Consider the following 144,179-nt stretch of genomic DNA (forward strand, 5'->3'; position numbering starts at 1 on the left):
GGTTCAAAGTATTCCTTGGACCTTCACAATGACGATGAAACACAGAATTCGCATCGGAATTAAATACTGAAGGCATAATGCCGCCTTCAGGACAAGAATAGAGACTCTTCTTACAGTCGGTGCTTTGAGTATTTCCTGTGAGACCAGTATTAGTTTCCGATACACCACTGCAGGTTCAATGTATTGCTTGGACATACACATTGACGATGAAACACAGAAATCGCATCGGAATTAAATACAAAAGGCACAATGCCGCCTTTCGTACAAGAATAGAGACTCATCTTACAGTCGGTGCTTTTAGCATTCCCTGTCAGACCAGTATTAGTTTCCGATACACCACACCAGGTTCAATGTATTCCTTGGACATACTCATTGACGATGGAACACTGAAATTACATCGGAATTATATACAAAAAAACAATGCCGCCTTAACGGCAAGATGAGTGAGACTTCTTAGAGTCTGTGCTTTGATCCTTTCCTGTGAGATTATTATTAGTTTCCGATACACCACTGCAGGTTCAATGTATTCCTTGGACCTTCGCATTGACGATGAAACACAGAGATCGAATCGGAACTAAATACAAAAGGCACAATGCCGCTATAAGTACAAGAATAGAGACTCTTCTTACAGTCGGTGCTTCGAGCAATCCCTGTGAGACCAGTATTAGATTCCGATACACCACTGCAGGTTCAATGTATTCCTTAGACATACACATTGACGATGGAACACTGAAATTACATCGGAATTAAATACAAATGGCACAATGCCGCCATAAGTGCAAGAATAGAGACTCCTCTTACAGTTGGTGGTTTGAGCATTCCCTGTGCGACCAGTATTAGTTTCCGATACACCACTGCTGGTAAAATGTATTCCTTGTACCTTCACATTGACGATGAAACACAGAAATCGCATCGCAATTAAATACAAAAGGCACAATGCCGCCCTAAGTACAAGAATAGAGACTCTTCTTACAGTCGGTGCTCTGAGCATTCCCTGCGAGACCAGTATTAGTTTCCGATACACCACTGCAGTATCAAAGTATTCCTTAGACATACACATTGACGATGAAACACAGAAATCGCATCGGAATTAAATACAAAAGGCACAATGCCGCCTTAAGTACAAGAATAGAGACTCCTCTTACAGTCGGTGCTTTGAGCACTCCCTGTGAGACCAGTATTAGTTTCCGATATACCACTGCAGGTTCAATGTATTCCTTGGACATACGCATTGACGATGAAACACAGAAATCGTATCGGAATTAAATACAAAAGGCACAATGCCGCCTTACGTACAAAAATAGAGACTCTTCTTACAGTCGGTGCTTTGAGCATTCCCTGTGAGACCAGTATTAGTTTCCGGTACACCACTGCAGGTTCAATGTATTCCATAGACATACACATTGATGATGAAACACTGAAATTACATCGGAATTAAATACAAAAGGCACAATGCCGCCATACGTGCATGAATCGAGACTCTTCTTACAGTCGGTGCTTTGAGCATTCCCTGTGAGGCCAGTATTAGCTTCCGATACACCACTGCAGGTACAATGTATTCCTTGGTCCTTCAAATTGACGAGGAAACACAAAAATCGCATCGGAATTAAACACAAAATGCACAATGCCGCCTTAAGTACAAGAATAGAGACTCTTCTTACAGTCGGTGCTTTGAGCATTCCTTGTGAGACCAGTATTAGTTTCCGATACACCACTGCAGGTTCTATGTATTCTTTAGACATACACATTGACGATGAAACACTGAAATTACATCGGAATTAAATACAAAAGGAACAATGCCGCCATTAGTGCAATAATAGAGACTCCTCTTACAGTCGGTGCTTTGAGCATTCCCTGTGAGACCAGTATTAGTTTCCGATACACCAATCCAAGTTCAATGTATTCCTTGGACATACTCATTAACGATGAAACACTGAAATTACATCGGAATTAAATACAAAAGGAACAATGCCGCCTTAACTGCAAGATGAGTGAGACTTCTTAGAGTCTGTGCTTTGATCCTTTCCTGTGAGACCAGTATTAGTTTCCGATACACCACTGCAGGTTCAATGTATTCCTTGGACCTTCACATTGACGATGAAACACAGAAATCGCATCGGAATTAAATACAAAAGGCACAATGCCGCCTTAAGTACAAGAATAGTGACTCTTCTTACAGTCGGTGCTTTGAGCATTCCCTGTGAGACCAGTATTAGTTTCCGATATACCACTGCAGGTTTAATGTATTTCTTGGACATACGCTTTGACGATGAAACACAGAAATCGCATCGGAATTAAATACAAAAGACACAATGCCGCCTTAAGTACAAGAATAGAGACTCTTCTTACAGACGGTGCTTTGAGCATTCCGTGTGAGACCAGTATTAGTTCTGATACACCACTGCAGGATCAATGTATTCCTTAGACATACACACTGACGAAGAAACACTGAAATTACATTGGAATTAAATACAAAAGGCACAATGCCACCATAAGTGCAAGAATAGAGACTCCTCTTACAGTCGGTGTTTTGAGCATTCCCTGTGAGACCAGTATTAGTTTCCGATACACCACTGCAGGTACAATGTATTCCTTGTACCTTCACATTGACGATGAAACACAGAAATCGCATCGGAATTAAATGCAAAAGGCACAATGCCGCCTTAAGTACCAGAATAGAGACTCTTCTTACAGTAGGTGCTTTGAGCATTGCCTAAGAGACCAGTATTAGTTTCCGATACACCACTGCAGGTTCAGTGTATTCCTTGGACATACATATTGACGATGAAACACAGAAATCGCATCGGAATGAAATACCAAATGCACAATGCCGCCTTACGTACAAGAATAGAGACTTTTCTTACAGTCGGTGCTTTGAGCATTCCCTGTGAGACCAGTATTAGTTTCTGATGCACCACTGCAGGTTCAATGTATTCCTTAGACATACACATTGACGATGAAACACTGAAATTACATCGGAATTTAATACAAAAGGAACAATGCCGCCTTAAGTGCAAGAAGAATGAGACTTCTTAGAGTCTGTGCTTTGATCCTTTCCTGTGAGACCAGTATTAGTTTCCGATACACCACAGCAGGTTCAATGTATTCCTTGGACCTTCGCATTGACGGTGAAACACAGAAATCGCATCGGAATTAAATACAAAAGGCACAATGCCGCTTTAAGTACAAGAATAGAGACTCGTCTTACAGTCGGTGCTTTGAGCATTCTCTTTGAGACCAGTATTGGTTTCCGATACACCACTGCAGGTTCAATGTATTCCTTGGAACATCACATTGACGATGAAACACAGAAATCGCATCGGAATTAAATACAAAAGGCACAATGCCGCCTTAAGTACAAGATTTGAGACTCTTCCTACAGTCGATGCTTTGAGCATTCCCTGTGAGACCAGTATTAGCTTCCGATACACCACTGCAGGTTCAATGGATTCCGTGGACATACGCATTGACGATGAGACACAGAAATCGCCTCAGAATTAATACAAAAGGGACAATGCCGCCTTACGTACAAAAATAAAGACTCTCCTTACAGACGGTGCTTTGAGCATTCCCTGTGAGACCAGTATTAGTTTCCGATACACCACTGCAGGATCAATGTATTCCTTATACATACACATTGACGAAGAAACACTGAAATTACATTGGAATGAAATACAAAAGGCACAATGCCACCATAAGTGCAAGAATAGAGACTCCTCTTACTGTCGGTGCTTTGAGCATTCCCTGTGAGAGCAGTATTAGTTTCTGATACACCACTGCTGGTACAATGTATTCCTTGTACCTTCACATTGACGAAGAAACACAGAAATCGCATCGGAATTAAATGCAAAATGCACAATGCCGCCTTACGTACAAGAATAGAGACTTTTCTTACAGTCGGTGCTTTGAGCATTCCCTGTGAGACCAGTATTAGTTTCTGAAGCACCACTGCAGGTTCAATGTATTCCTTAGACATACACATTGAAAATGAAACACTGAAATTACATCGGAATTAAATACAAAAGTCACAATGCCGCCATAAGTGCAAGAACATAGACTCTTCTTACAGTCGGTGCTTTGAGCATTCCCTGCGAGACCAGTACTAGTTTCCGATACACCACTGCAGGTACAATGTATTCCTTGGACCTTCACATTGACGATGGAACACAAAAATGGCATCGGGATTATACAAATGGCACAATGCCGCCTTAAGTACAAGAATAGAGACTCTTCTTAGAGTCGGTGCTTTGAGCATTCCCTGTGAAACCAGTATTAGCTTCCGATACACCACTGCAGATTCCATGTATTCCTAGGACATACACATTGACGATGAAACACTGAAATTACATCGGAATTTAATACAAAAGGAACAATGCCGCCGTAAGTGCAAGAAGAATGAGACTTCTTAGAGTCTGTGCTTTGATCATTTCCTGTGAGACCAGTATTAGTTTCCGATACACCACTGCAGGTGCAATGTATTCCTTGGACCTTCACATTGATGATGAAACACAGATATCGCATTGGAATTAAATACAAAAGGCATAATGCCGCCTTAAGTACAAGAATAGTAACTCTTCTTACAGTCGGTGTTTTGAGCTTTCCCTGTGAGACCAGTACTAGTTTCCGACACACCACTGCAGGTTCAATGTATTCCTTACACATACACATTGACGATGAATCACTGAAATTACATCGGAATTAAATACAAAAGGCACAATGCCGCCATACGTGCATGAATAGAGACTCTTCTTACAGCCGGTGCTTTGAGCATTCCCTGTGAGACCAGTATTAGTTTCCGATACACCACTCCAGGTTCAATGTATTCCTTGGACATACTCATTGACGATGATACACTGAAATTACATCGGAATTAAATACAAAAGGAACAATGCCGCCTTAACTGCAAGATGAGAGAGACTTCTTAGAGTCTGTGCTTTGATCCTTTCCTGTGAGCCCAGTATTAGTTTCCGATACACCACTGCAGGTTCAATGTATTCCTTAGACATACACATTGACAACGAAACACAGAAATCGAATCGGAATTAAACTCAAAAGGCACAATGCCGCCATAAGTGCCAGAATAGTGACCCTTCTTACAGTCGGTGCTTTGAGCATTCCCTGTGAGACCAGTATTAGTTTCCGATACACCTCAGCAGGTACAATGTATTCCTTGGAACTTCACATTGTCGATGAAACACAGAAATCGCATCGGAATTAAATACAAAAGGCACAATGCCGCCTTAAGTACAAGAATTGAGACTCTTCCTACAGTCGATGCTTTGAGCATTCCCTGTGAGACCAGTATTAGTTTCCGATACACCACTGCAGGTTCAATGGATTCCTTGGACATACGCATTGACGATGAACCACAGAAATCGCCTCGGAATTAATACAAAAGGCACAATGCCGCAATAAGCACAAGAATAGAGACTCTTCTTACAGTCGGTGCTTTGAGCATTTCCTGTGAGACCAGTATTAGTTTCCGATACACCACTGCAGGTTCAATGTATTCCTTAGACATACACATTGACGATGAAATACTGAAATTACATTGGAATTAAATACAAAAGGCACAATGCCACCATAAGTGCAAGTATTGAGACTCCTCTTACAATCGGTGCTTTGAGCATTCCCTGTGAGATCAGTATTAGGTTCCGATACACCACTGCAGGTACAATGTATTCCTTGTACCTTCACATTGACGATGAAACACAGAAATCGCATCGGAATCAAATACAAAAGGCACAATGCCGCCTTAAGTACAAGAATAGAGACTCTTCTCACAGTCGGATCTTTGAGCTTTCCCTGTGAGACCAGTATTAGTTTCCGATACACCACTGCTGGTTCAATGTATTCCTTGGACCTTCACATTGACGATGAAACACAGAATTCGCATCGGAATTAAATACTAAAGGCCTAATGCCGCCTTACGTACAAGAATAGAGACTCATCTTACAGTCGGTGCTTTGAGGATTCCCTGTGAGACCAGTATTAGTTTCCGATACACCACACCAGGTTCAATGTATTCCTTGGACATACTCATTGACGATGGAACACTGAAATTACATCGGAATTAAATTCAAAAGGAACAATGCCGCCTTAACGGCAAGATAAGTGAGGCTTCTTAGAGACTGTGCTTTGATCCTTTCCTGTGAGACCAGTATTAGTTTCCGATACACCATTGAAGGTTCAATGTATTCCTTGGACCATCGCATTGACGATGAAACACAGAGATCGAATCGGAACTAAATACAAAAGGCACAATGCCGCCTTAAGTACAAGATTAGAGACTCTTCTTACAGTCGGTGCTTTGAGCATTGCCTGTGAGACCAGTAATAGTATCCGATACACCACTGCAGGTTCAATGTATTCCTTGGACCTTCACATTGACGATGAAACACAGAAATCGCATCGGAATCAAATACAAAAGGCACAATGCCGCCTTAAGTACAAGAATAGAGACTCTTCTTACAGTCGATTCTTTGAGCTTTCCCTGTGAGACCAGTATTAGTTTCCGATACACCACTGCAGGATCAATGTATTCCTTGGACCTTCACATTGACGATGAAACACAGAATTCGCATCGGAATTAAATACTAAAGGCATAATGCCGCCTTCAGTACAAGAATAGAGACTCTTCTTACAGTCGGTGCTTTGAGCATTCCCTGTGAGATCAGTATTAGTTTCCGATACTTCACTGCAGGTTCAATGTATAGCTTGGACATACTCATTGACGATGAAACACTGAAATTACATCGGAATTAAATACAAAAGGAACAATGCCGCCTTAACTGCAAGACGAGTGAGACTTCTTAGAGTCTGTGCTTTGATCCTTTCCTGTTGGACCAGTATTAGTTTCCGATACACCACTCCAGGTTCAATGTATTCCTTGGACATACTCATTGACGATGAAACACTGAAATTACATCGGAATTAAATACAAAAGGAACATTTCCGCCTTAACGGCAAGATGAGTAAGACTTCTTTAGGTCTGTGCTTTGATCGTTTCCTGTGAGACCAGTATTAGTTTCCGATACACCACTGCAGGTTCAATGTATTCCTTGGACCTTCGCATTGACAACGAAACACAGAAATCGAATCGGAACTAAATACAAAAGGCACAATGCCGCAATAAGTACAAGAATAGAGACTCTTCTTACAGTCGGTGCTTTGAGCATTCCCTGCGAGACCAGTATTAGATTCCGATACACCTCAGCAGGTACAATGTATTCCTTGTAACTTCACATTGACGATGAAACACAGAAATCGCCTCAAAATTAATACAAAAGGCACAATGCCGCAATAAGCACAAGAATAGAGACTCTTCTTACAGTCGGTGCTTTGAGCATTTCCTGTGAGAACAGTATTACTTTCCGATACACCACTCCAGGTTCAATGTATTCCTTAGACACACACATTGACGATGAAACACTGAAATTACATTGGAATTAAATACAAAAGGCACAATGCCACCATAAGTGCAAGTATAGAGACTCCTCTTACAGCCGGTGCTTTGAGCATTCCCTGTGAGATCAGTATTAGTTTGCGATACACCACTGCAGGTTCAATGTATTCCTTGGACCTTCACATTGACGATGAAACACAGAAATCGCATCGGAATCAAATACAAAAGGCACAATGCCACCTTAAGTACAAGAATAGAGACTCTTCTTACAGTCCGTTCTTTGAGCTTTCCCTGTGAGACCAGTATTAGTTTCCGATACACCACTGCAGGATCAATGTATTCCTTGGACCTTAACATTGACGATGAAACATAGAATTCGCATCGGAATTAAATACTAAAGGCATAATGCCGCCTTCAGTACAAGAATAGAGTCTCTTCTTACAGTTGGTGCTTTGAGCATTTCCTGTGAGACCAGTATTAGTTTCCGATAAACCACTGCAAGTTCAATGTATTGCTTGGACATACACACTGACGATGAAACATAGAAATCGCATCGGAATTAAATACAAAAGGCACAATGCCGCCTTACGTACAAGAATAGAGACTCATCTTACAGTCGGTGCTTTGAGCATTCCCTGTGAGACCAGTATTAGTTTAAGATACACCACACCAGGTTCAATGTATTCCTTGGACATACTCATTGACGATGGAACACTGAAATTACATCGGAATTAAATTCTAAAGGAACAATGCTGCCTTAACGGCAAGATAAGTGAGGCTTCTTAGAGTCTGTGCTTTGATCCTTTCCTGTGAGACCAGTATTAGTTTCCGATACACCATTGCAGGTTCAATGTATTCCTTGGACCATCGCATTGACGATGAATCACAGAGATCGAATCGGAACTAAATACAAAAGGCACAATGCCGCAGTAAGTACAAGAATAGAGACTCTTCTTACAGTCGGTGCTTTGAGCATTCCCTGTGAGACCAGTATTAGTTTCTGATACACCACTGCAGGTTCAATGTATTCCTTAGATATACACATTGACGATGAAACACTGATATTACATCGGAATTAAATACAAATGGCACAATGCCGCCATAAGTGCAAGAATAGAGACTCCTCTTACAGTCGGTGTTTTGAGCATTCCATGTGAGACCAATATTAGTTTCCGATACACCACTGCAGGTACAATATATTCCTTGTACCTTCACATTGAGGATGAAACACAGAATTTGCATCGGAATTAAATACTAAAGGCATAATGCCGCCTTCAGTACAAGATTAGAGTCTCTTCTTACAGTTGGTGCTTTGAGCATACCCTGTGAGACCAGTATTAGTTTCCGATACAGCACTGCAGGTTCAATGTATTCCTTGGACATACTCATTGACGATGAAACACTGAAATTACATCGGAATTAAATACAAAAGGAACAATGCCGCCTTAACGGCAAGATGAGTAAGACTTCTTAAGGTCTGTGCTTTGATCCTTTCCTGTGAGACCAGTATTAGTTTCCGATACACCACTGCAGGTTCAATGTATTCCTTGGAACTTCGCATTGACAATGAAACACAGAAATCGAAACGGAACTAAATACAAAAGGCACAATGCCGCAATAAGTACAAGAATAGAGACTCTTCTTACAGTCGGTGCTTTGAGCATTCCCTGTGAGACCAGTATTAGATTCCGATACACCTCAGCAGGTACAATGTATCCCTTGGAACTTCACATTGACGATGAAACACAGAAATCGCATCGGAATTAAATACAAAAGGCACAATGCCGCCTTAAGTACAAGAATTGAGACTCTTCCTACAGTCGATGCTTTGAGCATTCCCTGTGAGACCAGTATTAGCTTCCGATACACAACTGCAGGTTCAATGGATTCCTTGGACATACGCATTGACGATGAAACACAGAAATCGCCTCGGAATTAATACAAAAGGGTCAATGCCGCCTTACGTACAAGAATAAAGACTCTTCTTACAGACGGTGCTTTGAGCATTCCCTGTGAGACCAGTATTAGTTTCCGATACACCACTGCAGGATCAATGTATTCCTTATACATACACATTGACGAAGAAACACTGAAATTACATTGGAATTAAATAAAAAAGGCACAATGCCACCATAAGTGCAAGAATAGAGACTCCTCTGACAGTCGGTGCTTTGAGCATTCCCTGTGAGACCAGTATTAGTTTCCGATACACCACTGCTGGTACAATGCATTCCTTGTACCTTCACATTGACGATGAAAGACAGAAATCGCATCGGAATTAAATGCAAAAGGCACAATGCCGCCTTAAGTACAAGAATAGAGATTCTTCTTACAGTCGGTGCTTTGAGCATTGCCTAAGAGACCAGTATTAGTTTCCGATACACCACTGCAGGTTCAGTGTATTCCTTGGACATAAACATTGACGATGAAACACAGAAATCGCATCGGAATGAAATACAAAATGCACAATGCCGCCTTATGTACAAGAATAGAGACTTTTCTTACAGTCGGTGCTTTGAGCATTCCCTGTGAGACCAGTATTAGTTTCTGATGCACCACTGCAGGTACAATGTAATCCTTGGACCTTCACATTGACGATGGAACACAGAAATGGCATCCGAATTAGATACAAATGGCACAATGCCGCCTTAAGTACAAGAATAGAGACTCTTCTTACAGTCGGTGCTTTGAGCATTCCCTGTGAAACCAGTATTAGCTTCCGATACACCACTGCAGATTCCATGTATTCCTAGGACATACACATTGACGATGAAACACTGAAATTACATCGGAATTTAATACAAAAGGAACAATGCCGCCGTAAGTGCAAGAAGAATGAGACTTCTTAGAGTCTGTGCTTTGATCCTTTCCTGTGAGACCAGTATTAGCTTCCGATACACCACTGCAGGTGCAATGTATTCCTTGGACCTTCACATTGATGATGAAACACAGAAATCACATTGGAATTAAATACAAAAGGCATAATGCCGCCTTAAGCACAAGAATAGTGACTCTTCTTACAGTCGGTGTTTTGAGCTTTCCCTGTGAGACCAGTACTAGTTTCCGACACACCACTGCAGGTTCAATGTATTCCTTAGACATACACATTGACGATGAATCACTGAAATTACATCGGAATTAAATACAAAAGGCACAATGCCACCATACGTGCATGAATAGAGACTCTTCTTACAGCCGGTGTTTTGAGCTTTCCCTGTGAGACCAGTATTAGTTTCCGATACACCACTCCAGGTTCAATGTATTCCTTGGACATACTCATTGACGATGAAACACTGAAATTACATCGGAATTAAATACAAAAGGAACAATGCCGCCTTAACTGCAAGATGAGTGAGACATCTTAGAGTCTGTGCTTTGATCCTTTCCTGTGAGACCAGTATTAGTTTCCGATACACCACTGCAGGTTCAATGTATTCCTTGGACCTTCGCATTGACGGTGAAACACAGAAATCGCATCGGAATTAAATACAAAAGGCACAATGCCGGATTAAGTACAGGAATAGAGACTCTTCTTACTTTCGGTGCTTTGAGCATTCCCTGTGAGACCAGTATTAGTTTCCGATATACCACTGCAGGTTCGATGTATTCCTTGGAACTTCACATTGACGATGAAACACAGAAATCGCATCGGAATTAAATACAAAAGGCACAATGCCGCTTTAAGTACAAGAATAGAGACTCTTCTTACAGTCGGTGCTTTGAGCAATCCCTGTGAGACCGGTATTAGTTTCCGATACACCACTCCAGGTGCAACGTATTCCTTAGACATACACATTGACAATGAAACACAGAAATCCAATCGGAATTAAACACAAAAGGCACAATGCCGCCATAAGTGCCAGAATAGAGACCCTTCTTACAGTCGGTGCTTTGAGCATTCCCTGTGAGACCAGTATTAGATTCCGATACACCTCAGCAGGTACAATGTATTCCTTGGAACTTCACATTGACGATGAAGCACAGAAATCGCATCGGAAGTAAATACAAAAGGCACAATGCCGCCTTTCGTACAAGAATAGAGACTATTCTTACAGTCGGTGCTTTGAGCATTCCCTGTGAGACCAGTATTAGTTTCCAATACACCACTCCAGGTTCAATGTATTCCTTGGACATACTCATTGACGATGAAACACTGAAATTACATCGGAATTAAATACAAAAGGAACAATGCCGCCTTAACTGCAAGATGAGTGAGACTTCTTAGAGTCTGTGCTTTGATCCTTTCCTGTAAGCCCAGTATTAGTTTCCGATACACCACTGCAGGTTCAATGTATTCCTTGGACCCTCGCAGTGACGATGAAACACAGAAATCGCATCGGAATTAAATACAAAAGGCACAATGCCGCCTTAAGGACAGGAATAGAGACTCTTCTTACAGTCGGTGCTTTGAGCATTCCCTGTGAGACCAGTATTAGTCTCCGATATACCACTGCAGGATCAATGTATTCCGTGGACATACGCATTGACGATGAAACACAGAAATCGCATCGGAATTAAATACAAAAGGCACAATGCCGCCCTACGTACAAGAATAGAGACTCTTCTTACATTCGGTGCTTTGAGCATTCCCTGTGAGACCGGTATTAGTTTCCGATACACCACTGCAGGTTCAATATATTCCTTAGACATACACATTGACAATGAAACACAGAAATCGCATCGGAATTAAATACAAAAGGCACAATGCCGCCTTTCGTACAAGAATAGAGACTCATCTTACAGTCGGTGCTTTTAGCATTCCCTGTCAGACCAGTATTAGTTTCCGATACACCACACCAGGTTCAATGTATTCCTTGGACATACGCATTGACGATGGAACACTGAAATTACATCGGAATTATATACAAAAAAACAATGCCGCCTTAACGGCAAGATGAGTGAGACTTCTTAGAGTCTGTGCTTTGATCCTTTCCTGTGAGATTATTATTAGTTTCCGATACACCACTGCAGGTTCAATGTATTCCTTGGACCTTCGCATTGACGATGAAACACAGAGATCGAATCGGAACTAAATACAAAAGGCACAATGCCGCTATAAGTACAAGAATAGGGACTCTTCTTACAGTCGGTGCTTCGAGCAATCCCTGTGCGACCAGTATTAGATTCCGATACACCACTGCAGGTTCAATGTATTCCTTAGACATACACATTGACGATGGAACACTGAAATTACATCGGAATTAAATACAAATGGCACAATGCCGCCATAAGTGCAAGAATAGAGACTCCTCTTACAGTTGGTGGTTTGAGCATTCCCTGTGCGACCAGTATTAGTTTCCGATACACCACTGCTGGTAAAATGTATTCCTTGTACCTTCACATTGACGATGAAACACAGAAATCGCATCGCAATTAAATACAAAAGGCACAATGCCGCCCTAAGTACAAGAATAGAGATTCTTCTTACAGTCGGTGCTTTGAGCATTCCCTGCGAGACCAGTATTAGTTTCCGATACACCACTGCAGTATCAAAGTATTCCTTAGACATACACATTGACGATGAAACACAGAAATCGCATCGGAATTAAATACAAAAGGCACAATGCCGCCTTAAGTACAAGAATGGAGACTCCTCTTACAGTCGGTGCTTTGAGCACTCCCTGTGAGACCAGTATTAGTTTCCGATATACCACTGCAGGTTCAATGTATTCCTTGGACATACGCATTGACGATGAAACACAGAAATCGTATCGGAATTAAATACAAAAGGCACAATGCCGCCTTACGTACAAAAATAGAGACTCTTCTTACAGTCGGTGCTTTGAGCATTCCCTGTGAGACCAGTATTAGTTTCCGGTACACCACTGCAGGTTCAATGTATTCCATAGACATACACATTGATGATGAAACACTGAAATTACATCGGAATTAAATACAAAAGGCACAATGCCGCCATACGTGCATGAATCGAGACTCTTCTTACAGTCGGTGCTTTGAGCATTCCCTGTGAGGCCAGTATTAGCTTCCGATACACCACTGCAGGTACAATGTATTCCTTGGTCCTTCAAATTGACGAGGAAACACAAAAATGGCATCGGAATTAAACACAAAATGCACAATGCCGCCTTAAGTACAAGAATAGAGACTCTTCTTACAGTCGGTGCTTTGAGCATTCCTTGTGAGACCAGTATTAGTTTCCGATACACCACTGCAGGTTCTATGTATTCTTTAGACATACACATTGACGATGAAACACTGAAATTACATCGGAATTAAATACAAAAGGAACAATGCCGCCATTAGTGCAATAATAGAGACTCCTCTTACAGTCGGTGCTTTGAGCATTCCCTGTGAGACCAGTATTAGTTTCCGATACAGCACTGCAGGTACAATGTATTCCTTGTACCTTCACATTGACGATGAAACACAGAAATCGCATCGGAATTAAATGCAAAAGGCACAATGCCGCCTTAAGTACCAGAATAGAGACTCTTCTTACAGTAGGTTCTTTGAGCATTGCCTAAGAGACCAGTATTAGTTTCCGATACACCACTGCAGGTTCAGTGTATTCCTTGGACATACATATTGACGATGAAACACAGAAATCGCATCGGAATGAAATACCAAATGCACAATGCCGCCTTACGTACAAGAATAGAGACTTTTCTTACAGTCGGTGCTTTGAGCATTCCCTGTGAGACCAGTATTAGTTTCTGATGCACCACTGCAGGTTCAATGTATTCGTTAGACATACTCATTGACGATGAAACACTGAAATTACATCGGAATTTAATACAAAAGGAACAATGCCGCCTTAAGTGCAAGAAGAATGAGACTTCTTAGAGTCTGTGCTTTGATCCTTTCCTGTGAGACCAGTATTAGTTTCCGATACACCACAGCAGGTTCAATGTATTCCTTGGACCTTCGCATTGACGGTAAAACACAGAAATCGCATCGGAATTAAATACAAAAGGCACAATGCCGCTTTAAGTACAAGAATAGAGACTCTTCTTACAGTCGGTGCTTTGAGCATTCTCTTTGAGACCAATATTGGTTTCCGATACACCACTGCAGGTTCAATGTATTCCTTGGAACATCACATTGACGATGAAACACAGAAATCGCATCGGAATTAAATACAAAAGGCACAATGCCGCCTTAAGTACAAGAATTGAGACTCTTCCTACAGTCGATGCTTTGAGCATTCCCTGTGAGACCAGTATTAGCTTCCGATACACCACTGCAGGTTCAATGGATTCCGTGGACATACGCATTGACGATGAGACACAGAAATCGCCTCAGAATTAATACAAAAGGGACAATGCCGCCTTACGTACAAAAATAAAGACTCTCCTTACAGACGGTGCTTTGAGCATTCCCTGTGAGACCAGTATTAGTTTCCGATACACCACTGCAGGATCAATGTATTCCTTATACATACACATTGACGAAGAAACACTGAAATTACATTGGAATGAAATACAAAAGGCACAATGCCACCATAAGTGCAAGAATAGAGACTCCTCTTACTGTCGGTGCTTTGAGCATTCCCTGTGAGACCAGTATTAGTTTCCGATACACCACTGCTGGTACAATGTATTCCTTGTACCTTCACATTGACGAAGAAACACAGAAATCGCATCGGAATTAAATGCAAAAGGCATAATGCCGCCTTAAGTACAAGAATAGAGACTCTTCTTACAGTCGGTGCTTTGAGTATTGCCTAAGAGACCAGTATTAGTTTCCGATACACCACTGCAGGTTCAGTGTATTCCTTGGACATACACATTGACGATGAAACACAGAAATCGCATCGGAATGAAATACAAAATGCACAATGCCGCCTTACGTACAAGAATAGAGACTTTTCTTACAGTCGGTGCTTTGAGCATTCCCTGTGAGACCAGTATTAGTTTCTGAAGCACCACTGCAGGTTCAATGTATTCCTTAGACATACACATTGAAAATGAAACACTGAAATTACATCGGAATTAAATACAAAAGTCACAATGCCGCCATAAGTGCAAGAACATAGACTCTTCTTACAGTCGGTGCTTTGAGCATTCCCTGCGAGACCAGTACTAGTTTCCGATACACCACTGCAGGTACAATGTATTCCGTGGACCTTCACATTGACGATGGAACACAAAAATGGCATCGGGATTATACAAATGGCACAATGCCGCCTTAAGTACAAGAATAGAGACTCTTCTTACAGTCGGTGCTTTGAGCATTCCCTGTGAAACCAGTATTAGCTTCCGATACACCACTGCAGATTCCATGTATTCCTAGGACATACACATTGCCGATGAAACACTGAAATTACATCGGAATTTAATACAAAAGGAACAATGCCGCCGTAAGTGCAAGAAGAATGAGACTTCTTAGAGTCTGTGCTTTGATCATTTCCTGTGAGACCAGTATTAGTTTCCGATACACCACTGCAGGTGCAATGTATTCCTTGGACCTTCACATTGATGATGAAACACAGATATCGCATTGGAATTAAATACAAAAGGCATAATGCCGCCTTAAGTACAAGAATAGTGACTCTTCTTACAGTCGGTGTTTTGAGCTTTCCCTGTGAGACCAGTACTAGTTTCCGACACACCACTGCAGGTTCAATGTATTCCTTACACATACACATTGACGATGAATCACTGAAATTACATCGGAATTAAATACAAAAGGCACAATGCCGCCATACGTGCATGAATAGAGACTCTTCTTACAGCCGGTGCTTTGAGCTTTCCCTGTGAGACCAGTATTAGTTTCCGATACACCAGTCCAGGTTCAATGTATTCCTTGGACATACTCATTGACGATGAAACACTGAAATTACATCGGAATTAAATACAAAAGGAACAATGCCGCCTTAACTGCAAGATGAGTGAGACATCTTAGAGTCAGTGATTTGATCCTTTCCTGTGAGACCAGTATTAGTTTCCGATACACCACTGCAGGTTCAATGTATTCCTTGGACCTTCGCATTGACGGTGAAACACAGAAATCGCATCGGAATTAAATACAAAAGGCACAATGCCGCCTTAAGTACAGGAATTGAGACTCTTCTTACAGTCGGTGCTTTGAGCATTCTCTGTGAGACCAGTATTAGTTTCCGATATACCACTGCAGGTTCGATGTATTCCTTGGAACTTCACATTGACGATGAAACACAGAAATCGCATCGGAATTAAATACAAAAGGCACAATGCCGCTTTAAGTACAAGAATAGAGACTCTTCTTACAGTCGGTGCTTTGAGCAATCCCTGTGAGACCGGTATTAGTTTCCGATACACCACTGCAGGTGCAATGTATTCCTTAGACATACACAATGACAATGAAACACAGAAATCGCATCGGAATTAAACACAAAAGGCACAATGCCGCCATAAGTGCCAGAATAGAGACCCTTCTTACAGTCGGTGCTTTGAGCATTCCCTGTGAGACCAGTATTAGATTCCGATACACCTCAGCAATAACAATGTATTCCTTGGAACTTCACATTGACGATGAAACACAGAAATCGCATCGGAATTAAATACAAAAGGCACAATGCCGCCTTTCGTACAAGAATAGAGACTCTTCTTACAGTCGGTGCTTTGAGCATTCCCTGTGAGACCAGTATTAGTTTCCGATACACCACTCCAGGTTCAATGTATTCCTTGGACATACTCATTGACGATGAAACACTGAAATTACATCGGAATTAAATACAAAAGGAACAATGCCGCCTTAACTGCAAGATGAGAGAGACTTCTTAGAGTCTGTGCTTTGATCCTTTTCTGTGAGCCCAGTATTAGTTTCCGATACACCACTGCAGGTTCAATGTATTCCTTAGACATACACATTGACAACGAAACACAGAAATCGAATCGGAATTAAACTCAAAAGGCACAATGCCGCCATAAGTGCCAGAATAGTGACCCTTCTTACAGTCGGTGCTTTGAGCATTCCCTGTGAGACCAGTATTAGTTTCCGATACACCTCAGCAGGTACAATGTATTCCTTGGAACTTCACATTGACGATGAAACACAGAAATCGCATCGGAATTAAATACAAAAGGCACAATGCCGCCTTAAGTACAAGAATTGAGACTCTTCCTACAATCGATGCTTTGAGCATTCCCTGTGAGACCAGTATTAGTTTCCGATACACCACTGCAGGTTCAATGGATTCCTTGGACCTACGCATTGACGATGAACCACAGAAATCGCCTCGGAATTAATACAAAAGGCACAATGCCGCAATAAGCACAAGAATAGAGACTCTTCTTACAGTCGGTGCTTTGAGCATTTCCTGTGAGACCAGTATTAGTTTCCGATACACCACTGCAGGTTCAATGGATTCCTTGGACATACGCATTGACGATGAAACACAGAAATCGCCTCGGAATTAATACAAAAGGCACTATGCCGCAATAATCACAAGAATAGAGACTCTTCTTACAGTCGGTGCTTTGAGCATTTCCTGTGAGACCAGTATTAGTTTCCGATACACCACTGCAGGTTCAATGAATTCCTTAGACATACACATTGACGATGAAACACTGAAATTACATTGGAATTAAATACAAAAGGCACAATGCCACCATAAGTGCAAGTATAGAGACTCCTCTTACAGTCGGTGCTTTGAGCATACCCTGTGAGATCAGTATTAGTTTCCGATACACCACTGCAGGTACAATGTATTCCTTGTACCTTCACATTGTCGATGAAACACAGAAATCGCATCGGAATTAAATGCAAAAGGCACAATGCCGCCTTAAGTACAAGATCAGAGACTCTTCTTACAGTCGGTGCTTTGAGCATTGCCTGTGAGACCAGTAATAGTATCCGATACACCACTGCAGGTTCAATGTATTCCTTGGACCTTCACATTGACGATGAAACACAGAAATCGCATCGGAATCAAATACAAAAGGCACAATGCCGCCTTAAGTACAGGAATAGAGACTCTTCTTACAGTCGATTCTTTGAGCTTTCCCTGTGAGACCAGTATTAGTTTCCGATACACCACTGCAGGATCAATGTATTCCTTGGACCTTCACATTGACGATGAAACACAGAATTCGCATCGGAACTAAATACTAAAGGCATAATGCCGCCTTCAGTACAAGAATAGAGTCTCTTCTTACAGTCGGTGCTTTGAGCATTCCCTGTGAGACCAGTATTAGTTTCCGATACACCACTGCAGGTTCAATGTATAGCTTGGACATACTCATTGACGATGAAACACTGAAATTACATCGGAATTAAATACAAAAGGAACAATGCCGCCTTAACTGCAAGACGAGTGAGACTTCTTAGAGTCTGTGCTTTGATCCTTTCCTGTGGGACCAGTATTAGTTTCCGATACACCACTCCAGGTTCAATGTATTCCTTGGACATACTCATTGACGATGAAACACTGAAATTACATCGGAATGAAATACAAAAGGAACAATTCCGCCTTAACGGCAAGATGAGTAAGACTTCTTTAGGTCTGTGCTTTGATCCTTTCCTGTGAGACCAGTATTAGTTTCCGATACACCACTGCAGGTTCACTGTATTCCTTGGACCTTCGCATTGACAATGAAACACAGAAATCGAATCGGAACTAAATACAAAAGGCACAATGCCGCAATAAGTACAAGAATAGAGACTCTTCTTACAGTCGGTGCTTTGAGCATTCCCTGTGAGACCAGTATTAGATTCCGATACACCTCAGCAGGTACAATGTATTCCTTGTAACTTCACATTGACGATGAAACACAGAAATCGCCTCGGAATTAATACAAAAGGCACAATGCCGCAATAAGCACAAGAATAGAGACTCTTCTTACAGTCGGTGCTTTGAGCATTTCCTGTGAGACCAGTATTAGTTTCCGATACACCACTGCAGGTTCAATGTATTCCTTAGACATACACATTGACGATGAAACACTGAAATTACATTGGAATTAAATACAAAAGGCACAATGCCACCATAAGTGCAAGTATAGAGACTCCTCTTACAGTCGGTGCTTTGAGCATTCCCTGTGAGACCAGTATTAGTAGCCGATACACCATTGCAGGTTCAATGTATTCCTTGGACCATCGCATTGACGATGAAACACAGAGATCGAATCGGAACTAAATACAAAAGGCACAATGCCGCAATAAGTACAAGAATAGAGACTCTTCTTACAGCCGGTGCTTTGAGCATTCCCGGTGAGACCAGTATTAGTTTCCGATACACCACTGCAGGTTCAATGTATTCCTTAGACATACACATTGGCGATGAAACATTGAAATTACATCGGAATTAAATACAAATGGCACAATGCCGCCATAAGTGCAAGAATAGAGACTCCTCTTACAGTCGGTGCTTTGAGCATTCCCTGTGAGACCAGTATTAGTTTCCGATACACCACTGCAGGTACAATGTATTCCTTGTACCTTCACATTCACGATGAAACACAGAAATCGCATCGGAATTAAATACAAAAGGCACAATGCCGCCTTTCGTACAAGAATAGAGACCCTTCTTACAGTCGGTGCTTTGAGCATTCCCTGTAAGACCAGTATTAGTTTCCGATACACCCCAGCAGGTACAATGTATTCCTTGGAACTTCACATTGACGATGAAACACAGAAATCGCATCGGAATTAAATACAAAAGGCACAATGCCGCCTTAAGTACAAGAATTGAGACTCTTCCTACAGTCGATGCTTTGAGCATTCCCTGTGAGACCAGTATTAGTTTCCGATACATCACTGCAGGTTCAATGGATTCCTTGGACTTACGCATTGACGATGAAACACAGAAATCGCCTCGGAATTAATACAAAAGGCACTATGCCGCAATAATCACAAGAATAGAGACTCTTCTTACAGTCGGTGCTTTGAGCTTTTCCGGTGAGACCAGTATTAGTTTCCGATACACCACTGCAGGTTCAATGTATTCCTTAGACATACACATTGACGATGAAACAATGAAATTACATTGGAATTAAATACAAAAGGCACAATGCCACCATAAGTGCAAGTATAGAGACTCCTCTTACTGTCGGTGCTTTGAGCATTCCCTGTGAGATCGGTATTAGTTTCCGATACACCTCTGCAGGTACAATGTATTCCTTGTACCTTCACATTGACGATGAAACACAGAAATCGCATCGGAATTAAATGCAAAAGGCACAATGCCGCCTTAAGTACAAGATTAGAGACTCTTCTTACAGTCGGTGCTTTGAGCATTGCCTGTGAGACCAGTAATAGTATCCGATACACCACTGCAGGTTCAATGTATTCCTTGGACCTTCACATTGACGATGAAACACAGAAATCGCATCGGAATCAAATACAAAAGGCACAATGCCGCCTTAAGTACAAGAATAGAGACTCTTCTTACAGTCGATTCTTTGAGCTTTCCCTGTGAGACCAGTATTAGTTTCCGATACACCACTGCAGGATCAATGTATTCCTTGGACCTTCACATTGACGATGAAACACAGAATTCGCATCGGAATTAAATACTAAAGGCATAATGCCGCCTTCAGTACAAGAATAGAGTCTCTTCTTACAGTCGGTGCTTTGAGCATTTCCTGTGAGACCAGTATTAGTTTCCGATACACCACTGCAGGTTCAATGTATTGCTTGGACATACTCACTGACGATGAAACATAGAAATCGCATCGGAATTAAATACAAAAGGCACAATGCCGCCTTACGTACAAGAATAGAGACTCATCTTACAGTCGGTGCTTTGAGCATTCCCTGTGATACCAGTATTAGTTTCCGATACTTCACTGCAGGTTCAATGTATAGCTTGGACATACTCATTGACGATGAAACACTGAAATTACATCGGAATTAAATACAAAAGGAACAATGCCGCCTTAACTGCAAGACGAGTGAGACTTCTTAGAGTCTGTGCTTTGATCCTTTCCTGTTGGACCAGTATTAGTTTCCGATACACCACTCCAGGTTCAATGTATTCCTTGGACATACTCATTGACGATGAAACACTGAAATTACATCGGAATTAAATACAAAAGGAACAATTCCGCCTTAACGGCAAGATGAGTAAGACTTCTTTAGGTCTGTGCTTTGATCGTTTCCTGTGAGACCAGTATTAGTTTCCGATACACCACTGCAGGTTCAATGTATTCCTTGGACCTTCGCATTGACAACGAAACACAGAAATCGAATCGGAACTAAATACAAAAGGCACAATGCCGCAATAAGTACAAGAATAGAGACTCTTCTTACAGTCGGTGCTTTGAGCATTCCCTGCGAGACCAGTATTAGATTCCGATACACCTCAGCAGGTACAATGTATTCCTTGTAACTTCACATTGACGATGAAACACAGAAATCGCCTCGGAATTAATACAAAAGGCACAACGCCGCAATAAGCACAAGAATAGAGATTCTTCTTACAGTCGGTGCTTTGAGCATTTCCTGTGAGACCAGTATTAGTTTCCGATACACCACTCCAGGTTCAATGTATTCCTTAGACACACACATTGACGATGAAACACTGAAATTACATTGGAATTAAATACAAAAGGCACAATGCCACCATAAGTGCAAGTATAGAGACTCCTCTTACAGCCGGTGCTTTGAGCATTCCCTGTGAGATCAGTATTAGTTTGCGATACACCACTGCAGGTTCAATGTATTCCTTGGACCATCACATTGACGATGAAACACAGAAATCGCATCGGAATCAAATACAAAAGGCACAATGCCACCTTAAGTACAAGAATAGAGACTCTTCTTACAGTCCGTTCTTTGAGCTTTCCCTGTGAGACCAGTATTAGTTTCCGATACACCACTGCAGGATCAATGTATTCCTTGGACCTTCACATTGACGATGAAACATAGAATTCGCATCGGAATTAAATACTAAAGGCATAATGCCGCCTTCAGTACAAGAATAGAGTCTCTTCTTACAGTTGGTGCTTTGAGCATTTCCTGTGAGACCAGTATTAGTTTCCGATAAACCACTGCAAGTTCAATGTATTGCTTGGACATACACACTGACGATGAAACATAGAAATCGCATCGGAATTAAATACAAAAGGCACAATGCCGCCTTACGTACAAGAATAGAGACTCATCTTACAGTCGGTGCTTTGAGCATTCCCTGTGAGACCAGTATTAGTTTAAGATACACCACACCAGGTTCAATGTATTCCTTGGACCTACTCATTGACGATGGAACACTGAAATTACATCGGAATTAAATTCTAAAGGAACAATGCCGCCTTAACGGCAAGATAAGTGAGGCTTCTTAGAGTCTGTGCTTTGATCCTTTCCTGTGAGACCAGTATTAGTTTCCGATACACCATTGCAGGTTCAATGTATTCCTTGGACCATCGCATTGACGATGAATCACAGAGATCGAATCGGAACTAAATACAAAAGGCACAATGCCGCAGTAAGTACAAGAATAGAGACTCTTCTTACAGTCGGTGCTTTGAGCATTCCCTGTGATACCAGTATTAGTTTCTGATACACCACTGCAGGTTCAATGTATTCCTTAGATATACACATTGACGATGAAACACTGATATTACATCGGAATTAAATACAAATGGCACAATGCCGCCATAAGTGCAAGAATAGAGACTCCTCTTACAGTCGGTGTTTTGAGCATTCCATGTGAGACCAATATTAGTTTCCGATACACCACTGCAGGTACAATATATTCCTTGTACCTTCACATTGAGGATGAAACACAGAATTTGCATCGGAATTAAATACTAAAGGCATAATGCCGCCTTCAGTACAAGATTAGAGTCTCTTCTTACAGTTGGTGCTTTGAGCATACCCTGTGAGACCAGTATTAGTTTCCGATACAGCACTGCAGGTTCAATGTATTCCTTGGACATACTCATTGACGATGAAACACTGAAATTACATCGGAATTTTATACAAAAGGAACAATGCCGCCTTAACGGCAAGATGAGTAAGACTTCTTAAGGTCTGTGCTTTGATCCTTTCCTGTGAGACCAGTATTAGTTTCCGATACACCACTGCAGGTTCAATGTATTCCTTGGAACTTCGCATTGACAATGAAACACAGAAATCGAAACGGAACTAAATACAAAAGGCACAATGCCGCAATAAGTACAAGAATAGAGACTCTTCTTACAGTCGGTGCTTTGAGCATTCCCTGTGAGACCAGTATTAGATTCCGATACACCTCAGCAGGTACAATGTATCCCTTGGAACTTCACATTGACGATGAAACACAGAAATCGCATCGGAATTAAATACAAAAGGCACAATGCCGCCTTAAGTACAAGAATTGAGACTCTTCCTACAGTCGATGCTTTGAGCATTCCCTGTGAGACCAGTATTAGCTTCCGATACACAACTGCAGGTTCAATGGATTCCTTGGACATACGCATTGACGATGAAACACAGAAATCGCCTCGGAATTAATACAAAAGGGACAATGCCGCCTTACGTACAAGAATAAAGACTCTTCTTACAGACGGTGCTTTGAGCATTCCCTGTGAGACCAGTATTAGTTTCCGATACACCACTGCAGGATCAATGTATTCCTTATACATACACATTGACGAAGAAACACTGAAATTACATTGGAATTAAATAAAAAAGGCACAATGCCACCATAAGTGCAAGAATAGAGACTCCTCTGACAGTCGGTGCTTTGAGCATTCCCTGTGAGACCAGTATTAGTTTCCGATACACCACTGCTGGTACAATGCATTCCTTGTACCTTCACATTGACGATGAAAGACAGAAATCGCATCGGAATTAAATGCAAAAGGCACAATGCCGCCTTAAGTACAAGAATAGAGATTCTTCTTACAGTCGGTGCTTTGAGCATTGCCTAAGAGACCAGTATTAGTTTCCGATACACCACTGCAGGTTCAGTGTATTCCTTGGACATAAACATTGACGATGAAACACAGAAATCGCATCGGAATGAAATACAAAATGCACAATGCCGCCTTACGTACAAGAATAGAGACTTTTCTTACAGTCGGTGCTTTGAGCATTCCCTGTGAGACCAGTATTAGTTTCTGATGCACCACTGCAGGTACAATGTATTCCTTGGACCTTCACATTGACGATGGAACACAGAAATGGCATCCGAATTAGATACAAATGGCACAATGCCGCCTTAAGTACAAGAATAGAGACTCTTCTTACAGTCGGTGCTTTGAGCATTCCCTGTGAAACCAGTATTAGCTTCCGATACACCACTGCAGATTCCATGTATTCCTAGGACATACACATTGACGATGAAACACTGAAATTACATCGGAATTTAATACAAAAGGAACAATGCCGCCGTAAGTGCAAGAAGAATGAGACTTCTTAGAGTCTGTGCTTTGATCCTTTCCTGTGAGACCAGTATTAGTTTCCGATACACCACTGCAGGTGCAATGTATTCCTTGGACCTTCACATTGATGATGAAACACAGAAATCACATTGGAATTAAATACAAAAGGCATAATGCCGCCTTAAGCACAAGAATAGTGACTCTTCTTACAGTCGGTGTTTTGAGCTTTCCCTGTGAGACCAGTACTAGTTTCCGACACACCACTGCAGGTTCAATGTATTCCTTAGACATACACATTGACGATGAATCACTGAAATTACATCGGAATTAAATACAAAAGGCACAATGCCACCATACGTGCATGAATAGAGACTCTTCTTACAGCCGGTGTTTTGAGCTTTCCCTGTGAGACCAGTATTAGTTTCCGATACACCACTCCAGGTTCAATGTATTCCTTGGACATACTCATTGACGATGAAACACTGAAATTACATCGGAATTAAATACAAAAGGAACAATGCCGCCTTAACTGCAAGATGAGTGAGACATCTTAGAGTCTGTGCTTTGATCCTTTCCTGTGAGACCAGTATTAGTTTCCGATACACCACTGCAGGTTCAATGTATTCCTTGGACCTTCGCATTGACGGTGAAACACAGAAATCGCATCGGAATTAAATACAAAAGGCACAATGCCGGATTAAGTACAGGAATAGAGACTCTTCTTACTTTCGGTGCTTTTAGCATTCCCTGTGAGACCAGTATTAGTTTCCGATATACCACTGCAGGTTCGATGTATTCCTTGGAACTTCACATTGACGATGAAACACAGAAATCGCATCGGAATTAAATACAAAAGGCACAATGCCGCTTTAAGTACAAGAATAGAGACTCTTCTTACAGTCGGTGCTTTGAGCAATCCCTGTGAGACCGGTATTAGTTTCCGATACACCACTCCAGGTGCAATGTATTCCTTAGACATACACATTGACAATGAAACACAGAAATCGCATCGGAATTAAACACAAAAGGCACAATGCCGCCATAAGTGCCAGAATAGAGACCCTTCTTACAGTCGGTGCTTTGAGCATTCCCTGTGAGACCAGTATTAGATTCCGATACACCTCAGCAGGTACAATGTATTCCTTGGAACTTCACATTGACGATGAAGCACAGAAATCGCATCGGAAGTAAATACAAAAGGCACAATGCCGCCTTTCGTACAAGAATAGAGACTATTCTTACAGTCGGTGCTTTGAGCATTCCCTGTGAGACCAGTATTAGTTTCCAATACACCACTCCAGGTTCAATGTATTCCTTGGACATACTCATTGACGATGAAACACTGAAATTACATCGGAATTAAATACAAAAGGAACAATGCCGCCTTAACTGCAAGATGAGTGAGACTTCTTAGAGTCTGTGCTTTGATCCTTTCCTGTAAGCCCAGTATTAGTTTCCGATACACCACTGCAGGTTCAATGTATTCCTTGGACCTTCGCAGTGACGATGAAACACAGAAATCGCATCGGAATTAAATACAAAAGGCACAATGCCGCCTTAAGGACAGGAATAGAGACTCTTCTTACAGTCGGTGCTTTGAGCATTCCCTGTGAGACCAGTATTAGTCTCCGATATACCACTGCAGGATCAATGTATTCCTTGGACATACGCATTGACGATGAAACACAGAAATCGCATCGGAATTAAATACAAAAGGCACAATGCCGCCCTACGTACAAGAATAGAGACTCTTCTTACATTCGGTGCTTTGAGCATTCCCTGTGAGACCGGTATTAGTTTCCGATACACCACTGCAGGTTCAATATATTCCTTAGACATACACATTGACAATGAAACACAGAAATCGAATCGGAATTAAACTCAAAAGCCACAATGCCGCCATAACTTCCAGAATAGTGACCCTTCTTACAGTCGGTGCTTTGAGCATTCCCTGTGAGACCAGTATTAGTTTCCGATACACCTCAGCAGGTACAATGTATTCCTTGGAACTTCACATTGATGATGAAACACAGAAATCGCATCGGAATTAAATACAAAAGGCACAATGCCACCTTAAGTACAAGAATTGAGACTCTTCCTACAGTCGATGCTTTGAGCATTCCCTGTGAGACCAGTATTAGTTTCCGATACACCACTGCAGGTTCAATGGATTCCTTGGACATACGCATTGTCGATGAAACACAGAAATCGCCTCGGAGTTAATACAAAAGGCACAATGCCGCAATAAGCACAAGAATAGAGACTCTTCTTACAGTCGGTGCTTTGAGCATTTCCTGTGAGACCAGTATTAGTTTCCGAGACACCACTGCAGGTTCAATGTATTCCTTAGACATACACATTGACGATGAAACACTGAAATTACAATGGAATTAAATACAAAAGGCACAATGCCACCATGAGTGCAAGTATTGAGACTCCTCTTACAGTCGGTGCTTCGAGCATTCCTTGTGAGATCAGTATTAGTTTCGGATACACCACTGCAGGTACAATGTATTCCTTGTACGTTCACATTGACGATGAAACGCAGAAATCGCATCGGAATTAAATGCAAAAGGCACAATGCCGCCTTAAGTACAAGAATAGAGACTCTTCTTACAGTCGGTGCTTTGAGCATTGCCTGTGAGACCAGTAATAGGATCCGATACACCACTGCAGGTTCAATGTATTCCTTGGACCTTCACATTGACGATGAAACACAGAAATCGCATCGGAATCAAATACAAAAGGCACAATGCCGCCTTAAGTACAAGAATAGAGACTCTTCTTACAGTCGGTTCTTTGAGCTTTCCCTGTGAGACCAGTATTAGTTTCCGATACACCACTGCTTGTTCAATGTATTCCTTGGACCTTCACATTGACGATGAAACACAGAATTCGCATCGGAATTAAATACTAAAGGCCTAATGCCGCCTTCAGTACAAGAATAGAGACTCTTCTTACAGTCGGTGCTTTGAGCATTTCCTGTGAGACCAGTATTAGTTTCCGATACACCACTGCAGGTTCAATGTATTGCTTGGACATACACACTGACGATAAAACATAGAAATCGCATCGGAATTAAATACAAAAGGCACAATGCCGCCTTACGTACAAGAATAGAGACTCATCTTACAGTCGGTGCTTTGAGCATTCCCTGTGAGACCAGTATTAGTTTCCGATACACCACACCAGGTTCAATGTATTCCTTGGACATACTCATTGACGATGGAACACTGAAATTACATCGGAATTAAATTCAAAAGGAACAATGCCGCCTTAACGGCAAGATAAGTGAGGCTTCTTAGAGACTGTGCCTTGATCCTTTCCTGTGAGACCAGTATTAGTTTCCGATACACCATTGCAGGTTCAATGTATTCCTTGGACCATCGCATTGACGATGAAACACAGAGATCGAATCGGAACTAAATACAAAAGGCACAATGCCGCAATAAGTACAAGAATAGAGACTCTTCTTACAGTCGGTGCTTTGAGCATTCCCTGTGAGACCAGTATTAGTTTCCGATACACCACTCAAGGTTCAATGTATTCCTTAGACATACACATTGACGATGAAACACTGATATTACATCGGAATTAAATACAAATGGCACAATGCCGCCATAAGTGCAAGAACAGAGACTCCTCTTACAGTCGGTGCTTTGAGCATTCCCTGTGAGACCAGTATTAGTTTCCGATACACCACACCAGGTTCAATGTATTCCTTGGACATACTCATTGACGATGAAACACTGAAATAACATCGGAATTAAATACAAAAGGAACAATGCCGCCTTAACTGCAAGATGAGTGAGACTTCTTAGAGTCTGTGCTTTGATCCTTCCCTGTGAGACTAGTATTAGTTTCCGATACACCACTGCAGGTTCAATGTATTCCTTGGACCTTCGCATTGACGATGAAACACAGAAACTGCATCGGAATGAAATACAAAAGGCACAATGCCGCCTTAAGTACAGGAATAGAGACTCTTCTTACAGTCGGTGCTTTGAGCATTCCCTGTGAGACCAGTATTAGTTTCCGATATACCACTGCAGGTTCAATGTATTCCTTGGACATACGCATTGACGATGAAACACAGGAATCGCATCGGAATTAAATACAAAAGGCACAATGCCGCCCTACGTACAAGAATAGAGACTCTTCTTACATTCGGTGCTTTGAGCATTCCCTGTGAGACCGGTATTAGTTTCCGATACACCACTGCAGGTTCAATGTATTCCTTAGACATACACATTGACAATGAAACACAGAAATCGCATCGGAATTAAACACAAAAGGCACAATGCCGCCATAAGTGCCAGAATAGAGACCCTTCTTACAGGCCTTGGTTTGAGCATTCCCTGTGAGACCAGTATTAGTTTCCGATACACCTCAGCAGGTACAATGTATTCCTTGGAACTTCACATTGACGATGAAACACAGAAATCGCATCGGAATGAAATACAAAAGGCACAATGCCGCCTTAAGTAGAAGAATTGAGACTCTTCCTACAGTCGATGCTTTGAGCATTCCCTGTGAGACCAGTATTACTTTCCGATACACCACTGCAGGTTCAATGGATTCCTTGGACATACGCATTGACGATAAAACACAGAAATCGCCTCGGAATTAATACAAAAGGGACAATGCCGCAATAAGCACAAGAATAGAGACTCTTCTTACAGTCGGTGCTTTGAGCATTTCCTGTGAGACTAGTATTAGTTTCCGATACACCACTGCAGGTTCAATGTATTCCTTAGACATACACATTGACGATGAAACACTGAAATTACATTGGAATTAAATACAAAAGGCACAATGCCACCATAAGTGCAAGTATAGAGACTCCTCTTACAGTCGGTGCTTTGAGCATTCCCTGTGAGATCAGTATTAGTTTCCGATACACCACTGCAGGTACAAAGTATTCCTTGTACCTTCACATTGACGATGAAACACAGAAATCACATCGGAATTAAATGCAAAAGGCACAATGCCGCCTTAAATACAAGAATAGAGACTCTTCTTACAGTCGGTGCTTTGAGCATTGCCTGTGAGACCAGTAATAGTATCCGATACACCACTGCAGGTTCAATGTATTCCTTGGACCTTCACATTGACGATGAAACACAGAAATCGCATCGGAATCAAATACAAAATTCACAATGCCTCCTTAAGTACAAGAATAGAGACTCTTCTTACAGTCGGTTCTTTGAGCTTTCCCTGTGAGACCAGTATTAGTTTCCGATACACCACTGCAGAATCAGTGTATTCCTTATACCTTCACATTGACGATGAAACACAGAATTCGCATCGGAATTAAATACTAAAGGCATAATGCCGCCTTCAGTACAAGAATAGAGTCTCTTCTTACAGTCGGTGCTTTGAGCATTTCCTGTGAGACCAGTATTAGTTTCCGATACACCACTGGAGGGTCAATGTATTGCTTGGACATACACACTGACGATGAAACATAGAAATCGCATCGGAATTAAATACAAATGGCACAATGCCGCCTTACGTACAAGAATAGGGACTCATCTTACAGTCGGTGCTTTGAGCATTCCCTGTGAGACAAGTATTAGTTTCCGATACACCACACCAGGTTCAATGTATTCCTTGGACATACTCATTGACGATGAAACACTGAAATTTCATCGGAATTAAATACAAAAGGAACAATGCCGCCTTAACTGCAAGATGAGTGAGACTTCTTAGAGTCTGGGCTTTGATCCTTTCCTGTGGGACCAGTATTAGTTTCCGATACACCACTCCAGGTTCAATGTATTCCTTGGACATACTCATTGACGATGAAACACTGAAATTAAGTCGGAATTCAATACAAAAGGGACAATGCCTCCTTAACGGCAAGATGAGTAAGACTTCTTAAGGTCTGTGCTTTGATCCTTTCCTGTGAGACCAGTATTAGTTTCCGATACACCACTGCAGGTTCAAGTTATTCCTTGGACCTTCGTATTGACAATGAAACACAGAAATCGAATCGGAACTAAATACAAAAGGCATAATGCCGTAATAAGTACAAGAATAGAGTCTCTTCTTACAGTCGGTGCTTTGAGCATTCCCTGTGAGACCAGTATTAGATTCCGATACACCTCAGCAGGTACAATGTATTCCTTGGAACTTCACATTGACGATGAAACACAGAAATCGCCTCGGAATTAATACAAAAGGCACAATGCCGCAATAAGCACAAGAATAGAGACTCTTCTTACAGTCGGTGCTTTGAGCATTTCCTGTGAGCCCAGTATTAGTTTCCGATACACCACTGCAGGTTCAATGTATTCCTTAGACATACACATTGACGATGAAACACTGAAATTACATTGGAATTAAATAAAAAAGGCACAATGCCACCATAAGTGCAAGTATAGAGACTCCTCTTACAGTCGGTGCTTTGAGCATTCCCTGTGAGATCAGTATTAGTTTCCGATACACCACTGCAGGTACAATGTATTCCTTGTACCTTCACATTGACGATGAAACACAGAAATCGCATCGGAATTAAATGCAAAAGGCACAATGCCGCCTTAAGTACAAGAATAGAGACTCTTCTTACAGTCGGTGCTTTGAGCATTGCCTGTGAGACCAGTAATAGTATCCGATTCACCACTGCAGGTTCTATGTATTCCTTGGACCTACACATTGACGATGAAACACAGAAATCGCATCGGAATCAAATACAAAAGGCACAATGCCGCCTTAAGTACAAGAATAGAGACTCTTCTTACAGTCGGTTTTTTGAGCTTTCCCTGTGAGACCAGTATTAGTTTCCGATACACCACTGCAGGATCAATGTATTCCTTGGACCTTCACATTGACGATGAAACACAGAATTCGCATCGGAATTAAATACTAAAGGCATAATGCCGCCTTCAGTACAAGAATAGAGTCTCTTCTTACAGTTGGTGCTTTAAGCATTTCCTGTGAGACCAGTATTAGTTTCCGATACACCACTGCAGGTTCAATGTATTGCTTGGACATACACACTGACGATGAAACATAGAAATCGCGTCGGAATTAAATACAAAAGGCACAATGCCGCCTTACGTACAAGAATAGAGACTCATCTTGCAGTCGGTGCTTTGAGCATTCCCTGTGATACCAGTATTAGTTTCCGATACACCACTGCAGGTTCAATGTATTGCTTGGACATACTCATTGACGATGAAACACTGAAATTACATCGGAATTAAATACAAAAGGAACAATGCCGCCTTAACTGCAAGATGAGTGAGACTTCTTAGAGTCTGTGCTTTGATCCTTTCCTGTGGGACCAGTATTACTTTCCGATACACAACTCCAGGTTCAATGTATTCCTTGGACATACTCATTGACGTTGAAACACTGAACTTACATCGGAATTAAATACAAAAGGAACAATGCCGCCTTAACGGCAAGATGAGTAAGACTTCTTAAGGTCTGTGCTTTGATCCTTTCCTGTGAGACCAGTATTAGTTTCCGATACACCACTGCAGGTTCAATGTATTCCTTGGACCTTCGCATTGACAATGAAACACAGAAATCGAATCGGAACTAAATACAAAAGCCACAATCCCGCAATAAGTACAAGAATAGAGACTCGTCTTACAGTCGGTGCTTTGAGCATTCCCTGTGAGACCAGTATTAGATTCCGATACACCTCAGCAGGTACAATGTATTCCTTGGAACTTCACATTGACGATGAAACACAGAAATCGCCTCGGAATTAATACAAAAGGCACAATGCCGCAATAAGCACAAGAATAGGGACTCTTCTTACAGTCGGTGCTTTGAGCATTTCCTGTGAGACCAGTATTAGTTTCCGATACACCACTGCAGGTTCAATGTATTCCTTAGACATACACATTGACGATGAAACACTGAAATTACATTGGAATTAAATACAAAAGGCACAATGCCACCATAAGTGCAAGTATAGAGACTACTCTTACAGTCGGTGCTTTGAGCATTCCCTGTGAGATCAGTATTAGTTTCCGATACACCACTGCAGGTACAATGTATTCCTTGTACCTTCACATTGACGATGAAACACAGAAATCGCATCGGAATTAAATGCAAAAGGCACAATGCCGCCTTAAGTACAAGAATAGAGACTCTTCTTACAGTCGGTGTTTGAGCATTGCCTGTGAGACCAGTAATAGTATCCGATACACCACTGCAGGTTCAATGTATTCCTTGGACCTACACATTGACGATGAAACACAGAAATCGCATCGGAATCAAATACAAAAGGCACAATGCCGCCTTAAGTACAAGAATAGAGACTCTTCTTACAGTCGGTTCTTTGAGCTTTCCCTGTGAGACCAGTATTAGTTTCCGATACACCACTGCAGGATCAATGTATTGCTTGGACATTCTCATTGACGATGAAACACTGAAATTACATCGGAATTAAATACAAAAGGAACAATGCCGCCTTAACTGCAAGATGAGTGAGACTTCTTAGAGTCTGTGCTTTGATCCTTTCCTGTGGGACCAGTATTAGTTTCCGATACACCACTCCAGGTTCAATGTATTCATTGGACATACTCATTGACGATGAAACACTGAAATTACATCGGAATTAAATACAAAATGAAAAATGCCGCCTTAACGGCAAGATAAGACTTCTTAAGGTCTGTGCTTTGATCCTTTCCTGTGAGACCAGTATTAGTTTCCGATACACCACTGGAGGTTCAATGTATTCCTTGGACCTTCGCATTGACAATGAAACACAGAAATCGGATCGGAACTAAATACAAAAGGCACAATGCCGCAATAAGTACAAGAATAGAGACTCTTCTTACAGTCGGTGCTTTGAGCATTCCCTGTGAGGCCAGTATTAGATTCCGATACACCTCAGCAGGTACAATGTATTCCTTGGAACTTCACATTGACGATGAAACACAGAAATCGCCTCGGAATCAATACAAAAGGCACAATGCCGCAATAAGCACAAGAATAGAGACTCTTCTTACTGTCGGTGCTTTGAGGATTTCCTGTGAGACCAGTATTAGTTTCCGATACACCACTGCAGGTTCAATGTATTCCTTAGACATACACATTGACGATGAAACACTGAAATTACATTGGAATTATATACAAAAGGCACAATGCCACCATAAGTGCAAGTATAGAAACTCCTCTTACAGTCGGTGCTTTGAGCATTCCCTGTGAGATCAGTATTAGTTTCCGATACACCACTGCAGGTACAATGTATTCCTTGTACCTTCACATTGACGATGAAACACAGAAATCGCATCGGAATTAAATGCAAAAGGCACAATGCCGCCTTAAGTACAAGAATAGTGACTCTTCTTACAGTCGGTGCTTTCAGCATTGCCTGTGAGACCAGTAATAGTATCCGATACACCACTGCAGGTTCAATGTATTCCTAGGACCTTCACATTGACGATGAAACACAGAAATCGCATCGGAATCAAATACAAAAGGCACAATGCCGCCTTAAGTCCAAGAATAGAGACTCTTCTTACAGTCGGTTCTTTGAGCTTTCCCTGTGAGACCAGTATTAGTTTCCGATACACCACTGCAGGATCAATGTATTCCTTGGACCTTCACATTGACGATGAAAACAGATTTCGCATCGGACTTAAATACTAAAGGCATAATGCCGCCTTCAGTACAAGATTAGAGTCTCTTCTCACAGTAGGTGCTTTGAGCATTTCCTGTGAGACCAGTATTAGTTTCCAAAACACCACTGCAGGATCAATGTATTGCTTGGACATACTCACTGACGATGAAACATAGAAATCGCATCGGAATTAAATACAAAAGGCACAATGCCGCCTTAACGGCAAAATAAGTGAGGCTTCTTTGAGTCTGTGCTTTGATCCTTTCCTGTGAGACCAGTATTAGTTTCCGATACACCATTGCAGGTTCAATGTATTCCTTGGACCATCGCATTGACGATGAAACACAGAGATCGAATCGGAACTAAATACAAAAGGCACAATGCCGCAGTAAGTACATGAATAGAGACTCTTCTTACAGTCGGTGCTTTGAGCATTCCCTGTGAGACCAGTATATGTTCCGATACACCACTGCAGGTTCAATGTATTCCTTAGACATACACATTGACGATGAAACACTGATATTACATCGGAATTAAATACAAATGGCACAATGCCGCCATAAGTGCAAGAATAGAGACTCCTCTTACAGTCGGTGCTTTGAGCATTCCGTGTGAGACCAATATTAGTTTCCGATACACCACTGCAGGTACAATTTATTCCTTGTACCTTCACATTGACGATGAAACACAGAATTTGCATCGGAATTAAATACTTAAGGCATTATGCCTCCTTCAGTACAAGAATAGAGTCTCTTCTTACAGTCGGTGCTTTGAGCATTTCCTGTGAGACCAGTATTAGTTTCCGATACACCACTGCAGGTTCAATGTATTCCTTGGACATACTCATTGACGATGAAACACTGAAAATACATCGGAATTAAATACAAAAGGAATAATGCCGCCTTAACGGCAAGATGAGTAAGACATCTTAAGGTCTGTGCTTTGATCCTTTCCTGTGAGACCAGTATTAGTTTCCGATACACCACTGCAGGTTCAATGTATTCCTTGGACCTTCGCATCGACAATGAAACACAGAAATCGAATCGGAACTAAATACAAAAGGCACAATGCCGCAATAAGTACAAGAATAGAGACTCTTCTTACAGTCGGTGCTTTGAGCATTCCCTGTGAGACCAGTATTAGATTCCGATACTCATCAGCAGGTACAATGTATTCCTTGGAACTTCACATTGACGATGAAACACAAAAATCGCCTCGGAATTAATACAAAAGGCACAATGCCGCAATAAGCACAAGAATAGAGACTCTTCTTACAGTCGGTGCTTTGAGCATTTCCTGTGAGACCAGTATTAGTTTCCGATACACCACTGCAAGTTCAATGTATTCCTTAGACATACACATTGACGATGAAACACTGACATTACATTGGAATTAAATACAGAAGGCACAATGCCACCATAAGTGCAAGTATAGAGACTCCTCTTACAGTCGGTGCTTTGAGCATTTCCTGTGAGATCAGTATTAGTTTCCGATACACCACTGCCGGTACAATGTATTCCTTGTACCTTCACATTGACGATGAAACACAGATATCGCATCGGAATTAAATGCAAAAGGCACAATGCCGCATTAAGTACAAGAATAGAGACTCTTCTTACAGTCGGTGATTTGAGCATTGCCTGTGAGACCAGTAAAAGTATCCGATACACCACTGCAGGTTCAATGTATTCCTTGGACCTTCACATTGACGATGAAACACAGAAATCGCATCGGAATCAAATACAAAAGGCACAATGCCGCCTTAAGTACAAGAATAGAGACTCTTCTTACAGTCGGTTCTTTGAGCTTTCCCTGTGAGACCAGTATTAGTTTCCGATACCCCCCTCCAGGATCAATGTATTGCTTGGACATACACACTGACGATGAAACATAGAAATCGCATCGGAATTAAATACAAAAGGCACAATGCCGCCTTACCTACAAGAATAGAGACTCATCTTACAGTCGGTGCTTTGAGCATTCCCTGTGAGACCAGTATTAGTTTCCGATACACCACTGCAGGTTCAATGTATTGCTTGGACATACTCATTGACGATGAAACACTGAGATTACATCGGAATTAAATACAAAAGGAACAATGCCGCCTTAACTGCAAGATGAGTGAGACTTCTTAGAGTCTGTGCTTTGATCCTTTCCTGTGGGACCAGTATTAGTTTCCGATACACCACTCCAGGTTCAATGTATTCCTTGGACATACTCATTGACGATGAAACACTGAAATTACATCGGAATTAAATAAAAAGGAACAATGCCGCCTTAACGGCAAGATGAGTAAGACTTCTTAAGGTCTGTGCTTTGATTCTTTCCTGTGAGACCAGTATTAGTTTCCGATACACCACAGCAGGTTCAATGTATTCCTTGGACCTTCGCATTGACAATGAAACACAGAAATCGAATCGGAACTAAATACAAAAGGCACAATGCCGCAATAAGTACAAGAATAGAGACTCTTCTTACAGTCGGTGCTTTGAGCATTCCCTATGAGAGCAGTATTAGATTCCGATACACCTCAGCAGGTACAATGTATTCCTTGGAACTTCACATTGACCATGAAACACAGAAATCGCCTCGGAATTAATACAAAAGGCACAATGCCGCAATAAGCACAAGAATAGAGACTCTTCTTACAGTCGGTGCTTTGAGCATTTCCTGTGAGACCAGTATTAGTTTCCGATACACCACTGCAGGTTCAATGTATTCCTTAGACATACACATTGACGATGAAACATTGAAATTACATTGGAATTAAATACAAAAGGCACAATGCCACCGTTAGTGCAAGTATAGAGACTCCTCTTACAGTCGGTGCTTTGAGCATTCCCTGTGAGATCAGTATTAGTTTCCGATACACCACTGCAGGTACAATGAATTCCTTGTACCTTCACATTGACGATGAAACACAGAAATCGCATCGGAATTAAATGAAAAGGCACAATGCCGCCTTAAGTACAAGAATAGAGACTCTTCTTACAGTCGGTGCTTTGAGCATTGCCTGTGAGACCAGTAATAGTATCCGATACACCACTGCAGGTTCAATGTATTCCTTGGACCTTCACATTGACGATGAAACACAGAAATCGCATCGGAATCAAATACAAAATACACAATGCCGCCTTAAGTACAAGAATAGAGACTCTTCTTACAGTCGGTTCTTTGAGCTTTCCCTGTGAGACCAGTATTAGTTTCCGATACACCACTGCAGGATAAATGTATTCCTTGGACCTTCACATTGACGATGAAACACAGAATTCGCATCGGAATTAAATACTAAAGGCATAATGCCGCCTTCAGTACAAGAATAGAGTCTCTTCTTACAGTCGGTGCTTTGAGCATTTCCTGTGAGACCAGTATTAGTTTCCGATACACCACTGCAGGTTCAATGTAATGCTTGGACATACTCACTGACGATGAAACATAGAAATCGCATCGGAATTAAATACAAAAGGCACAATGCCGCCTTACGTACAAGAATAGAGACTCATCTTACAGTCGGTGCTTTGAGCATTCCCTGTGAGACCAGTATTAGTTTCCGATACACCACACCAGGTTCAATGTATTCCTTGGACATACTCATTGACGATGGAACACTGAAATTACATCGGAATTAAATTCAAAAGGAACAATGCCGCCTTAACGGCAAGATAAGTGAGGCTTCTTAGAGTCTGTGTTTTGATCCTTTCCTGTGAGACCAGTATTAGTTTCCGATACACCATTGCAGGTTCAATGTATTCCTTGGACCATCGCATTGACGATGAAACACAGAGATCGAATCGGAACTAAAAACAAAAGGCACAATGCCGCAATAAGTACAAGAATAGAGACTCTTCTTACAGTCGGTGCTTTGAGCATTCCCTGTGAGACCAGTATTAGTTTCCGATACACCACTGCAGGTTCAATGTATTCCTTAGACATACACATTTACGATGAAACACTGATATTACATCGGAATTAAATACAAATGGCACAATGCCGCCATAAGTGCAAGAATAGAGACTCCTCTTACAGTCGGTGCTTTGAGCATTCCGTGTGAGACCAATATTAGTTTCCGATACACCACTGCAGGTACAATGTATTCCTTGTACCATCACAATGACGATGAAACACCGAATTTGCATGGGAATTAAATACTAAAGGCTTAATGCCGCCTTCAGTACAAGAATAGAGTCTCTTCTTACAGTCGGTGCTTTGAGCATTTCCTGTGAGACCAGTATTAGTTTCCGATACACCACTGCAGGTTCAATGTATTCCGTGGACATACTCATTGACGATGAAACACTGAAATTACATCAGAATTAAATACAAAAGGAACAATGCCGCCTTAACGGCACGATGAGTAAGACTTCTTAAGGTCTGTGCTTTGATCCTTTCCTGTGAGACCAGTATTAGTTTCCGATACACCACTGCAGGTTCAATGTATTCCTTGGACCTTCGCATTGACTATGAAACACAGAAATCGAATCGGAACTAAATACAAAAGGCACAATGCCGCAATAAGTACAAGAATAGAGACTCTTCTTACAGTCGATGCTTTGAGCATTCCCTGTGAAACCAGTATTAGTTTCCGATACACTACTGCAGGTTCAATGTATTCCTTGGACCTTCGCATTGACGATGAAACACAGAAATCGCATCGGAATTAAATACAAAAGGCACAATGCCGCCTTAAGTACAGGAATAGAGACTCTTCTTACAGTCGGTGCTTTGAGCATTCCCTGTGAGACCAGTATTAGTTTCCGATATACCACTGCAGGTTCAATGTATTCCTCGGACATACGCATTGACGATGAAACACAGAAATTGCATCGGAATTAAATACAAATGGCACAATGCCGCCCTACGTACAAGAATAGAGACTCTTCTTACATTCGGTGCTTTGAGCATTCCCTGTGAGACCGGTATTAGTTTCCGATACACCACTGCAGGTTCAATGTATTCCTTAGACATACACATTGACAATGAAGCACAGAAATCGCATCGGAATTAAACTCAAAAGGCACAATGCTGCCATAAGTGCCAGAATAGAGACCCTTCTTACAGTCGGTGCATTGAGCATTGCCTGTGAGACCAGTAATAGTATCCGATACACCACTGCAGGTTCAATGTATTCCTTGGACCTTCACATTGACGATGAAACACAGAAAACGCATCGGAATCAAATACAAAAGGCACAATGGCGCCTTAAGTACAAGAATAGAGACTCTTCTTACAGTCGGTTCTTTGAGCTTTCCCTGTGAGACCAGTATTAGTTTCCGATACACCACTGCAGGTTCAATGTATTCCTTGGACTTTCACATTGACGATGAAACACAGAATTCGCATCGGAATTAAATACTAAAGGCTTAATGCCGCCTTCAGTACAAGAATAGAGTCCCTTCTTACAGTCGGTGCTTTGAGCATTTCCTGTGAGACCAGTATTAGTTTCCGATACACCACTGCAGGTTCAATGTATTGCTTGGACATACACACTGACGATGAAACATAGAAATCGCATCGGAATTAAATACAAAAGGCACAATGCCGCCTTACGTACAAGAATAGAGACTCATCTTACAGTCGGTGCTTTGAGCATTCCCTGTGAGACCAGTATTAGTTTCCGATACACCACACCAGGTTGAATGTATTCCTTGGACGTACTCATTGACGATGGAACAATGAAATTACATCGGAATAAAATTCAAAAGGAACAATGCCGCCTTAACGGCAAGATAAGTGAGGCTTCTTAGAGTCTGTGCTTTGATCCTTTCCTGTGAGACCAGTATTAGTTTCCGATACACCACTGCTGGTTCAATGTATTCCTTGGACATACGCATTGACGATGACACACATAAATCGCATCCGAATTAAATACAAAAGGCACAAGGCCTCCTTACGTACAAGAAAAGAGACTCTTCTTACAGTCGGTGCTTTGAGCATTCCCTGTGAGACCAGTATTAGTTTCCGATACACCACTGCAAGTTCAATGAATTCCTTAGACATACACATTGAAGAAGAAACACTGAAACTACATCGGAATTAAATACAAAAGTAACAATGCCGCCATAAGTGCAAGAATAGAGACTCTTCTTACAGTCGGTGCTTTGAGCTTTCCCTGTGAGACCAGTATTAGTCTCTGATACACCACTCCAGGTTCAATGTATTCTTTGGACATACTCATTGACGATGAAACACTGAAATTTCATCGGAATTAAATACAAAAGGAACAATGCCGCCTTAACGGCAAGATGAGTAAGACTTCTTAAGGTCTGTGCTTTGATCCTTTCCTGTGAGACCAGTATTAGTTTCCGATACACCACTGCAGGTTCAATGAATTCCCTGGACCTTCGCATTGACAATGAAACACAGAAATCGAATCGGAACTAAATACAAAAGGCACAATGCCGCAATAAGTACAAGAATAGAGACTCTTCTTACAGTCGGTGCTTTGAGCATTCCCTGTGAGACCAGTATTAGTTTCCGATACACCACTGCAGGTTCAATGTATTCCTTAGACATACACATTGGCGATGAAACATTGAAATTACATCGGAATTAAATACAAATGGCACAATGCCGCCATAAGTGCAAGAATAGAGACTCCTCTTACAGTAGGTGCTTTGAGCATTCCCTGTGAGACCAGTATTAGTTTCCGATACACCACTGCAGGTACAATGTATTCCTTGTACCTTCACATTGACGATGAAACACAGAAATCGCATCGGAGTTAAATACAAAAGGCACAATGCCGCCTTAAGTACAAGAATAGAGACTCTTCTTACAGTCGGTGCTTTGAGCATTCCCTGTGAGACCAGTATTAGTTTCTGATACACCACTGCAGGATCAATGTTTTCCTTGGACATACACATTGACGATGAAACACAGAAATCGCATCGGAATTAAATACAAAACGCACAATGCCGCCTTTCGTACAAGAATACAGACTCTTCTTACAGTCGGTGCTTTGAGCATTCCCTGTGAGACCAGTATTAGTTTCCGATACACCACTGCAGGTTCAATGTATTCCTTGGACCTTCGCATTGACGATGAAACACAGAAATCGCATCGGAATTAAATACAAAAGGCACAATGCCGCCTTAAGTACAAGAATAGAGACTCTTCTAACAGTCGGTGCCTTGAGCATTCCCTGTGAGACCAGTATTAGTTTCCGATACACAACTGCAGGATCAATGAACTCCTTAGACATTTACATTGACGATGAAACACTGAAATTACATCGGAATTAAATACAAAAGGCACAATGCCGCCTTAAGTACAGGAATAGAGACTCTTCTTACAGTCGGTGCTTTGAGCATTCCCTGTGAGACCAGTATTAGTTTCCGATATACCACTGCAGGTTCAATGTATTCCTTGGACATACGCATTGACGATGAAACACAGAAATCGCATCGGAATTACATACAAAAGGCACAATGCCGCCCTACGTACAAGAATAGAGACTCTTCTTACATTCGGTGCTTTGAGCATTCCCTGTGAGACCGGTATTAGTTTCCGATACACCACTGCAGGTTCATTGTATTCCTTAGACATACACATTGACAATGAAACACAGAAATCGCATCGGAATTAAACTCAAAAAGCACAATGCCGCCATAAGTGCCAGAATAGAGACTCTTCTTACAGTCGGTGATTTGAGCATTCCCTGTGAGACCAGTATTAGTTTCCGATACACCACTGCAGGTACAATGTATTCCTTGTACCTTCACATTGACGATGAAACACAGAAATCGCATCGGAATTAAATACAAAAGGCACAATGCCGCCTTAAGTACAAGAATAGAGACTCTTCTAACTGTCGGTGCCTTGAGCATTCCCTGTGAGACCAGTATTAGTTTCCGATACACCACTGCAGGTTCAATGTATTCCTTAGACATACACATTGGCGATGAAACATTGTAATTACATCGGAATTAAATACAAATGGCACAATGCCGCCATAAGTGCAAGAATAGAGACTCCTCTAACAGTCGGTGCTTTGAGCATTCCCTGTGAGACCAGTATTAGTTTCCGATACATTACTGCAGGTACAATGTATTCCTTGTAACATCACATTGACGATGAAACACAGTCATCGCATCGGAATTAAATACAAAAGGCACAATGCCGCCTTAAGTACAAGAATAGAGACTCTTCTTACAGTCGGTGCTTTGAGCATTCCCTGTGAGACCAGTATTAGTTTCTGATACACCACTGCAGGTTCAATGTATTCCTTGGACATACACATTGACGATGAAACACAGAAATCGCATCGGAATTAAATTTAAAAGGCACAATGCCGCCTTTCGTACAAGAATAGAGACTCTTCTTACAGTCGGTGCTTTGAGAATTCCCTGTGAGACCAGTATTAGTTTCCGATATACCACTGCAGGTTCAATGTATTCCTTGGACATACGCATTGACGATGAAACACAGAAATCACATCGGAACTAAACTCGAAAGGCACAATGCCGCCATAACTGCCAGAATAGCGACCCTTCTTACAGTCGGTGCTTTGAGCATTCCCTGTGAGACCAGTATTAGTTTCCGATACACCACTGCAGGTACAATGTATTCCTTGTACCTTCACATTGACGATGAAACACAGAAATCGCATCGGAATTAAATACAAAAGGCACAATGTCGCCTTAAGTACAAGAATAGAGACTCTTCTTACAGTCGGTGTTTTGAGCATTCCCTGTGAGACCAGTATTAGATTCTGATACACCACTGCAGGTTCAATGTATTCCTTGGACATACACATTGACGATGAAACACAGAAATCGCATCGGAATTAAATACAAAAGGCACAATGCCGCCTTTCGTACAAGAATAGAGACTCTTCTTACAGTCGGTGCCGTGAGCATTCCCTGTGAGACCAGTATTAGTTTCCGACACACCACTGCAGGTTCAATGAATTCCTTAGACGTACACATTGACGATGAAACACTGAAATTACATCGGAATTAAATACAAAAGGCACAATGCCGCCATAAGTGGAAGAATTGAGACTCTTCTTACAGTCGGTGCTTTGAGCTTTCCCTGTGAGACCAGTATTAGTTTCCGATTCACCACTCCAGGTTCAATGTATTCCTTGGACGTACTCATTGACGATGAAACACTGAAATTACATCGGAATTAAATACAAAAGGAACAATGCCGCCTTAACGGCAAGATGAGTAAGACTTCTTAAGGTCTGTGCTTTGATCCTTTCCTGTGAGGCCAGTATTAGTTTCCGATACACCACTGCAGGTTCAATGTATTCCTTGGACCTTCGCATTGACAATGAAGCACAGAAATCGAATCGGAACTAAATACAAAAGGCACAATGCCGCAATAAGTACAAGAATAGAGACTCTTCTTACAGTCGGTGCTTTGAGCATTCCCTGTGAGACCATTATTAGTTTCCGATACACCACTGCAGGTTCAATGTATTCCTTAGACATACACATTGGCGATGAAACATTGAAATTACATCGGAATTAAATACAAATGGCACAATGCCGCCATAAGTGCAAGAATAGAGACTCCTCTTACAGTAGGTGCTTTGAGCATTCCCTGTGAGACCAGTATTAGTTTCCGATACACCACTGCAGGTACAATGTATTCCTTGTACCTTCACATTGACAATGAAACACAGAAATCGCATCGGAATTAAATACAAAAGGAACAATGCCGCCTTAAGTACAAGAATAGAGACTCTTCTTACAGTCGGTGCTTTGAGCATTCCCTGTGAGACCAGTATTAGTTTCTGATACACCACTGCAGGTTCAATGTATTCCTTGGACATACACATTGACGATGAAACACAGAAATCGCATCGGAATTAAATACAAAACGCACAATGAGGCCTTTCGTACAAGAATAGAGACTCTTCTTACAGTCGGTGCTTTGAGCATTCCCTGTGAGACCAGTATTAGTTTCCGATACACCACTGCAGGTTCAATGTATTCCTTGGACCTTCGCATTGACGACGAAACACAGAAATCGCATCGGAATTAAATACAAAAGGCACAATGCCGCTTTAAGTACAGGAATAGAGACTCTTCTTACAGTCGGTGCTTTGAGCATTCCCTGTGAGACCAGTATTAGTTTCCGATATACCACTGCAGGTTCAATGTATTCCTTGGACATACGCATTGACGATGAAACACAGAAATCGCATCGGAATTAAATACAAAAGGCACAATGCCGCCCTACGTACAAGAATAGAGACTCTTCTTACATTCGGTGCTTTGAGTATTCCCTGTGAGACCGGTATTAGTTTCCGATACACCACTGCAGGTTCAATGTATTCCTTAGACATACACATTGACAATGAAACACAGAAATCACATCGGAATTAAACTCAAAAGGCACAATGCCGCCATAAGTGCCACAATAGAGACTCTTCTTACAGTCGGTGCTTTGAGCATTCCCTGTGAGACCAGTATTAGTTTCCGATACACCACTGCAGGTACAATGTATTCCTTGTACCTTCACATTGACGATGAAACACAGAAATCGCATCGGAATTAAATACAAAAGGCACAATGCCGCCTTAAGTACAAGAATAGTGACTCTTCTTACAGTCGGTGCTTTGAGCATTCCCTGTGAGACCAGTATTAGTTTCTGATACACCACTGCAGGTTCATTGTATTCCTTGGACATACACATTGACGATGAAACACAGAAATCGCATCGGAATTAAATACAAAAGGCACAAAGCCGCCTTTCATACAAGAATAGAGACTCTTCTTACAGTCGGTGCTTTGAGCATTCCCCGTGAGACCAGTATTAGTTTCCGATACACCACTGCAGGTTCAATGTATTCCTTAGACATACACATTGGCGATGAAACATTGAAATTACATCGGAATTAAATACAAATGGCACAATGCCGCCACAAGTGCAAGAATAGAGACTCCTCTTACAGTCGGTGCTTTGAGCATTCCCTGTGAGACCAGTATTAGTTTCCGATACATTACTGCAGGTACAATGTATTCCTTGTACCTTCACATTGACGATGAAACACAGAAATCGCATCGGAATTAAATACAAAATGCACAATGCCGCCTTAAGTACAAGAATAGAGACTCTTCTTACAGTCGGTGCTTTGAGCATTCCCTGTGAGACCAGTATTAGTTTCTGATACACCACTGCAGGTTCAATGTATTCCTTGGACATACACATTGACGATGAATAACAGAAATCGCATCGGAATTAAATACAAAAGGCACAATGTTGCCTTTCGGACAAGAATAGAGACTCTTCTTACAGTCGGTGCTTTGAGCATTCCCTGTGAGACCAGTATTAGTTTCCGATATACCACTGCAGGTTCAATGTATTCCTTGGACATACGCATTGACGATGAAACACAGAAATCGCATCGGAATTAAATACAAAAGGCACAATGCCGCCCTACGTACAAGAATAGAGACTCTTCTTACATTCGGTGCTTTGAGCATTCCCTGTGAGACCGGTATTAGTTTCCGATACACCACTGCAGGTTCAATGTATTCCTTAGACATACACATTGACAATGAAACACAGAAATCGCATCGGAATTAAACTCGAAAGGCACAATGCCGCCATAAGTGCCAGAACAGCGACCCTTCTTACAGTCGGTGCTTTGAGCATTCCCTGTGAGACCAGTATTAGTTTCCGATACACCACTGCATGTACAATGAATTCCTTGTACCTTCACATTGACGATGAAACACAGAAATCGCATCGGAATTAAATACAAAAGGCACAATGTCGCCTTAAGTACAAGAATAGAGACTCTTCTTACAGTCGGTGATTTGAGCATTCCCTGTGAGACCAGTATTAGTTTCTGATACACCACTGCAGGTTCAATGTATTCCTTGGACATACACATTGACGATGAAACACAGAAATCGCATCGGAATTAAATACAAAAGGCACAATGCCGCCTTTCGTACAAGAATAGAGTCTCTTCTTACAGTCGGTGCTTTGAGCATTCCCTGTCAGACCAGTATTAGTTTCCTACACACCACTCCAGGTTCAATGTATTCCTTGGACATACTCATTGACGATGAAACACTGAAATTACATCGGAATTAAATACAAAAGGAACAATGCCGCCTTAACTGCAAGATGAGTGAGACTTCTTAGAGTCTGTGCTTTGATCCTTTCCTGTGAGACCTGTATTAGTTTCCGATACACCACTGCAGGTTCAATGTATTCCTTGGACCTTCGCATTGACGATGAAACACAGAAATCACATCGGAACTAAATACAAAATGCACAATACCGCAATAAGTACAAGAGTAGAGACTCTTCTAACAGTCGGTGCCGTGAGCATTCCCTGTGAGACCAGTATTAGTTTCCGATACACAACTGCAGGTTCAATGAATTCCTTAGACGTACACATTAACGATGAAACACTGAAATTACATCGGAATTAAATACAAAAGGCACAATGACGCCATAAGTGCAAGAATAGAGACTCTTCTTACAGTCGGTGTTTTGATCTTTCCCTGTGAGACCAGTATTAGTTTCCGATACACCACTCCAGGTTCAATGTATTCCTTGGACATACTCATTGACGATGAAACACTGAAATTACATCGGAATTAAATACAAAAGGAACAATGCCGCCTTAACGGCAAGATGAGTAAGACTTCTTAAGGTCTGTGCTTTGATCCTTTCCTGTGAGACCAGTATTAGTTTCCGATACACCACTGCAGGTTCAATGTATTCCTTGGACCTTCGCATTGACAATGAAACACAGAAATCGAATGGGAACTAAATACAAAAGGCACAATGCCGCAATAAGTACAAGAATAGAGACTTTTCTTACAGTCGGTGCTTTGAGCATTCCCCGTGAGACCAGTATTAGTTTCCCATACACCACTGCAGGTTCAATGTATTCCTTAGACATACACATTGGCGATGAAACATTGAAATTACATCGGAATTAAATACAAATGGCACAATGCCGCCATAAGTGCAAGAATAGAGACTCCTCTTACAGTCGGTGCTTTGAGCATTCCCTGTGAGACCAGTATTAGTTTCCGATACATTACTGCAGGTACAATGTATTCCTTGTACCATCACATTGACGATGAAACACAGAAATAGCATCGGAATTAAATACAAAAGGCACAATGCCGCCTTAAGTACAAGAATAGAGACTCTTCTTACAGTCGGTACTTTGAGCATTCCCTGTGAGACCAGTATTAGTTTCTGATACACCACTGCAGGTTCAATGTATTCCTTGGACATACACATTGACGATGAAACACAGAAATCGCATCGGAATTAAATACAAAAGGCACAATGCCGCCTTTCGTACAAGAATAGAGACTCTTCTTACAGTCGGTGCATTGAGCATTCCCTGTGAGACCAGTATAAGTTTCCGATACACAACTCCAGGTTCAATGTATTCCTTGGACATACACATTGGCGATGAAACACTGAAATTACATCGGAATTAAATACAAAAGGCACAATGCCGCCATAAGTGCAAGAATAGAGTCTCTTCTTACAGTCGGTGCTTTGAGCTTTCCATGTGAGACCAGTATTAGTTTCCGATACACCACTAGAGGTTCAATGTATTCCTTGGACATACTCATTGACGATGAAACACTGAAATTACATCGGAATTAAATACAAAAGGAACAATGCCGCCTTAACGGCAAGATGAGTAACACTTCTTAAGTTCTGTGCTTTGATCCTTTCCTGTGAGACCAGTATTAGTTTCCGATACACCACTGCAGGTTCAATGTATTCCTTGGACCTTCGCATTGACAGTGAAACACAGAAATCGAATCGGAACTAAATACAAAAGGCACAATCCCGCTTTAAGTACAAGAATAGAGACTCTTCTTACAGTCGGTGCTTTGAGCATTCCCTGTGAGACCAGTATTAGTTTCTGATACACCACTGCAGGTTCAATGTATTCCTTGGACATACACATTGACGATGAAACACAGAAATCGCATCGGAATTAAATACAAAAGGCACAATGCCGCCTTTCGTACAAGAATAGAGACTCTTCTTACAGTCGGTGCTTTGAGCATTCCCTGTGAGACCAGTATTAGTTTCCGATACACCACTCCAGGTTCAATGTATTCCTTTGACATACTCATTGACGATGAAACACTGAAATTACATCGGAATTAAATACAAGAGGAACAATGCCCCCTTAACTGCAAGATGAGTGAGACTTCTTAGAGTCTGTGCTTTGATCCTTTCCTGTGAGACCAGTATTAGTTTCCGATACACCACTGCAGGTTCAATGGATTCCTTGGACATACGCATTGACGATGAAACACAGAAATCGCATCGGAGTCAAATACAAAAGGCACAATGCCGCCTAAAGTACAAGAATAGAGACTCTTCTTACAGTCGGTTCTTTGAGCTTTCCCTGTGAGAACAGTATTAGTTTCCGATACACCACTGCAGGTGCAATGTATTCTTTGGACCTTCACATTGACGATGAAACACTGAATTCGCATCGGAATTAAATACTAAAGGCATAATGCCGCCTTCAGTGCAAGAATAGAGTCTCTTCTTACAGTCGGTGCTTTGAGCATTTCATGTGAGACCAGTATTAGTTTCCGATACACCACTGCAGGTTCAATGTATTGCTTGGACATACACACTGACGATGAAACATAGAAATCGCATCGGAATTAAATACAAAAGGCACAATGCCGCCTAACGTACAAGAATAGAGACTCATCTTACAGTCGGTGCTTTGAGCATTCCCTGTGAGACCAGTATTAGTTTCCGATATACCACACCAGGTTCAATGTATTCCTTGGACATACTCATTGACGGTGGAACACTGAATTACATCGGAATTAAATTCAAAAGGAACAATGCCGCCTTAACGGCAAGATAAGTGAGGCTTCTTAGAGTCTGTGCTCTGATCCTTTCCTGTGAGACCAGTATTAGTTTCCAATACACCATTGCAGGTACAATGTATTCCTTGGGCCATCGCATTGACGATGAAACACAGAGATCGAATCGGAACTAAATACAAAAGGCACAATGCTGCAATAAGTACAAGAATAGAGACTCTTCTTACAGTCGGTGCTTTGAGCATTCCCTGTGAGACCAGTATTAGTTTCCGATACATCACTGCAGGTTCAATGTACTCCTTAGACATACACATTGACGATGAAACGCTGATATTACATCGGAATTAAATACAAATGGCCCAATGCCGCCATAAGTGCAAGAATAGAGACTCCAATTACAGTCGGTGCTTTGAGCATTCCCTGTGAGAGCAATATTAGTTTCCGATACACCACTGCAGGTACAATGTATTCCTTGTACCTTCACATTGACGATGAAACACAGAATTTGCATCGGAATTAAATACTAAAGGCATAATGCCGCCTTCAGTACAAGAATAGAGTCTCTTCTTACAGTCGGTGCTTTGAGCATTTCCTGTGAGACCAGTATTAGTTTCCGATACACCACTGCAGGTTCAATGTATTGTTTGGACATACACATTGACGATGAAACACAGAAATCACATCGGAACTAAATAGAAAATGCACAATACCGCAATAAGTACAAGAGTAGAGACTCTTCTTACAGTCGGTGCCTTGTGCATTCCCTGTGAGACCAGTATTAGTTTCCGATACACCACTGCAGTTTCAATGAATTCCTTAGACATACACATTGACGATGAAACACTGAAATTACATCGGAATTAAATAGAAAAGGCACAATGCCGCCATAAGTGCAAGAATAGAGACTCTTCTTACAGTCGGTGCTTTGAGCTTTCCCTGTGAGACCAGTATTAGTTTCCGATACACCACTCCAGGTTCAATGTATTCCTTGGACATACTCATTGACGATGAAACACTGAAATTACATCGGAATTAAATACAAAAGGAACAATGCCGCCTTAACGGCAAGATGAGTAAGACTTCTTAAGGTCTGTGCTTTGATCCTTTCCTGTGAGACCAGTATTAGTTTCCGATACAACACTGCAGGTTCAATGTATTCCTTGGACCTTCGCATTGACAATGAAACACAGAAATCGAATCGGAAATAAATACAAAAGGCACAATGCCGCAATAAGTACAAGAATAGAGACTCTTCTTACAGTCGGTGCTTTGAGCATTCCCTGTGAGACCAGTATTAGTTTCTGATACACCACTGCAGGTTCAACGTATTCCTTGGACATACACATTGACGATGATACACAGAAATCGCATCGGAATTAAATACAAAAGGCACAATGCCGCCTTTCGTACAAGAATAGAGACTCTTCTTACAGTCGGTGCTTTGAGCATTCCCTGTGAGACCAGTATTAGTTTCCGATACACCACTCCAAGTTCAATGTATTCCTTGGACATACTCATTGACGATGAAACACTGAAATTACATCGGAATTAAATACAAAAGGAACAATGCCGCCTTAACTGCAAGATGAGTGAGACTTCTTAGAGTCTGTGCTTTGATCCTTTCCTGTGAGACCAGTATTAGTTTCCGATACACCACTGCAGGTTCAATGTATTCCTTAGACATCCACATTGACAATGAAACACAGAAATCGCATCGGAATTAAACTCAAAAGGCACAATGCCGCCATAAGTGCCAGAATAGAGACACTTCTTACAGTCGTCGCTTTGAGCATTCCCTGTGAGACCAGTATTTGTTTCTGATACACCTCAGCAGGTACAATGTATTCCTTGTAACTTCACATTGACGATGAAACACAGAAATCGCATCGGAATTAAATACAAAAGGCACAATGCCGCCTTAAGTACAAGAATTGAGACTCTTCCTACAGTCGATGCTTTGAGCATTCCCTGTGAGACCAGTATTAGTTTCCGATACACCACTGAAGGTTCAATGTATTCCTTAGACATACACATTGACGATGAAACACTGAAATTACATTGGAATTAAATACAAAAGGCACAATGCCACCATAAGTGCAAGTATAGAGACTCCTCTTACAGTCGGTGCTTTGAGCATTTCCTGTGAGACCAGTATTAGTTTCCGATATACCACTGCAGGTTCAATGTATTGCTTGGACATACTCATTGACGATGAAACACTGAAATTACATCGGAATTAAATAGAAAAGGAACAAGGCCGCCTTAACTGCAAGATGAGTGAGACTTCTTAGAGTCTTTGCTTTGATCCTTTCCTGTGAGACCAGTATTAATTTCCGATACACCACTCCAGGTTCAATGTATTCCTTGGACATACTCATTGACGATGAAACACTGAAATTACATCGGAATTAAATACTAAAGGAACAATGCCACCTTAACGGCAAGATGAGTAAGACTTCTTAAGGTCTGTGCTTTGATCCTTTCCTGTGAGACCAGTATTAGTTTCCGATACACCACTGCAGGTTCAATGTATTCCTTGGACCTTCGCATTGACAATGAAACACAGAAATCGAATCGGAAATAAATACAAAAGGCACAATGCCGCAATAAGTACAAGAATAGAGACTCTTCTTACAGTCGGTGCTTTGAGCATTCCCTGTCAGACCAGTATTAGTTTCCGATACACCACTCCAGGTTCAATGTATTCCTTGGACATACTCATTGACGATGAAACACTGAAATTACATCGGAATTAAATACAAAAGGAACAATGCCGCCTTAACTGCAAGATGAGTGAGACTTCTTAGAGTCTGTGCTTTGATCCTTTCCTGTGAGACCTGTATTAGTTTCCGATACACCACTGCAGGTTCAATGTATTCCTTGGACCTTCGCATTGACGATGAAACACAGAAATCACATCGGAACTAAATACAAAATGCACAATACCGCAATAAGTACAAGAGTAGAGACTCTTCTAACAGTCGGTGCCGTGAGCATTCCCTGTGAGACCAGTATTAGTTTCCGATACACAACTGCAGGTTCAATGAATTCCTTAGACGTACACATTGACGACGAAACACTGAAATTACATCGGAATTAAATACAAAAGGCACAATGACGCCATAAGTGCAAGAATAGAGACTCTTCTTACAGTCGGTGTTTTGATCTTTCCCTGTGAGACCAGTATTAGTTTCCGATACACCACTCCAGGTTCAATGTATTCCTTGGACATACTCATTGACGATGAAACACTGAAATTACATCGGAATTAAATACAAAAGGAACAATGCCGCCTTAACGGCAAGATGAGTAAGACTTCTTAAGGTCTGTGCTTTGATCCTTTCCTGTGAGACCAGTATTAGTTTCCGATACACCACTGCAGGTTCAATGTATTCCTTGGACCTTCGCATTGACAATGAAACACAGAAATCGAATCGGAACTAAATACAAAAGGCACAATGCCGCAATAAGTACAAGAATAGAGACTCTTCTTACAGTCGGTGCTTTGAGCATTCCCCGTGAGACCAGTATTAGTTTCCGATACACCACTGCAGGTTCAATGTATTCCTTAGACATACACATTGGCGATGAAACATTGAAATTACATCGGAATTAAATACAAATGGCACAATGACGCCATAAGTGCAAGAATAGAGACTCCTCTTACAGTCGGTGCTTTGAGCATTCCCTGTGAGACCAGTATTAGTTTCCGATACATTACTGCAGGTACAATGTATTCCTTGTACCTTCACATTGACGATGAAACACAGAAATCGCATCGGAATTAAATACAAAAGGCACAATGCCGCCTTAAGTACAAGAATAGAGACTCTTCTTACAGTCGGTGCTTTGAGCATTCCCTGTGAGACCAGTATTAGTTTCCGATACACAACTCCAGGTTCAATGTATTCCTTGGACATACACATTGACGATGAAACACTGAAATTACATCGGAATTAAATACAAAAGGCACAATGCCGCCATAAGTGCAAGAATAGAGTCTCTTCTTACAGTCGGTGCTTTGAGCTTTCCATGTGAGACCAGTATTAGTTTCCGATACACCACTAGAGGTTCAATGTATTCCTTGGACATACTCATTGACGATGGAACACTGAAATTACATCGGAATTAAATACAAAAGGAACAATGCCGCCTTAACGGCAAGATGAGTAACACTTCTTAAGTTCTGTGCTTTGATCCTTTCCTGAGAGACCAGTATTAGTTTCTGATACACCACTGCAGGTTCAATGTATTCCTTGGACATACACATTGACGATGAAACACAGAAATCGCATCGGAATTAAACTCAAAAGGCACAATGCCGCCATAAGTGCCAGAATAGAGACCCTTCTTACAGTCGGTGCTTTGAGCATTCCCTGTGAGACCAGTATTAGTTTCCGATACACCTCAGCATGTACAATGTATTCCTTGGAACTTCACATTGACGATGAAACACAGAAATCGCATCGGAATTAAATACAAAAGGCACAATGCCGCCTTAAGTACAAGAATTGAGACTCTTCCTACAGTCGATGCTTTGAGCATTCCCTGTGAGACCAGTATTAGTTTCCGATACACCACTGCAGGTTCAATGGATTCCTTGGACAGACGCATTGACGATGAAACACAGAAATCGCATCGGAGTCAAATACAAAAGGCACAATGCCGCCTAAAGTACAAGAATAGAGACTCTTCTTACAGTCGGTTCTTTGAGCTTTCCCTGTGAGAACAGTATTAGTTTCCGATACACCACTGCAGGTTCAATGTATTCTTTGGACCTTCACATTGACGATGAAACACTGAATTCGCATTGGAATTAAATACTAAAGGCATAATGCCGCCTTCAGTGCAAGAATAGAGTCTCTTCTTACAGTCGGTGCTTTGAGCTTTTCATGTGAGACCAGTATTAGTTTCCGATACACCACTGCAGGTTGAATGTATTGCTTGGACATACACACTGACGATAAAACATAGAAATCGCATCGCAATTAAATACAAAAGGCACAATGCCGCCTAACGTACAAGAATAGAGACTCATCTTACAGTCGGTGCTTTGAGCATTCCCTGTGAGACCAGTATTAGTTTCCGATACACCACTGCAGGTTCAATGAATTCCTTAGACATACACATTGACGATGAAACACTGAAATTACATCGGAATTAAATACAAAAGGCACAATGCCGCCATAAGTGCAAGAATAGAGACTCTTCTTACAGTCGGTGCTTTGAGCTTTCCCTGTGAGACCAGTATTAGTTTCCGATACACCACTCCAGGTTCAATGTATTCCTTGGACATACTCATTGACGATGAAACACTGAAATTACATCGGAATTAAATACAAAAGGAACAATGCCGCCTTAACGGCAAGATGAGTAAGATTTCTTAAGGTCTGTGCTTTGATCCTTTCCTGTGAGACCAGTATTAGTTTCCGATACAACACTGCAGGTTCAATGTATTCCTTGGACCTTCGCATTGGCAATGAAACACAGAAATCGAATCGGAACTAAATACAAAAGGCACAATGCCGCAATAAGTACAAGAATAGAGACTCTTCTTACAGTCGGTGTTTTGAGCATTCCCTGTGAGACCAGTATTAGTTTCCGATACACCACTGCAGGTTCAATGTCTTCCTTAGACATACACATTGGCGATGAAACATTGAAATTACATCGGAATTAAATACAAATGGCACAATGCCGCCATAAGTGCAAGAATAGAGACGCCTCTTACAGTCGGTGATATGAGCATTCCCTGTGAGACCAGTATTAGTTTCCGATACACCACTGCAGGTACAATGTATTCCTTGTACCTTCACATTGACGATGAAACACAGAAATCGCATCGGAATTAAATACAAAAGGCACAATGCCGCCTTAAGTACAAGAATAGAGACTCTTCTTACAGTCGGTGCTTTGAGCATTCCCTGTGAGACCAGTATTAGTTTCTGATACACCACTGCAGGTTCAACGTATTCCTTGGACATACACATTGACGATGATACACAGAAATCGCATCGGAATTAAATACAAAAGGCACAATGCCGCCTTTCGTACAAGAATAGAGACTCTTCTTACAGTCGGTGCTTTGAGCATTCCCTGTGAGACCAGTATTAGTTTCCGATACACCACTCCAAGTTCAATGTATTCCTTGGACATACTCATTGACGATGAAACACTGAAATTACATCGGAATTAAATACAAAAGGAACAATGCCGCCTTAACTGCAAGATGAGTGAGACTTCTTAGAGTCTGTGCTTTGATCCTTTCCTGTGAGACCAGTATTAGTTTCCGATACACCACTGAAGGTTCAATGTATTCCTTAGACATACACATTGACGATGAAACACTGAAATTACATTGGAATTAAATACAAAAGGCACAATGCCACCATAAGTGCAAGTATAGAGACTCCTCTTACAGTCGGTGCTTTGAGCATTTCCTGTGAGATCAGTATTAGTTTCCGATACACCAAAGCAGGTACAATGTATTCCTTGTACCTTCACATTGACGATGAAACACAGAAATCGCATCGGAATTAAATGCAAAAGGCACAATGCCGCCTTAAGTACAAGAATAGAGACTCTTCTTACAGTCGGTGCTTTGAGCATTTCCTGTGAGACCAGTATTAGTTTCCGATATACCACTGCAGGTTCAATGTATTGCTTGGACATACTCATTGACGATGAAACACTGAAATTACATCGGAATTAAATAGAAAAGGAACAATGCCGCCTTAACTGCAAGATGAGTGAGACTTCTTAGAGTCTTTGCTTTGATCCTTCCCTGTGAGACCAGTATTAGTTTCCGATACACCACTCCAGGTTCAATGTATTCCTTGGACATACTCATTGACGATGAAACACTGAAATTACATCGGAATTAAATACTAAAGGAACAATGCCACCTTAACGGCAAGATGAGTAAGACTTCTTAAGGTCTGTGCTTTGATCCTTTCCTGTGAGACCAGTATTAGTTTCCGATACACCACTGCAGGTTCAATGTATTCCTTGGACCTTCGCATTGACAATGAAACACAGAAATCGAATCGGAAATAAATACAAAAGGCACAATGCCGCAATAAGTACAAGAATAGAGACTCTTCTTACAGTCGGTGCTTTGAGCATTGCCTGTGAGACCAGTAATAGTTTCCGATACACCACTGCAGGTTCAATGTATTCCTTAGACATACACATTGACGATGAAACAGTGATATTACATCGGAATTAAATACAAATGGCACAATGCCGCCTTTCGTACAAGAATAGAGACTCTTCTTACAGTCGGTGCTTTGAGCATTCCCTGTGAGACCAGTATTAGTTTCCGATAAACCACTCCAGGTTCAATGTATTCCTTGGACATACTCATTGACGATGAAACACTGAAATTACATCGGAATTAAATACAAAAGGAACAATGCCGCCTTAACTGCAAGATGAGTGAGACTTCTTAGAGTCTGTGCTTTGATCCTTTCCTGTGAGACCAGTATTAGTTTCCGATACACCACTGCAGGTTCAATGTATTCCTTCTACCTTCGCATTGACGATGAAACACAGAAATCGCATCGGAATTAAATACAAAAGGCACAATGCCGCCTTAAGTACAGGAATAGAGACTCTTCTTACAGTCGGTGCTTTGAGCATTCCCTGTGAGACCAGTATTAGTTACCGATAAACCACTGCAGGTTCAATGTATTCCTTGGACATACGCATTGACGATGAAACACAGAAATCGCATCGGAATTAAATACAAAAGGCACAATGCCGCCCTACGTACAAGAATAGAGACCCTTCTTACATTCGGTGCTTTGAGCATTCCCTGTGAGACCGGTATTAGTTTCCGATACACCACTGCAGGTTCAATGTATTCCTTAGACATACACATTGACGATGAAACACAGAAATCGCATCGGAATTAAACTCAAAAGGCACAATGCCGCCATAAGTGCCAGAATAGAGACCCTTCTTACAGTCGGTGCTTTGAGCATTCCCTGTGAGACCAGTATTAGTTTCCGATACACCTCAGCATGTACAATGTATTCCTTGGAACTTCACATTGACGATGAAACACAGAAACCGCATCGGAATTAAATACAAAAGGCACAATGCCGCCTTAAGTACAAGAATTGAGACTCTTCCTACAGTCGATGCTTTGAGCATTCCCTGTGAGACCAGTATTAGTTTCCGATACACCACTGCAGGTTCAATGGATTCCTTGGACAGACGCATTGACGATGAAACACAGAAATCGCATCGGAGTCAAATACAAAAGGCACAATGCCGCCTAAAGTACAAGAATAGAGACTCTTCTTACAGTCGGTTCTTTGAGCTTTCCCTGTGAGAACAGTATTAGTTTCCGATACACCACTGCAGGTTCAATGTATTCTTTGGACCTTCACATTGACGATGAAACACTGAATTCGCATTGGAATTAAATACTAAAGGCATAATGCCGCCTTCAGTGCAAGAATAGAGTCTCTTCTTACAGTCGGTGCTTTGAGCTTTTCATGTGAGACCAGTATTAGTTTCCGATACACCACTGCAGGTTGAATGTATTGCTTGGACATACACACTGACGATAAAACATAGAAATCGCATCGGAATTAAATACAAAAGGCACAATGCCGCCTAACGTACAAGAATAGAGACTCATCTTACAGTCGGTGCTTTGAGCATTCCCTGTGAGACCAGTATTAGTTTCCGATACACCACTGCAGGTTCAATGAATTCCTTAGACATACACATTGACGATGAAACACTGAAATTACATCGGAATTAAATACAAAAGGCACAATGCCGCCATAAGTGCAAGAATAGAGACTCTTCTTACAGTCGGTGCTTTGAGCTTTCCCTGTGAGACCAGTATTAGTTTCCGATACACCACTCCAGGTTCAATGTATTCCTTGGACATACTCATTGACGATGAAACACTGAAATTACATCGGAATTAAATACAAAAGGAACAATGCCGCCTTAACGGCAAGATGAGTAAGATTTCTTAAGGTCTGTGCTTTGATCCTTTCCTGTGAGACCAGTATTAGTTTCCGATACAACACTGCAGGTTCAATGTATTCCTTGGACCTTCGCATTGGCAATGAAACACAGAAATCGAATCGGAACTAAATACAAAAGGCACAATGCCGCAATAAGTACAAGAATAGAGACTCTTCTTACAGTCGGTGTTTTGAGCATTCCCTGTGAGACCAGTATTAGTTTCCGATACACCACTGCAGGTTCAATGTCTTCCTTAGACATACACATTGGCGATGAAACATTGAAATTACATCGGAATTAAATACAAATGGCACAATGCCGCCATAAGTGCAAGAATAGAGACGCCTCTTACAGTCGGTGATATGAGCATTCCCTGTGAGACCAGTATTAGTTTCCGATACACCACTGCAGGTACAATGTATTCCTTGTACCTTCACATTGACGATGAAACACAGAAATCGCATCGGAATTAAATACAAAAGGCACAATGCCGCCTTAAGTACAAGAATAGAGACTCTTCTTACAGTCGGTGCTTTGAGCATTCCCTGTGAGACCAGTATTAGTTTCTGATACACCACTGCAGGTTCAACGTATTCCTTGGACATACACATTGACGATGATACACAGAAATCGCATCGGAATTAAATACAAAAGGCACAATGCCGCCTTTCGTACAAGAATAGAGACTCTTCTTACAGTCGGTGCTTTGAGCATTCCCTGTGAGACCAGTATTAGTTTCCGATACACCACTCCAAGTTCAATGTATTCCTTGGACATACTCATTGACGATGAAACACTGAAATTACATCGGAATTAAATACAAAAGGAACAATGCCGCCTTAACTGCAAGATGAGTGAGACTTCTTAGAGTCTGTGCTTTGATCCTTTCCTGTGAGACCAGTATTAGTTTCCGATACACCACTGAAGGTTCAATGTATTCCTTAGACATACACATTGACGATGAAACACTGAAATTACATTGGAATTAAATACAAAAGGCACAATGCCACCATAAGTGCAAGTATAGAGACTCCTCTTACAGTCGGTGCTTTGAGCATTTCCTGTGAGATCAGTATTAGTTTCCGATACACCAAAGCAGGTACAATGTATTCCTTGTACCTTCACATTGACGATGAAACACAGAAATCGCATCGGAATTAAATGCAAAAGGCACAATGCCGCCTTAAGTACAAGAATAGAGACTCTTCTTACAGTCGGTGCTTTGAGCATTTCCTGTGAGACCAGTATTAGTTTCCGATACACCACTCCAGGTTCAATGTATTCCTTGGACATACTCATTGACGATGAAACACTGAAATTACATCGGAATTAAATACTAAAGGAACAATGCCACCTTAACGGCAAGATGAGTAAGACTTCTTAAGGTCTGTGCTTTGATCCTTTCCTGTGAGACCAGTATTAGTTTCCGATACACCACTGCAGGTTCAATGTATTCCTTGGACCTTCGCATTGACAATGAAACACAGAAATCGAATCGGAAATAAATACAAAAGGCACAATGCCGCAATAAGTACAAGAATAGAGACTCTTCTTACAGTCGGTGCTTTGAGCATTGCCTGTGAGACCAGTAATAGTTTCCGATACACCACTGCAGGTTCAATGTATTCCTTAGACATACACATTGACGATGAAACAGTGATATTACATCGGAATTAAATACAAATTGCACAATGCCGCCTTTCGTACAAGAATAGAGACTCTTCTTACAGTCGGTGCTTTGAGCATTCCCTGTGAGACCAGTATTAGTTTCCGATAAACCACTCCAGGTTCAATGTATTCCTTGGACATACTCATTGACGATGAAACACTGAAATTACATCGGAATTAAATACAAAAGGAACAATGCCGCCTTAACTGCAAGATGAGTGAGACTTCTTAGAGTCTGTGCTTTGATCCTTTCCTGTGAGACCAGTATTAGTTTCCGATACACCACTGCAGGTTCAATGTATTCCTTCTACCTTCGCATTGACGATGAAACACAGAAATCGCATCGGAATTAAATACAAAAGGCACAATGCCGCCTTAAGTACAGGAATAGAGACTCTTCTTACAGTCGGTGCTTTGAGCATTCCCTGTGAGACCAGTATTAGTTACCGATAAACCACTGCAGGTTCAATGTATTCCTTGGACATACGCATTGACGATGAAACACAGAAATCGCATCGGAATTAAATACAAAAGGCACAATGCCGCCCTACGTACAAGAATAGAGACCCTTCTTACATTCGGTGCTTTGAGCATTCCCTGTGAGACCGGTATTAGTTTCCGATACACCACTGCAGGTTCAATGTATTCCTTAGACATACACATTGACGATGAAACACAGAAATTACATTGGAATTAAATACAAAAGGCACAATGCCACCATAAGTGCAAGTATAGAGACTCCTCTTACAGTCGGTGCTTTGAGCATTCCCTGTGAGATCAGTATTAGTTTCCGATACACCACTGCAGGTACAATGTATTCCTTGTACCGTCACATTGACGATGGAACACAGTAATCGCATCGGAATTAAATACAAAAGGCACAATGCCGCTTTAAGTACAAGAATAGAGACTCTTCTTACAGTCGGTGCTTTGAGCATTCCCTGTGAGACCAGTATTAGTTTCTGATACACCACTGCAGGTTCAATGTATTCCTTGGACATACACATTGACGATGAAACACAGAAATCGCATCGGAATTAAATACAAAAGGCACAATGCCGCTTTAAGTACAAGAATAGAGACTCATCTTACAGTCGGTGCTTTGAGCATTCCCTGTGAGACCAGTATTAGTTTCCGATACACTACTGCAGGTTCAATGTATTCCTTAGACATACACATTGACGATGAAAAACAGAAATCGCATCGGAATTAAATACAAAAGGCACAATGCCGCCTTAAGTACAAGAATTGAGACTCTTCCTACAGTCGATGTTTGAGCATTACCTGTGAGACCAGTATTTGTTTCCGATACACCACTGCAGGTTCAATGGATTCCTTGGACATACGCATTGACGATGAAACACAGAAATCGCCTCGGAATTAATACAAAAGGCACAATGCCGCAATAAGCACAAGAATAGAGACTCTTCTTACAGTCGGTGCTTTGAGCATTTCCTGTGAGACCAGTATTAGTTTCCGATACACCACTGCAGGTTCAATGTATTACTTAGACACACACATTGACGATGAAACACTGAAATTACATTGGAATTAAATACAAAAGGCACAATGCCACCATTAGTGCAAGTATAGAGACTCCTCTTACAGTCGGTGCTTTGAGCATTCCCTGTGAGATCAGTATTAGTTTCCGATACACCACTGCAGGTACAATGTATTCCTTGTACCTTCACATTGACGATGAAACACAGAAATCGAATCGGAATTAAATGCAAAAGGCACAATGCCGCCTTAAGTACAAGAATAGAGACTCTTCTTACAGTCGGTGCTTTGAGCATTGCCTGTGAGACCAGTAATAGTATCCGATACACCACTGCAGGTTCAATGTATTCCTTGGACTTTCACATTGACGATGAAACACAGAAATCGCATCGGAATCAAATACAAAAGGCACAATGCCGCCTTAAGTACAAGAATAGAGACTCTTCTTACAGTCGGTTCTTTGAGCTTTCCCTGTGAGACCAGTATTAGTTTCCGATACACCACTGCAGGTTCAATGTATTACTTGAACCTTCACATTGACGATGAAACACAGAATTCGCATCGGAATTCAATTCTAAAGGCATAATGCCGCCTTCAGTACAAGAATAGAGTCTCTTCTTACAGTCGGAGCTTTGAGCAATTCCTGTGAGACGAGTATTAGTTTCCGATACACCACTGCAGGGTCAATGTATTCCTTGGACCTTCACATTGACGATGAAATACAGAATTCGCATCGGAATTAAATACTAAAGGCATAATGCCGCCTTCAGTACAAGAATAGAGTCTCTTCTTACAGTCGGTGCTTTGAGCATTTCCTGTGAGACCAGTATTAGTTTCCGATACACCACTGCAGGTTCAATGTATTCCTTGGACCTTCACATTGACGATGAAACACAGAGATCGAATCGGAACTAAATACAAATGGCACAATGCCGCAATAAGTACAAGAATATAGACTCTTCTTACAGTCGGTGCTTTGAGCATTCCCTGTGAGGCCAGTATTAGTTTCCGATGCACCACTGCAGGTTCAATGTATTCCTTAGACATACACATTGACGATGAAACACTGATATTACATCGGAATTAAATACAAATGGCACAATGCCGCCATAAGTGCAAGAATAGAGACTCCTCTTACAGTCGGTGCTTTGAGCATTCCCTGTGAGACCAGTATTAGTTTCCGATACACCACTGCAGGTACAATGTATTCCTTGTACCTTCACATTGACGATGAAACACAGGAATCGCATCGGAATTAAATACAAAAGGCACAATGCCGCCTTAAGTACAAGAATAGAGACTCTTCTTACAGTCGGTGCTTTGAGCATTCCCTGTGAGACCAGTATTAGTTTCTGATACACCGCTGCAGGTTTAATGTATTCCTTGGACATTCACATTGACGATGAAACACAGAATCCGCATCGGAATTAAATACAAAAGGCACAATGCCGCCTTACGTACAAGAATAGAGGCTCTTCTTACAGTCGGTGCTTTGAGCATTCCCTGTGAGACCAGTATTAGTTTCCGATACACCACTCCCGGTTCAATGTATTCCTTAGACCTTCACATTGACGATGGAACACAGATATGGCATCGGAATTAGATACAAATGGCACAATGCCACCTTAAGTACAAGAATGTGGACTCTACTTACAGTCGGTGCTTTGAGCATTCCCTGTGAGACCAGTATTAGTTTCCGATACACCACTGCAGGTTCAATGTATTCCTTAGACATCCACATAGGCGGTGAAACATTGAAATTACATCGGAATTAAATACAAATGGCACAATGCCGCAATAAGTGCAAGAATAGAGACTCCTCTTACAGTCGGTGCTTTGAGCATTCCCTGTGAGACCAGTATTAGTTTCCGATACACCACTGCAGGTACAATGTATTCCTTGTACCTTCACATTGACGATGAAACACAAAAATCGCATCGGAATTAAATACAAAAGGCACAATGCCGCCTTAAGTACAAGAATAGAGACTCTTCTTACAGTCGGTGCTTTGAGTATTCCCTGTGAGACCAGTATTAGTTTCTGATACACCACTGCAGGTTCAATGTATTCCTAGGACATACACATTGACGATGAAACACAGAATTCACATCGGAACTAAATATAAAATGCACAATGCCGCAATAAGTACAAAAATAGAGACTCTTCTTACAGTCGGTGCTTTGAGCATTCCCTGTGAGACCAGTATTAGTTTCCGATACACCACTGCAGGTTCAATGAATTCCTTAGACATACACATTGACGATGAAACACTGAAATTACATCGGAATTAAATACAAAAGGCACAATGCCGCCATAAGTGCAAGAATAGAGACTCTTCTTACAGTCGGTGCTTTGAGCTTTCCCTGTGAGCCCAGTATTACTTTCCGATACACCACACCAAGTTCAATGTATTCCTTGGACATACACATTGACGATGAAACACTGAAATTACATCGGAATTAAATACAAAAGGCACAATGCCGCCATAAGTGCAAGAATACAGACTCCTCTTACAGTCGGTGCTTTGAGCATTCCCTGTGAGACCAGTATTAGTTTCCGATACACCACTGCAGGTACAATGTATTCCTTGTACCTTCACATTGACGATGAAACACAGGAATCGCATCGGAATTAAATACAAAATGCACAATGCCGCCTTAAATACAAGAATAGAGACTCTTCTTACAGTCGGTGCTTTGAGCATTCCCTGTGAGACCAGTATTAGTTTCCGATACACCACTGCAGGTTCAATGTATTCCTTAGACATCCACATTGGCGGTGAAACATTGAAATTTCATCGGAATTAAATTCAAATGGCACAATGCCGCCATAAGTGCAAGAATAGAGACTCCTCTTACAGTCGGTGCTTTGAGCATTCCCTGTGAGACCAGTATTAGTTTCCGATACACCACTGCAGGTACAATGTATTCCTTGTACCTTCACATTGACGATGAAACACAAAAATCGCATCGGAATTAAATACAAAAGGCAGAATGCCGCCTTAAGTACAAGAATAGAGACTCTTCTTACAGTCGGTGCTTTGAGCATTCCCTGTGAGACCAGTATTAGTTTCTGATACACCACTGCAGGTTTAATGTATTCCTTGGACATTCACATTGACGATGAAACACAGAATCCGCTTCGGAATTAAATACAAAACGCACAATGCCGCCTTACGTACAAGAATAGAGGCTCTTCTTACAGTCGGTGCTTTGAGCATTCCCTGTGAGACCAGTATTAGTTTCCGATACACCACTCCCGGTTCAATGTATTCCTTAGACCTTCACATTGACGATGGAACACAGATATGGCATCGGAATTAGATACAAATGGCACAATGCCGCCTTAAGTACAAGAATGTGGACTCTACTTACAGTCGGTGCTTTGAGCATTCCCTGTGAGACCAGTATTAGTTTCCGATACACCACTGCAGGTTCAATGTATTCCTTAGACATCCACATTGGCGGTGAAACATTGAAATTACATCGGAATTAAATACAAATGGCACAATGCCGCAATAAGTGCAAGAATAGAGACTCCTCTTACAGTCGGTGCTTTGAGCATTCCCTGTGAGACCAGTATTAGTTTCCGATACACCACTGCAGGTACAATGTATTCCTTGTACCTTCACATTGACGATGAAACACAAAAATCGCATCGGAATTAAATACAAAAGGCACAATGCCGCCTTAAGTACAAGAATAGAGACTCTTCTTACAGTCGGTGCTTTGAGCATTCCCTGTGAGACCAGTATTAGTTTCTGATACACCACTGCAGGTTCAATGTATTCCTAGGACATACACATTGACGATGAAACACAGAAATCACATCGGAACTAAATATAAAATGCACAATGCCGCAATAAGTACAAGAATAGAGACTCTTCTTACAGTCGGTGCTTTGAGCATTCCCTGTGAGACCAGTATTAGTTTCCGATACACCACTGCAGGTTCAATGAATTCCTGAGACATACACATTGACGATGAAACACTGAAATTACATCGGAATTAAATACAAAAGGCACAATGCCGCCATAAGTGCAAGAATAGAGACTCTTCTTACAGTCGGTGTTTTGAGCTTTCCCTGTGAGCCCAGTATTACTTTCCGATACACCACACCAGGTTCAATGTATTCCTTGGACATACTCATTGACGATCAAACACTGAAATTACATCGGAATTTAATACAAAAGGAACAATGCCGCCTTAACGGCAAGATGAGTAAGACTTCTTAGAGTCTGTCCTTTGATCCTTTCCTGTGAGACCAGTATTAGTTTCCGATACACCACTGCAGGTTCAATGTATTCCTTGGACCTTCGCATTGACGATGAAACACAGAAATCGAATCGGAACTAAATACAAAAGGCACAATGCCGCAATAAGTACAAGAATAGAGCCTCTTCTTACAGTCGCTGCTTTGAGCATTCCCTGTGAGACCAGCATTAGTTTTCGATACACCACTGCAGGTTCAATGTATTCCTTAGACATACACATTGACGATGGAACACTGAAATTACATCGGAATTAAATACAAATGGCACAATGCCGCCTTAAGTGCAAGAATACAGACTCCTCTTACAGTCGGTGCTTTGAGCATTCCCTGTGAGACCAGTATTAGTTTCTGATACACCACAGAAGGTTCAATGTATTTCTTGGACATACACATTGACGATGAAACACAGAAATCGCATCAAAATTAATTACAAAAGGCACCATGCCGCCTTACGTACAAGAATAGAGACTCTTCTTACAGTCGGTGCTTTGAGCATTCCCTGTGAGACAAGTATTAGTTTCCGATATACCACTGCAGGTTCAATGTATTCCTTGGACATACGCATTGACGATGAAACACAGAAATCGCATCGGAATTAAATACAAAAGGCACAATGCCGCCCTACGTACAAGAATAGAGACTCTTCTTACATTCGGTGCTTTGAGCATTATCTGTGAGACCGGTATTAGTTTCCGATACACCACTGCAGGTTCAATGTATTCCTTAGACATACACATTGACAATGAAACACAGAAATCGCATCGGAATTAAATGCAAAAGGCACAATGCCGCCTTAAGTACAAGAATAGAGACTCTTCTTACAGTCGGTGCATTGAGCATTGCCTGTGAGACCAGTAATAGTATCCGATACACCACTGCAGGTTCAATGTATTCCTTGGACTTTCACATTGACGATGAAACACAGAAATCGCATCGGAATCAAATACAAAAGGCACAATGCCGCCTTAAGTACAAGAATAGAGATTCTTCTTACAGTCGGTTCTTTGAGCTTTCCCTGTGAGACCAGTATTAGTTTCCGATACACCACTGCAGGTTCAATGTATTCCTTGAACCTTCACATTGACGATGAAACACAGAATTCGCATCGGAATTAAATTCTAAAGGCATAATGCCGCCTTCAGTACAAGAATAGAGTCTCTCCTTACAGTCGGTGCTTTGAGCAATTCCTGTGAGACCAGTATTAGTTTCCGATACACCACTGCAGGTTCAATGTATTCCTTGGACATACGCATTGACGATGAAACACAGAAATCGCATCGGAATTAAATACAAAAGGCACAATGCCGCCCTACGTACAAGAATAGAGACTCTTCTTACATTCGGTGCTTTGAGCATTCCCTGTGAGACCGGTATTAGTTTCCGATACACCACTGCAGGTTCAATGTATTCCTTAGACATACACATTGACAATGAAACAGAAATCGCATCGGAATTAAATGCAAAAGGCACAATGCCGCCATAAGTGCCAGAATAGAGACCCTTCTTACAGTCGGTGCTTTGAGCATTCCCTGTGAGACCAGTATTAGTTTCCGATACATCTCAGCATGTACAATGTATTCCTTGGAACTTCACATTGACGATGAAACACAGAAATCGCATCGGAATTAAATACAAAAGGCACAATGCCGCCTTAAGTACAAGAATTGAGACTCTTCCTACAGTCGATGCTTTGAGCATTCCCTGTGAGACTAGTATTTGTTTCCGATACACCACTGCAGGTTCAATGGATTCCTTGGACATACGCATTGACGATGAAACACAGAAATCGCCTCGGAATTAATACAAAAGGCACAATGCCGCAATAAGCACAAGAATAGAGACTCTTCTTACAGTCGGTGCTTTGAGCATTTCCTGTGAGACCAGTATTAGTTTCCGATACACCACTGCAGTTTCAATGTATTACTTAGACACACACATTGACGATGAAACACTGAAATTACATTGGAATTAAATACAAAAGGCACAATGCCACCATAAGTGCAAGTATAGAGACTCCTCTTACAGTCGGTGCTTTGAGCATTCCCTGTGAGATCAGTATTAGTTTCCGATACACCACTGCAGGTACAATGTATTCCTTGTACCTTCACATTGACGATGAAACACAGAAATCGCATCGGAATTAAATGCAAAAGGCACAATGCCGCCTTAAGTACAAGAATAGAGACTCTTCTTACAGTCGGTGCTTTGAGCATTGCCTGTGAGACCAGTAATAGTATCCGATACACCACTGCAGGTTCAATGTATTCCTTGGACTTTCACATTGACGATGAAACACAGAAATCGCATCGGAATGAAATACAAAAGGCACAATGCCGCCTTAAGTACAAGAATAAAGACTCTTCTTACAGTCGGTGCTTTGAGCATTCCCTGTGAGACCAGTATTAGTTTCCGATACACTACTGCAGGTTCAATGTATTCCTTAGACATACACATTGACGATGAAAAACAGAAATCGCATCGGAATTAAATACAAAAGGCACAATGCCGCCTTAAGTACAAGAATTGAGACTCTTCCTACAGTCGATGTTTGAGCATTACCTGTGAGACCAGTATTTGTTTCCGATACACCACTGCAGGTTCAATGGATTCCTTGGACATACGCATTGACGATGAAACACAGAAATCACCTCGGAATTAATACAAAAGGCACAATGCCGCAATAAGCACAAGAATAGAGACTCTTCTTACAGTCGGTGCTTTGAGCATTTCCTGTGAGACCAGTATTAGTTTCCGATACACCACTGCAGGTTCAATGTATTACTTAGACACACACATTGACGATGAAACACTGAAATTACATTGGAATTAAATACAAAAGGCACAATGCCACCATTAGTGCAAGTATAGAGACTCCTCTTACAGTCGGTGCTTTGAGCATTCCCTGTGAGATCAGTATTAGTTTCCGATACACCACTGCAGGTACAATGTATTCCTTGTACCTTCACATTGACGATGAAACACAGAAATCGAATCGGAATTAAATGCAAAAGGCACAATGCCGCCTTAAGTACAAGAATAGAGACTCTTCTTACAGTCGGTGCTTTGAGCATTGCCTGTGAGACCAGTAATAGTATCCGATACACCACTGCAGGTTCAATGTATTCCTTGGACTTTCACATTGACGATGAAACACAGAAATCGCATCGGAATCAAATACAAAAGGCACAATGCCGCCTTAAGTACAAGAATAAAGACTCTTCTTACAGTCGGTGCTTTGAGCATTCCCTGTGAGACCAGTATTAGTTTCCGATACACTACTGCAGGTTCAATGTATTCCTTAGACATACACATTGACGATGAAAAACAGAAATCGCATCGGAATTAAATACAAAAGGCACAATGCCGCCTTAAGTACAAGAATTGAGACTCTTCCTACAGTCGATGTTTGAGCATTACCTGTGAGACCAGTATTTGTTTCCGATACACCACTGCAGGTTCAATGGATTCCTTGGACATACGCATTGACGATGAAACACAGAAATCACCTCGGAATTAATACAAAAGGCACAATGCCGCAATAAGCACAAGAATAGAGACTCTTCTTACAGTCGGTGCTTTGAGCATTTCCTGTGAGACCAGTATTAGTTTCCGATACACCACTGCAGGTTCAATGTATTACTTAGACACACACATTGACGATGAAACACTGAAATTACATTGGAATTAAATACAAAAGGCACAATGCCACCATTAGTGCAAGTATAGAGACTCCTCTTACAGTCGGTGCTTTGAGCATTCCCTGTGAGATCAGTATTAGTTTCCGATACACCACTGCAGGTACAATGTATTCCTTGTACCTTCACATTGACGATGAAACACAGAAATCGAATCGGAATTAAATGCAAAAGGCACAATGCCGCCTTAAGTACAAGAATAGAGACTCTTCTTGCAGTCGGTGCATTGAGCATTGCCTGTGAGACCAGTAATAGTATCCGATACACCACTGCAGGTTCAATGTATTCCTTGGACTTTCACATTGACGATGAAACACAGAAATCGCATCGGAATCAAATACAAAAGGCACAATGCCGCCTTAAGTACAAGAATAGAGACTCTTCTTACAGTCGGTTCTTTGAGCTTTCCCTGTGAGACCAGTATTAGTTTCCGATACACCACTGCAGGTTCAATGTATTCCTTGAACCTTCACATTGACGATGAAACACAGAATTCGCATCGGAATTAAATTCTAAAGGCATAATGCCGCCTTCAGTACAAGAATAGAGTCTCTTCTTACAGTCGGTGCTTTGAGCAATTCCTGTGAGACCAGTATTAGTTTCCGATACACCACTGCAGGTTCAATGTATTCCTTGGACATACGCATTGACGATGAAACACAGAAATCGCAACGGAATTAAATACAAAAGGCACAATGCCGCCCTACGTACAAGAATAGAGACTCTTCTTACATTCTTTGCTTTGAGCATTCCCTGTGAGACCGGTATTAGTTTCCGATACACCACTGCAGGTTCAATGTATTCCTTAGACATACACATTGACAATGAAACACAGAAATCGGATCGGAATTAAATGCAAAAGGCACAATGCCGCCATAAGTGCCAGAATAGAGACCCTTCTTACAGTCGGTGCTTTGAGCATTCCCTGTGAGACCAGTATTAGTTTCCGATACACCTCAGCATGTACAATGTATTCCTTGGAACTTCACATTGACGATGAAACACAGAAATCGCATCGGAATTAAATACAAAAGGCACAATGCCGCCTTAAGTACAAGAATTGAGACTCTTCCTACAGTCGATGCTTTGAGCATTCCCTGTAAGACTAGTATTTGTTTCCGATACACCACTGCAGGTTCAATGGATTCCTTGGACATACGCATTGACGATGAAACACAGAAATCGCCTCGGAATTAATACAAAAGGCACAATGCCGCAATAAGCACAAGAATAGAGACTCTTCTTACAGTCGGTGCTTTGAGCATTTCCTGTGAGACCAGTATTAGTTTCCGATACACCACTGCAGTTTCAATGTATTACTTAGACACACACATTTACGATGAAACACTGAAATTACATTGGAATTAAATACAAAAGGCACAATGCCACCATAAGTGCAAGTATAGAGACTCCTCTTACAGTCGGTGCTTTGAGCATTCCCTGTGAGATCAGTATTAGTTTCCGATACACCACTGCAGGTACAATGTATTCCTTGAACCTTCACATTGACGATGAAACACAGAAATCGCATCGGAATTAAATGCAAAAGGCACAATGCCGCCTTAAGTACAAGAATAGAGACTCTTCTTACAGTCGGTGCTTTGAGCATTGCCTGTGAGACCAGTAATAGTATCCGATACACCACTGCAGGTTCAATGTATTCCTTGGACTTTCACATTGACGATGAAACACAGAAATCGCATCGGAATCAAATACAAAAGGCACAATGCCGCCTTAAGTACAAGAATAAAGACTCTTCTTACAGTCGGTGCTTTGAGCATTCCCTGTGAGACCAATATTAGTTTCCGATACACTACTGCAGGTTCAATGTATTCCTTAGACATACACATTGACGATGAAAAACAGAAATCGCATCGGAATTAAATACAAAAGGCACAATGCCGCCTTAAGTACAAGAATTGAGACTCTTCCTACAGTCGATGTTTGAGCATTACCTGTGAGACCAGTATTTGTTTCCGATACACCACTGCAGGTTCAATGGATTCCTTGGACATACGCATTGACGATGAAACACAGAAATCGCCTCGGAATTAATACAAAAGGCACAATGCCGCAATAAGCACAAGAATAGAGACTCTTCTTACAGTCGGTGTTTTGAGCATTTCCTGTGAGACCAGTATTAGTTTCCGATACACCACTGCAGGTTCAATGTATTACTTAGACACACACATTGACGATGAAACACTGAAATTACATTGGAATTAAATACAAAAGGCACAATGCCACCATTAGTGCAAGTATAGAGACTCCTCTTACAGTCGGTGCTTTGAGCATTCCCTGTGAGATCAGTATTAGTTTCCGATACACCACTGCAGGTACAATGTATTCCTTGTACCTTCACATTGACGATGAAACACAGAAATCGAATCGGAATTAAATGCAAAAGGCACAATGCCGCCTTAAGTACAAGAATAGAGACTCTTCTTACAGTCGGTGCATTGAGCATTGCCTGTGAGACCAGTAATAGTATCCGATACACCACTGCAGGTTCAATGTATTCCTTGGACCTTCACATTGACGATGAAACACAGAAATCGCATCGGAATCAAATACAAAAGGCACAATGCCGCCTTAAGTACAAGAATAGAGACTCTTCTTACAGTCGGTTCTTTGAGCTTTCCCTGTGAGACCAGTATTAGTTTCCGATACACCACTGCAGGTTCAATGTATTCCTTGAACCTTCACATTGACGATGAAACACAGAATTCGCATCGGAATTAAATTCTAAAGGCATAATGCCGCCTTCAGTACAAGAATAGAGTCTCTTCTTACAGTCGGTGCTTTGAGCAATTCCTGTGAGACCAGTATTAGTTTCCGATACACCACTGCAGGTTCAATGTATTCCTTGGACCTTCACATTGACGAAGAAATACAGAATTCGCATCGGAATTAAATACTAAAGGCATAATGCCGCCTTCAGTACAAGAATAGAGTCTCTTCTTACAGTCGGTGCTTTGAGCATTTCCTGTGAGACCAGTATTAGTTTCCGATACACCACTGCAGGTTCAATGTATTCCTTGGACCTTCACATTGACGATGAAACACAGAGATCGAATCGGAACTAAATACAAAAGGCACAATGCCGTAATAAGTACAAGAATATAGACTCTTCTTACAGTCGGTGCTTTGAGCATTCCCTGTGAGGCCAGTATTAGTTTCCGATGCACCACTGCAGGTTCAATGTATTCCTTAGACATACACATTGACGATGAAACACTGATATTACATCGGAATTAAATACAAATGGCACAATGCCGCCCTAAGTGCAAGAATAGAGACTCCTCTTACAGTCGGTACTTTGAGCATTCCCTGTGAGACCAGTATTAGTTTCCGATACACCACTGCAGGTACAATGTATTCCTTGTACCTTCACATTGACGATGAAACACAGGAATCGCATCGGAATTAAATACAAAAGGCACAATGCCGCCTTAAATACAAGAATAGAGACTCTTCTTACAGTCGGTGCTTTGAGCATTCCCTGTGAGACCAGTATTAGTTTCCGATACACCACTGCAGGTTCAATGTATTCCTTAGACATCCACATTGGCGGTGAAACATTGAAATTACATCGGAATTAAATACAAATGGCACAATGCCGCCATAAGTGCAAGAATAGAGAATCCTCTTACAGTCGGTGCTTTGAGCATTCCCTGTGAGACCAGTATTAGTTTCCGATACACCACTGCAGGTACAATGTATTCCTTGTACCTTCACATTGACGATGAAACACAAAAATCGCATCGGAATTAAATACAAAAGGCACAATGCCGCCTTAAGTACAAGAATAGAGACTCTTCTTACAGTCGGTGCTTTAAGCATTCCCTGTGAGACCAGTATTAGTTTCTGATACACCACTGCAGGTTCAATGTATTCCTTGGACATTCACATTGACGATGAAACACAGAAATCGCATCGGAATTAAATACAAAAGGCACAATGCCGCCTTACGTACAAGAATAGTGGCTCTTCTTACAGTCGGTGCTTTGAGCATTCCCTGTGAGACCAGTATTAGTTTCCGATACACCACTCCCGGTTCAATGTATTCCTTAGACCTTCACATTGACGATGGAACACAGATATGGCATCGGAATTAGATACAAATGGCACAATGCCGCCTTAAGTACAAGAATGTGGACTCTACTTACAGTCGGTGCTTTGAGCATTCCCTGTGAGACCAGTATTAGTTTCCGATACACCACTGCAGGTTCAATGTATTCCTTAGACATCCACATTGGCGGTGAAACATTGAAATTACATCGGAATTAAATGCAAATGGCACAATGCCGCCATTAGTGCAAGAATAGAGACTCCTCTTACAGTCGGTGCTTTGAGCATTCCCTGTGAGACCAGTATTAGTTTCCGATACACCACTGCAGGTACAATGTATTCCTTGTACCTTCACATTGACGATGAAACACAAAAATCGCATCGGAATTAAATACAAAAGGCACAATGCCGCCTTAAGTACAAGAATAGAGACTCTTCTTACAGTCGGTGCTTTGAGCATTCCCTGTGAGACCAGTATTAGTTTCTGATACACCACTGCAGGTTCAATGTATTCCTAGGACATACACATTGACGATGAAACACAGAAATCACATCGGAACTAAATATAAAATGCACAATGCCGCAATAAGTACAAGAATAGAGACTCTACTTACAGTCGGTGCTTTGAGCATTCCCTGTGAGACCAGTATTAGTTTCCGATACACCACTGCAGGTTCAATGAATTCCTTAGACATACACATTGACGATGAAACACTGAAATTACATCGGAATTAAATACAAAAGGCACAATGCCGCCATAAGTGCAAGAATAGAGACTATTCTTACAGTCGGTGCTTTGAGCTTTCCCTGTGAGCCCAGTATTACTTTCCGATACACCACACCAGGTTCAATGTATTCCTTGGACATACTCATTGACGATCAAACACTGAAATTACATCGGAATTTAATACAAAAGGAACAATGCCGCCTTAACGGCAAGATGAGTAAGACTTCTTAGAGTCTGTCCTTTGATCCTTTCCTGTGAGACCAGTATTAGTTTCCGATACACCACTGCAGGTTCAATGTATTCCTTGGACCTTCGCATTGACGATGAAACACAGAAATCGAATCGGAACTAAATACAAAAGGCACAATGCCGCAATAAGTACAAGAATAGAGCCTCTTCTTACAGTCGCTGCTTTGAGCATTCCCTGTGAGACCAGCATTAGTTTTCGATACACCACTGCAGGTTCAATGTATTCCTTAGACATACACATTGACGATGGAACACTGAAATTACATCGGAATTAAATACAAATGGCACAATGCCGCCTTAAGTGCAAGAATACAGACTCCTCTTACAGTCGGTGCTTTGAGCATTCCCTGTGAGACCAGTATTAGTTTCTGATACACCACAGAAGGTTCAATGTATTTCTTGGACATACACATTGACGATGAAACACAGAAATCGCATCGGAATTAATTACAAAAGGCACCATGCCGCCTTACGTACAAGAATAGAGACTCTTCTTACAGTCGGTGCTTTGAGCATTCCCTGTGAGACAAGTATTAGTTTCCGATATACCACTGCAGGTTCAATGTATTCCTTGGACATACGCATTGACGATGAAACACAGAAATCGCATCGGAATTAAATACAAAAGGCACAATGCCGCCCTACGTACAAGAATAGAGACTCTTCTTACATTCGGTGCTTTGAGCATTCCCTGTGAGACCGGTATTAGTTTCCGATACACCACTGCAGGTTCAATGTATTCCTTAGACATACACATTGACAATGAAACACAGAAATCGCATCGGAATTAAATGCAAAAGGCACAATGCCGCCTTAAGTACAAGAATAGAGACTCTTCTTACAGTCGGTGCATTGAGCATTGCCTGTGAGACCAGTAATAGTATCCGATACACCACTGCAGGTTCAATGTATTCCTTGGACTTTCACATTGACGATGTAACACAGAAATCGCATCGGAATCAAATACAAAAGGCACAATGCCGAATTAAGTACAAGAATAGAGATTCTTCTTACAGTCGGTTCTTTGAGCTTTCCCTGTGAGACCAGTATTAGTTTCCGATACACCACAGCAGGTTCAATGTATTCCTTGAACCTTCACATTGACGATGAAACACAGAATTCGCATCGGAATTAAATTCTAAAGGCATAATGCCGCCTTCAGTACAAGAATAGAGTCTCTCCTTACAGTCGGTGCTTTGAGCAATTCCTGTGAGACCAGTATTAGTTTCCGATACACCACTGCAGGTTCAATGTATTCCTTGGACATACGCATTGACGATGAAACACAGAAATCGCATCGGAATTAAATACAAAAGGCACAATGCCGCCCTACGTACAAGAATAGAGACTCTTCTTACATTCGGTGCTTTGAGCATTCCCTGTGAGACCGGTATTAGTTTCCGATACACCACTGCAGGTTCAATGTATTCCTTAGACATACACATTGACAATGAAACAGAAATCGCATCGGAATTAAATGCAAAAGGCACAATGCCGCCATAAGTGCCAGAATAGAGACCCTTCTTACAGTCGGTGCTTTGAGCATTCCCTGTGAGACCAGTATTAGTTTCCGATACACCTCAGCATGTACAATGTATTCCTTGGAACTTCACATCGACGATGAAACACAGAAATCGCATCGGAATTAAATACAAAAGGCACAATGCCGCCTTAAGTACAAGAATTGAGACTCTTCCTACAGTCGATGCTTTGAGCATTCCCTGTGAGACTAGTATTTGTTTCCGATACACAACTGCAGGTTCAATGGATTCCTTGGACATACGCATTGACGATGAAACACAGAAATCGCCTCGGAATTAATACAAAAGGCACAATGCCGCAATAAGCACAAGAATAGAGACTCTTCTTACAGTCGGTGCTTTGAGCATTTCCTGTGAGACCAGTATTAGTTTCCGATACACCACTGCAGTTTCAATGTATTACTTAGACACACACATTGACGATGAAACACTGAAATTACATTGGAATTAAATACAAAAGGCACAATGCCACCATAAGTGCAAGTATAGAGACTCCTCTTACAGTCGGTGCTTTGAGCATTCCCTGTGAGATCAGTATTAGTTTCCGATACACCACTGCGGGTACAATGTATTCCTTGTACCTTCACATTGACGATGAAACACAGAAATCGCATCGGAATTAAATGCAAAAGGCACAATGCCGCCTTAAGTACAAGAATAGAGACTCTTCTTACAGTCGGTGCTTTGAGCATTGCCTGTGAGACCAGTAATAGTATCCGATACACCACTGCAGGTTCAATGTATTCCTTGGACTTTCACATTGACGATGAAACACAGAAATCGCATCGGAATCAAATACAAAAGGCACAATGCCGCCTTAAGTACAAGAATAAAGACTCTTCTTACAGTCGGTGCTTTGAGCATTCCCTGTGAGACCAGTATTAGTTTCCGATACACTACTGCAGGTTCAATGTATTCCTTAGACATACACATTGACGATGAAAAACAGAAATCGCATCGGAATTAAATACAAAAGGCACAATGCCGCCTTAAGTACAAGAATTGAGACTCTTCCTACAGTCGATGTTTGAGCATTACCTGTGAGACCAGTATTTGTTTCCGATACACCACTGCAGGTTCAATGGATTCCTTGGACATACGCATTGACGATGAAACACAGAAATCACCTCGGAATTAATACAAAAGGCACAATGCCGCAATAAGCACAAGAATAGAGACTCTTCTTACAGTCGGTGCTTTGAGCATTTCCTGTGAGACCAGTATTAGTTTCCGATACACCACTGCAGGTTCAATGTATTACTTAGACACACACATTGACGATGAAACACTGAAATTACATTGGAATTAAATACAAAAGGCACAATGCCACCATTAGTGCAAGTATAGAGACTCCTCTTACAGTCGGTGCTTTGAGCATTCCCTGTGAGATCAGTATTAGTTTCCGATACACCACTGCAGGTACAATGTATTCCTTGTACCTTCACATTGACGATGAAACACAGAAATCGAATCGGAATTAAATGCAAAAGGCACAATGCCGCCTTAAGTACAAGAATAGAGACTCTTCTTACAGTCGGTGCTTTGAGCATTGCCTGTGAGACCAGTAATAGTATCCGATACACCACTGCAGGTTCAATGTATTCCTTGGACTTTCACATTGACGATGAAACACAGAAATCGCATCGGAATCAAATACAAAAGGCACAATGCCGCCTTAAGTACAAGAATAAAGACTCTTCTTACAGTCGGTGCTTTGAGCATTCCCTGTGAGACCAGTATTAGTTTCCGATACACTACTGCAGGTTCAATGTATTCCTTAGACATACACATTGACGATGAAAAACAGAAATCGCATCGGAATTAAATACAAAAGGCACAATGCCGCCTTAAGTACAAGAATTGAGACTCTTCCTACAGTCGATGTTTGAGCATTACCTGTGAGACCAGTATTTGTTTCCGATACACCACTGCAGGTTCAATGGATTCCTTGGACATACGCATTGACGATGAAACACAGAAATCACCTCGGAATTAATACAAAAGGCACAATGCCGCAATAAGCACAAGAATAGAGACTCTTCTTACAGTCGGTGCTTTGAGCATTTCCTGTGAGACCAGTATTAGTTTCCGATACACCACTGCAGGTTCAATGTATTACTTAGACACACACATTGACGATGAAACACTGAAATTATATTGGAATTAAATACAAAAGGCACAATGCCACCATTAGTGCAAGTATAGAGACTCCTCTTACAGTCGGTGCTTTGAGCATTCCCTGTGAGATCAGTATTAGTTTCCGATACACCACTGCAGGTACAATGTATTCCTTGTACCTTCACATTGACGATGAAACACAGAAATCGAATCGGAATTAAATGCAAAAGGCACAATGCCGCCTTAAGTACAAGAATAGAGACTCTTCTTACAGTCGGTGCATTGAGCATTGCCTGTGAGACCAGTAATAGTATCCGATACACCACTGCAGGTTCAATGTATTCCTTGGACTTTCACATTGACGATGAAACACAGAAATCGCATCGGAATCAAATACAAAAGGCACAATGCCGCCTTAAGTACAAGAATAGAGACTCTTCTTACAGTCGGTTCTTTGAGCTTTCCCTGTGAGACCAGTATTAGTTTCCGATACACCACTGCAGGTTCAATGTATTCTTTGAACCTTCACATTGACGATGAAACACAGAATTCGCATCCGAATTAAATTCTAAAGGCATAATGCCGCCTTCAGTACAAGAATAGAGTCTCTTCTTACAGTCGGTGCTTTGAGCAATTCCTGTGAGACCAGTATTAGTTTCCGATACACCACTGCAGGTTCAATGTATTCCTTGGACATACGCATTGACGATGAAACACAGAAATCGCAACGGAATTAAATACAAAAGGCACAATGCCGCCCTACGTACAAGAATAGAGACTCTTCTTACATTCTTTGCTTTGAGCATTCCCTGTGAGACCGGTATTAGTTTCCGATACACCACTGCAGGTTCAATGTATTCCTTAGACATACACATTGACAATGAAACACAGAAATCGGATCGGAATTAAATGCAAAAGGCACAATGCCGCCATAAGTGCCAGAATAGAGACCCTTCTTACAGTCGGTGCTTTGAGCATTCCCTGTGAGACCAGTATTAGTTTCCGATACACCTCAGCATGTACAATGTATTCCTTGGAACTTCACATTGACGATGAAACACAGAAATCGCATCGGAATTAAATACAAAAGGCACAATGCCGCCTTAAGTACAAGAATTGAGACTCTTCCTACAGTCGATGCTTTGAGCATTCCCTGTAAGACTAGTATTTGTTTCCGATACACCACTGCAGGTTCAATGGATTCCTTGGACATACGCATTGACGATGAAACACAGAAATCGCCTCGGAATTAATACAAAAGGCACAATGCCGCAATAAGCACAAGAATAGAGACTCTTCTTACAGTCGGTGCTTTGAGCATTTCCTGTGAGACCAGTATTAGTTTCCGATACACCACTGCAGTTTCAATGTATTACTTAGACACACACATTTACGATGAAACACTGAAATTACATTGGAATTAAATACAAAAGGCACAATGCCACCATAAGTGCAAGTATAGAGACTCCTCTTACAGTCGGTGCTTTGAGCATTCCCTGTGAGATCAGTATTAGTTTCCGATACACCACTGCAGGTACAATGTATTCCTTGAACCTTCACATTGACGATGAAACACAGAAATCGCATCGGAATTAAATGCAAAAGGCACAATGCCGCCTTAAGTACAAGAATAGAGACTCTTCTTACAGTCGGTGCTTTGAGCATTGCCTGTGAGACCAGTAATAGTATCCGATACACCACTGCAGGTTCAATGTATTCCTTGGACTTTCACATTGACGATGAAACACAGAAATCGCATCGGAATCAAATACAAAAGGCACAATGCCGCCTTAAGTACAAGAATAAAGACTCTTCTTACAGTCGGTGCTTTGAGCATTCCCTGTGAGACCAGTATTAGTTTCCGATACACTACTGCAGGTTCAATGTATTCCTTAGACATACACATTGACGATGAAAAACAGAAATCGCATCGGAATTAAATACAAAAGGCACAATGCCGCCTTAAGTACAAGAATTGAGACTCTTCCTACAGTCGATGTTTGAGCATTACCTGTGAGACCAGTATTTGTTTCCGATACACCACTGCAGGTTCAATGGATTCCTTGGACATACGCATTGACGATGAAACACAGAAATCGCCTCGGAATTAATACAAAAGGCACAATGCCGCAATAAGCACAAGAATAGAGACTCTTCTTACAGTCGGTGTTTTGAGCATTTCCTGTGAGACCAGTATTAGTTTCCGATACACCACTGCAGGTTCAATGTATTACTTAGACACACACATTGACGATGAAACACTGAAATTACATTGGAATTAAATACAAAAGGCACAATGCCACCATTAGTGCAAGTATAGAGACTCCTCTTACAGTCGGTGCTTTGAGCATTCCCTGTGAGATCAGTATTAGTTTCCGATACACCACTGCAGGTACAATGTATTCCTTGTACCTTCACATTGACGATGAAACACAGAAATCGAATCGGAATTAAATGCAAAAGGCACAATGCCGCCTTAAGTACAAGAATAGAGACTCTTCTTACAGTCGGTGCATTGAGCATTGCCTGTGAGACCAGTAATAGTATCCGATACACCACTGCAGGTTCAATGTATTCCTTGGACCTTCACATTGACGATGAAACACAGAAATCGCATCGGAATCAAATACAAAAGGCACAATGCCGCCTTAAGTACAAGAATAGAGACTCTTCTTACAGTCGGTTCTTTGAGCTTTCCCTGTGAGACCAGTATTAGTTTCCGATACACCACTGCAGGTTCAATGTATTCCTTGAACCTTCACATTGACGATGAAACACAGAATTCGCATCGGAATTAAATTCGAAAGGCATAATGCCGCCTTCAGTACAAGAATAGAGTCTCTTCTTACAGTCGGTGCTTTGAGCAATTCCTGTGAGACCAGTATTAGTTTCCGATACACCACTGCAGGTTCAATGTATTCCTTGGACCTTCACATTGACGAAGAAATACAGAATTCGCATCGGAATTAAATACTAAAGGCATAATGCCGCCTTCAGTACAAGAATAGAGTCTCTTCTTACAGTCGGTGCTTTGAGCATTTCCTGTGAGACCAGTATTAGTTTCCGATACACCACTGCAGGTTCAATGTATTCCTTGGACCTTCACATTGACGATGAAACACAGAGATCGAATCGGAACTAAATACAAAAGGCACAATGCCGCAATAAGTACAAGAATATAGACTCTTCTTACAGTCGGTGCTTTGAGCATTCCCTGTGAGGCCAGTATTAGTTTCCGATGCACCACTGCAGGTTCAATGTATTCCTTAGACATACACATTGACGATGAAACACTGATATTACATCGGAATTAAATACAAATGGCACAATGCCGCCCTAAGTGCAAGAATAGAGACTCCTCTTACAGTCGGTACTTTGAGCATTCCCTGTGAGACCAGTATTAGTTTCCGATACACCACTGCAGGTACAATGTATTCCTTGTACCTTCACATTGACGATGAAACACAGGAATCGCATCGGAATTAAATACAAAAGGCACAATGCCGCCTTAAATACAAGAATAGAGACTCTTCTTACAGTCGGTGCTTTGAGCATTCCCTGTGAGACCAGTATTAGTTTCCGATACACCACTGCAGGTTCAATGTATTCCTTAGACATCCACATTGGCGGTGAAACATTGAAATTACATCGGAATTAAATACAAATGGCACAATGCCGCCATAAGTGCAAGAATAGAGAATCCTCTTACAGTCGGTGCTTTGAGCATTCCCTGTGAGACCAGTATTAGTTTCCGATACACCACTGCAGGTACAATGTATTCCTTGTACCTTCACATTGACGATGAAACACAAAAATCGCATCGGAATTAAATACAAAAGGCACAATGCCGCCTTAAGTACAAGAATAGAGACTCTTCTTACAGTCGGTGCTTTAAGCATTCCCTGTGAGACCAGTATTAGTTTCTGATACACCACTGCAGGTTCAATGTATTCCTTGGACATTCACATTGACGATGAAACACAGAAATCGCATCGGAATTAAATACAAAAGGCACAATGCCGCCTTACGTACAAGAATAGTGGCTCTTCTTACAGTCGGTGCTTTGAGCATTCCCTGTGAGTCCAGTATTAGTTTCCGATACACCACTCCCGGTTCAATGTATTCCTTAGACCTTCACATTGACGATGGAACACAGATATGGCATCGGAATTAGATACAAATGGCACAATGCCGCCTTAAGTACAAGAATGTGGACTCTACTTACAGTCGGTGCTTTGAGCATTCCCTGTGAGACCAGTATTAGTTTCCGATACACCACTGCAGGTTCAATGTATTCCTTAGACATCCACATTGGCGGTGAAACATTGAAATTACATCGGAATTAAATGCAAATGGCACAATGCCGCCATTAGTGCAAGAATAGAGACTCCTCTTACAGTCGGTGCTTTGAGCATTCCCTGTGAGACCAGTATTAGTTTCCGATACACCACTGCAGGTACAATGTATTCCTTGTACCTTCACATTGACGATGAAACACAAAAATCGCATCGGAATTAAATACAAAAGGCACAATGCCGCCTTAAGTACAAGAATAGAGACTCTTCTTACAGTCGGTGCTTTGAGCATTCCCTGTGAGACCAGTATTAGTTTCTGATACACCACTGCAGGTTCAATGTATTCCTAGGACATACACATTGACGATGAAACACAGAAATCACATCGGAACTAAATATAAAATGCACAATGCCGCAATAAGTACAAGAATAGAGACTCTACTTACAGTCGGTGCTTTGAGCATTCCCTGTGAGACCAGTATTAGTTTCCGATACACCACTGCAGGTTCAATGAATTCCTTAGACATACACATTGACGATGAAACACTGAAATTACATCGGAATTAAATACAAAAGGCACAATGCCGCCATAAGTGCAAGAATAGAGACTATTCTTACAGTCGGTGCTTTGAGCTTTCCCTGTGAGCCCAGTATTACTTTCCGATACACCACACCAGGTTCAATGTATTCCTTGGACATACTCATTGACGATCAAACACTGAAATTACATCGGAATTTAATACAAAAGGAACAATGCCGCCTTAACGGCAAGATGAGTAAGACTTCTTAGAGTCTGTCCTTTGATCCTTTCCTGTGAGACCAGTATTAGTTTCCGATACACCACTGCAGGTTCAATGTATTCCTTGGACCTTCGCATTGACGATGAAACACAGAAATCGAATCGGAACTAAATACAAAAGGCACAATGCCGCAATAAGTACAAGAATAGAGCCTCTTCTTACAGTCGCTGCTTTGAGCATTCCCTGTGAGACCAGCATTAGTTTTCGATACACCACTGCAGGTTCAATGTATTCCTTAGACATACACATTGACGATGGAACACTGAAATTACATCGGAATTAAATACAAATGGCACCATGTCGCCTTACGTACAAGAATAGAGACTCTTCTTACAGTCGGTGCTTTGAGCATTCCCTGTGAGACAAGTATTAGTTTCCGATATACCACTGCAGGTTCAATGTATTCCTTGGACATACGCATTGACGATGAAACACAGAAATCGCATCGGAATTAAATACAAAAGGCACAATGCCGCCCTACGTACAAGAATAGAGACTCTTCTTACATTCGGTGCTTTGAGCATTCCCTGTGAGACCGGTATTAGTTTCCGATACACCACTGCAGGTTCAATGTATTCCTTAGACATACACATTGACAATGAAACACAGAAATCGCATCGGAATTAAATGCAAAAGGCACAATGCCGCCATAAGTGCCAGAATAGAGACCCTTCTTACAGTCGGTGCTTTGAGCATTTCCTGAGAGACCAGTATTAGTTTCCGATACACCTCAGCATGTACAATGTATTCCTTGGAACTTCACATTGACGATGAAACACAGAAATAGCATCGGAATTAAATACAAAAGGCACAATGCCGCCTTAAGTACAAGAATTGAGACTCTTCCTACAGTCGATGCTTTGAGCATTCCCTGTGAGACTAGTATTTGTTTCCGATACACCACTGCAGGTTCAATGGATTCCTTGGACATACGCATTGATGATGAAACACAGAAATCGCCTCGGAATTAATACAAAAGGCACATTGCCGCAATAAGCACAAGAATAGAGACTCTTCTTACAGTCGGTGCTTTGAGCATTTCCTGTGAGACCAGTATTAGTTTCCGATACACCACTGCAGTTTCAATGTATTACTTAGACACACACATTGACGATGAAACACTGAAATTACATTGGAATTAAATACAAAAGGCACAATGCCACCATAAGTGCAAGTATAGAGACTCCTCTTACAGTCGGTGCTTTGAGCATTCCCTGTGAGATCAGTATTAGTTTCCGATACACCACTGCAGGTACAATGTATTCCTTGTACCTTCACATTGACGATGAAACACAGAAATCGCATTGGAATTAAATTCAAAAGGCACAATGCCGCCTTAAGTACAAGAATAGAGACTCTTCTTACAGTCTCTGCTTTGAGCATTGCCTGTGAGACCAGTAATAGTATCCGATACACCACTGCAGGTTCAATGTATTCCTTGGACTTTCACATTGACGATGAAACACAGGAATCGCATCGGAATCAAATACAAAAGGCACAATCCCGCCTTAAGTACAAGAATAAAGACTCTTCTTACAGTCGGTTCTTTGAGCTTTCCCTGTGAGACCAGTATTAGTTTCCGATACACCACTGCAGGTTCAATGTATTCCTTGAACCTTCACATTGACGATGAAACACAGAATTCGCATCGGAATTAAATTCTAAAGGCATAATGCCGCCTTCAGTACAAGAATAGAGTCTCTTCTTACAGTCGGTGCTTTGAGCAATTACTGTGAGACCAGTATTAGTTTCCGATACACCACTGCAGGTTCAATGTATTCCTTGGACTTTCACATTGACGACGAAACACAGAATTCGCATCGGAATTAAATACTAAAGGCATAATGCCGCCCTCAGTACAAGAATAGAGTCTCTTCTTACAGTCGGTGCTTTGAGCATTTCCTGTGAGACAAGTATTAGTTTCCGATACACCAATGCAGGTTCAATGTATTCCTTGGACCTTCACATTGACGATGAAACACAGAGATCGAATCGGAACTAAATACAAAAGGCACAATGCCGCAATAAGTACAAGAATATAGACTCTTCTTACAGTCGGTGCTTTGAGCATTCCCTGTGAGACCAGTATTAGTTTCCGATACACCACTGCAGGTTCAATGTATTCCTTAGACATACACATTGGCGGTGAAACATTGAAATTACATCGGAATTAAATACAAATGGCACAATGCCGCCATAAGTGCAAGCATAGAGACTCCTCTTACAGTCGGTGCTTTGAGCATTCCCTGTGAGACCAGTATTAGTTTCCGATACACCACTGCAGGTACAATGTATTCCTTGTACCTTCACATTGACGATGAAACACAAAAATCGCATCGGAATTAAATACAAAAGGCACAATGCCGCCTTAAGTACAAGAATAGAGACTCTTCTTACAGTCGGTGATTTGAGCATTCCCTGTGAGACCAGTATTAGTTTCTGATACACCACTGCAGGTTCAATGTATTCCTTGGACATACACATTGACGATGAAACACAGAAATCGCATCGGAAATAAATACAAAAGGCACAATGCCGCCTTACGTACAAGAATAGAGGCTCTTCATACGGTCGGTGCTTTGAGCATTCCCTGTGAGACCAGTATTAGTTTCCGATACACCACTCCCGGTTCAATGTATTCCTTAGACCTTCACATTGACGATGGAACACAAATATGGCATCGGAATTAGATACAAATGGCACAATGCAACCTTAAGTACAAGAATGTGGACTCTACTTACAGTCGGTGCTTTGAGCATTCCCTGTGAGAACAGTATTAGTTTCCGATACACCACTGCAGATTCCATGTATTCCTAGGACATACACATTGACGATGAAACACTGAAATTACATCAGAATTAAATACAAAAGGAACAATGCCGCCTGAAGTGCAAGAAGAATGAGACTTCTTAGAGTCTGTGCTTTGATCCTTTCCTGTGAGACCAGTATTAGTTTCCGATACACCAATGCAGGTGCAATGTATTCCTTGGACCTTCACATTGACGATGAAACACAGAGATCGAATAGGAACTAAATACAAAAGGCACAATGCCGCCTTACGTACAAGAATAGAGATTCTTCTTACAGTCGGTGCTTTGAGCATTCCCTGTAAGACCAGTATTAGTTTCCGATACACCACTCCAGGTTCAATGTATTCCTTGGACACACTCAATGACGATGAAACCCTGAAAATACATCGGAATTAAATACAAAAGGAACAATGCCGCCTTAAATGCAAGATGAGTGAGACTTCTTAGAGTCTGTGCTTTGATCCTTTCCTGTGAGACCGGTATTAGTTTCCGATACACCACTGCAGGTTCAATGTATTCCTTGGACCTTCGCATTGACGATGAAACACAGAAATCACATCGGAACTAAATATAAAATGCACAAAGCCGCAATAAGTACAAGAATAGAGACACTTCTTACAGTCGGTGCTTTGAGCATTCCCTGTGAGACCAGTATTAGTTTCCGATACACCACTGCAGGTTCAATGAATTCCTTAGACATACACATTGACGATGAAACACTGAAATTACATCGGAATTAAATACAAAAGGCACAATGCCGCCATAAGGGCAAGAATAGAGACTCTTCTTACAGTCGGCGCTTTGAGCTTTCCCTGTGAGACCAGTATTAGTTTCCGATACACCACACCAGGTTCAATGTATTCCTTGGACATACTCATTGACGATGAAACACTGAAATTACATCGGAATTTAATACAAAAGGAACAATGCCGCCTTAACGGCAAGATGAGTAAGACTTCTTAGAGTCTGTGCTTTGATCCTTTCCTGTGAGACCAGTATTAGTTTCCGATACACCACTGCAGGTTCAATGTATTCCTTGGACCTTCGCATTGACGATGAAACACAGAAATCGAATCGAAACTAAATACAAAAGGCACAATGCCGCAATAAGTACAAGAATAGAGCCTCTTCTTACAGTCGCTGCTTTGAGCATTCCCTGTGAGACCAGCATTAGTTTCCGATACACCACTGCAGGTTCAATGTATTCCTTAGACATACACATTGACGATGGAACACTGAAATTACATCGGAATTAAATACAAATGGCACAATGCCGCCTTAAGTGCAAGAATAGAGACCCCTCTTACAGTCGGTGCTTTGAGCATTCCCTGTGAGACCAGTATTAGCTTCTGATACACCACTGAAGGTTCAGTGTTTTCCTTGGACATATACATTGACGATGATACACAGAAATCGCATCGGAATTAATTACAAAAGGCACAATGCCGCCTTACGTACAAGAATAGAGACTCTTCTTACAGTCGGTGCTTTGAGCATTCCCTGTGAGACAAGTATTAGTTTCCGATACACCACTCCAGGTTCAATGTATTCCTTGGACATACTTATTGACGATGAAACACTGAAATTACATCGGAATTAAATACAAAACGAACAATGCCGCCTTAACTGCAAGATGAGTGAGACTTCTTTGAGTCTGTGCTTTGATCCTTTCCTGTGAGACCAGTATTAGTTTCCGATACACCACTGCAGGTTCAATGTATTCCATGGACCTTCGCATTGACGATGAAACACAGAAATTGCATCGGAACTAAATACAAAATGCACAATGCCGCAATAAGTACAAGAATAGAGGCTCTTCTTACAGTCGGTGCTTTGAGCATTCCCTGTGAGACCAGTATTAGTTTCCGATACACCACTGCAGGTTCAATGAATTCCTTAGACATACACATTGACGATGAAACACTGAAATGACATCGGAAGTAAATACAAAAGGCACAATGCCGCCATAAGTGCAATAATAGAGACTCTTCTTACAGTCGGTGCTTTGACCTTTCCCAGTGAGACCAGTATTAGTTTCCGATACACCACTGCGGGTTCAATGTATTCCTTAGACATACACATTGCCGAAGAAACACTGAAATTACATTGGAATTAAATACAAACGTCACAATGCCGCCATAAGTGCAAGAATAGAGACTCTTCTTACAGTCGGTGCTTTGAGCATTCCCTGTGAGACCAGTATTAGTTTCCGATACTCCACTGCAGGTACAATGTATTCCTTGTACCTTCACATTGACGATGAAACACATGAATCGCATCGGAATTAAATACAAAAGGCAGAATGCCGCCTTAAGTACAAGAATAGAGACTCTTCTTACAGTCGGTGCTTTGAGCATTCCCTGTGAGACCAGTATTAGTTTCCGATACACCACTCCAGGTTCAATGTATTTCTTGGAGATACTCAATGACGATGAAACACTGAAATTACATCGGAATTAAATACAAAAGGAACAATGCCGCCTTAACTGCAAGATGAGTGAGACTTCTTAGAGTCTGTGCTTTGATCCTTTCCTGTGAGACCGGTATTAGTTTCCGATACACCACTGCAGGTTCAATGTATTCCTTGGACCTTCGCATTGACGATGAAACACTGAAATCACGTCGGAACTAAATACAAAAGGCACAATGCCGCAATAAGTACAAGAATAGAGCCTCTTCTTACAGTCGGTGATTTGAGCATTCCCTGTGAGACCAGTATTAGTTTCCGATACACCACTGCAGATTCAATTTATTCCTTAGACATACACATTGACGATGAAACACTGAAATTACATCGGAATTAAATACAAATGGCACAATGCCGCCATAAGTGCAAGAATAGAGACTCCTCTTACAGTCGGTGCTTTGAGCATTCCCTGTGAGACCAGTATTAGTTTCCGATACACCACTGCAGGTTCAATGTATTCCATGGACCTTCGCATTGACGATGAAACACAGAAATTGCATCGGAACTAAATACAAAATGTACAATGCCGCAATAAGTACAAGAATAGAGGCTCTTCTTACAGTCGGTGCTTTGAGCATTCCCTGTGAGACCAGTATTAGTTTCCGATACACCACTGCAGGTTCAATGAATTCCTTAGACATACACATTGACGATGAAACACTGAAATGACATCGGAAGTAAATACAAAAGGCACAATGCCGCCATAAGTGCAATAATAGAGACTCTTCTTACAGTCGGTGCTTTGACCTTTCCCAGTGAGACCAGTATTAGTTTCCGATACACCACTGCGGGTTCAATGTATTCCTTAGACATACACATTGCCGAAGAAACACTGAAATTACATTGGAATTAAATACAAACGTCACAATGCCGCCATAAGTGCAAGAATAGAGACTCTTCTTACAGTCGGTGCTTTGAGCATTCCCTGTGAGACCAGTATTAGTTTCCGATTCTCCACTGCAGGTACAATGTATTCCTTGTACCTTCACATTGACGATGAAACACATGAATCGCATCGGAATTAAATACAAAAGGCAGAATGCCGCCTTAAGTACAAGAATAGAGACTCTTCTTACAGTCGGTGCTTTGAGCATTCCCTGTGAGACCAGTATTAGTTTCCGATACACCACTCCAGGTTCAATGTATTTCTTGGAGATACTCAATGACGATGAAACACTGAAATTACATCGGAATTAAATGCAAAAGGAACAATGCCGCCTTAACTGCAAGATGAGTGAGACTTCTTAGAGTCTGTGCTTTGATCCTTTCCTGTGAGACCGGTATTAGTTTCCGATACACCACTGCTGGTTCAATGTATTCCTTGGACCTTCGCATTGACGATGAAACACTGAAATCACTTTGGAACTAAATACAAAAGGCACAATGCCGCAATAAGTACAAGAATAGAGCCTCTTCTTACAGTCGGTGATTTGAGCATTCCCTGTGAGACCAGTATTAGTTTCCGATACACCACTGCAGATTCAATTTATTCCTTAGACATACACATTGACGATGAAACACTGAAATTACATCGGAATTAAATACAAATGGCACAATGCCGCCATAAGTGCAAGAATAGAGACTCCTCTTACAGTCGGTGCTTTGAGCATTCCCTGTGAGACCAGTATTAGTTTCCGATACACCACTGCAGGTACAATGTATTCCTTGTACCTTCACATTGACGATGAAACACAGAAATCGCATCGGAATTAAATACAAAAGGCACAATGCCGCCTTAAGTACAAGAATAGAGACTCTTCTTACAGTCGGTGCTTTGAGCATTCCCTGTGAGACCAGTATTAGTTTCTGATACACCACTGAAGGTTCAATGTATTCCTTGGACATACACATTGACGATGAAACACAGAAATCGCATCGGAATGAATTACGAAAGGCACAATGCCGCCTTACGTACAAGAATAGAGACTCTTCTTACAGTCGGTGCTTTGAGCATTCCCTGTGAGACAAGTATTAGTTTCTGATACACCACTGCAGGTTCAATGTTTTCCTTGGACATACACATTGACGATGAAACACAGAAATCGCATCGGAATTATATACAAAAGGCACAATGCCGCCTTACGTACAAGAATAGAGACTCTTCTTACAGTCGGTGCTTTGAGCATTCCCTGTGAGACCAGTATTAGTTTCCGATACACCACTTGTGATGTTACAAAATAGAAGTGATGTTGCTATTCAATGGAAAGTTGGAAATTGAGATTTAACTAACTATTTTATCAATCACAATTGGCGTAAGAATCATGGATTGACCATTGTCATAAAATATTGCATTATGAGATGTGAATAGTTTTTACTTGCGGTTTCGCGTGGCTTGAGGCAGTCACAACTAGCGTGCTATTGATTAAGAAGTTGCGTTATCGTCTTTGTAATTACTTCATGATCGTAGATACGATCATACCCGGTTGTGAAGTTATTGTTATGACAAAAAATATTTCCTAAGGGACCAGAAAGTTCTTAAGGGCGCAAAAACAACTGTAACATCACACAAAAGAGAAATTCAATATTAAAGCTGATGCAAGAAGACGATAAAACAGTTTTCTTTTTATCAATGTAACACGCACATTGGACTGCTTATCTTGGAGTCTGTAATATTAGCAAAATGCATAATTAAAATGAAAATAATACTGAGGAGATAATAGAAATGAGCACTGCTAAATGATTCAGTATTCCCAGAACAAATATTTATTATAACTAAAACATATATCGTACCTTAAGCTTAATACTACAATGACGGTAGATTTTTATGTCCATATCATGTCCATTGAGCGCTCTTTTATATAGCCATTGTCCTCTTGAGTCGCTCGTGCTTCGTCACGGTAAGTTACAACAGTTCTTCTTCCTTCACTTCACTCAAAACTTAGACGAAACACGTTTTTATTTATTTAGTAAAAATAATTAGATCAGACCGCCACAAATCTGCGTCCGTCTTACTCGAGAAAATCAGTAAAAGTCTTTTTAGCGCTCAAGGCTTCATTTGTTCTCCAGCGAACAAAATAGTGAAGGATCGCATATCCATCCGTACTTTTCTGTTTATATTGCCGCCCAAAGACGACGAATTACATTATCTAGAAAATTCCACCGTCGCCATGCGACGCCTTATTATATATTAATCATTCTTTATAAACAAGTATTTGCCTTCTGGCTGAATTTGCTGTTTTAATTAAGCCAAAAATAGCGAATATCACATTGCCTCCCATGAGGAGAGAGGGAATGCCGAAGGATTACCTCGATCCTCATGTCCTCATGAGATATTCGTGATTTTTTGTGTGACATTTACATAACGTTACTGGCGTACAAAGTACATAAATTGAAATCACATTTATAAACATATATCCGATATTTATCATTTTTCAAAATAAAGTTTTTCATTCTTTGTTCATCAGTCACTTCATTCCATAATACCAAGATTAACATTTATGTGCATATTTAAGTTTGGTCCATATTTGCTTATAACAATAAGTGAACGTTCATTTCGCACTTCAGGGGATAGAATTCAGGAATTACTTTCTCTTGAGCTTAACAACTAATACATGAGTACAGTATGTGCTTATTTTCACTAAACTAGAGTGGACAATGTTCGAGCATCTGTTGACTCATTGTGGTTCAATTACAGTTTAATAACGTAGCACTACACTTCATGATGCTTTCACTTTCTGTGTTAGCTGTCTACGGCGTTCATCATGCAGTACATCTGTCCTTTCCGCTGTGGTGCCAGGTATTCATGCGGCTTCCCGGGTTTTTATTTACAATATGAAACAGAAGAAGTGGAAAATTATTAGTATAACTTATAACCTATTGGATACATTTGTTAAGGATCGGGACTGGTCTGGAGTTTAGGGTCTTCCTATAGTGCACATTCATTTTCTTTGTCCATCAAGAGACAGGTTTATAATTCATTTTAGCAGTGTTCAGGAGTGCCGGTATTAATGGCTTTAAGGTCTCAGTAATCTAACAATTTACTTCTCACTCATCTTAACTTCAACTCAAGAAAATCGCTTAATTTACATATGAAAATGTAGTCACACAAGTGTACAAATGTCTTTCCTCCAGTATGTACGATTGAAGTCATGGCGGTTAGCAGTTTAAAGTTTGGATTGTTTCGTCACCCACACGTCAGCCACTCACAGCGGCTGCACAGTGTTGCGTGAGCTCCAATACTTAGTATCCGTTCGCGCTCAGGCTGTAACAGAGCTGCTCGTCGTCGATTGCTCCCTTTTTTTTTTTTTTTTTGTGAACTTCGTATCACACGAGTGCATCGCTACAAACATCTCGCGCGCGTTTTCCACCGGAGGAGCCGGACACTGAAGCTGCCTCCATACTTCTCTGTCAACTGCCTCCCATGAGGCTCACAGGTAAGTGACGAAGAATGTTTTAGCTGTCGCTGCACTTAGAACAACACTGAACTTTGCGTTGCACCTGTTGTCGTAGCCTTGACTTCCTTTTTTACACTTGCAGTACAACACTACCACTAGTATACAGTGAACAGTTATTTTTATTATGCACGTCGCACTTTAGTGTGCATCTTCACACAGCATTCGTGCTTAGTTCCTTCGCCGATAGAGTTCATTTACAAAACAATCAATTTTGCACGTTTCCTCCACTGGTATAGTAAGACTTATATTCTACTATTTACAAAATATCACTTACGACCTAATATTTACAATTAATGGTCACTCCTTTTGTTAAGTCCAGTGAACAACTGCTTTATGAATGGACTCTTTATATCTCAAGATTTGCTTTCACTAGTGAACCTAAAAATATTCTTTCAAACTTTCTTTTAAGGGCTCATCTCCTCATTATGAAAACTACAGGTTTCGCAACACTCGTTGCATTTATTCTTTAGTGCACCCAAGATCATTTTCTACTGCCACGCAGCATATCTACTACTTAACGAGTACACATTTAACGCTGAATCTTTTTTTTTTGTGCTTGCCAAATCTTTTTTTTATATTTGAGGGCAGACTGGATAACAATAGGTCTCCCTCTTCGCTTCATGTACTCAGCAATCGTTCTCTGTTAAAAAAAAATAGGGTAACGCGTGTCTACTATTTTTCGCATGAATGGAATTACCGACAGTTCACTGGGTTTACACAACCGGTCCATAACAAACATTACTAAAGCTAGCGAAGTTCATCACGCTACGTGTCTCATTTCTCATAAGCACTGCTTTGCCCCGAAGCACATGTGCCTTTTACAAGTCGACCCTTGGTGTGGGTTAATGAACCAAGATCAAAAGGAACGGGCACAAGGAAAATGGATTTCATAAGAGGAGTGTCTTAGGAGACATTTTTGCAATAAAATCTTCATGTAAATCAAATTATCATAATAAACATAGGCACATATATAAATTTCAACCTCTTTCATTACAGCATGCTTTGCTACTTCTACGTCTTACTCTGGTTATAGTCAGTATTATGTTTAAATATCACTGCATTGCTTGTTCTTTAGATTAGCCTTCAATTAGGGTATTGAATGGTCGCTAGATTACACTACAATTTTCTGAAGATCTTTACTTGGACTTATTTATGATACAGGGGGCTTGCTGTGTGGTTATTTAGTACCTTTATTCGACTGAAATCAATTCGTCAGCTAACATTCCTCATATACTCTTTACATTGGGCACAGATCGCAGGGAAATAGTTTACTTTCATAGCAATTAATGGCCTCGTGGAGTACTTACGCTACATTATTGATGCTTCATGGTTTGCCTCTATTTGTACTGTATTTCACCTAACTTAGTTTACTACAGCTTATTGTCTCCTTGCGTGAACACATGTGGGTTACCACTTGTTTTTCCATTTAACAGCACGCTTTAACTGAACTTTAAGCTATTTCTTCTACTCCTGTCCACTGTCTGGACTGTTTGACCATGTACCTTTATTTTTTTTTTTTTTTTTTTAAGCAGGTAATTTGGGCTTTTACAACAGAACTTCAAGTACTTACATTACTAAAAATAAATCTATAAATCTTCTTGTACCGTGAGAGAAGTGCTTATTTACGCATCCTTCTCCATTTCTCACCTTTACATATTTATTTAGCTCCGGGCAATCACCTCGAAAGCACTTTTTTTCTTATTACTAACTTAAAATTAAATTGAAATTATTGGTGCAACCCCTATTTCCTGCTTCAGCTTGTTGAAGAAATATCAGTTCAATGTCCATCACTACAAACAATTTTTCCATACATAGCATTTAATACTTAAAGTTTACATGTAGTAGCCGTTACCATGTAATCAGTGCGCTGTTCAACACAATACTTATTATTAACAGTTCACACAAGGAAATTTCCAGTAAGCAAGAGGCAGGAAACCGAAACAGATTCTATCTGCAGTTGAAGCTGCGTCTGTAAACTAACTCTCTGTTTCAATGGACCAATCGCTCCCGATATGGAGCACCCCTGAATCGGCAATGATAAAACTTTTGAAACAGAAGACACCTGTCTGAAGAGACATGGTGACATGACATTGATGTTTGTTCCTGTATCAACAACGGCTGTGACAGGAATGTTAGTAATAGAAATCTTAATCGAAGCCTGGACCTGTTCATCATAAATGTCGTTAATGTCTTGAGCTTTGTCAGGTGCAAGGTCATCTCGTAAGTCGGTCTCACGGTCGTACCGTATCGCATTAACATACTCAGAATCAGAGGATTCCTTAGTGCCCCCACTCAAAATTCGCAGCGACCTCTTTGAGGCTGAGAGGCGCTGCCTCTAATTTTCCGCAGGATGTTTAACCTGTTTGTTATTCATGGCCTTAAGTGTTTGTTCCGTTTCATATTGGTGCTGGTTATGTGGTACAAATGCCGGTGTAGAGGGGTAAAATCCACTGGGTGCATTCACTTGTGAATAAAATACTTGAGACGGCTGCTGTCGCCCGATCTTTTGGTTGCCGGCAAAACCATTTCCTTGTGAAGGAAAGTTCACATTTGGTGCCATTTGAAAATTGTTCCGCGGTCCTCTATTCTGTGAAAAGTTGTTCTGATGTGCTGGGTGGCCTCCGCCTGGCCCATGCCACTTACTATATTTCGACCTATAACTTTGATTGTACACTGGCCCATTTGAAAAATTACCAATCGTTTGTGGAGAATTTCAATACTGCTCAGGCGCAGAATTAAAGGGTGGGTTTCCGTACTGATGTTGTACCTGGTGGTTGTAAATTGGGTGGTATCTCTGCTGATTACTGTAATTGGTTTTCTGCTTCCCTTTAAAGTTATTGCCGTTTGCGTTTTGATAACCGCTGGCAGGTTGGTAACAGCGGTCGCAGTAGCTCGCTCTCTCCTTGGGCGCATTGTTGTCCGCGTGCGATGCATTCTGCTGGCTGCCAGGGAAGAATTTGCCGCTGCCAACCTTGGAGCGCACATCCTCGCTAATTAAATCTAAGGAATCCAGCGCAGAAAGGAATGCATTCGTGTCTTCTTCGGACACATTTACTAGTTTCTCTCTAATAGACACAGGGAGTTTGCTTTTGAGAATCATAATTACGTCCTTGGAAGAAATCGGAGAATCCCAGAATTTAATTTTTGCTAGATACTTCTCAAAGTATCGCCGGAGACTTCCATGCTTCTCATTGAAAATTTCCGCACCATACACCTCCTTCCTTAATCTTTGCTGTACCCCATTACTCCAAAATTTTGCCAAGAACATTTTCTCAAACTCTTCATAATTCCTACACGTGTCTACCATTTCCGTTCCCCATAATGCTGCATCACCAGAAATAAAGCCAGTGACGAACTGAATACGCTGTCTGTCTGTCCAGCTCCTGGGAAATATGCCGGAAAAATTCTTTAGGAACACGATGGGGTGTATTTCTCGCTTCTGCGGATGAAAAACAGGAAAAGTGCGATGCTTAATCACACTTTCCTCTTGCATTAAACTCACAATTGTGGGCGGATCATTTATTTTCCCTACTCGGGACTCAACATGACTGTCGTTTTGCATGTAATCAGGCGGTGAACGATAAGGAGTTGACTGACATTCGTCACCGTCTAAAGAGTTGTTCCCTATAGTTTGCGTATGTGTGTGCGGATTTTCTACCCAGTTTCTCAGCATTCTGACTTCGTCCACTACTTGCTGCTTCCACTCGGGAAGATCCCGTGTAAGTGTCCTCCGAATCTGTCCCAATTCAGAAACTACTGTGTCTCCCGACTTACAAGGAGCAGCTAAGATTTCATAAGTTACATCCTTGACAGTCTCCCTAAGCTCCTCCCTGACCTTCTTTTCGATAAAAATATCTTTACCCTTTATCCATTCACTGTAGTGTTCCGACAATGCCTCCGCGTGTGCTTTCACGGTGCTCTTAACCTGTTCCTCGATATTGATTGAGTCTATCTGCCTCGACAGATCCTCTACTACACCTTCAATGTCAGATACTGCATTTCTAACTGAGTTTATTTCTTTGGTAGCTGCCTGAATTTTTGTGTTTAATGTTCCAGATACTTCAGCTATTTCACTTTTCACCTGTTTCTGCATTTTCTGAATTTGATCACTGATCTTAGTTTGCACCTCACCCAAATGGGTATTTAATTCAGCCGTAATTTCTTTATGCAGATCTGTTTTGATTGTGCCTAGCTCTGTTTTTAATGATTCGCTTACAGCATCTAGTCGGGCGTTAACAATCTCATTTTGTGTTTTTATAGTCTCATTTTGTGTTTTTATATTCTCATTTACTGCGTCAAACTGTTGTTTCAGCATTTCCATTAACGCACCGAGGTCATTTGTAGCTGCAGCGGGACGAGTTTGGACTTCAGGGTCACTTTCCCCTGTTACAGACATGGTTAGTTCAGTTTCCACACGGGAACCTACCATTCGCGATCGTAAAGGGTATGGAATACTATTAACGTCTTCACTCCCGTCTCCTGTTGTCACCTGTCTCTGTTTACTATCTGCCATTTTCGTCAGTAAATCAGGTGCTACGCAAGGCTTTCGTCGTTTGTCAGTGACGTGGTGAGTCCGCTAAGAGCACCGCTCTCGCGTGAGCAACAAATGAAACTCTATCTGGCGAGAAGACAAGATGGAACCTAACCGTTTCAGACAAATGAATGAAGATTCTCTTCACTGCAAATTGCGCACACTATCCACCATGTTGAAAATGCAATACAGGTATTCTAACAATGGGGAGAAATAATTTCTATTATCAGACTACGAAGAATTTTACTTTGAAAGATAAAATAAAGCAGATTTTCTATAGCGGGAAGGAGATAGAAAGGATGTGGATCGACTTGGAAAAGCAACGTTGCTACTGAAGCACTACACTGCGGATGCAAAATTCTGACTTACTTTTTGATGGCTTGGTTACCGCTATGTTGTCTCAGCAAATTCGCATCTCTTTTCTTTTCCTTTCTCTCGATAATTAAACTGCGTAATCGACCAGCGTATTTTCTGGCATTCTCACAGAGAGATGATGTGTACTTGAAACGACAGAACATATATTAACACAAGCACATAGAAATTTTCCAAGAATTTGAACTAATTTTTGGTCAAGTCCCTGTTCGGCCGCCAAGTGTGATGGTACAAAATAGAAGTGATGTTGCTATTCAATGGAAAGTTGGAAATTGAGATTTAACTAACTGTTTTATCAATCACAATTGGCGTAAGAATCATGGATTGACCATTGTCATAAAATATTGCATTATGAAATGTGAATAGTTTTACTTGCGGTTTCGCGTGGCTTGAGGCAGTCACAACTAGCGTGCTATTGATTAAGAAGTTGCGTTATCGTCTTTCTAATTACTTCATGATCGTAGATACGATCATACCCGGTTGTGAAGTTATTGTTATGACAAAAAAAATTTCCTAAGGGACCAGAAAGATCTTAAGGGCGCAAAAACAACTGTAACATCACACAAAAGAGAAATTCAATATTAAAGCTGATGCAAGAAGAAGATAAAACAGTTTTCTTTTTATCAATGTAACACGCACATTGGACTGCTGATCTTGGAGTCTGTAATATTAGCAAATTGCATAATTAAAATGAAAATAATACTGAGGAGATAATAGAAATGAGCACTGCTAAATGATTCAGTATTCCCAGAACAAATATTTATTATAACTAAAACATATATCGTACCTTAAGCTTAATACTACAATGACGGTAGATTTTTATGTCCATATCATGTCCATTGAGCGCTCTTTTATGTAGCCATTGTCCTCTTGAGTCGCTCGTGCTTCGTCACGGTAAGTTACAACAGTTCTTCATCCTACACTTCACTCAAAACTTAGACGGAACACGTTTTTATTTGTTTAGTAAAAATAATTAGATCAGACCGCCACAAATCTGCGTCCGTCTTACTCGATAAAATCAGTAAAAGTCTTTTTAGCGCTCAAGGCTACATTTGTTCTCCAGCGAACAAAATAGTGAAGGATCGCATATCCATCCGTACTTTTCTGTTTATATTGCCGCCCAAAGACAACGAATTACATTATCTAGAAAATTCCACCGTCGCCATGCGACGCCTTATTATATATTAATCATTCTTTATAAACAAGTATTTGCCTTCTGGCTGAATTTGCTGTTTTAATTAAGCCAAAAATAGCGAATATCACACACTCCAGGTTCAATGTATTCCTTGGACATACTCATTGACGATGAAACACTGAAATTACATCGGAATTAAATACAAAAGCAACAATACCGCCTTCACTGCAAGATGAGTGAGACTTCTTTGAGTCTGTGCTTTGATCCTTTCCTGTGAGACCAGTATTAGTTTCCGATAAACCACTGCAGGTTCAATGTATTCCATGGACCTTCGCATTGACGATGAAACACAGATATCGCATCGGAACTAAATACAAATTGCACAATGCCGCAATAAGTACAAGAATAGAGACTCTTCTTACAGTCGGTGCTTTGAGCATTCCCTGTGAGACCAGTATTAGTTTCCGATACACCACTGCAGGTTCAATGAATTCCTTAGACATACATATTGACGATGAAACACTGAAATTACATCGGAATTAAATACAAAATGCACAATGCCGCCATAAGTGCAAGAATAGAGACTCTTCTTACAGTCGGTGCTTTGAGCTTTCCCAGTGAGACCAGTATTAGGTTCCGATACACCACTGCAGGTTCAATGTATTCCTTAGACATACACATTGCCGAAGAAACACTGAAATTACATCGGAATTAAATACAAATGGCACAATGCCGCCATAAGTGCAAGAATAGAGACTCCTCTTACAGTCGGTGCATTGAGCATTCCCTGTGAGACCAGAATTAGTTTCCGATACACCACTGCAGGTACAATGTATTCCTTGTACCTTCACATTGACGATGAAACACAGAAATCGCATCGGAAATAAATACAAAAGGCACAATGCCGCCTTAAGTACAAGAATAGAGACTCTTCTAACAGTCGGTGCTTTGAGCATTCCCTGTGAGACCAGTATTAGTTTCTGATACACCTCTGCAGGTTCAATGTATTCCTTGGACATACACATTGACGATGAAACACAGAAATCGCATCGGAAATAAATACAAATGGCACAATGCCGCCTTACGTACAAGAATAGAGAGTCTTCTTACAGTCGGTGCTTTGAGCATTCCCTGTGAGACCAGTATTAGTTTCCGATACGCCACTCCAGGTTCAATGTATTCCCTGGACATACTCATTGACGATGAAACACTGAAATTACATCGGAATTAAATACAAAAGGAACAATACCGCCGTAACTGCAAGATGAGTGAGACTTCTTTGAGTCTGTGCTTTGATCCTTTCCTGTGAGACCAGTATTAGTTTCCGATACACCACTGCATGTTCAATGTATTCCATGGACATTCGCATTGACGATGAAACACAGAAATCGCATCGGAACTAAATACAAAATGCACAATGCCGCAATAAGTACAAGAATAGAGACTCTTCTTACAGTCGGTGGTTTGAGCATTCCCTGTGAGACCAGTATTAGTTTCCGATACACCACTGCAGGTTTAATGAATTCCTTAGACATACACATTGACGATGAAACACTGAAAGTACATCGGAAGTAAATACAGAAGGCACAATGCCGCCTTAAGTACAAGAATAGAGACTCTTCTTATAGTCGGTGATTTGAGCATTCCCTGTGAGACCAGTATTAGTTTCCGATACACCACCGCAGGTTCAATGCATTCCTTGGACATACACATTGACGATAAAACACAGAACTCGCATCGGAATTAAATACAAAAAGCACAATGCCGCATTTCGTACAAGAATAGAGACTCTTCTTACAGTCGGTGCTTTGAGCATTCCCTGTAAGAGCAGTATTAGTTTCCGATACACCACTCCAGGTTCAATGTTTTCCCTGGACATACTCATTGACGGTGAAACACTGAAATACATCGGAATTAAATACAAAAGGAACAATGCCGATATAACTGCAAGGTGAGTGAGACTTCTTAGAGTTTGTGCTTTGATCCTTTCCTGTGAGACCAGTATTAGTTTCCGATACACCACTGCAGGTTCAATGTATTCCTTGGACCTTCGCATTGACGATGAAACACAGAAATCATATCGGAATGAAATACAAAAGGCACAATGCCGCCTTAAGTACAACAATAGAGACTCTTCTTACAGTCGGTGTTTGAGCATTACCTGCGAGACCAGTATTAGTTTCCGATACACCACTGCAGATTCAATGTATTCCTTGGACATACACATTGACGATGAAACACAGAAATCACATCCTAACTAGAAACAAAAGGCACAATGCCGCCTTACGTACAACAATAGAGACTCTTCTTACGGTCGGTGCTTTGAGCATTACCTGTGAGACCAGTATTAGTTCCCGATACACCACTCCAGGTTCAATGTATTCCTTGGACATACTCATTGACGATGAAACACTGAAATTACATCGGAATTAAATAGAAAAGGAACAATGCCGCCTTAACTGCAAGATGAGTGAGACTTCTTAGAGTCTGTGCTTTGATCCTTTCTACTGTGAGACTAGTATTAGTTTCCGATACACCATTGCAGGTTCAATGTATTCCTTGGACCTTCGCATTGACGATGAAAAACAGAAATCGAATCGGAACTAAATACAAAAGGCACAATGCCGCAATATGTACAAGAATAGAGACTCTTCTTACAGTCGGTGCTTTGAGCATTCCCTGTGAGACCTGTATTAGTTTCCGATACACCACTGCAGATTCAATGTATTTCTTGGACATACACATTGACGATGAAACACAGAAATCACATCGGAATTAAATACAAATGGCACAATGTCGCCATAGGTGCAAGAATAGAGACTCCTCTTAATGTCGGTGCTTTGAGCATTCCCTGTGAGACCAGTATTAGTTACCGCTACACCTCTGCAGGTTCAATGTATTCCTTGGCCTTCACATTGACGATGATACACAGAAATCGCATCGGAATTAAATAAAAAAGGCATTATGCCGCCTTAAGTACAAGAATAGAGTCTCTTCTAACAGTCGGTGCTTTGAGCATTCCCTGTGAGACCAGTATTAGTTTCTGATACACCACTGCGGGTTCAATGTATTCCTTGGACATACACATTGACGATGAAACACAGATATCGCATCGGAATTAAATACAAAAGGCACAATGCCGCCTTACGTACAAGAATAGAGACTCTTCTTACAGTCGGTGCTTTGAGCATTACCTGTGAGACCAGTTTTAGTTTCCGATACACCACTCAAGGTTCAATGTATTCCTTGGACATACTCATTGAGGATGAAACACTGAAATTACATCGGAATTAAGGGGATACGGAATCGGATTTTGGGTTAAAAAATCGAATTTTTTTTTATTGGCGTATTATATTCTGCCATGTTTCCTCTTTAAAATGACGTATCATACATAGCTCTACTACAATTATAACTATTTTATTTTTATATATTTGTGAGATCGGGTATTGCGCTTTAGTTATACACGTCTCTCGTGGCTGACCATGAACTTTTTGGCAGTACCTTTAAAGTGACATGAATTCAAATATCCCGGTTTCCAGCGACTATTTATACACTAGTTGCCCGAAAATGTTTCTCTCTGGTTTCCTCAAGTTACTCTTTGACTTTGTGGCGGGACTGTTTTGTAAACAGTGTGATATAAGAAAGTAGTTGTTGTTGAGTTATTTCGTATTTAGTGCTTCATTTTTCGCAGTGAAAATACCTAGAGCTAAAGCAAAAGTATTTAAAAAGCGTGTGAACTGGCAAAAGAAAAGAAATAATGATTCATTAGCAAAGCAAAGCAGTTCATCATCATCACTGTTGGAAAATGTGAATCCACTTATTACTGATTTGCCGAACGAACTTACACCAAATGAAAACAGTGCTTCTCATAAAAAACTAAGAGATTTGGAAGAGAAATATAATTTACTTGATAGAGGGAATGAAGTTTTTGAACTCATTGATACGAATATATTGTGTGAAGCTCTTGAAAACAGTTTGTGCTGCAAAAAATGTCATGGAAACGTTTCTCTGAAAGTAGAATCCCATGTTGGCCTGGCTGCCCAGTTTAATTTAATATGCAGTGTTTGTAAATACAGCTGTAAGTTTCCAAGTTCGGTTTCAGTAACTGTAAATAATGGATACAAGAAAACTGAACTTTATAGTGTAAATATTAGGTTAGTTTATGGATTGCGAGCAACTGGTAAGGGCAAAGCAGCTGGTGATATGCTATGTGGTGTTCTAAATCTTCCAAGTGCACCTTCAAAGTTTGAAGCTTACAATTATGTACTAGGATCTGCAGTTGAAGATGTAGCACAGAAGTCAATGCAGGTTGCTGTGGAAGAAGCAGTGGAAGAAAATGACGGCAGTCGTGACCTCACAGTGGCGTTTGATGGCACGTGGCAGAAAAGGGGCCACACCTCCAACAATGGTGTTGTAACAGCAACTAGTGTTGATACTGGCAAGGTTATTGATGTTGCAATAATGTCTAAATACTGTAGGTGCACAGGCAGGCTGAAAAATGAACACAGTGATGACTGTATTACTAATTATTATGGTAGTAGTGGTGGCATGGAGGTTGCTGGGGTGAAGAAAATTTTTCATCGCTCTTCACAGTGGTATAATGTTCGCTATGTCAAATATCTGGGAGATGGTGACTCTAAAGCATTCAAAGAAGTTTTGGAAAGCAAACCATATGGGAACAGTGTAAATATAAGCAAACTTGAATGTATAGGACATGTGCAGAAGAGAATGGGTGCCAGACTGAGAAGGTTAAAATCAGTTATGAAAGGGAAAAAACTAGATGATGGGAAAACCTTGGATGGCAGAGGAAGATTGACTGATTCCATAATAGACCACATTCAGAACTGCTATGGCCTTGCAATCAGGCAAAATACAGGCAATCTTGAAGAAATGAGGAGAGCTATATGGGCTTTATATTTCCACACCGCATCCACGGATGAGCATCCACAACATGGTTTGTGCCCCAAAGGTGAAAACAGCTGGTGTAAATACAATAGGGGACTAACAACAGGAGAGAAATACATTCACCACCACAGTCTACCATCAGCCATCATGGCAGAAATAAAGCCCATTTTCAGAGATCTGGCTGACAGAAGTCTTCTGATGAAATGTCTTCACGGAAAAACGCAGAACCCCAACGAGTGCTTGAATAGTGTGATATGGCATCGTCTCCCAAAAACAGTGTTTGTCGGAATTAATACACTACATTTTGGTGTGTATGATGCTGTGGCAACCTTCAATCTTGGAAATATAACTAAATGCCAGGTCCTTCAAAAGTTGGGTATGTGTGTTGGTTCCCGTACGGTACGTGCTATGTTCTTTTTAGATCAGCACAGACCAAGGCATGCTGATAATATAATCAAGACATTAGTGAAAAAAGCAAGACAGGTGCAGAGGGGTGCCAAAAGAAGACTTGAAGATGATTATGAAGACTGTGAAGGGGGTATTAGCTACGGATCAGGAATGTTTTAATCTTCTTTCTCCGTTTCCCGTAAGTTTACTTTTTACTTCATCTAGGAACATTATCTCAGGTACTGGTCAACCTAGAAGTCTGAAATTTTTATGACGTAGTGACATAGGTCCCTATTACATACTGAAACAACGATTTTTTAATTACTTGATTTACAAAAGACTTAGGGGTGATAGTCTAGTAAAAAGTGATGGAAAAAATTTACTTAAAAATAAATGTACAATATCTCTGTAAGAAAATACTTTGACAATAAACTGTTGTTTCAGTATTGTTGTAACATATGAATGCACATACAGTAAAATTTTTACCTCTCTGTCTCCAGTAGTTTGTGAGAAAATGTTCCCTATAGTAGGCATATATTAACATTGCGGGGATAGGTGATTCCGTATCCCCTTAAATACAAAAGGAACAATGCCGCCTTAACTGCAAGATGAGTGAGACTTCTTAGAGTCTGTGCTTTGATCCTTTCTACTGTGAGACCAGTATTAGTTTCCGATACACCACTGCAGGTTCAATGTATTCCTTGGTCCTTCGCATTGACGATGAAACACAGAAATCGAATCGGAACTAAATACAAAAGGCACAATGCCGCAATAAGTACAAGAATAGAGACTCTTCTTACAGTCGGTGCTTTGAGCATTCCCTGTGAGACCTGTATTAGTTTCCGATACACCACTGCAGGTTCAATGTATTCCTTAGACATACACATTGACGATGAAACACTGAAATTACATCGGAATTAAATACAAATGGCACAATGCCACCATAAGTGCAAGAATAGAGACTCCTCTTAATGTCGGTGCTTTGAGCATTCCCTGTGAGACCAGTATTAGTTTCCGATACACCACAGCAGGTACAGTGTATTCCTTGTACCTTCACATCGACGATGAAACACAGAAATCGCATCGGAATTAAATAAATAAGGCATTATGCCGCCTTACGTACAAGAATAGAGACTCTTCTAACAGTCGGTGCTTTGAGCATTCCCTGTGAGACCAGTATTAGTTTCTGATACACCACTCAAGGTTCAATGTATTCCTTGGACATACTCATTGAGGATGAAACACTGAAAGTACATCGGAATTAAATACAAAAGGAACAATGCCGCCTTAACTGCAAGATGAGTGAGACTTCTTAGAGTCTGTGCTTTGATCCTTTCTACTGTGAGACCAGTATTAGTTTCCGATACACCACTGCAGGTTCAATGTATTCCTTGGACCTTCGCATTGACGATGAAACACAGAAATCGAATCGGAACTAAATACAAAAGGCACAATGCCGCAATAAGTACAAGAATAGAGACTCTTCTTACAGTCGGTGCTTTGAGCATTCCCTGTGAGACCTGTATTAGTTTCCGATACACCACTGCAGGTTCAATGTATTCCTTAGACATACACATTGACGATGAAACACTGAAATTACATCGGAATTAAATACAAATGGCACAATGCCACCATAAGTGCAAGAATAGAGACTCCTCTTACAGTCGGTGCTTTGAGCATTCCCTCTGAGACCAGTATTAGTTTCCGATACACCACTGCAGGTACAATGTATTCCAGAGACATACACATTGCCGAAGAAACTCTGATATTACATTGGAATTAAATACAAAAGTCACAATGCCGCCATAAGTGCAAGAATAGAGACTCTTCTTACAGTCGGTGCTTTGAGCATTCCCTGTGAGACCAGTATTAGTTTCCGATACACCACTGCAGGTACAATGTATTCCTTGGACCTTCACATAGACGATGAAACACAGAAATCGCATCGGAATTAAATGCAAAAGGCACAATGCCGCCTTATGTACAAGAATAGAGACTCTTCTTACAGTCGGTGCTTTGAGCATTCCCTGTGAGACCAGTATTAGTTTCCGATACACCACCGCTGGTTCAATGCATTCCTTGGACATACACATTGTCGATGAAACACAGAACTCGCATCAGAATTAAATACACAAGGCATAATGCCACCTTTCGTACAAGAATAGAGACTCTTCTTACAGTCGGTGCTTTGAGCATTCCCTGTGAGACCAGTATTAGTTTCCGATACACCACTCCAGGTTCAATGTTTTCCCTGGACATACTCATTGACGATGAAACACTGAAATTACATCGGAATTAAATACAAAATGAACAATGCCGATATAACTGCAAGGTGAGTGAGACTTCTTAGAGTCTGTGCTTTGATCCTTTCCTGTGAGACCAGTATTAGTTTCCGATACACCACTGCAGGTTCAATGTATTCTTTGGACCTTCGCATTGACGATGAAAACAGAAGTCATATCGGAATGAAATACAAAAGGCACAATGCAGCCTTAAGTACAAGAATAGAGACTCTTCTTACAGTCGGTGTTTGAGCATTCCCTGTGAGACCAGTATTAGTTTCCGATACACCACTGCAGATTCAATGTATTCCTTGGACATATACATTGACGATGAAACAGAGAAATCACATCGGAATTAAATACAAAAGGCACAATGCCGCCTTACGTACAAGAGGAGAGACTCTTCTTACGGTCGGTGCCTTGAGCAGTACCTGTGAGACCAGTATTAGTTTCCGGTACGCCACTCCAGGTTCAATGTATTCCTTGGACATACTCATTGACGATGAAACACTGAAATTACATTAGCATTAAATACAAAAGAAACAATGCCGCCTTAACTGCAAGATGAGTGAGACTTCTTAGAGTCTGTGCTTTGATCCTTTCTACTGTGAGACCAGTATTAGTTTCCAATACACCACTGCAGGTTCCATGTATTCCTTGGACCTTCGCATTGACGATGAAACACGAAATCGAATCCGAGCTAAATACAAAAGGCACAATGCCGCAATAAGTACAAGAATAGAGACTCTTCTTACAGTCGGTGCTTTGAGCATTCCCTGTGAGACCAGTATTAGTTTCCTATACACCACTGCAGGTTCAATGTATTCCTTAGACATACACATTGACGATGATACACTGAAATTACATCGGAATTAAATACAAATGGCACAATGCCGCCATAAGTGCAGGAATAGAGACCCCTCTTTCAGTCGGTGGTTTGAGCATTCCCTGTGAGACCAGTATTAGTTTCCGATACACCACTGCAGGTTCAATGTATTCCTTAGACATACACATTGCCGAAGAAACACAGAAATCACATCGGAATTACATACAAAAGGCACAATGCCGCCTTACGTCTTACGTACAAGAATAGAGACTCTTCTTACGGTCCGTGCTTTGAGCATAACCTGGGAGACCAGTATTAGTTTCCGATACACCACTCCAGGTTCAATGTATTCCTTGGACATACTCATTGACGATGAGACACTGAAATTACATCGGAATTAAATACAAATGGCACAATGTCGCCAAGGGTGCAAAAATAGAGACTCCTCTTACAGTCGGTGCTTTGAGCATTCCCTGTGAGATCAGTGTTAGTTTCCGATACATCACAGCAGGTACAATGTATTCCTTGTACCTTCACATTGACGATGAAACACAGAAATCGCATCGGAATTAAATACAAATGGCACAATGCCACCATAAGTGCAAGAATAGAGACTCCTCTTACAGTCGGTGCTTTGAGCATTCCCTCTGAGACCAGTATTAGTTTCCGATACACCACTGCAGGTACAATGTATTCCAGAGACATACACATTGCCGAAGAAACTCTGATATTACATTGGAATTAAATACAAAAGTCACAATGCCGCCATAAGTGCAAGAATAGAGACTCTTCTTACAGTCGGTGCTTTGAGCATTCCCTGTGAGACCTGTATTAGTTTCCGATACACCACTGCAGGTTCAATGTATTCCTTAGACATACACATTGACGATGAAACACTGAAATTACATCGGAATTAAATACAAATGGCACAATGCCACCATAAGTGCAAGAATAGAGACTCCTCTTACAGTCGGTGCTTTGAGCATTCCCTCTGAGACCAGTATTAGTTTCCGATACACCACTGCAGGTACAATGTATTCCAGAGACATACACATTGCCGAAGAAACTCTGATATTACATTGGAATTAAATACAAAAGTCACAATGCCGCCATAAGTGCAAGAATAGAGACTCTTCTTACAGTCGGTGCTTTGAGCATTCCCTGTGAGACCAGTATTAGTTTCCGATACACCACTGCAGGTACAATGTATTCCTTGGACCTTCACATAGACGATGAAACACAGAAATCGCATCGGAATTAAATGCAAAAGGCACAATGCCGCCTTATGTACAAGAATAGAGACTCTTCTTACAGTCGGTGCTTTGAGCATTCCCTGTGAGACCAGTATTAGTTTCCGATACACCACCGCTGGTTCAATGCATTCCTTGGACATACACATTGTCGATGAAACACAGAACTCGCATCAGAATTAAATACACAAGGCATAATGCCACCTTTCGTACAAGAATAGAGACTCTTCTTACAGTCGGTGCTTTGAGCATTCCCTGTGAGACCAGTATTAGTTTCCGATACACCACTCCAGGTTCAATGTTTTCCCTGGACATACTCATTGACGATGAAACACTGAAATTACATCGGAATTAAATACAAAATGAACAATGCCGATATAACTGCAAGGTGAGTGAGACTTCTTAGAGTCTGTGCTTTGATCCTTTCCTGTGAGACCAGTATTAGTTTCCGATACACCACTGCAGGTTCAATGTATTCTTTGGACCTTCGCATTGACGATGAAAACAGAAGTCATATCGGAATGAAATACAAAAGGCACAATGCAGCCTTAAGTACAAGAATAGAGACTCTTCTTACAGTCGGTGTTTGAGCATTCCCTGTGAGACCAGTATTAGTTTCCGATACACCACTGCAGATTCAATGTATTCCTTGGACATATACATTGACGATGAAACAGAGAAATCACATCGGAATTAAATACAAAAGGCACAATGCCGCCTTACGTACAAGAGGAGAGACTCTTCTTACGGTCGGTGCCTTGAGCAGTACCTGTGAGACCAGTATTAGTTTCCGATACGCCACTCCAGGTTCAATGTATTCCTTGGACATACTCATTGACGATGAAACACTGAAATTACATTAGAATTAAATACAAAAGAAACAATGCCGACTTAACTGCAAGATGAGTGAGACTTCTTAGAGTCTGTGCTTTGATCCTTTCTACTGTGAGACCAGTATTAGTTTCCAATACACCACTGCAGGTTCCATGTATTCCTTGGACCTTCGCATTGACGATGAAACACGAAATCGAATCCGAGCTAAATACAAAAGGCACAATGCCGCAATAAGTACAAGAATAGAGACTCTTCTTACAGTCGGTGCTTTGAGCATTCCCTGTGAGACCAGTATTAGTTTCCGATACACCACTGCAGGTTCAATGTATTCCTTAGACATACACATTGACGATGATACACTGAAATTACATCGGAATTAAATACAAATGGCACAATGCCGCCATAAGTGCAGGAATAGAGACCCCTCTTTCAGTCGGTGGTTTGAGCATTCCCTGTGAGACCAGTATTAGTTTCCGATACACCACTGCAGGTTCAATGTATTCCTTAGACATACACATTGCCGAAGAAACACAGAAATCACATCGGAATTACATACAAAAGGCACAATGCCGCCTTACGTCTTACGTACAAGAATAGAGACTCTTCTTACGGTCCGTGCTTTGAGCATAACCTGGGAGACCAGTATTAGTTTCCGATACACCACTCCAGGTTCAATGTATTCCTTGGACATACTCATTGACGATGAGACACTGAAATTACATCGGAATTAAATACAAATGGCACAATGTCGCCAAGGGTGCAAAAATAGAGACTCCTCTTACAGTCGGTGCTTTGAGCATTCCCTGTGAGATCAGTGTTAGTTTCCGATACATCACAGCAGGTACAATGTATTCCTTGTACCTTCACATTGACGATGAAACACAGAAATCGCATCGGAATTAAATACAAAAGGCACAATACCGCCTTAAGTACAAGATTAGAGACTCTTCTAACAGTCGGTGCTTTGAGCATTCCCTGTGAGACCAGTATTAGTTTCCGATACACCACTGCAGGTTCAATGAATTATTTAGACATACACATTGACGATGAAACACTGAAATTACATCGGAATTAAATACAAAAGGCACAATGCCGCGTTAAGTACAAGAATTGAGACCCATCTTACAGTCGGTGCTTTGAGAATTCCCTGTGAGACCAGTATTAGTTTCCGATACACCACCGCAGGTTCAATGCATTCCTTGGACATACACATTGACGATGAAACACAGAACTCGCATCGGAATTAAATACAAAAGGCACAATGCCGCCTTTCGTACAAGAAGAGAGACTCTTCTTATAGTCGGTGCTTTGAGCATTCCCTGTGAGACCAGTATTAGTTTCCGATACACCACTCCTGGTTCAATGTTTTCCTTGGACATACTCATTGACGATGAAACACTGAAATTACATCGGAATTAAATACAAAAGGAACAATGCCGATATAACTGCAAGGTGAGTGAGACTTCTTAGAGTCTGTGCTTTGATCCTTTCCTGTGAGACCAGTGTTAGTTTCCGATACACCACTGCAGGTTCAATGCATTCCTTGGACCTTCGCATTGACGATGAAACACAGAAATCGCATCGGAATTAAATACAAAAGGCACAATGCCGCCTTAAGTACAGGAATAGAGACTCTTCTTACAGTCGGTGTTTGAGCATTCCCTGTGAGACCAGTATTAGTTTCCGATACACCACTGCAGATTCAATGTATTCCTTGGACATACACATTGACGATGAAACACAAAAATTACATCGGAATTAAATACAAAAGGCACAATGCCGCCTTACGTACAAGAATAGAGACTCTTCTTACGGTCGGTGCTTTGAGCATTACCTGTGAGACCAGTATTAGTTCCCGATACACCACTCCAGGTTCAATGTATTCCTTGGACATACTCATTGACGATGAAACACTGAAATTACATCGGAATTAAATAGAAAAGGAACAATACCGCCTTAACTGCAAGATGAGTGAGACTTCTTAGAGTCTGTGCTTTGATCCTTTCCTGTGAGACCAGTAATAGTTTCCGATACACCACTGCAGGTTCAATGTATTCTTTGGACCTTCGCATTGACGATGAAACACAGAAATCATATCGGAATGAAATACAAAAGGCACAATGCAGCCTTAAGTACAAGAATAGAGACTCTTCTTACAGTCGGTGTTTGAGCATTCCCTGTGAGTCCAGTATTAGTTTCCGATACACCACTGCAGATTCAATGTATTTCTTGGACATACACATTGACGATGAAACACAGAAATCACATCGGAATTAAATACAGAAGGCAACTGCCGCCTTACGTACAAGAGGAGAGACTCATCTTACGGTCGGTGCTTTGAGCATTACCTGTGAGACCAGTATTAGTTTCCGATACACCACTCCAGGTTCAATGTATTCCTTGGACATACTCATTGACGATGAAACACTGAAATTACATCGGAATTAAATACAAATGGCACAATGTCGCCATAGGTGCAAGGATAGAGACTCCTCTTAATGTCGGTGCTTTGAGCATTCCCTGTGAGACCAGTATTAGTTTCCGATACACCACAGCAGGTACAGTGTATTCCTTGTACCTTCACATCGACGATGAAACACAGAAATCGCATCAGAATTAAATAAAAAAGGCATTATGCCGCCTTAAGTACAAGAATAGAGTCTCTTCTAACAGTCGGTGCTTTGAGCATTCCCTGTGAGACCAGTATTAGTTTCTGATACACCACTGCAGGTTCAATGTATTCCTTGGACATACACATTGACGATGAAACACAGATATCGCATCGGAATTAAATACAAAAGGCACAATGCCGCCTTAAGTACAAGAATAGAGACTCTTCTTACAGTCGGTGCTTTGAGCATTACCTGTGAGACCAGTATTAGTTTCCGATACACCACTCAAGGTTCAATGTATTCCTTGGACATAATCATTGACGATGAAACACTGAAATTACATCGGAATTAAATACAAAAGGAACAATGCAGCCTTAACTGCAAGATGAGTGAGACTTCTTAGAGTCTGTGCTTTGATCCTTTCTACTGTGAGACCAGTATTAGTTTCCGATACACCACTGCAGGTTCAATGTATTCCTTGGACCTTCGCATTGACGATGAAACACAGAAATCGAATCGGAACTAAATACAAAAGGCACAATGCCGCAATAAGTACAAGAATAGAGACTCTTCTTACAGTCGGTGCTTTGAGCATTCCCTGTGAGACCTGTATTAGTTTCCGATACACCACTGCAGGTTCAATGTATTCCTTAGACATACACATTGACGATGAAACACTGAAATTACATCGGAATTAAATACAAATGGCACAATGCCACCATAAGTGCAAGAATAGAGACTCCTCTTACAGTCGGTGTTTAAACATTCCCTGTGAGACCAGTATTAGTTTCCGATACACCACTGCAGATTCAATGTATTCCTTGGACATATACATTGACGATGAAACAGAGAAATCACATCGGAATTAAATACAAAAGGCACAATGCCGCCTTACGTACAAGAGGAGAGACTCTTCTTACGGTCGGTGCTTTGAGCAGTACCTGTGAGACCAGTATTAGTTTCCGATACGCCACTCCAGGTTCAATGTATTCCTTGGACATACCCATTGACGATGAAACACTGAAATTACATTAGAATTAAATACAAAAGAAACAATGCCGCCTTAACTGCAAGATGAGTGAGACTTCTTAGAGTCTGTGCTTTGATCCTTTCTACTGTGAGACCAGTATTAGTTTCCAATACACCACTGCAGGTTCCATGTATTCCTTGGACCTTCGCATTGACGATGAAACACGAAATCGAATCGGAGCTAAATACAAAAGGCACAATGCCGCAATAAGTACAAGAATAGAGACTCTTCTTACAGTCGGTGCTTTGAGCATTCCCTGTGAGACCAGTATTAGTTTCCGATACACCACTGCAGGTTCAATGTATTCCTTAGACATACACATTGACGATGATACACTGAAATTACATCGGAATTAAATACAAATGGCACAATGCCGCCATAAGTGCAGGAATAGAGACCCCTCTTTCAGTCGGTGCTTTGAGCATTCCCTGTGAGACCAGTATTAGTTTCCGATACACCACTGCAGGTTCAATGTATTCCTTAGACATACACATTGCCGAAGAAACACAGAAATCACATCGGAATTACATACAAAAGGCACAATGCCGCCTTACGTCTTACGTACAAGAATAGAGACTCTTCTTACGGTCCGTGCTTTGAGCATAACCTGGGAGACCAGTATTAGTTTCCGATACACCACTCCAGGTTCAATGTATTCCTTGGACATACTCATTGACGATGAAACACTGAAATTACATCGGAATTAAATACAAATGGCACAATGTCGCCAAGGGTGCAAAAATAGAGACTCCTCTTACAGTCGGTGCTTTGAGCATTCCCTGTGAGATCAGTGTTAGTTTCCGATACATCACAGCAGGTACAATGTATTCCTTGTACCTTCACATTGACGATGAAACACAGAAATCGCATCGGAATTAAATACAAAAGGCACAATACCGCCTTAAGTACAAGATTAGAGACTCTTCTAACAGTCGGTGCTTTGAGCATTCCCTGTGAGACCAGTATTAGTTTCTGATACACCACTGCAGGTTCAATGTATTCCTTGGACATACACATTGACGATGAAACACAGATATCGCATCGGAATAAAATACAAAAGGCACAATGCCGCCTTACGTACAAGAATAGAGACTCTTCTTACAGTTGGTGCTTTGAGCATTACCTGAGAGACCAGTATTAGTTTCCGATACACCACTCAAGGTTCAATGTATTCCTTGGACATACTCATTGACGATGAAACACTGAAATTACATCGGAATTAAATACAAACGGAACAATACTGCCTTAACAGCAAGATGAGTGAGACTTCTTTGAGTCTGTGCTTTGATCCTTTCCTGTGAGACCAGTATTAGTTTCCGATACACCAATGCAGGTTCAATGTATTCCACGGACCTTCGCATTGAAGATGAAACACAGAAATCGCATCGGAACTGAATACAAAATGCACAATGCCGCAATAAGTACAAGAATAGAGACTCTTCTTACAGTCGGTGCTTTGAGCATTCCCTGTGAGACCAGTATTAGTTTCCGATACACCACTGCAGGTTCAATGAATTATTTAGACATACACATTGACGATGAAACACTGAAATTACATCGGAATTAAATACAAAAGGCACAATGCCGCGTTAAGTACAAGAATTGAGACCCATCTTACAGTCGGTGCTTTGAGCATTCCCTGTGAGACCAGTATTAGTTTCCGATACACCACCGCAGGTTCAATGCATTCCTTGGACATACACATTGACGATGAAACACAGAACTCGCATCGGAATTAAATACAAAAGGCACAATGCCGCCTTTCGTACAAGAATAGAGACTCTTCTTATAGTCGGTGCTTTGAGCATTCCCTGTGAGACCAGTATTAGTTTCCGATACACCACTCCAGGTTCAATGTTTTCCTTGGACATACTCATTGACGATGAAACACTGAAATTACATCGGAATTAAATACAAAAGGAACAATGCCGATATAACTGCAAGGTGAGTGAGACTTCTTAGAGTCTGTGCTTTGATCCTTTCCTGTGAGACCAGTGTTAGTTTCCGATACACCACTGCAGGTTCAATGTATTCCTTGGACCTTCGCATTGACGATGAAACACAGAAATCGCATCGGAATTAAATACAAAAGGCACAATGCCGCCTTAAGTACAGGAATAGAGACTCTTCTTACAGTCGGTGTTTGAGCATTCCCTGTGAGACCAGTATTAGTTTCCGATACACCACTGCAGATTCAATGTATTCCTTGGGCATACACATTGACGATGAAACACAGAAATCACATCGGAATTAAATACAAAAGGCACAATGCCGCCTTACGTACAAGAATAGAGACTCTTCTTACGGTCGGTGCTTTGAGCATTACCTGTGAGACCAGTACTAGTTCCCGATACACCACTCCAGGTTCAATGTATTCCTTGGACATACTCATTGACGATGAAACACTGAAATTACATCGGAATTAAATAGAAAAGGAACAATGCCGCCTTAACTGCAAGATGAGTGAGACTTCTTAGAGTCTGTGCTTTGATCCTTTCTACTGTGAGACTAGTATTAGTTTCCGATACACCATTGCAGGTTCAATGTATTCCTTGGACCTTCGCATTGACGATGAAACACAGAAATCGAATCGGAACTAAATACAAAAGGCACAATGCCGCAATAAGTACTAGAATAGAGACTCTTCTTACAGTCGGTGCTTTGAGCATTCCCTGTGAGACCTGTATTAGTTTCCGATACACCACTACAGTTTCAAAGTATTCCTTAGACATACACATTGACGATGAAACACTGAAATTACATCGGAATTAAATACAAATGGCACAATGCCGCCATAAGTGCAAGAATAGAGACTCCTCTTACAGTCGGTGCTTTGAGCATTCCCTCTGAGACCAGTATTAGTTTCCGATACACCACTGCAGGTACAATGTATTCCTTAGACATACACATTGTCGATGAAACACAGAACTCGCATCGGAATTAAATACAAAAGGCACAATGCCACCTTTCGTACAAGAATAGAGACTCTTCTTACAGTCGGTGCTTTGAGCATTCCCTGTGAGACTAGTATTAGTTTTCGATACACCACTCCAGGTTTAAAAGTTTTCCCTGGACATACTCATTGACGATGAAACACTGAAATTACATCGGAATTAAATACAAAAGGAACAATGCCGATATAACTGCAAGGTGAGTGAGACTTCTTAGAGTCTGTGCTTTGATCCTTTCCTGTGAGACCAGTAATAGTTTCCGATACACCACTGCAGGTTCAATGTATTCTTTGGACCTTCGCATTGACGATGAAACACAGAAATCATACCGGAATGAAATACAAAAGGCACAATGCAGCCTTAAGTACAAGAATAGAGACTCTTCTTACAGTCAGTGTTTGAGCATTCCCTGTGAGTCCAGTATTAGTTTCCGATACACCACTGCAGATTCAATGTATTTCTTGGACATACACATTGACGATGAAACACAGAAATCACATCGGAATTAAATACAGAAGGCAACTGCCGCCTTACGTACAAGAGGAGAGACTCTTCTTACGGTCGGTGCTTTGAGCATTACCTGTGAGACCAGTATTAGTTTCCGATACACCTCTCCAGGTTCAATGTATTACTTGGACATTCTCATTGACGATGAAACACTGAAATTACATCGGAATTAAATACAAATGGCACAATGTCGCCATAGGTGCAAGAATAGAGACTCCTCTTAATGTCGGTGCTTTGAGCATTCCCTGTGACACCAGTATTAGTTTCCGATACACCACAGCAGGTACAGTGTATTCCTTGTACCTTCGCATCGACGATGAAACACAGAAATCGCATCGGAATTAAATAAAAAAGGCATTATGCCGCCTTAAGTACAAGAATAGAGTCTCTTCTAACAGTCGGTGCTTTGAGCATTCCCTGTGAGACCAGTATTAGTTTCTGATACACCACTGCAGGTTCAATGTATTCCTTGGACATACACATTGACGATGAAAGACAGATATCGCATCGGAATTAAATACAAAAGGCACAATGCCGCCTTACGTACAAGAATAGAGACTCTTCTTACAGTCGGTGCTTTGAGCATTACCTGTGAGACCAGTATTAGTTTCCGATACACCACTCAAGGTTCAATGTATTCCTTGGACATACTCATTGACGATGAAACACTGAAATTACATCGGAATTAAATACAAAAGGAACAATGCCGCCTTAACTGCAAGAAGAGTGAGACTTCCTAGAGTCTGTGCTTTGATCCTTTCTACTGTGAGACCAGTATTAGTTTCCGATACACCACTGCAGGTTCAATGTATTCCTTGGACCTTCGCATTGACGATGAAACACAGAAATCGAATCGGAACTAAATACAAAAGGCACAATGCCGCAATAAGTACAAGAATAGAGACTCTTCTTACAGTCGGTGCTTTGAGCATTCCCTGTGAGACCTGTATTAGTTTCCGATACACCACTGCAGGTTCAATGTATTCCTTAGACATACACATTGACGATGAAACACTGAAATTACATCGGAATTAAATACAAATGGCACAATGCCACCATAAGTGCAAGAATAGAGACTCCTCTTACAGTCGGTGTTTTGAGCATTCCCTCTGAGACCAGTATTAGTTTCCGATACACCACTGCAGGTACAATGTATTCCAGAGACATACACATTGCCGAAGAAACTCTGATGTTACATTGGAATTAAATACAAAAGTCACAATGCCGCCATAAGTGCAAGAATAGAGACTCTTCTTACAGTCGGTGCTTTGAGCATTCCCTGTGAGACCAGTATTAGTTTCCGATACACCACTGCAGGTACAATGTATTCCTTGGACCTTCACATAGACGATGAAACACAGAAATCGCATCGGAATTAAATGCAAAAGGCACAATGCCGCCTTAAGTACAAGAATAGAGACTCTTCTTACAGTCGGTGCTTTGAGCATTCCCTGTGAGACCAGTATTAGTTTCCGATACACCACCGCAGGTTCAATGCATTCCTTGGACATACACATTGTCGATGAAACACAGAACTCGCATCAGAATTAAATACACAAGGCCAAATGCCACCTTTCGTACAAGAATGGAGACTCTTCTTACAGTCGGTGCTTTGAGCATTCCCTGTGAGACCAGTATTAGTTTCCGATACACCACTCCAGGTTCAATGTTTTCCCTGGACATACTCATTGACGATGAAACACTGAAATTACAACGGAATTAAATACAAAATGAACAACGCCGATATAACTGCAAGGTGAGTGAGACTTCTTAGAGTCTGTGCTTTGATCCTTTCCTGTGAGACCAGTATTAGTTTCCGATACACCACTGCAGGTTCAATGTAATCTTTGGACCTTCGCATTGACGATGAAAACAGAAATCATATCGGAATGAAATACAAAAGGCACAATGCAGCCTTAAGTACAAGAATAGAGACTCTTCTTACAGTCGGTGTTTGAGCATTCCCTGTGAGACCAGTATTAGTTTCCGATACACCACTGCAGATTCAATGTATTCCTTGGACATATACATTGACGATGAAACAGAGAAATCACATCGGAATTAAATACAAAACTCACAATGCCGCCTTACGTACAAGAGGAGAGACTCTTCTTACGTTCGGTGCTTTGAGCAGTACCTGTGAGACCAGTATTAGTTTCCGATACGCCACTCCAGGTTCAATGTATTCCTTGGACATACTCATTGACGATGAAACACTGAAATTACATTAGAATTAAATACAAAAGAAACAATGCCGCCTTAACTGCAAGATGAGTGAGACTTCTTAGAGTCTGTGCTTTGATCCTTTCTACTGTGAGACCAGTATTAGTTTCCAATACACCACTGCAGGTTCCATGTATTCCTTGGACCTTCGCATTGACGATGAAACACGAAATCGAATCGGAGCTAAATACAAAAGGCACAATGCCGCAATAAGTACAAGAATAGAGACTCTTCTTACAGTCGGTCCTTGAGCATTCCCTGTGAGACCAGTATTAGTTTCCGATACACCACTGCAGGTTCAATGTATTCCTTAGACATACACATTGACGATGATACACTGAAATTACTTCGGAATTAAATACAAATGGCACAATGCCGCCATAAGTGCAGGAATAGAGACCCCTCTTTCAGTCGGTGCTTTGAGCATTCATTGTGAGACCAGTATTAGTTTCCGATACACCACTGCAGGTTCAATGTATTCCTTAGACATACACATTGCCGAAGAAACACAGAAATCACATCGGAATTACATACAAAAGGCACAATGCCGCCTTACGTCTTACATACAAGAATAGAGACTCTTCTTACGGTCCGTGCTTTGAGCATAACCTGGGAGACCAGTATTAGTTTCCGATACACCACTCCAGGTTCAATGTATTCCTTGGACATACTCATTGACGATGAAACACTGATATTACATCGGAATTAAATACAAATGGCACAATGTCGCCAAGGGTGCAAAAATAGAGACTCCTCTTACAGTCGGTGCTTTGAGCATTCCCTGTGAGATCAGTGTTAGTTTCCGATACATCACAGCAGGTACAATGTATTCCTTGTACCTTCACATTGACGATGAAACACAGAAATCGCATCGGAATTAAATACAAAAGGCACAATACCGCCTTAAGTACAAGATTAGAGACTCTTCTGACAGTCGGTGCTTTGAGCATTCCCTGTGAGACCAGTATTAGTTTCTGATACACCACTGCAGGTTCAATGTATTCCTTGGACATACACATTGACGATGAAACACAGATATCGCATCGGAATTAAATACAAAAGGCACAATGCCGCCTTACGTACAAGAATAGAGACTCTTCTTACAGTTGGTGCTTTGAGCATTACCTGAGAGACCAGTATTAGTTTCCGATACACCACTCAAGGTTCAATGTATTCCTTGGACATACTCATTGACGATGAAACACTGAAATTACATCGGAATTAAATACAAACGGAACAATACTGCCTTAACAGCAAGTTGACTGAGACTTCTTTGAGTCTGTGCTTTGATCCTTTCCTGTGAGACCAGTATTAGCTTCCGATACACCAATGCAGGTTCAATGTATTCCACGGACCTTCGCATTGACGATGAAACACAGAAATCGCATCGGAACTGAATACAAAATGCACAATGCCGCAATAAGTACAAGAATAGAGACTCTTCTTACAGTCGGTGATTTGAGCATTCCCTGTGAGACCAGTATTAGTTTCCGATACACCACTGCAGGTTCAATGAATTATTTAGACATACACATTGACGATGAAACACTGAAATTACATCGGAATTAAATACAAAAGGCACAATGCCGCGTTAAGTACAAGAATTGAGACCCATCTTACAGTCGGTGCTTTGAGCATTCCCTGTGAGACCAGTATTAGTTTCCGATACACCACCGCAGGTTCAATGCATTCCTTGGACATACATATTGACGATGAAACACAGAACTCATATCGGAATTAAATACAAAAGGCACAATGCCGCCTTTCGTACAAGAATAGAGACTCTTCCTATAGTCGGTGCTTTGAGCATTCCCTGTGAGACCAGTATTAGTTTCCGATACACCACTCCAGGTTCAATGTTTTCCTTGGACATACTCATTGACGATGAAACACTGAAATTACATCGGAATTAAATACAAAAGGAACAATGCCGATATAACTGCAAGGTGAGTGAGACTTCTTAGAGTCTGTGCTTTGATCCTTTCCTGTGAGACCAGTGTTAGTTTCCGATACACCACTGCAGGTTCAATGTATTCCTTGGACCTTCGCATTGACGATGAAACACAGAAATCGCATCGGAATTAAATACAAAAGGCACAATGCCGCCTTAAGTACAGGAATAGAGACTCTTCTTACAGTCGGTGTTTGAGCATTCCCTGTGAGACCAGTATTAGTTTCCGATACACCACTGCACATTCAATGTATTCCTTGGACATACACATTGACGATGAAACACAGAAATCACTTCGGAATTAAATACAAAAGGCACAATGCCGCCTTACGTACAAGAATAGAGACTCTTCTTACGGTCGGTGCTTTGAGCATTACCTGTGAGACCAGTATTAGTTTCCGATACACCACACCAGGTTCAATGTATTCCTTGGACATACTCATTGACGATGAAACACTGAAATTACATCGGAATTAAATACAAAAGGAACAATGCCGCCTTAACTGCAAGATGAGTGAGACTTCATAGAGTCTGTGCTTTGATCCTTTCCTGTGAGACCAGTATTAGTTTCCGATACACCACTGCAGGTTCAATGTATTCCTTGGACCTTCGCATTGACGATGAAACACAGAAATCGTATCGGAACTAAATACAAAGGCACAATGCCGCAATAAGTACAAGAATAGGGACTCTTCTTACAGTTGGTGCTTTGAGCATTCCCTTTGGGACCAGTATTAGTTTCCGATATTCCACTGCAGGTTCAATGTATTCCTTAGACATACACATTGACGATGAAACACTGATATTACATCGGAATTAAATACAAAAGGCAAAATGCCGCCATACGTGCGAGAATAGAGAATCTTCTTCCAGTCGGTGCTTTGACCATTCCCTGTGAGACCAGTATTAGTTTCCGATACACCACAGCAGGTACAATGTATTCCTTATACCTTCACATTGACGATGAAACACACACATCGCATCGGAATTAAATACAAAAGGCCCAATGCCGCTTTAAGTACAAGAATAGAGACCCTTCCTACAGTCGGTGCTTTGAGCATTCCCTGTGAGACCAGTATTAGTTTCCGATACACCACTGCAGGTTCAATGTATTCCTTGGACATACACATTGACGATGAAACACAGAAATCGCATCGGAATTAAATACAAAACGCACAATGCCGCATTACGTACAAGAATAGAGACTCTTCTTACAGTTGGTGCTTTGAGCATTCATTGTGAGACCAGTATTAGTTTCCGATACACCTCTCCAAGTTCAATGTATTCCTTGGACACACTCATTGACGATGAAACACTGAAATTACATCGCTATTATATACAAAAGGAACAATGCCGCCTTAACTGAAAGATGAGTGAGACATCTTAGAGTCCATGATTTGATCCTCTCCTGTGAGACCAGTATTAGTTTCCGATACACCACTGCAGGTTCAATGTATTCCTTGGACCTTCGCATTGACGATGAAACACAGAAATACACTAAATACAAAAGGCACAATGCCGCAATAACTACAAGAATAGAGACTCTTCTTACAGTCGGTGCTTTGAGCATTCCCTGGGAGACCAGTATTAGATTCCGATACACCACTGCAGGTACAATGTATTCCTTGGACCTTCACATTGACGATGAAACACAGAAATCGCATCGGAATTAAATACAAAAGGCACAATGCCGCTTCAGTACATGAATAGAGACTGTTCTTACAGTCGGTGCTTTGAGCACTTCCTGTGAGACCAGTATTAGTTTCCGATACACCACTGCAGGTTCAATGTATTCCTTGGACCTTCGCATTGACGATGAAACACAGAAATCGCATCGGAACTAAATACAATAGGCACAATGCCGCAATAAGTACAAGAATAGAGACTCTTCTTGCAGTCGGTGCTTTGAGCATTCCCTGTGAGACCAGTATTAGTTTCCGATACACCACTGCAGGTTCAATGAAATCCTTATACATACACATTGACGATGAAACACTGAAATTACATCGGAATTAAATACAAAAGGCACAATGCCGCCATAAGTGCAAGAATAGAGACTCTTCTTACCGTCGGTGCTTTCAGCTTTCCCAGTGAGACCAGTATTAATTTCCGATACACCACTGCAGGTTCAAAGTATTCCTTAGACATATACATTGTCGAAGAAACACTGAAATTACATCGGAATTAAATACAAAAATCACAATGCCGCCATAAGTGCAAGAATAGGGACACTTCTTACAGTCGGTGCTTTGAGCATTCCCTGTGAGATCAGTATCAGTTTCCGAAACACCACTGCAGGTACAATGTATTCCTTGGACCTTCACATTGACGATGACACACAGAAATCGCATCGGAATTAAATACAAAAGGCACAATGCCGCCTTAAGTACAAGAATAGAGACTCTTCTTACAGTCGGTGCTTTGAGCATTCCCTGTGAGGCCAGTATTAGTTTCCGATACACCACCGCAGGTTCAATGCATTCCTTGGACATACACATTGACTATGAAACACAGAACTCGCATCGGAATTAAATACAAAATGCACAATGCCGCGTTTCGTACAAGAATAGAGACTCTTCTTACAGTCGGTGCTTTGAGCATTCCCTGTGAGACCAGTATTAGTTTCCGATACACCACTCCAGGTTCAATGTTTTCCCTGGACATACTCATTGACGATGAAACACTGAAATTACATCGGAATTAAATACAAAAGGAACAATGCCGATATAACTGCAAGGTGAGTGTGACTTCTTAGAGTCTGTGCTTTGATCCTTTCCTGTGAGACCAGTGTTAGTTTCCGATACACCGCTGCAGGTTCAGTGTATTCCTTGGACCTTCGCATTGACGATGAAACCCAGAAATCATATCGGAATGAAATACAAAAGGCACAATGCCGCCTTAAGTACAAGAATAGAGACTCTTCTTACAATCGGTGTTTGAGCATTCCCTGTGAGACCAGTACTAGTTTCCGATACACCACTGCACATTCAATGTATTCCTTGGACATATACATTGACGATGAAACACAGAAATCACATCGGAATTATATACAAAAGGCACAATGCCGCCTTACGTACAAGAATAGAGACTCTTCTTACGGTCGGTGCATTGAGCATTACCTGTGAGACCAGTATTAGTTTCCGATACACCACACCAGGTTCAATGTATTCCTTGGACATCCTCATTGACGATGAAACACTGAAATTACATGGGAATTAAATACAAAAGGAACAATGCCACCTTAACTGCAAGATGAGTGAGACTTCATAGAGTCTGTGCTTTAATTCTTTCCTGTGAGACCAGTATTAGTTTCCGATACACCACTGCAGGTTCAATGTATTCCTTGGACCTTCGCATTGACGATGAAACACAGAAATCGCATCGGAACTAAATACAAAAGCACAATGCCGCAATATGTACAAGAATAGGGACTCTTCTTACAGTTGGTGCTTTGAGCATTCCCTTTGGGACCAGTATTAGTTTCCGATACACCACTGCAGGTTCAATGTATTCCTTAGACATACACATTGACGATGAAACACTGATATTACATCGGAATTAAATACAAAAGGCAAAATGCCGCCATACGTGCAAGAATAGAGAATCTTCTTCAGTCGGTGCTTTGAGCATTCCCTGTGAGACCAGTATTAGTTTCCGATAGACCACAGCAGGTACAATGTATTCCTTGGACCTTCAGATTGACGATGAAACACACACATCGCATCGGAATTAAATACAAAAGGCACAATGCCGCCTTAAGTACAAGAATAGAGACCCTTCCTACAGTCGTTGCTTTGAGCATTCCCTGTGAGACCAGTATTAGATTCCGATACACCACTGCAGGTTCAATGTATTCCTTGGACATACACATTGACGATGAAACAAAGAAATCGCATCGGAATTAAATACAAAACGCACAATGCCGCATTACGTACAAAAATAGAGACTCTTCTTACAGTCGGTGCTTTGAGCATTCCCTGTGAGACCAGTATTAGTTTCCGATACACCACTCCAAGTTCAATGTATTCCTTGGACATACTCATTGACGATGAAACACTGATATTACATCGCTATTAAATACAAAAGGAACAATGCCGCCTTAACTGCAAGATGAGTGAGACTTCTTAGAGTCTGTGATTTGATCCTCTCCTATGAGACCAGTATTAGTTTCCGTTACACCACTGCAGGTTCAATGTATTCCTTGGACCTTCGCATTGACGATGAAACACAGAAATCGCATCGGAACTAAATACAAAAGGCACAATGCCGCAATAAGTACAAGAATAGAGACTCCTTTTACAGTCGGTGATCTGAGCACTCCCTGCGAGATTAGTATTAGTTTCCGATACACCACTGCAGGTTCAATGTATTCCTTAGACATACAGATTGACGATGAAACACAGAAATTGCTTCGGAATTTAATACAAATGGCACAATGCCGCCTTAAGTACAAGAATAGAGACTCTTCTTACAGTCGGTGCTTTGAGCATTCCCTGTGGGACCAGTATTAGCTTCCAATCCACCATTGCAGATTGCATGTATTCCTTGGACATACGCATTGACGATGAAATACTGAAATTACATCGGAATTCAATACAAAAGGCATAATGCCGACTTAAGTACAAGTATAGAGACTCTTCTTACAGTCTGTGCTTAGAGCATTCCCTGTGAGACCAGTATTAGTTTCCGATACACCACTGCAGGTCCAATGTATTCCTTGGACATACGCATTGACGATGAAACGCAGAAATTACATCAGCATTAAATACAAAAGGCACAATGCCGCCTTAAGTGCAAGAAGCGTGAGACTTCTTAGACTCTGTGCTTTGATCCTTTCCTGTGAGACCAGTATTAGTTTCCGATACACCACTGCAGGTTCAATGTGTTCCTTTCACCTTCACGTTGACGAAGAAACACAGAAATCGCATCGGAATTAAATACAAACGGCACAATGACGCCTTAAGTACATGAATAGATACTGTTCTTACAGTCGGTGCTTTGAGCATTCCCTGTGAGACCAGTATTAGTTTCCGATACACCACTGCAGGTTCAATGTATTCCTTGGACCTGCACATTGAAAATGAAACGCAGAAATCGCATTGGAATTAAATACAAAAGTCACAATGCCGCCTTAAGTTCAAGAATAGAGACTCTTCTTACAGTCGGTGCTTTGAGCATTCCCTGTGAGACCAGTATTAGTTTCCGATACACCACTGGAGGTTGAATGTATTCCTTTGACATTCACATTGACGATAAAACACTGAAATTAAGTCGGAATTAAACACAAAAGGCACAATGCCGCCTTAAGTACAAGAATAGAGACTCTTCATATAGTCGGTGCTTTGAGGAATCCCTGTGAGACCAGTATTAGTTTCCGATACACCAGTGCAGGTTCAATGTTTTCCTTGGACCTTCACATTGACGATGTAACACAGAAATTGCATCGGAATTATATGCAAAAGCCACAATGCCGCCATAAGTACAAGAATAGAGACTCTTCTTACAGTCGATGCTTTGAGCATTCCCTGTGAGACCAGTATTAGTTTCCGATACACGACTGCAGGTTCAATGTATTCCTTGGACCTTCACATTGACGATGTAACACAGAAATTGCATCGGAATTAAATGCAAAAGCCACAATGCCGCCATAAGTACAAGAATAGAGACTCTTCTTACAGTCGATGCTTTGAGCATTCCCTGTGAGACCAGTATTAGTTTCCGATACACGACTGCAGGTTCAATGTATTCCTTGGACCTTCACATTGACGATTAAACAAAGATATCGCATCGGAATTAAATACAAAAGCCGCAATGCCGCCTTAAGTACAAATATAGAGACTCTTCTTACAGTCGGTGCTTTGAGCATTCCCTGTGAGACCAGTATTAGCTTCCAATACATTAGTGCAGGTTCAGTGTATTCCTTGGACCTTCGCATTGACGATGAAACACAGAAATCGCATCGGAATTAAATACAAGAAGCACAATGCCGCCATAAGTACAAGAATAGAGACCCTTCTTACAGTCGAGGATTTGAGCATTCCTTGTGAGACCAGTATTAGTTTCCGATACACCACTGCAATTTCAGTGTATTCCTTGGACCTTCACATTGAGGATGAAGCACATAAATCGCATCGGAATGAAATACAATAGGAACAATGCCGCCTTAAGTACAAGAATAGAGACTTTTCTTACAGTCGGTGCTTGGAGCATTCCCTGTGAGACCAGTATTAGATTCCGATACACCATTGCAGGTTCAATGTATTCGTTGGATATCACATAGACGATGAGACACTGAAATTACATCGGAATTAAATACAAAAGGCACAATGCCGTCTTAAGTACAAGAATAGAGACTCTTCTTACAGTCGGTGCTTTGAGCATTCCCTGTGAGACCAGTATCAGTTTCCGATACACCACTGCAGGTTCAATGTATTCCTCGGACATACACATGGACGATGAAATACTGATATCACATCGGATTTAAATACAAAAGGCACAATGCCGCCATAAGTGCAAGAAGAGTGAGACTTCTTAGAGTCTGTGTTTTGATCCATTCCTTTGCGACCTGTATTAGTTTTCGATACGCCACTGCAGGTTCAATGTATACCTTGGACCTTCACATTGACGATGAAGCACAGAAATCGCATCGGAATTAAATCCAAAACGCTCAATGCCGCCTTATGTACAAGAATACAGACTCTACTTACAGTCAGTGCTTTGAGCATTCCCGGTGAGACCAGTATTAGTTTCCGATACAACACTGCAGGTTCAATGTATTCCGTGGAGCTTCACATTGACGAAGAAACACAGAAATCGCATCGGAATCAAATACAAAAGGCACAATGCCGCCTCAAGTACAAGAATAGAGACTCTTCTTACAGTCGGTGCTTTGAGCATTCCCTGTGAGACCAGTAATAGTATCCGATACACCACTGCAGGTTCAATCCATTCCTTGGACATACACATTGACGATGAAACACTGAAATTACATCGGAATTAAAAACAAAAGGGACAATGCCGCCTTAAGTACAAGAACAGAGACTCTTCTTACCGTCGGTGCTTTGAGCATTCCCTGTGAGACCAGTATTAGTTTCCGCTACACCTCCGCAGGTTCAGTTTATTCCTTGGACCTTCACATTGACGATGAAACACAGAAATGGCATCGGAATTAAATACAAAAGGCAAAATGCCGCCTTAAGTACAAGAATAGAGACTCTTCTCACCGTCGGTGCTTTGAGCATTCCCTGTGAGACCAGTATTAGTTTCCGATACAGCACTGCAGGTTCAATGTATTCCTTGGACCTTCACATTGACGATGAAACACAGAAATCGCATCGGAATTAAATCCAAAACGCTCAATGCCGCCTTATGTACAAGAATACAGACTCCACTTACAGTCGGTGCTTTGAGCATTCCCTGAGAGACCAGTATTAGTTTCCGATACACCACTGCAGGTTCAAAGTATTCCTTGGACCTTCACATTGACGATGAAACACAGAAACCGCATCGGAATCAAATACAAAAGGCACAATGCCGCCTTAAGTACAAGAATAGAGACCCTTCTTACCGTCGGTGCTTTGAGCATTCCCTGTGAGACCAGTATTAGCTTCCGATACAACACTGGAGGTTCAATGAATTCCTTGGACATTCACATTGACGATGAAACACTGAAATTACATCGGAATTAAATACAAAATTCACAATGCCGCCTTAAGTACAAGAATAGAGACTGTTCTTACCGTCGGTGCTTTGAGCATTCCCTGTGAGACCAGTATTAGTTTCCGCTACACCTCTGCAGGTTCAGTTTATTCCTTGGACCTTCACATTGACGATGAAACACAGAAATGGCATCGGAATTAAATACAAAAGGCACAATGCCGCCTTAAGTACAAGAATAGAGACTCTTCTTACAGTCGGTGCTTTGAGCATTCCCTGTGAGACCAGTATTAGTTTCCGCTACACCTCTGCAGGTTCAGTTTATTCCTTGGACCTTCACATTGACGATGAAACACAGAAATGGCATCGGAATTTAATACAAAAGGCACAATGCCGCCTTAAGTACAAGATTAGAGACTCATCTTACAGTCGGTGCTCTGAGCATTCCCTGTGAGACCAGTATTAGTTTCCGCTACACCTCTGCAGGTTCAGTTTATTCCTTGGACCTTCACATTGACGATGAAACACAGAAATGGCATCGGAAATAAATACAAAAGGCACAATGCGATTTAAGAACAAGAATAGAGACTCTTCTTACAGTCGGTGCTATGAGCATTCCCTGTGAGACCAGTATTAGTTTCCGCTACACCCCTGCAGGTTCAGTTTATTCGTTGGACCTTCACATTGACGATGAAACACAGAAATGGCATCGGAATTAAATACAAAAGGCTCAATGCCGCCTTAAGTACAAGAATAGAGACTCCTCTTACAGTCGATGCTTTGAGCATTCCCTGTGAGACCAGTATTAGTTTCCGATACACCACTGCAGATTCAGTTTATTCCTTGGACCTTCACATTGACGATGAAACACAGTAATGGCATCGGAATTAAATACAAAAGGCCCAATGCCGCCTTAAGTACAAGAATAGAGACTCTTCTTACAGTCGGTGCTTTGAGCATTCCCTGTGAGACCAGTATTAGTTTCCGATACACCACTGCAGGTTCAATGTATTCCTTGGACCTTCACATTGACGATGAAACACAGAAATCGCATCGGAATTAAATACAAAAGACACAATGCCGCCTTAAGTACAAGAAAAGAGACTCTTCTTACAGTCGGTGCTTTGAGCATTCCCTGTGAGACCAGTATTAGCTTCCGATACACCACTGGAGGTTCAATGAATTCCTTGGACATTCAAATTGACGATGAGACACTGAAATTACATCGGAATTAAATACAAAAGGCACAATGCCGCCTTAAGTACAAGAATAGAGACTCTTCTTACAGTCGGTGCTTTGAGCATTCCCTGTGAGACCAGTATTAGTTTCCGATACACCACTGCAGGTTCAATGTATTCCTCGGACATACACATTGACGATGAAATACTGATATCACATCGGAATTAAATACAAAAGGCACAATGCCGCCATAAGTGCAAGAAGAGTGAGACTTCTTAGAGTCTGTGTTTTGATCCTTTCCTGTGCGACCTGTATTAGTTTTCGATACGCCACTGCAGGTTCAATGTATTCCTTGGACCTTCACATTGACGATGAAAAACAGAAATGGCATCGGAATTAAATACAAAAGGGACAATGCCGCCTTAAGTACAAGAATAGAGACTCTTCTTACCGTCGGTGCTTTGAGCATTCCCTGTGAGACTAGTATTAGTTTCCGATACACCACTGGAGGTTCAATGAATTCCTTGGACATTCACATTGACGATGAAACACTGAAATTACATCGGAATTAAATACAAATATCACAATGCCGCCTTAAGTACAAGAATAGAGACTGTTCTTACCGTCGGTGCTTTGAGCATTCCCTGTGAGACCAGTATTAGTTTCCGCTACACCTCTGCAGGTTCAGTTTATTCCTTGGACCTTCACATTGACGATGAAACACAGAAATGGCATCGGAATTAAATACAAAAGGCACAATGCCGCCTTAAGTACAAGAATAGAGACTCTTCTTACAGTCGGTGCTTTGAGCATTCCCTGTGAGACCCGTATTAGTTTCCGATACACCACTGCGGGTTCAATGTGTTCCTTGGAGCTTCACATTGACGATGAAACATGGAAATCGCATCGGAATTAAATACAAAAGGCGCAATGCCGCCTTAAGTACAAGAATAGAGACTCTTCTTACAGTCGGTGCTATGAGCATTCCCTGTGAGACCAGTATTAGTTTCCGCTACACCTCTGCAGGTTCAGTTTACTCCTTGGACCTTCACATTGACGATGAATCACAGAAATGGCATCGGAATTAAAAACAAAAGGCACAACGCCGCCTTAAGTACAAGAATAGAGACTCTTCTTACAGCCGGTGCTTTGAGCATTCCCTGTGAGAGCAGTATTAGTTTCCGATACACCACTGCAGGTTCAATGTATTCCTCGGACATACACATTGACGATGAAATACTGATATCACATCGGAATTAAATACAAAAGGCACAATGCCGCCATAAGTGCAAGAAGAGTGAGACTTCTTAGAGTCTGTGTTTTGATCCTTTCCTGTGCGACCTGTATTAGTTTTCGACACGCCACTGCAGGTTCAATGTATTCCTTGGACCTTCACATTGACGATGAAAAACAGAAATGGCATCGGAATTAAATACAAAAGACACAATGCCGCCTTAAGTACAAGAACAGAGACTCTTCTTACAGTCGGTGCTTTGAGCATTCCCTGTGAGACCAGTAATAGTATCCGATACACCACTGCAGGTTCAATCTATTCCTTGGACATACACATTGACGATGAAACACTGAAATTACATCGGAATTAAATACAAAAGGGACAATGCCGCCTTAAGTACAAGAATAGAGACTCTTCTTACCGTCGGTGCTTTGAGCATTCCCTGTGAGACTAGTATTAGTTTCCGATACACCACTGGAGGTTCAATGAATTCCTTGGACATTCACATTGACGATGAAACACTGAAATTACATCGGAATTAAATACAAAATTCACAATGACGCCTTAAGTACAAGAATAGAGACTGTTCTTACCGTCGGTGCTTTGAGCATTCCCTGTGAGACCAGTATTAGTTTCCGCTACACCTCTGCAGGTTCAGTTTATTCCTTGGACCTTCACATTGACGATGAAACACAGAAATGGCATCGGAATTAAATACAAAAGGCACAATGCGGCCTTAAGTACAAGAATAGAGACTCTTCTTACAGTCGGTGCTTTGAGCATTCCCTGTGAGACCCGTATTAGTTTCCGATACACCACTGCGGGTTCAATGTGTTCCTTGGAGCTTCACATTGACGATGAAACATGGAAATCGCATCGGAATTAAATACAAAAGGCGCAATGCCGCCTTAAGTACAAGAATAGAGACTCTTCTTACAGTCGGTGCATTGAGCATTCCCTGTGAGACCAGTATTAGATTCCGCTACACCACTGCAGGTTCAGTTTATTCCTTGGACCTGCACATTGACAATGAAACACAGAAATGGCATCGGAATTAAATACAAAAGGCACAATGCCGCCTTAAGTACAAGAGTAGAGACTCCTCTCACAGTCGGTGCTTTGAGCATTCCCTGTGAGACCAGTAATAGTATCCGATACACCACTGCAGGTTCAATCTATTCCTTGGACATACACATTGACGATGAAAGACTGAAATTACATCGGAATTGAATACAAAAGGGACAATGCCGCCTTAAGTACAAGAATAGACACTCTTCTTACCGTCGGTGCTTTGAGCATTCCCTGTGAGACCAGTATTAGCTTCCGATACAACACTGGAGGTTCAATAAATTCCTTGGACATTCACATTGACGATGAAACACAGAAATCGCATCGGAATTAAATACAAAAGACACAATGCCGCCTTAAGTACAAGAATAGAGACTCTTCTTACAGTCGGTGCTTTGAGCGTTCCCTGTGAGACCAGTATTAGTTTCCGCTACACCTCTGCAGGTTCAGTTTATTCCTTGGACCTTCACATTGACGATGAAACACAGAAATGGCATCGGAATTAAATACAAAAGGCACAATGCCGCCTTAAGTACAAGAATAGAGACTCTTCTTACAGTGGGTGCTTTGAGCATTCCCTGTGAGACCAGTATTAGCTTCCGTTACACCACTGCGGGTTCAATGTGTTCCTTGGAACTTCACATTGACGATGAAACATAGAAATCGCATCGGAATTAAATACAAAAGGCGCAATGCCGCCTTAAGTACTAGAATAGAGACTCTTCTTACAGTCGGTGCTTTGAGCATTCCCTGTGAGACCAGTATTAGTTTCCGATACACCACTGCTGGTTCAATGTATTCCTTGGAACTTCACATTGACGATGAAACACAGAAATCGCATCGGAATTAAATACAAATGGCACAATGCCGCCTTAAGTACAAGAATAGAGACTCTTCTTACCGTCGGTGCTTTGAGCATTCCCTGTGAGACCAGTATTAGTTTCCGCTACACCTCTGCAGGTTCAGTTTATTCCTTGGACCTTCACATTGACGATGAAACACAGAAATGGCATCGGAAATAAATACAAAAGGCACAATGAGCCTTAAGTACAAGAATAGAGACTCTTCTTACAGTCGGTGCTATGAGCATTCCCTGTGAGACCAGTATTAGTTTCCGCTACACCCCTGCAGGTTAAGTTTATTCGTTGGACCTTCACATTGACGATGAAACACAGTAATGGCATCGGAATTAAATACAAAAGGCCCAATGCCGCCTTAAGTACAAGAATAGAGACTCTTCTTACAGTCGGTGCTTTGAGCATTCCCTGTGAGACCAGTATTAGTTTCCGATACACCACTGCAGGTTCAATGTATTCCTTGGACCATCACATTGACGATGAAACACAGAAATCGCATCGGAATTAAATACAAAAGTCACAATGCCGCCTTAAGTACAAGAATAGAGACTCTTCTTACAGTCGGTGCTTTGAGCATTCCCTGTGAGACTAGTATTAGCTTCCGATACATCACTGGAGGTTCAATGAATTCCTTGGACATTCAAATTGACGATGAGACACTGAAATTACATCGGAATTAAATACAAAAGGCACAATGCCGCCTTAAGTACAAGAATAGAGACTCTTCTTACAGTCGGTGCTTTGAGCATTCCCTGTGAGGCCAGTATTAGTTTCCGATACACCACTGCAGGATCAATGTATTCCTCGGACATACACATTGACGATGAAATACTGATATCACATCGGAATTAAATACAAAAGGCACAATGCCGCCATAAGTGCAAGAAGAGTGAGACTTCTTAGAGTCTGTGTTTTGATCCTTTCCTGTGCGACCTGTATTAGTTTCCGATACGCCACTGCAGGTTCAATGTATTCCTTGGACCTTCACATTGACGATGAAAAACAGAAATGGCATCGGAATTAAATACAAAAGACACAATGCCGCCTTATGTACAAGAACAGAGACTCTTCTTACAGTCGGTGCTTTGAGCATTCCCTGTGAGACCAGTAATAGTATCCGATACACCACTGCAGGTTCAATCTATTCCTTGGACATACACATTGACGATGAAACACTGAAATTACATCGGAATTAAATACAAAAGGGACAATGCCGCCTTAAGTACAAGAATAGAGACCCTTCTTACCGTCGGTGCTTTGAGCATTCCCTGTGAGACTAGTATTAGTTTCCGATACACCACTGGAGGTTCAATGAATTCCTTGGACAGTCACATTGACGATGAAACACTGAAATTACATCGGAATTAAATACAAAATTCACAATGCCGCCTTAAGTACAAGAATAGAGACTGTTCTTACCGTCGGTGCTGTGAGCATTCCCTGTGAGACCAGTATTAGTTTCCGCTACACCTCTGCAGGTTCAGTTTATTCCTTGGACCTTCACATTGACGATGAAACACAGAAATGGCATCGGAATTAAATACAAAAGGCACAATGCCGCCTTAAGTACGAGAATAGAGACTCTTCTTACAGTCGGTGCTTTGAGCATTCCCTGTGAGACCCGTATTAGTTTCCGATACACCACTGCGGGTTCAATGTGTTCCTTGGAGCTTCACATTGACGATGAAACACGGAAATCGCATCGGAATTAAATACAAAAGGCGCAATGCCGCCTTAAGTACAAGAATAGGGACTCTTCTTACAGTCGGTGCATTGAGCATTCCCTGTGAGACCAGTATTAGATTCCGCTACACCACTGCAGGTTCAGTTTATTCCTTGGACCTGCACATTGACGATGAAACACAGAAATGGCATCGGAATTAAATACAAAAGGCACAATGCCGCCTTAAGTACAAGAGTAGAGACTCCTCTTACAGTCGGTGCTTTGAGCATTCCTTGTGAGACCAGTATTAGTTTCCGCTACACCTCTGCAGCTTCAGTTTATTCCTTGGACCTTCACATTGACGATGAAACACAGAAATTGCATCGGAATTAAATACAAAATGCACAATGCCGCCTGAAGTACAAGAATAGGGACTCTTCTTACAGTCGGAGCTTTGAGCATTCCCTGTGAGACCAGTATAAGTTTCCGATACACCACTGCAGGTTCAATGTATTCCTTGGAACTTCACATCGACGATGAAACACAAAAATCGCATCGGAATTAAATACAAAAGGCACAATGCCGCCTTAAGTACAAGAACAGAGACTCTTCTTACAGTCGGTGCTCTGAGCATTCCCTGTGAGACCAGTATTAGTTTACGCTACACCTCTGCAGGTTCAGTTTATTCCTTGCACCTTCACATTGACGATGAAACACAGAAATGGCATCGGAATTAAATACAAAAGGCACAATGCGCCTTAAATACAAGTATAGAGACTCTTCTTACAGCCGGTGCTTTGAGCATTTCCTGTGAGACCAGTATTAGTTTACGCTACACCTCTGCAGGTTCAGTTTATTCCTTGGACCTTCACATTGACGATGAAACACAGTAATGGCATCGGAATTAAATACAAAAGGCACAATGCCGCAATAAGTACAAGAATAGAGACTCTTCTTACAGTCGGTGCTTTGAGCATTCCCTGTGAGACCAGTATTGTTTTCCGCTACACCTCTGCAGGTTCAGTTTATTCCTTGGACCTTCACATTGACGATGAAACACAGAAATGGCATCGGAATTAAATACAAAAGGAACAATGCCGCCTTAAGTACAAGAATAGAGACTCTTCTTACAGTCGGTGCTTTCAGCATTCCCTGTGAGACCAGTATTAATTTCCGATACACCACTGCAGGTTCAATGTATTCCTTGGACCTTCACATTGAAGATGAAACACAGAAATCGCATCGGAATTAAATACAAAACGCACAATGCAGCCATAAGTACAGGAATAGAGACTCTTCTTACAGTCGGTGCTTTGAGCATTCCCTGTGGGACCAGTATTACTTTCCGACACACCACTGCCGGTTCAATGTATTCCTTGGATCTTGAATTTGACGATGATACACAGATATCGCATCGGAAGCAAATACAAAAGGCACAATGCCGCCTTAAGTACAAGAATAGAGACTCTTCTTATAGTCGGTGCTTTGAGCATTCCCTGTGAAACCAGGATTACTTTCCGCTACACCTCTGCAGGTTCAATGTATTCCTTGGACCTTCACATTGACGATGAAACGCAGAAATCGCATCTGAATTAAATACAAAAGGTACAATGCCGCCTTAAGTACAAGAATAGAGACTCTTCTTACAGTCGGTGCTTTGCTCATTCTCTGTGAGACCAGTATTACTTTCCGATACGCCACTGCAGGTTCAATGTATTCCTTGGACCTTCAAATTGGCGATGATACACAGAAATCGCATCGGAATTAAATACAAAAGGCACAATGCCGCCTTAAGTACAAGAATAGACACTCTTCTTACAGTCGGTGCTTTGAGCATTCCCTGTGAGACCAGTATTAGTTTCCGATACACCACTGCAGGTTCAATGTATTCCTTGGACCTTTACATTGACGATGAAACACAGAAATGGCATCGGAATTAAATACAAAAGAAACAATGCCGCAGTAAGTACAAGAATAGAGACTCTTCTTACAGTCGGTGCTTTGAGCATTCCCTGTGAGACCAGTATTAGTTTCCGCTACACCTCCGCAGGTTCAGTTTATTCCTTGGACCTTCACATTGACGATGAAACACAGAAATGGCATCGGAATTAAATACAAAAGGCACAATGCCACCTTAAGTACAAGAATAGAGACTCTTCTCACATTCGGTGCTTTGAGCATTCCCTGTGAGACCAGTATTAGTTTCCGATACACCACTGCAGGTTCAATGTATTCCTTGGACCTTCACATTGAATGATGAAACACAGAAATCGCATCGGAATTAAATCCAAAACGCTCAATGCCGCCTTATGTACAAGATTACAGACTCTACTTACAGTCGGTGCTTTGAGCATTTCCTGTGAGACCAGTATTAGTTTCCGATCCACCACTGCAGGTTCAATGTATTCCTTGGACCTTCACATTGACGATGAAACGCAGAAATCGCATCGGAATCAAATACAAAAGGCACAATGCCGCCTTAAGTACAAGAATAGAGACTCTTCTTACAGTCGGTGCTTTGAGCATTCCCTGTGAGGCCAGTAATAGTATCCGATACACCACTGCTGGTTCAATCTATTCCTTGGACATACACATTGACGATGAAACACTGAGATTACATCGGAATTATGACCAAAAGGGACAATGCCGTCTTAAGTACAAGAATAGAGACTCTTCTTACCGTAGGTGCTTTGAGCATTCCCTGTGAGACCAGTATTAGTTTCCGATACACCACTGGAGGTTCAATGAATTCCTTGGACATTCACATTGACGATGAAACACTGAAATTACATCGGAATTAAATATAAAATTCACAATGCCTCCTTAAGTACAAGAATAGAGACTGTTCTTACCGTCGGTGCTTTTAGCATTCCCTGTGAGACCAGTATTAGTTTCCGCTACACCTCTGCAGGTTCAGTTTATTCCTTGGACCTTCACATTGACGATGAAACACAGAAATGCATCGGAATTAAATACAAAAGGCACAATGCCGCCTTAAGTACAAGAATAGAGACTCTTCTTACAGTCGGTGCTTTGAGCATTCCCTGTGAGACCAGTATTAGTTTCCGCTACACCTCTGCAGGTTCAGTTTATTACTTGGACCTTCACATTGACGATGAAACACAGAAATGGCATAGGAATTAAATACAAAAGGCACAATGCCGCCTTAAGTACAAGAATAGAGACTCTTCTTACAGTCGGTGCTTTGAGCATTCCCTGTGAGACCAGTATTAGTTTCCGATACACCACTGCGGGTTCAATGTATTCCTTGGAACTTCACATTGACGATGAATCATAGAAATCGCATCGGAATTAAATACAAAAGGCGCAATGCCGCCTTAAGTACAAGAATAGAGACTCTTCTTACAGTCGGTGCTTTGAGCATTCGATGTGAGACCAGTATTAGTTTCCGCTACACCACTGCAGGTTCAGTTTACGCCTTGGACCTGCACATTGACGATGAAACACAGAAATGGCATCGGAGGAAAATACAAAAGGCACAATGCCGCCTTAAGTACAATAATAGAGACTCCTCTTACAGTCGGTACTTTGAGCATTCCCTGTGAGACCAGTATTAGTTTCCGCTACACCTCTGCAGGTTCAGTTTATTCCTTGGACCTTCACATTGACGATGAAACACAGAAATGGCATCGGAATTAAATACAAAAGGCACAATGCCGCCTTAAGTACAAGAATAGAGACTCTTCTTAGAGGCGGTGCTTTGAGCATTCCCTGTGGGACCAGTATTAGTTTCCGCTACACCTCTGCAGGTTCTGTTTATTCCTTGGACCTTCACATTGACGATGAATCACAGAAATGGCATCGGAATTAAATACAAAAGGCACAATGCCGCCTTAAGTACAAGAATAGACACTCTTCTTACAGTCGGTGCTTTGAGCATTCCCTGTGAGACCAGTATTAGTTTCCGATACACCACTGCAGGTTCAATGTATTCCTTGGACCTTTACATTGACGATGAAACACAGAAATGGCATCGGAATTAAATACAAAAGACACAATGCCGCAGTAAGTACAAGAATAGAGACTCTTCTTACAGTCGGTGCTTTGAGCATTCCCTGTGAGACCAGTATTAGTTTCCGCTACACCTCCGCAGGTTCAGTTTATTCCTTGGACCTTCACATTGACGATGAAACACAGAAATGGCATCGGAATTAAATACAAAAGGCACAATGCCACCTTAAGTACAAGAATAGAGACTCTTCTCACATTCGGTGCTTTGAGCATTCCCTGTGAGACCAGTATTAGTTTCCGATACACCACTGCAGGTTCAATGTATTCCTTGGACCTTCACATTGAATGATGAAACACAGAAATCGCATCGGAATTAAATCCAAAACGCTCAATGCCGCCTTATGTACAAGATTACAGACTCTACTTACAGTCGGTGCTTTGAGCATTTCCTGTGAGACCAGTATTAGTTTCCGATACACCACTGCAGGTTCAATGTATTCCTTGGACCTTCACATTGACGATGAAACACAGAAATCGCATCGGAATCAAATACAAAAGGCACAATGCCGCCTTAAGTACAAGAATAGAGACTCTTCTTACAGTCGGTGCTTTGAGCATTCCCTGTGAGACCAGTAATAGTATCCGATACACCACTGCAGGTTCAATCTATTCCTTGGACATACACATTGACGATGAAACACTGAGTTACATCGGACTTATGACCAAAAGGGACAATGCCGTCTTAAGTACAAGAATAGAGACTCTTCTTACCGTCGGTGCTTTGAGCATTCCCTGTGAGACCAGTATTAGTTTCCGATACACCACTGGAGGTTCAATGAATTCCTTGGACACTCACATTGACGATGAAACACTGAAATTACATCGGAATTAAATATAAAATTCACAATGCCTCCTTAAGTACAAGAATAGAGACTGTTCTTACCGTCGGTGCTTTTAGCATTCCCTGTGAGACCAGTATTAGTTTCCGCTACACTTCTGCAGGTTCAGTTTATTCCTTGGACCTTCACATTGACGATGAAACACAGAAATGCATCGGAATTAAATACAAAAGTTACAATGCCGCCTTAAGTACAAGAATAGAGACTCTTCTTACAGTCGGTGCTTTGAGCATTCCCTGTGAGACCAGTATTAGTTTCCGCTACACCTCTGCAGGTTCAGTTTATTACTTGGACCTTCACATTGACGATGAAACACAGAAATGGCATAGGAATTAAATACAAAAGGCACAATGCCGCCTTAAGTACAAGAATAGAGATTCTTCTTACAGTCGGTGCTTTGAGCATTCCCTGTGAGACCAGTATTAGTTTCCGATACACCACTGCGGGTTCAATGTATTCCTTGGAACTTCACATTGACGATGAATCATAGAAATCGCATCGGAATTAAATACAAAAGGCGCAATGCCGCCTTAAGTACAAGAATAGAGACTCTTCTTACAGTCGGTGCTTTGAGCATTCGATGTGAGACCAGTATTAGTTTCCGCTACACCACTGCAGGTTCAGTTTACTCCTTGGACCTGCACATTGACGATGAAACACAGAAATGGCATCGGAGGAAAATACAAAAGGCACAATGCCGCCTTAAGTACAATAATAGAGACTCCTCTTACAGTCGGTACTTTGAGCATTCCCTGTGAGACCAGTATTAGTTTCCGCTACACCTCTGCAGGTTCAGTTTATTCCTTGGACCTTCACATTGACGATGAAACACAGAAATGGCATCGGAATTAAATACAAAAGGCACAATGCCGCCTTAAGTACAAGAATAGAGACTCTTCTTAGAGGCGGTGCTTTGAGCATTTCCTGTGAGACCAGTATTAGTTTCCGCTACACCTCTGCAGGTTCTGTTTATTCCTTGGACCTTCACATTGACGATGAATCGCAGAAATGGCATCGGAATTAAACACAAAAGGCACAACGCCGCCTTAAGTACAAGAATAGAGACTCTTCTTACAGCCGGTGCTTTGAGCATTCCCTGTGAGACCAGTATTAGTTTCCGCTACACCTCTGCAGGTTCAGTTTATTCCTCTGACCTTCACATTGACGATGAAACACAGAAATGGCATCGGAATTAAATACAAAAGGCACAATGCCGCCTTAACAACAAGAATAGAGACTCTTCTTACAGTCGGTGCTTTGAGCATTCCCTGTGAGACCAGTATTAGTTTCCGATACACCACTGCAGGTTCAGTTTATTCCTTGGATCTTCACATTGACGATGAAACACAGTAATGGCATCGGAATTAAATACAAAAGGCACAATGCCGCCTTAAGTACAAGAATGGAAACTCTTCTTACAGTCGGTGCTTTGAGCATTCCCTGTGAGACCAGTATTAGTTTCCGATACACCACTGCATGTTCAATGTATTCCTTGGACCTTTACATTGACGTTGAAACACAGAAATCGCAACGGAATTAAATACAAAAGGCACAATGCCACCTTAAGTACAAAAATAGAGATTCTTCTTACAGTCGGTGCTTTGAGCATTCCCTGTGACACCAGTATTAGTTTCCGCTACACCTCTGCAGGTTCAGTTTATTCTTTGGACAATCACATTGACGATGAAACACAGAAATGGCATCGGAATTAAATACAAAAGGCACAATGCCGCCTTAAGTACAAGAATAGAGACTCTTCTTACAGTCGGTGCTTTGAGCATTCCCTGTGAGACCAGTATTAGTTTCCGTTACACCTCTGCAGGTTCAGTTTATTCCTTGGTCCTTCACATTGACGATGAAACACAGAAATGGAATCGGAATTAAATACAGAAGGGAAATGCCGCCTTAAGTACAAGAATAGAGACTCTTCTTACAGTCGGTGCTTTAAGCATTCCGTGTGAGACCAGTATTAGTTTCCGATACACCACTGCAGGTACAATGAATTCCTTGGAACTTCACATTGACGATGAAATACAGAAATCGCATCGGAATTAAATACAAAAGGCACAATGCCGCCTTAAGTACAAGAATAGAGACTCTTCTTACAGTCGGTGCCTTGAGCATAACCCTGTGAGACCAGTATTAGTTTCCGCTACACCTCTGCAGGTTCAGTTTATTCCTTGGACCTTTACATTGACGATGAAACACAGAAATGGCATCGGAATTAAATACAAAAGGCACAATGCCGCCTTAAGTACAAGAATAGAGACCCTTCGTACAGTCGGTGCTTTAAGCTTTCCCTGTGAGACCAGTATTAGTTTCCGCTTCACCTCTGCAGGTTCAGTTTATTCCTTGGACCTTCACATTGACGATGAAACACAGAAATGGCATCGGAATTAAATAGAAAAGGCACAATGCCGCCTTACGTACAAGAATAGAGACTCTTCTTACAGTCGGTGGTTTGAGCATTCCCTGTGAGGCCAGTATTAGTTTCCGCTACACCTCTGCAGGTTCAGTTTATTCCTTGGACCTTCACATTGACGATGAAACACAGAAATGGCATCGGAATTAAATACAAGACGAACAATGCCGCCTTAAGTACAACAGTAGAGACTCTTCTTACAGTCGGTGCTTTGAGCATTCCCTGTGAGCCCAGTATCAGTTTCCGATACACCACTGCAGGTTCAATGTATTCCTTGGACCTTCACATTGACGATGGAACACAGAAATCGCATCGGAATTAAATTCAAAAGGCACAATGCCGCCTTAATTACAAGAATAGAGACTCTTCTTACAGTCGGTGCTTTGTGCATTCCCTGTGAGACCAGTATTAGTTTCCGCTACACCTCTGCAGGTTCAGTTTATTCCTTGGACCATCACATTGACGATGAAACACAGAAATGGCATCGGAATTAAATACAAAAGGCACAATGCCGCCTTAAGTACAAGAATAGAGACTCTTCTTACAGTCGGTGCTTTGAGCATTCCCTGTGAGACCAGTATTAGTTTCTGATACACCACTGCAGGTTCAATGTATTCCTTGGAACTTCACATAGACGATGAAACACAGAAATGGCATCGGAATTAAATACAAAAGGCACAATGCCGCCTTAAGTACAAGAATAGAAACTCTTCTTACAGTCGGTGCGTTGAGCATTCCCTGTGAGACCAGTATTAGTTTCCGCTACACCTCTGCAGGTTAAGTTTATTCCTTGGACCTTCACATTGACGATGAAACACAGAAATGGCATCGGAATTAAATAGAAAAGTCACAATGCCGCCGTAAGTACAAGAATAGAGACTCTTCTTACAGTCGGTGCTTTGAGCATTCCCTGTGAGGCCAGTATTAGATTCCGATACACCACTGCAGGTTCAATGTATTCCTTGGAACTTCACATTGACGATGAAACACAGAAATCGCATCGGAATTAAATACAAAGGGCACAATGTTGCCTTAAGTACAAGAATAGAGACTCTTATTACAGTCGGTGCTTTGGGCTTCCCTGTGAGACCAGTATTAGTTTCCGCTACACCTCTGCAGGTTAAGTTTATTCCTTGGACCTTCACATTGACGATGAAACACAGAAATGGCATCGCAATTAAATACATAATTCACAATGCCGCCTTAAGTACAAGTATAGAGACTCTTCTTACAGTCGGTGCTTTGAGCATTCCCTGTGAGACCAGTAATAGTAATCGATACACCACTGCTGGTTCAATCTATTCCTTGGACATACACATTGACGATGAAACACTGAGATTACATCGGAATTATGACCAAAAGGGACAATGCCGTCTTAAGTACAAGAATAGAGACTCTTCTTACAGTCGGTGCTTTGAGCATTCCCTGTGAGACCAGTATTAGTTTCCGATACACCACTGGAGGTTCAATGAATTCCTTGGACATTCACATTGACGATGAAACACTGAAATTACATCGGAATTAAATATAAAATTCACAATGCCTCCTTAAGTACAAGAATAGAGACTGTTCTTACCGTCGGTGCTTTTAGCATTCCCTGTGAGACCAGTATTAGTTTCCGCTACACCTCTGCACGTTCAGTTTATTCCTTGGACCTTCACATTGACGATGAAACACAGAAATGCATCGGAATTAAATACAAAAGGCACAATGCCGCCTTAAGTACAAGAATAGAGACTCTTCTTACAGTCGGTGCTTTGAGCATTCCCTGTGAGACTAGTATTAGTTTCCGCTACACCTCTGCAGGTTCAGTTTATTACTTGGACCTTCACATTGACGATGAAACACAGAAATGGCATAGGAATTAAATACAAAAGGCACAATGCCGCCTTAAGTACAAGAATAGAGATTCTTCTTACAGTCGGTGCTTTGAGCATTCCCTGTGAGACCAGTATTAGTTTCCGATACACCACTGCGGGTTCAATGTATTCCTTGGAACATCACATTGACGATGAATCATAGAAATCGCATCGGAATTAAATACAAAAGGCGCAATGCCGCCTTAAGTACAAGAATAGAGACTCTTCTTACAGTCGGTGCTTTGAGCATTCGATGTGAGACCAGTATTAGTTTCCGCTACACCACTGCAGGTTCAGTTTACTCCTTGGACCTGCACATTGACGATGAAACACAGAAATGGCATCGGAGGAAAATACAAAAGGCACAATGCCGCCTTAAGTACAATAATAGAGACTCCTCTTACAGTCGGTACTTTGAGCATTCCCTGTGAGACCAGTATTAGTTTCCGCTACACCTCTGCAGGTTCAGTTTATTCCTTGGACCTTCACATTGACGATGAAACACAGAAATGGCATCGGAATTAAATACAAAAGGCACAATGCCGCCTTAAGTACAAGAATAGAGACTCTTCTTAGAGGCGGTGCTTTGAGCATTCCCTGTGGGACCAGTATTAGTTTCCGCTACACCTCTGCAGGTTCTGTTTATTCCTTGGACCTTCACATTGACGATGAATCACAGAAATGGCATCGGAATTAAATACAAAAGGCACAATGCCGCCTTAAGTACAAGAATAGACACTCTTCTTACAGTCGGTGCTTTGAGCATTCCCTGTGAGACCAGTATTAGTTTCCGATACACCACTGCAGGTTCAATGTATTCCTTGGACCTTTACATTGACGATGAAACACAGAAATGGCATCGGAATTAAATACAAAAGACACAATGCCGCAGTAAGTACAAGAATAGAGACTCTTCTTACAGTCGGTGCTTT

Source organism: Schistocerca americana, chromosome 5 (assembly GCF_021461395.2).
Source record: "Schistocerca americana isolate TAMUIC-IGC-003095 chromosome 5, iqSchAmer2.1, whole genome shotgun sequence".
Classification (NCBI taxonomy): domain Eukaryota; kingdom Metazoa; phylum Arthropoda; class Insecta; order Orthoptera; family Acrididae; genus Schistocerca; species Schistocerca americana.